The following is a 121896-nucleotide window of genomic DNA, read 5'->3' as shown; positions in this document are numbered from 1 at the left end:
CTGTGAAAACCCCTCCAGAGGGGACGGGGCTGACGGCACTGGAGAAGGGGGAGCTGTTCTGTTCAAGGGGCACAGGATGTTCTTCTCCTGCCTCTTCAGGCCTGGGCTCCCCTAGCCAGGATCAGCGGGTAGGGTTCGAGGTGGCTGATCCCGGCATGCTGGGGAAGGATATTTGTTCCTTCCTTCATCTCTCTGGGAAACAGGTACCGGCAGATGAAGTGGGTGGCTGGTGGTGGTGGGCTGAGGATGCCCAGGTGAGATCCCAACAGCAGGCGGCACATGCTGCTTCCTGCAGGGCAGCCTGGGGTTGTGTCCATGCTCCCAGGCTTTCAGAAGCCCCAGCACAACAGCAGGAGGAATGTCCCACATCATTTCACAGCGCTGGATCTCCACCTTCACCCTCCTTGCACCCACCGCTGCACCTGCAGGTCCCTCGGACCCTGCATCCCGCAGGCAGATCAGGCCAGGGCTGCAGGAGCTCGCCTGGGCTCACAGGGCAGGCCAGCCAGGGAAAACCTCAGGGCTGGGGTCACAGGGCACCCCCCTTGGAGGACTTGAGTGGCTGGAAAATCTCCTTTGAAAGGCTCTTTTCAGCTTCTGAAGAATATGAGTCACGCACGGGTTGAACAATCCCCTTCCTTCCCCTCTTCTCCCACACACCCAAAATCCCCTGAGCGGGACCTGCAGCAATCACTGATTCAGAAATTCATGGTATGAGGGTACCGTGGAGTCAGATACGGGGTTTTTTTCTTCTTTTTTTTTTTTTTTTCCTTTCCATTGCTTAGCGAGGAGAAGAAATGTGGAGCAAGAGAGCATGCCTGGAGGCTCTGCTCTGATCCTGCCCCTTTGCTAGAAGTCTCTGGTGGTTTCCCACGGCTGGGCAGACCTTGACCTCGGCGGGACCCCCCCCTCGGGCTGCGGTAGCCTGCAGTCCCCGCAGTGATGCTGGGGCTGGACGGGTTGCTGAGACCAGCCTCTTCCTCCCCAGTGAGTAGGAGGGTGCGAGCGCTGGGGGTGGCAGTGCCTTGCTGGGCTCGGCGAGGAGCGTGTGGCGCCCGGGTGCTGGGGTGGCGGGAGATGCTCCCACGAGGGACTCTGGGGCTGCCGCTCCGGCTTTGAAACCAGATGCTTCCTAACGGGAAAGAGGGAATGGGAACACGGACGGCAAACGCCTCTCTCAGGCCACCCCCGTGGGAAGGATGCAGGGGCTGCCGTGTAAGTGGAAATTGGGGCAGCGGGGGAGTGGGAAAGCACCCCTTTGGGTGCCTGGCGAGGGGGTGCCACGCGCCTGCTTTGGTCTGCAGAGGCCTGGGGAGCTGCCCCTGGCCGGGGGGGAGACAGCAGGCTTCGGGGCAGCACTTGGGGTGCAGGGGGGCTTGGAGGAGGCATCCCTGCGCGGGAGGTGCATCATCAAGGTGAGATGATGCGGGGACAGGGACCTGGGAGGCCCCGGGGGCTGCCGCTGCCGCGTTTTATGGCACGGTCTGGGTGGTCTCAGGTGCAGGTCTTGCTGGGGAAAGGGGGTCAATGGGGACCGGTGTCCGAAGCGGGGCTGGCGGCTGGGCACGGCTGGGGGGAGGGAGGGGGGGCAACCCCCTCCGTTCTCCCGGGGGGGAAAACTCGGGACCTTCGGGCTCTCCCGGGCTGGCAAGCAGCGCCCAAGCGAGAGAAGCCGGGGGAGGCGGGCGGGCAACCGCCGGGATTTCCAGCTCGCCCGGAGCCCAAAACTCCCAGGCGGCGCGGAGACGACCCGTCCCACCGCCCCCGGGGCCGGGGGAACCGGCGGCGGGCGGCAGGGCAGCCGTGCCCCGGGGGTTGCACCGAGCCGTGCCCCGCTCCCGGCCGTGCCCCGGGGCGGGAGGTGGGGGGGGGGTGGGGGGGGGCCGTTGCGAGCCGAGCCCCGCTCCCGGCCGTGCCCTACCGTCCCGGGGCCGCGGCGGTGCGGGGCGGGGCGGTGACGCGCGGTCCCGTCATTTCCCGGCTCGGCGGGGTTTCTAGGGACTTTCCGGAGCGGCGGTGCCTTCCTGCCGCCGCCGGTCCCCGCTCACCCCCGCTCTCCCCCCCCACCGCAGGCCGGCGGCCGGCCCCGAGCAGACATGGACGAGCAGTTCCAGCCCGTGAGTGCGGCAACGGAGCGGGGCGGCCCCGGGGAGGGAGGGCGGGGGGGGGGGGGGGAAGGTGCGGGGTGAGTCTCCGCCGGGCCCCGGCCCCCGGGGCTGGGCTGGGGGCAGCGCCTGAACCCCACGGGTGGGGTGGGAGACGGGGGGCTGCGGGTGCCCCCAGGGTGGGAGGTGGGAGTCTGTGTCCACCCCCAGGGTGGAAGATGGGGGTCTGTGTCCACCCCCAGGGTGGGCAATAGGGGGATCTGCAGGTGCCCCTGGGGTGGGAGGTGGGAGTCTGTGTCCACCCCCGGGGTGGGCAATGGGGGGGGTCTGTGTCCACCCCCAGGGTGGAAGATGGGGGTCTGTGTCCACCCCCAGGGTGGGCAATAGGGGGATCTGCAGGTGCCCCTGGGGTGGGAGGTGGGAGTCTGTGTCCACCCCCAGCGTGGGCAATGGGGGCGTCTGTGGGTGCCCCCGTGGTGGGAGATAGGAGTCTGTGGGTGCCCCCAGGGTGGGAGATGGGAGTCTGTGTCCGCCCCCAGGGTGGGCAATGGAGGTGTCTGTGGGTGCCTCCGAGGTGGGAGATGTAGGGTCTGCATCTGCACCCAAGGTGGGCAGAGGGGGTCTGCTGGTGCCCCCAAGGGTAGGCAATGAGGAGTCTGCACCTGCCCACCCCTCTTCCCTGGGAAGGACAGGGGATCTGTGCCTGCCCCCACCCCTAGGGTAGGCAATGGGGGTCTATCCCAAACTGGTTCCCCCCACAGGGTGGGGGTCTGTGCCTGCCCCCCAGGGCGGCTGGGGGTTCCAGCCCCAACACACTCATCACACTCATCTTCTCTCCTGTCACCCAGTGCCTGGATGGGATTGACTACGACGACTTCAATTTCAGCTCCCACATGATGGAGCAGAAGGAGCCCCTGATGGAGACGGGTAAGGGCCCCTCTGGCTGTGCCCTCCTGGGGGTCCCCAGCTGCAGCAGGGTTTCCCCTCAGGCTGACTCACACCCCATGGTTCCCAGCAGCACCACAGGCTGTGTCCCCACAGGTCCCACTGTGGGCTGGCTGGGAATCCCTGCCCCGTGCCACTGGGACGGGGACTGTTCAGTCTGGCGCTGCTGCTCAGTCTAAGAGGGACTTGAGGTTGGGGCTGTGACAGGTCCCCAGGGGCTCCCGGCTCCCTGAGTGCCAGAGCATCCTCTGGCCCTTCCCTCCTCTCCCTGCTGCTCTGACCGCTGCTCCCAGCTGGGCTCTGGCAGCACAGGGGCCGGGGGTTCTGAGGACCCCCATGGGACAGACAGAGGGGTCACCTCACCTTCAGCACCGTCCCCATACCTCTAGCATCCTTACTGGGAACACGCACTTTGGGTACCCTGTGTTTCTCACCGATGCCTCTCCTCTCTGTCCTCCAGTGGAAGGTCCCTACCTTGTCATCATCGAGCAGCCAAAGCAGGTAAGGATGTCACCCAGGTAAGGGTAAGTGTCACCCACGTAAAGGCAAGGGGGCTGTCACCCCCTGCTTTCATGGGGCATCAGGTGTGGCCCACCCTTGGATGACCCCCCCGCCTTTTCCTCGGCAGCGGGGGTTCCGGTTTCGGTACGGCTGCGAGGGCCCTTCGCACGGGGGGCTGCCGGGAGCATCCAGCGAGAAGGGGCGCAAGACTTATCCCACCGTGAAGGTGAGCACTGCCCTGGGGAGGGGACAGGGCAGCATTTTCAGTGTGTCTCGTGGCGCTGGGGGCATGGGAGGGCTGTGGCAGGAGAGCTTGTGGCCACGGGGAGGGCTAGCAGGGGTTTGCGGAGAGTCCTGCCGCCTCCCAGGGGACTCCCATCTCCTTTCTCCCCGCAGATCTGCAACTTCACGGGGATGGCCCGGATCGAGGTGGACCTGGTGACACACAGCGACCCTCCCCGCGTGCACGCCCACAGCCTGGTGGGCAAGCAGTGCAACGAGGCCGGCAACTGCGTCGCCATCGTGGGACCCAAGGACATGACGGCTCAGTACGTGGGAGGGAGACCCGGGAGGGCTGTGGGGGGCTGTCTGCAGCTTACGGGCTGGGGGGGAAGAGGAGGGTTAGTGCATCCAGGAGCTGGGTTTGCTGTATGGGGCCAGGAGCGGGTTTAGGCATGGTCATCGGTACAGCTCTGTCCCCTGAGCGTTTTGCCCAGCTCTGGGTCGGGCACATGCAGCTTGTTTTGGGCTTTTGTCCTCGGGGTTGCTGTTTCTCAGCTTTGCAGATGACTTCTGTAGCCTCAGTTGCCGGGTTATTCCATAAGCCCTGGAGCTCCCTGCCCAGGCAGCTTCTGAGGCAGGAGCAGGCAGGCTCCTGGCTGCTTGGGTCCCCAGGTGCCCCGACACTGCTGGTCCTGCAGCCCCATTTGGAGAAGAGGATGTTTTCCCTGGGTCTTCTGCTGGAGTGGGACAGGAGGAGCCGGAGCTGTGTGCTCTTCAGTGCTGCAGTTGCTCTTACAAATCCCAGCCTTGGGCTGCTGGCTCAGCCTCATCTTATTTGCATCCCACTGGCCTCCAGCCCTCCTGGTCCTCCCCTGTGAGAGCCTGGAGTTTCCCAACCACCTCCTTTCTGTGCTCCTTTCCTCTCCTCTGCGGTTGTGCCTGTTGTGCCCCCACATTTTTTCCCGCAACTGCCTGAACAACAGTGCTCTGTGCTTTGCTCAGCTCCTTCTTGGTCATGGGAGTCCCTGAACCCCCTGGGCCGGCTGCTCCCAGATCCCAACGGGATCCCTCTTCTCCTTCAGGTTCAGCAACCTGGGTGTGCTCCACGTCACCAAGAAGAACATGATGGAGATCATGAAGGAAAAGCTGAAGCAGCAGAAGATGCGCAACAGGAGCCATCAGTTGACGGGTGAGGGCAGGCTGGGGGGTTCAGTGGGACTCAGTGCCCTGGGGGGAGCGGGGACCTGCTGTGGGGTGACCTGGAGCCCTGTCCCCTTTGCCTGGCCTGATGGCATCTCCCCCTGCCCCGGCAGAAGCGGAACTGCGGGAGATCGAGCTGGAGGCAAAGGAGCTGAAGAAGGTGATGGACCTGAGCATCGTGCGGTTGCGCTTCACCGCCTACCTCCGGGACAGCAGCGGGAACTTCACGCTGGCCCTCCAGCCCGTCATCTCGGACCCCATCCACGACAGCAGTGAGTGTGGGGTCAGGCTGGGCAGGGGGGGACGGGGCAGGATGGGGTAAGGAGGTGAGGGATGCTCTGTCTGCCACGGCAGCTCCCAACATCTCCTCGCTCTGCAGAGTCCCCGGGAGCTTCCAACCTGAAGATCTCACGGATGGATAAGACGGCAGGCTCGGTGCGGGGAGGGGACGAGGTCTACTTGCTGTGCGATAAAGTTCAGAAAGGTAAAAGCCGTTCCCTCCAGCTGAAACCCTGAAATCCAGAGGGGCTGCAGTGGGAGAGGTCCGTGTCCTGGGACCCCTGGGTTGCCGGGGTACTGTGTGGTGAGGAGATGGGCAGTGCCAGGTGCCCCTTCTCTCCCCAGATGACATTGAGGTGCGTTTCTATGAGGATGACGAGAACGGCTGGCAGGCCTTCGGGGACTTCTCCCCCACTGACGTGCACAAGCAGGTACGGGAGAGGCAGGGGGGGCATCCTGCCATGCCCCAAGGCAGGCGGGTACCCTGCGGGGCGAGGGAGCCCCATCCCTGGCTCCGGGGAGAAACGAGACCCCATGTCCATCTGTCTTGCCCACAGTACGCCATCGTCTTCCGCACTCCCCCCTACCACAAGCCCAAGATCGACCGTCCCGTCACCGTTTTCCTGCAGCTGAAGCGGAAGAGGGGGGGTGACGTGAGTGACTCCAAGCAGTTCACCTACTACCCCGTGGTGGAAGGTGAGCCTCTCCCCGTCCCCGGGCACGCCGGTGTGCCCCCCCCTGCCGCCGGGGCTGCCCCTCACCCTGCTGCCCCTCTCTCCCTACAGATAAGGAAGAAGTGGAGAGGAAGCGCAAGAAAGTCCTGCCTCAGTTTCCCCAGCACTTTGGTGGGGGCTCGCACATGGGGGGTGCTGGCGGGGGGGCTGGGGGCTTCGGATCTGGAGGAGGTGAGTGGGGGACGTCTCTTCCCCCTCCCTGCTCGGGCTGCCATGGCCCGGTCCTGGGCTCTCCCCTCTGGCCTCACCTGTCCCCCCCCGCCATTGCTCTGCAGGTGGGAACCTCAGTTTCCCCTACTCCCCTGGGCTGGCCTACAACAGCATCTACTCGCCTGGCCCCCACCCTGTGGGGGGCTACCAGGGGGGTGTGCAGATGAAGGGCCCAGAGGTGGAGGGACCCGGGAGCGACCGGCAGGCACCCACGGAGAGCACGTACTGCAAGGAGCTGCAGAAGCAGGGTAGGAAGCCGGGCTGGGGGACATCACTCGGGAGAGGGGACATGGGTTGGTGACCTTTCTGGGCCGGGTGGTGCTGTCTTCCATGCCTGGGGGCGTGGATGCAGGAGGGTGGATGTGGCTGCTGCTCCTGGAGGTGACATCCTGCTTCGCTCCCCCCATCCCAGCTCAGCTCTGCCAGCTGTGGATGCTGGCACTGGCCCGTCGCAATGCCCATGCCCTGCTCGACTACTCGGTCACCGCCGACCCCCGCATGCTGCTGGCGGTCCAGAGGCACCTGGCTGCCTCGCAGGACGAGAACGGAGACACGTGAGCGCAACACAAGGGGTTTGGGGGGAGGGGGAGGGAGCCTTGGTGGCCATCAGAGCCGTTACGGGGGGCTGTGGGGGGGCGGGGGGTGGTGGTGGGAGGTGACAGGGAGGACCTGGAGAAGGATGGAGCTGAGCCCGGGGTCATCCTGCTCTCCCCACAGGCCTTTGCACCTTGCCATCATCCATGAGCAGACGGCAGTGATCAAGCAGCTGATCGAGGTCATTGTGAGCATCCCCAGCCAGCAGATCATCAACATCTCCAACAACCTGCAGCAGGTACGTGTTTCCCAGAGCAGCCGGTTCTCTTCTACCGGGGGGCTTGCTCCCGTTTCCCCACCCCAGGGGCTCCCGCTGTGGGGCTGAGCACGGTGCAGCCAAGGATGGTGCTGGGGGGCTTGGCTCCTCCTGTGAGCGCTGCTGAGGGGGGGTGCTGCTGTCCCGCAGACGCCGCTGCATCTGGCAGTCATCACCAAGCAGCCCCAAGTGGTCCAGCTCCTGCTGCAAGCCCGCGCCGACCCCACCTTGCTGGACCGCTACGGCAATTCCCTGCTTCACCTGGCCCTCCAGGCTGGAGATGAAGAGATGCTGAAGACGCTGCTGGCCCACCTGGGCTCGGCTGCTCCGTACCTGCTCCGCCTGCCCAATTTCCATGGTGAGCAGGGCTGGGAGATGATGGGCAGGAACCCGGCGGTGCCATCCTGGGCTCGGCCGGAGGGCTGCTGAGCCTCTCCCCACTGTTGCAGGCCTCCTGCCTGTGCACTTGGCCGTCAAAGCAAAGAGTTTGGCCTGCCTGGACCTGCTGGTCAGGAAGGGAGCGGACGTGAACGCAGTGGAGAGGCAAGGTGGGAGGACCCCGCTGCACCTCGCCGTGGAGATGGAGAACCTGAACATGGCCACCCACCTGGTGAAGAAGGTACGGTTGGGGCTGGTGGGGTTGGTGGCTGTGGGACAGGGATGAGGCACAGCCTCCCACAGGGCCCTGGCAGAAGTTGAGGGGGTTCCCTGTGGTCTTAGGGTGACAAGGGGCAGTGCCCAGGCATCCCATCCTCATGGCCTCACATCTTCCTCCGTAGCTGGGAGCAGATGTCAACAGCCGGACCTTTGCTGGGAACAGTGCCCTGCACTTGGCTGCTGGCCTGGGCTCCCCCACCCTCACCAAACTGCTCCTCAAAGCTGGTAAGATGCTGCCCTCCCTTCTCCTCCCCACAGCCAGGGGGGTGCCCGAGCACCGTGCAGACCCCCTGGGCCGACCTGCCCTTTTTGGGGATTCAGTCCACCTTTCCCCGCCAGGGGCAGACGTGCTGTGCGAGAACGACGAGCCCGTGAGCCCGTCCTCCTCAGAGGCCAGCAGCGACACGGACGCCGACCCTGAGGAGCAGGAGCTGGCCATGGAACTGGGGGAGCCAGCCCCCGCCGTGGAGGGTGGCACCAACCCTGAGCCCCCTGCGCAGGCAGGGCACAGGCAGCGCCGCTGCCACACACCCCTGGACCTGACTCGGAGCCAGAAGGTGTGTGGGGCAGGGGTACAAACCTCCCTGGGGGGGCAACAGCATGGATGGGGCAGAGCTCCAGGGGATCATAGAATCATAGAATGGTTTGGGTTGGAAAGGACCTTAAAGATCATCACGTTCCAATCCCCCTGCCATGGGCAGGGACGGCTCCCAGTAGAGCAGGTTGCTCCAAGCCCCATCCAGCCTGGTCTTGAGCACCTCCAGGGATGGGGCAGCCACAGCTTCTCTGGGTGAAGATGGTCCTGTGAGGATGTCTGTGTCCCAGGGAAGCCCTGAGGTGGGGTGGCTTGGCTGGTGCTTTTGGCGGAGATGCTGATATCCGTCTGTCTGTCCTGCAGGTGCGAGAGATCCTGCTGCAGGCCTCCCAGCAGGGTCCCGAGGCAGAGCTGCCCACCGCCCCCCGGCCAGGTGAGCAGCCCCTCTCCCCAGATAAGCTCCATGCTGGGGCAGGGCAGGACCCTCCCTCCTGGCAGGAGAGATGATGGAGGCACTTCTCCTGCCCAGGGAACGTCCTGTCGCTGGACAGTGAAGCGCTGCAGGGGCTGGAGCAGCTGCTGAACCAGGACTGCAGCGGGTCGGACTGGATCGAGCTGGCCAAGCGCCTGGGGCTCTGCAGCCTGGTGGAGACCTACAAGGACACCCCCTCACCCAGCGTCAGCCTCCTGCGCAGTTACGAGGTCAGTGCCCCTTCGGGGTGCTCCCCATGTCCCCCCTTGCCATGCCCATCCAGCCGCCGGCCCCGCTCAGTGTCCTCTCTCTCCACAGCTGGCGGGGGGCAGCCTGGGGGGGCTGCTGGAGGCGCTGGACTCCATGGGGCTCCGCAAGGCCGTGAGGATGCTCCACAAAACCGAGGCGCTGGAGAAGCTGCAAAGCACAGGTACAGGGAGCGAAGGGCTGAAGGGGGAGTGGGGGGGTGGGTGGGGTGGGGGTCCCACTTCCCCCCAGCCCCCCCATCGCTGACAGCACCCCTTGCTTTGCAGAGCTGAAGGAAGACAGCGCCTACGGCAGCGAGTCGGTGGAGGAGGAACAGGCGCCCGCGCTGGCCCTGAAGCCGGGGTCAGGGGGCGAGCTGCCCCACAGCCAGCAGCCACAGGTGCATTGAGGGGCCGGCAGCCCCCACACCCACCCAGGGCAGGGAGGGGGCTGCATCGTCCCCCTACCCTGCCCTGCCCTGCCCACACAAGTGCCTTCCGGACTTGGGGTCCGGCTGCCTGGACTTGAGGGGACGGGATGCAGCTGGCTCCTGCCCCTCTCTGCTCTTATTTAATGGTCCCTCTTCTGAATAAAGGGACACAGTTTCCATTAGCCTTTGCCCCCCGTCTCTCCAGTCCCAGCCCGATGCTGGGGGGGTGTGCAGTGACCCCCCCCCCACCCCGAGCCCTGCCTGGGGCTGGGAGTCCAGCAGCAAGGAGGCAGCTGCCGGCCCCTCCTCAGCATCCCTCCGTGCCGGGGCTGTCCCCAACCCTGGGAGAGAAACCACAGCGCACACAAGAAGTGAAGAGCAAGTTTTACTTCAGTAACCGAGAGAAGAAGCTGTACAAAGGTTTTTCTCCCCCCTCAAGCCGCCTGGGGCAAGGGTGGATTTTTTTTTCTTGATTATTTTTTTTTTTTTTTTTTTTTTTTTTTTTTGCAATAGACTCAAAAGAGCAGAATAAAAAGTTTGACACATTCGCAAAGTCAGTGCTGAAACCAGCCAGGTCCTGGGTGGCCCAGAACAGCGTGTGTGCCATCCCCCCCAACCCACCCTGGGCAAAACTGCAGCCCTTCTGCTGTCCCTGGACCCCCTCCCTGCGGCCACCCTCCACCACCGACACCTTGTTCCAGCTGAGCATCCTCCAGCCCACCCCGGGGTGGTGGGGGCTGCCCCAGCCTGCCCCTCACCTTGGCAAGGAGGGAGCCCATGGCCGAGGAAGGGGCTGCAGCAACGAGGACCTCAGTCTTTGCAAGGCCCCGGCCATGCACTGGAGAACCAGCACGGGAAGGAACGCTGGCTTCAGCCCCACAGGGCAGTAGGGAGCCCTAAGTCAATCCTGGCTTTAGGAGGGGTGTCGTCTCCCCACTGGAATTACTTACACGCTGTTCCCCAACATGCCCCCCCCGGCTACGATGCTGACACCCAAACGGGGCCAGTCCAGGCTGCTGGGGGAGGTCACAAAGCACCAGCACATCAGCAATGGGTGCTGCCATCCCAAAGGTGCCTCCTCGGTGCCAGCAGCTGCAGGGCTGTCTCTCTCCAAAGGGTTGCTGGTGCCAGAGCAGGGCTCCAGCAGGAGCCCAGGGGCAGCGGGGGGGGACGGACTGGGTCTCCCCCCCCCCGAGTCCATGTAAAAACCTTCTTCCCCCAAAGGTGAGTGCCTACAGGACATGGCTGGATTTGTGGTTTTGTTTGTTTGTTTGTTTTTCCAAACAGTTCCCAAAAAGCATCAAAAGTAGCCCCCCAAAAAAAAACCCCTCCCTGGTGGTCAGCTCGATCTGGTACTAAAAAGTGCAAAACTGTATCACAAAAACCGTTCAAAAGTTGTAAGAAAGCGGGGAGGGTGCAGGGGTGGCAGGGAAGGGGCCACGTGCCAGGGCCCTGGCTCCCCTGGCCCCCAGCCCCAGGAGAGGGGACAGGCCAGGGCTGGTCCTTCGTGTCTGCCCCCCATGGCACAATGGAGCTGGAGAAAAAGCGGCCGCTGGCTTTGTTTTGCTGCGTTTCTGTCTTCTTTTTTTTTTTTTCTAAAACCACTGAAGAACGGAGCCCGGGAGGTGGGTTGGGGTTGTTCCCCCTCGCTGGGGCGGGGGGGGGGAGGCATCCTGCAGCCAAGTGCAGGACAAGGAGGGGCAAGAACGAGTCTGATGGAGCCGACAGTATGGGCAGCTCCCTCAGGCAAGGGCCAGGGGACCGTCCTGCTCTGGCACCGTCTCCGGCGGAGGGGCTGCGGCCCTGCCTCGCTGGTGCTGGTGGCCGGCAAAGAGCTGTCACCTCCCCGGCTCCTGCCACAGATGGAGGGACTAACGCAGGGTCTGCATCTCTGTGCTGCATGGCCTCTACCCCAGCGCCGGGGGGGGCTGTGGGGGGCAGGAACGGGCGGCTGATGCCCCTTGCTTATGACTTGTGGGGGTGGCTGGGGGGCTGGCGGCCGGCACGCTCCGAGATGTTGCGCTTCACCTTGGTGGCCGTGGTGGAGGGCTCAGCGTTGAGCGAGGGGCTGGAACGGGATTTTTTCAGGCCATCGTCCTCCCCACCTGCTGCGTCGAAAAGGGTGGACTCAAACGCTGCCAGGTCCTCGGAGCCGGCCTTCAGCTTGGCCCGCAGCAGCATGGCGTAGGTGCCGTAGCGGGATTTCTGGGGGGGGCACAGAGCAGCAGAGAGAGGGGTTGGTGAGCTGGGTACCGCTCCCCAGCCAGCATCCCAGGGCAGGGGGGGATGCTCGTGGTCCCTCTGTCCCCCAGAGCCAGCACCCCAGGGCAGGGGGGATGCTCGTGGTCCCTCTTTCCCCCAGAGCCAGCATCCCAGGGCAGGGGGGATGCTCGTGGTCCCTCTTTCCCCCAGAGCCAGCACCCCAGGGCAGGGGGGATGCTCGTGGTCCTTGGTGACAGCATTGGCACTGCAATTTAGCTGATGGGGACGGGGCTGGGGGGGGGGGGTCCATCACTCAGGATGGCCAAGAGGGCAGAGGCAGAAGGGCTGGCGGCAGAGGGGAGAGGGTCTCCCAGTTCACCTCAAACTCCAGGTACTCTTCCTTCTGCTTCAGCTCCTCGTACTCCTTTCCCTTCACCTTCTTCTCGGGCAGCGAGGAGCGATGCTCCAGCAGCTCCGCTGACATCGTCTTGAACTTGGTCTCATGGCTCTTCACCTGCTCCTCCTGGGGAGGGAGGAGGCTCCACGTCAGTGCCCCACTCTGCTCTCTGCTCTGCCCCCCGCCCCAGCAGTGTGAGCCAGCCGGGCCCAGAACAGGTTTCTTTTTCCCCTGCAAGGTCCATCCAGGATCACAGCTTCTGCTACTGGGTTTGGGTTCTTTTTTTTTTTTTTTTTTTTAAGTGGTCGGCAAAATCACAGGCCCTGGAGGGGGGGAAATCTGCTCCCACCTCACACGGGGCTGGCTGAAGTCCTAAAGCAGAAGAATTTAATCCCCACTAGAACTAGGCTGGTGGGGTTTGTTTTTTTTTTTAATCCTTTCTGCTCCATTAATAACTGCCCTGGCACGCGCGAGTGCCAGCTAATCCCCCCGGCCAGTTGTCTTTCAAGGTCCTGGTCCTGGCAGGACCCCACAAGCCGTGGTGTGGGACCACGTTCTCCTTCACAGTCTGAGTCCGTGGCCTGTCCCCCATCCTTACTGCCAGGAATGAAACCTCGCTGCACTGCTTGTCCCCAACCTCAGCACCCCCTTATTCTGTGTCTCCCCAGCCATGTTCCCTCAGCCCTGCACCCCGCTAGGAGGCAGTGTGTGGGTCCCTCCACAGGGGACAGTGCCACCAGCAGACCGAGGGGGGGGGGGGTCTGTCCCATGTTCCCGGCTAGCCCCCACACCGTGGCCCACCTGGGACAGCCTGGTGCAGGAGCTGGGCAGCAACGGGCGGCTGAACTTCTTCTGGGAGCCGATGGCTGCGGGGAAGGGTGGTGCGGAGAACATGGCTGCCACCACGTTGATGCGTGTGATCCACGAGTGCATCTGTTCGGGGTTCCTGGGGAGAGGCCAAACCACAGACGGGCTCTAAGAGGCACTATCCATGTCACAGGCAGAGGGACCTGCCCTGCAGATGAGACCCAGGTCCCCCAGGCCTGGCCCAGGCCAGCCACGGCACCTGTGGCTCTGCCCCCAGCGACTGGGGCCATCCTGAGCCCATCATGGTGGGAAGAAGAGCTGGGACAAAGCACAGCATTGACACCGGGTCCCTTTTCTTCCAGAAAGGGCCAGGATAAGAGAGAGTAATGTGGCCCTAAGCCCCATCCCACCCTCTGCCCCAGCCGGATGAGCCCCAGCGTGGGGTGCAGCCAGCGATCCTGGGGGACTCACTGTGCTTGGAAGAGGAAGACCCTCCAGTCAGCTGTCCTGAGGTAGAAGACGTTGGGTCGCTTGCTGTAGTCAGACGCCCGCGTGGCAAGCGAATGGTGGATGCTAATAGCGTTCTTCAGCTCCTCTTCCGCCAGCGCCTTCCCTGGCTTATACTCCTCCTGCCAGTCACAGGGAGTTTCAGAGCCAGTTTAAGGATGCACCCCACCACGAGACAGCTCTAGGAGACCCCGGGGACTGCAGGTGAGTGCTGGCAGTGACGGGGCTCGGGGAATCGCCCTCCACCAGGCTGCTGCACGCTATACCCATGGGTAGAGGCTGCGTGGTGGGCTTGGTACACCACGGTGGCTGTTCCCCACTGCCCTGCAGCTGGGGCAGAGCGTGTGCCTGCAGGAGACTGCATTTGCAGCCCAACATCCCCCCCCAGGGCAAAGACCCCGCTGCCTCCCCTCTTCCCACCCAAGCCCCCACATTCCGGGCCCTCGGTTGGCAGCTGCTTTCACCACCCAGTCCGAGCCCAAGTGTGCCAGGAGCAGAGATGCCACCAGACCCCCAGGTAATGGTTCAAGCAGGATGGGTTTTGTGACGCGTGGGAGCGCCCCCCTCTCACTGCTGCGGGGACCGCAGTGACCTCCCCCCCCCCGGATTGGGGACAACCCCTCTCCCTGGCATGGACATAAGCATCCCCACCGCCGCCTACCTTCTGCAGGTAGAGAATCATCCCCTTCAGGATGGCGTGGAAGGGCTTCCAGCCGCGCTTCCCTCGGGGCGCTGCGGGGAAGGAGAGAGCACCCCAGACATCAGCCCCCAGCGCTGAGCCGGGGGAGGGGGTGGGAAGGCATATTTCCCCCCCCACCTCATCCTCCTCCAGCCAGCCCTGCCACGGCGCACGTCACCCCACCCCGGGGACAGGCAGCACGCCAGGACTGTCCCCGCACACCTGAGCCCGTCCGTGCCGGCCTCGTGGCTGGCAGATGGTGCTGCTGGCAGCGGGGGGGGCTGGCTGCTGCCCCCCGGGGCCATCGCCGCTGCGCTCCCCGCTCGCACTCGGCTTCACCGCTGCTGCCCTGCACGGGGACGGGGACGAGGCGGTGCTGCCCGCCAGGTAATGCCAGCTTTGGAGGGCGGCTGCATCTAATCAGATCAAGGCAGCATTAGAAGACCAAGGGCTTAGATGGGATTTTTTTTGTGGTGGAAAGGGTGAACGTGCCTGGCAGCGTCCAACCAGCAGCAGCCCCACTGCGTGGCTTCTTTGCCACACCACAGGACACCCTCCTTCGTCCCCGCCATCCCGTGGCAAGGGTGCGTGCCTCGGGGAGCCCACCCCACCTCCTCATCTGCCCCCTTCCCAGTGCCATTTCAGCCCCTGCCCAATCCTGACGGTGGGGACGGATAGGCAGAGAGAAGCTTTCAGGCTCCCCAGCCCGGGGGCTGAATTACGCCCAGCACAGCCAGACAGACAGGGCACAGGGGGGTGACGCTGGAGGCTGGCATGATGCTACAGTCAGACATAACGTAGTGACTCCTGCCTTGCTCCCCGTTGGGTTTCTGGAGCTCACAGTGCCCTCTTGCCCCGAGTCCCTCCTGTGGGCTCCCCAGGCACCTACTTTTCTTGCAGTCGGGATCAGCGTGGATCTTGCGCACTAACAGTCCATGCTTGTAGGTGGCGATGCTGGAATCTTGAGAGAAGTCCAGAAAAGGGTTACTGCAACTGCTGATGCGCTTGATGGACTTAGGGTTGGGGTCTGCCAGCTCCGAAAGGGACTTTCTCAGCTCCTCCTCGTCTCTGCCGGGCACAGATTTGGGTGGGGAAAGGATTTGTCACCTTGCTGGGGAAAGCAAATACCAAGCCTCCCCTTGCTGGTGCCACCACTTTTAGGTCTGGCTTCTGAAAGGCAGGTCAGGAAGAGCAGACCAGTCTCCCATCACCACTGGAGAGCATCCCAAACCAGAGGCCTCTGTGCCTCTGCCCCTCTAGGCTGGCAGCTGAGGTGCTGCCTGGCTCCTCGAAAGACAAGGCATGGGGGTGTCTGCTGCTGCCCCAGGCAGCGAGAAGCATTTTTGGACAGGGCTGGGACTGATGCTGGCCAAGCCGATGAGCCAGGAGCCACGGAGGAGCAGTGCCCTGGCACTTGGCACCACCACAGCCCCCCAGACCTGTGGTGTAGAGGCTCACAAGCAGAAGCAAGAGTCTAGAGGGAAACCACCCCCAAAGAGAGACCCAGGCTGGGGTCCCCACCCCTTTAGGGCAGTAGCCAGGCTGTGGGGCTCTGAGTCACCAGCAAAGGGGTGCAGGGAGCCTGTGGTGGGGAGTCCTCGGGCAGCACTGGGGCTCCAGGTCATGGCCCCTCGCACTGCAGGCTGCATCGGTGCCACTTCCCCCCGCCCGGCAGGAAGATGTGGGAGCCCAAAGCTCCTGCCTTCCCCCTCCCTCAGACCCGCTCGCTGCTAATTAAACCCCTCAGCATCTGCCGGCGTCTCCATGGCAGCAGCCCGAGCTCATTGGCTCAGCGCTGGCGGTACTGCCGGGCTGATTAATCCCCACAGCGCGGGCGCTGCCGCTCCTGCTGCTGGAGATGGCAGCTGTGGGCGAGGGTGCGGGCACCCTGCGGGGCCCTGGCACAGCCACGGACCCCCTACAGCCTGCCCGCTCCCACCCCGGGCACGGCCACTAAGGCACAAAGCAATGGCAAAGCTGCTGAGGGCAGCCAGGGGTACACTGCCACCGCAGCTCTCCAGGCACCCCCATCCCACCCCAACTCATCCCACATCTTCACAGCCCCACAGAATCACAGCTGATGGAGCCTCTAGGACAGGGTGATGTCCTGGAGGGGAGGGCAGCAGGGGTGAGGAAGCCCGCCATGCCAGCAGGCTGGCCCTGCTGCCCCCTCCAGCACCAAGAAGTATCATCCCCCCATGAAGGATACTCACATGGCCCACTGCAACTTCTCATTCTTGATGGAACCATACAGCGCCTGCAGAGAGAAGAGCAGGGGATCAGCAGAAAGAGTGGTGCCAGGTCAGATGAGCTGCTGCGGGGACAGAGGGGACACGCCAGGCCAGCTCAGGGGCACTGGAGATCAAGGCAGCCCCAGGCCAGTTCATCCTGGTCCAGCCCCATCCTGGCCTGGCCAGCTGACTAGCCTTGTTTCAGGGATACAGGTACCTTCTCCTGGGCACCACAGGACCTGCAAACCCACACACACCCTGGGCATGGTGCTAGGGCATGGTCCTGGCTGTCTCCCCTCTCCTCCCCTCCCTCTCTGCCAGCCCACGACAGTGGCACAGCGTTAGCACCATGACAGCGAGGAGTGCCAAACATTTCCAGTCCCTTGGGAGATCCACTTCTCTCAGCTCCAGGGTGTCCCGGGCTGGCCAAAAGGATGGTCTTCAGGAGGCCCAGGCCCCAGGAGAGAAAGCCTTCAGGCTGGACTTTGATGGTGCGTGCCTGCACCCTGCTCAGTGGGACTTCGGGCTGCCCCAGCATCTCCAGTAGCTCTATGCCATGACACACCACAGCCAGTGACCTCCCTGCCATCGGCCACCCGTCCTGGGCTGGCAGAGGTGGGCATGTGGCAGCACCCAGTGCTCCACAGCGATGTGATGCTCCCATGGGAGGCTGCCTGGGAGCACACTCAAGCTTCAGGAAAGGCTTCAGCAGGGCACTGGCGCTGGACTTGCAGAGACACCAGCACACTGTCATTCATGAAGACCTCAAAGGACCTTGTGGCTGGTCAAGGCAGGATGGGTGTTCGTCTACTACTGCTTTGCTACTGCTCGGGGTGGTGCTAGGCTGTCCCTACCCCCCCCTCCCCAGCACCCCCCAAGCACCCTGACCTCCCTGCCAGCCCAAACACCACCAAGTTGAGCAAGGCAGGACCCGTTGCCTGCATCTCAGTGCAGAAACAATCTGAGCCTGTCTGCAGCGGGATGCTCCAGGGCCCTGCTCCCAAGTGTTTGTCCGGTCCGAGCTGGATGCAAGCCAGGAGCGCTCGGCACGGTTCCGCAGCCTGGGAGGCTCCGGAGAGGGTTTCAACACAGCGCTTGGAGAGGGCTCCAGAGCAAGATCTGGAAGGCATCATCCTCGGAGGAAAATAATCAAGGCTCGCACAGGCTGTTCAGGCAGCTGTCAGCATCCATCACTGGGCCAGAGGCTGCTGCTGGGAGATCTTGCTGGTGGCTGAGAAGGTACAACCGGAGGCGTGCAGGGGCCCGGGAAAGCTGGCCAGCAGACAGGCCCCAGCGGTGTCTGGGGAAGGGACATCCATCACTTCCCCGAGAGGCACAGCAGCCAGGACGGAGCGGGGACCCGGCTCCTCCCGCACTTCCCCGTCAGGAAAACACTGACGCAGCATCAGCTTGTTTCTCAGTTTCTCCGGATTCGCCCCAATTTGCAGGCAGAAAGCGGGGTTCACTTGTCTCCTGGGAAGACTCACGGAGGGGGTACAACCTCAGTGCCCGAGAGGAGATTAGACCCCGGCCCCATTTGTGCAGCCCCAGCGCCGGCGGGGTGGGATGCTGAGGTGTGAGCAGGGGGTACCCACAGCAAGGCGACCAGAGGAGCACGGGTTGCAAAAAGACCTAGAGAAGAGGCTGGGAGAAAAATAAACAACCCCAAGTCCTGCAGAACATAACCTGGGAGCAGAGCAGGGAGAGAGAAGCAGGCGTCTCAGAGCGATGCGGATGATAAGGAATCGCCAAGGGAAACAGAAGAGAAGGAATCTTACTCACTGCCAAGAGATGCTGAGAACCCACAGACAACAAAAAGGAGACTGGAAAACGGGCAGAGAGTTTTCCAGTGAGACTGGAATCTGCGGAAAAGCTCCTCGGAAAGAGCAGGCAGGACGGGACGCGTGGCTCGGCTTCCACCCGGCTCAGTGACGATGCAGAGAGGGGTCAGCTCGGACCCCAAGGAAGGGAGACATGAGCCAGTTGAGAGGGCATTTTGGAGGACACGGTGAGGTGCTTCGGGAGGAGACTGCAGCCCCCAGCCCCAGGCAGGAGGATTGCTGCTAAACACCGGGTGAAGGAGCTGATGTCAGGAGATGCTCAGGGAGTAATTCTGGATGGCACGGTGCCGGAGAACAGCCCGGCAGAGCACTGCGCTACAAAAAAAACCACGGGCTCTGGGACTGTCGGCTGCACACTTCAAAGTCTGAACTGCCTTGTGGCTTCAAAAGGCTCCAGCTGCCCTGCTACCAGCCCCGCGAGCATCCCACGAGCCACGTACCCCCAGCTCAGAGACGGGGAGCAGGGGCTGCTCAGCATTCCTGTGAGTGCGGGACAGTGAGAGGCAAAGTGGGGGCCGGGGGGGATTGAGAGTGCAATACAAAGCTTTACGTCTGCACTTAAATCCTGCCAAGACTCTGCTTGGCTAAATGCCACCTCCAGCCGACACCGGTCTCAGGAACAAAGCTGGTGGACTCAGCCCAAGTCCTAGCTGAGAAGATGCACTCCAGCCACAAAGCCCGTCCGGCTTTTCTGGTCCCATGGCAGTCCCACCGCCCGTCAGCCCACTGAACTCCAGGCTCTTCGGTGCACGGACCGTTTCTGCTGGGGAAGGTGGTGCAGAATGCCGAAGCCTAACACACAATCACACCAGACGCTGGTTTCATCCCTGAGCAGGTCCCTCCCTCCGAGCTGTCGTCGCTCCATGGATTCATTCCCCCCTGGGCCAAGAAGACGGCACCTCTTGGCAGCTCTGGACTTGCAAGCACTGCCCAAGAGGGAGCAGGGCACTGGCCCCAGGCCACCACGGGTGACCCCAAGCGTGGTTGGGGTTTTCTGTCATGGCTGGGTTATGAGCTCACCGCTGCAGCACGCGGGGCCAGCCAGCTCTGCCCTAGACATGCGCAATGCCGAAGAGACCTAGGAATATACCGTCCCAGCGGGATTTCTAACTGAACCAACAACATCTTTCTTTGGTGCTCCCCCTCCCTCCCGAAAGCTGGCTGAGAAAACATCCCGGAGTCCTGCTCTAACAAACATCTCCAGGAGGCGTTGGGAGCTGAACCGGGCAAGAGGCTCCAATGCTCCAGCCCAGCCTTAGCACCAGCCCCGCTGGGGACAACCCTACGAAAACAGGGCAAGGAGAAGACATCCCACTTCAGCCCCCCAGCCCAGAGCAGACCAGAGGGGAGATCCAGTGCTGGTTTGGGGAACCGGGCAGCAAGCTGGCCTGGACACAGCTTTGGCACAGACAGGACTGTTGCCCGGCACTCAGGAGATGAGGGTTAAGGCAGGAATTCAGGCGTCCAGCAGAGGGTTTTAACTCTATCTGGGGTGCCTCCTTTTATGGGTCATAACTCTTACGGACACCGTCGCCTTTCCAGTCTGCTGGTTCCTGTGCTAAGCAACAGTGCTCAGGCTCTCAGAGCTACAAGATGCCCTGTGCAGATCAAGGCTCCCCTTCCTCCTGCCAGCCCTGTGACCAGCCACGGCCGTGTGACATTCTGCAAGACAGACTTCACAGCCAGCAAGCACCCTCCCTGCAGTCATTCTCCCTCTCTCCGTGCCTGGCAGCATTTCAAATACGAGAGCTCAATTGCTCACTTTCCCCAACTTTTCCTTAGCAAAATTATCTTTCTCTACACCCAGCCACAAAGCTCTGTCAGGTGCCCCAGCCACCCAGACCCTCCAGCTGCGCGGATACGAATGGCACTGTCAGATCAGGGATGTTTATCAGTGAGAACCGTACCTATGTCAGGTCCCTTATCCACCTGGACAGCCCCCCCGCCACCCCCGCTGCCTGCCCAACACGCACAACCCATGCTCAAGAACAACTCATCACCTGGCAGGCACCGACCCTGCTGCGCACACCCCACGTCCCCCCCCTCCCCTCCACTGCAGAAGGGCTCCTGCCTGCACAGAGCAGAGTGACCTGGGGACAGACCTTTTCCCCCTGTTGGGTGGGCTGCCATGGGGACAGTGTCCTATGTGTCACCTTCCGCCCTGCCGCAGGCAGCAATAGCAGGCAGCAGGCGATGGCTACCCATCCCTGCCCTACACTTTCGGCTCAGCAACACCATCGAGCTGCCCCAGCATCTTTTAAAACATTCCTTGCCCAGCCGACTACCCACCCCCAGGACGGCAGACCCCTCTGTCCCTCCCAGCGCAACCCCACGGCGCGGGAAGCAGCGACCCAGCATCTCCCTTCCAACTGCCTGTTTCCATCCGAGTGCGTCACAACTTAATGCTGCCCCCAGACCGTACTGCGCTATGACAGCATCGCCGCTTGTCACGGCCCTGATGTCCCCACCGGGCGGGTTTTGACCACGGGGGCAGCCCAGGTGGCTCTGGGGTACCACTGCCCGCTTTGCCCCAGGCTCCCCGCAACGCGGGGGGCCAGTGAGGACTCTTCTCTCGCTGCCACACCGAAGGCAGGCACCCCACCGAGGTAGGATGCACCCAGAGACAGCCTGTTCGCTTCTCCCCACCTAGGGCAGATACACACCAGCGTAACACCTCCAAAACAGATGCCGGCTCCCAGCGAGCAAGCTCTTGGCTGTAAAAAGCCTCGGTTTTTGCGTGTCCAGGCAGCCACTCCTTCCTCTCCAGCTCCGCTCGGGGAGAAGGGGGGGGGTGGGAAGCCGGGGCTGTGGCGCTGCCCCTCGGCTCTCCCCACCGCCCCAGCCGGGTGCCAGCCTGCCCTGGCCGGGCTCAGCGCAGCCCTTGGCGAGGAGCCCGCAGAGCTTGTCACTTACGCTAAGCTGGAGGGCTGGTCCCAGCGGTACGGCTCTGTCCTGGATTCTTCTCGCAGCGATGGTTTTTTTTTTTCGAGCAAGCCTTGCTGTCAAGCCATCCTAAGCGGCGCAATGTCACCCGGGTCTCGCCGTGCTCCCGCTCACCCCCCTATCCCCCCCCCCCTCCAACCTCCTCCCCGTTCCCGGGGTGGGATGGGGCGGGGGGAAGGATGGCAGGGCTGGAAACGGGGACCCTCGGGCGGACGGGGGGTGGGGGGGGCTGATGGGGACCCGTCTCCGCAGAAAGCGGGCAGGGGAGGGAGATGGCTGCTCGCTACATCCACGCCAGGGCTGAAGCACTCGCAGCGGGCGGACCGGCGGCTGTCCGGGCGTGTCCGTCCGTCCGTCCGCCCGTATCCCCGCCGGAGAGCGGGGCGCCGCGCATCCCCCCGCTCCCCCGGGGCCCGCCGCTTACCGGCTTCTTCTTGCGGCGGTTCTGGAGGCGGCTGACCACCAGGTCGGTGTAGAGCACCGGCTTGAGGGTGCGGGAGCGCTGGGGCCAGCCGTAGCAGAAGGTCTCCACGCCGCGGTAGTTGCGCCCGTAGCGCACCGAGCACATGGAGCGGGACCGCATACGCCCCGCGCTGCTGTTGATGCTGTTGACACCGATCATCCTGCCGGCGGCGGCGGAGGTCGAGGGGGGGGGAAGGGGGGGGGGGGGCGGCGGGGTGCCCGGCGGCCCTGCCCGGCCCTGCCTGCCGCGGCCCGCTCCGCCGCCGCCGCCGCCTGTTGAAGCCGGGCCGGGCCGGGCAGGGCTCGGCGGCGGCCGCCCGACAGAGGCGGAGCCCCGCCCCGCCCCGCCCGCTGCAGCCAATGGCGACCCGCGGCTCCCGGCCCAGCCGAGCCGAACCGAACAGGGCCGAACCCAGCCGAAACCAGCGGAGCTTAGCCGAGCCCAGCCGAACCGAGCGGGCCCAACAGAAAAGGTCCGAACCGAGCCGAGCGGGGCCGAACCGAGCCCAGGCGGGCCGAGCCGAACCGAGCCGAGCGGGGCCGAACCGAGCCCAGCCGGACCGAGCGTCGGGCATCCCGCCTGGTGGGACACCGTCCCCGGCGCTGATGCCACACGAGCGGGACCCTCCCGGGCTCATGGGGCTGGGGGGCAGCGGTGGTGACATCTCAGGGGCTTCCTGAGCTCCATCGGGCAGTCGGCACCTCCACCCCGTGCCGGCCGGGCAGGTTTCAGAGCTGCTGCTGCAGCCCTGCCTGCACCAGGGACCTCCAAAGGGCTGAGCTGGTAGGAGACCTCAGACCTTGCATCTTCAGTGCCCATCCCACATTTAACCCTCCTGCCCATTTCTTCGAGGTCAGGACAGGAAAAATCAGTTGCTAGAGCCGCCCGGCTGGTTAAGGGCAGGACGTAGATGCTGCAGGCGGCCGTTCCCGTGAAGAAGCGAAGTGCTGGGCATCCTTGCAGAAGGCATGAGGATCGATGCGTAATTCAGTTAGGCTTGACTGAGTAGGAGATGCAGCCAGTGGAGAAGGGGAAATTTTCCACTCTGTCCTGACTGCTTGGCACAGCGATAGCCGGGCAAAGCTTGTGATGGAGGTGGCATGGGTGCCCGGCCCATCAGATGTGCTGGGCTCCCCCAGAGGCTGGGGAAAGCCACAGGAGACAGGGGCAGGGCAGCGTATTGCTCCCAGGGGAAACAGGAGAAAAATAGCCCAGGGGATTAGACTGAGCAAGCGTTCCTGTGATTATAGCTCAGAGGTGGGAGCCGGGGCTCTCTTCCCACATTGCTAATCACTTACCCAGCACTCTGAGCGCCTGAGCCCTGCCGTTGTGCCTCCAAGCTGGAAGGTGGGGGGCCCATCCTACCTTCCTCCCCCGGGGACCCGACTGCATTGTCAGGCTTAATTCATTAACATCTGTGAAGTGCTCCGGCTGCTGGGCTGGAAGGCAGCACAAATTTGGCTCACTCCCGCGATCACTAAGCAGCACCGGGGAGAAATGGGGCCTGATTTGGTCCTACTGTGTTGGTACCAGCCAGCAAAGCATGAGGTTAGGCTAAAAGACTAGGCAAGATGGGGAAGAGCGAAGGCTCCGCAAAGTGATCAATCACGTAAAGGTCAAATCCACATCTGAAATTTAACAGACAGCCTGCAACAATGAGTAAAATCCCAGGGAGCCTGGGCTAAAATCACACTGACAAGAGAAGAGCAACATCTCAAGAGCTAACCAAAATATCACCAGCTCCAGGACGTCCCTCTTCACCTCCCTCCTTGAGGGGTGGGCAGCTGCCTTCGTTTGGCCACAGGAGTTCAGGTCCAAGCCTACAGATATGGGCATCCTCGGGCATGCCATTATATGAGTTCTTATAGCCCCGGCATGGCCCCCCACCTTGGTGGGGAGGACACCCCAGTCAGAAAGTTGGGCAGCCCTGATTCTGGAGCATGATTCTGCAGGGGAGCTTTCAGAGCCAGAGGAAAGGGTTTCCAGGAGCAGTCGTTGGGTGCTGGTTAAGGCATCGCTGCCTCGGCTCCAGCAGCAGCACCGTGCAGGGCACGGCGAGGCAGGGGGGGCACGATGCTTAGCTGTGAAAGCATAAGCTTTCAAGTGTTTTTGTTTCTTCTGCACAGAACTGGGATTGTTTACATCCATTATCTAGTAGCAGATAAAGTTCTCGTCTGACTCAAGCTGCCACCCGCTCTCAGGCATCGTGCTGCGTTTGGCTTAGGGCTCCCCGCAGCCAGAGACGAGGGGAGCATCCATGCTCCCCACAGGTCTATTCCTGATGCTGTCCCCAGAGTCACCGGGGATGGTGACCTCATGTCCCCTGCAGCCACCTAGGTCCTGCCCTGCTGTCCCCATTCCCCAGTGGCGAGTGCTGTGGGTGGGGGCCACCTCCAGCTCTGCAGCCTGTGGGGTAGCAGCCTGTGCTATTCCCCAGGGCAGGCTTGAAAGAACCTCCAGGATCCTTCTTCTGCTCTATCAAGAGTTTCCCAAGACCCAGCCCTGATCCTTGGGAAGCTCCTCTGAAGCCTGCCAGCCCTTCCCATCCTCTGCTGCCCTTAGGAAATGCGTGTGCTCCTGGAGCTCTAAAATTAGCCAGCCAGCTGTGTGGCACGCTTGCACAGGAGCCTCAGTCCCCAGACACGGCCTGCCAGCCAGGTGGCATCCTAGCCGGGCTAACGGGGCTAGCACAGGCTGCCACAGGGGAGGGGGGGGCAGAAGAGCCTTTCCCCATTTCATGGCCACCCAAGCACCAAGCAGCCAAAAGCAGCGGACAGAAGGGTGTCCTCTCCGGCCAAGCCTGGCAAAGGCTGCCCAGGAGAGGCACAGCCCCCTCAGCCACCTTTCCTCACTGTCCCCCTTCCCCAGCGCAGGCTGACAGCGCTTTCCCCATCTCCCCCAAAGACGCCGCTCCCCCTTGCCGTGGGCTCCCTCAAGCAAATTGGTGCTTCCACCAGCGAGGAGCTGCCGCCTTGCCCTGCCTGCGGTTCCTCGGCGCTGCCTTTCACCCCCCCCCCCGCCCTCCCCAGCACGGCTCCCGTACAGAGGCGGCTGAAAAGCGGCGGTGGGAAGCACCGCAGCTGCAGAGGGAACAGGCCATTTTTAGCAGAGCAGCCTCCCCGCTGCTGGGCTGCGGGCAAAGCTGTGCCGGGGCTGTGCTGCAGCGCTGCAGCCCCCCCCCCTCACTCCCCCCGCTGCCTTACACCCAGCAAAGGTCTTGTCCCCCACCCGTGGGAGAAAGCCTGTAGCTTCGTGGCACTTGCCCACTGCCCTGTTTCCCACCGGCTGGGATCTGATGGGATAACTTGGTCTCGTGTGTTTAAACCGCTGGTACTTTTGGGGGTGAAGTTTAAGAAGGATGCGGCGGTGCCTGAAATGGGGGGTACCCAACTTGCAAGGCGCCGGGGGGGCTGCAAAGGGGGCACACCAAGGAGCATGCGGAGCTTGGATGCTCTAGGGTGCAGCAGCACTGGAGGGCAAGGGTTCAGGGTCCTCATTTTGGATGTTTCTATTCCATTTCGGGTCCTTAAAGCCTTTTCTGGAACTGGATTTAAAATTAGAGAATTTTTCCTGAGTAACTCCTTTTACTGGCGAAGCGTGGGCTGAGAGGGAGGACAGCCCTATTGAGAGCTGCTGGTAACCCCTTAATGATGGGGTGAGCGACGCAGCCAGGAATAGACCCACAGAGGCTGAAAAGTGAGCTCAGCTTTTCACCCTCCATTGCCTTTTTTCATCAGCCATCTCCCCCCGTCGTGGCTCCGGCACCCTGTGGGAACCCATCTTCCACATCATGAGTATTTGCCAACTGTAGCGCTTCACCAACCGCAATGGTTTCTAGCCGGCAGGCCCCATGGGAGCTAATCCCATTCCCAGGGCCCAAGGCGGGGAGAACGCAGCTCAGAAAACCCTTCAGAGAACAGGCGATGCCGGAGAAGCGCAGCACTCCGAGGCTGGAGGTGCTCGCTGAACGCTGCCCACCCTGGCCAAGCCCCATCGGGAACTGGGGCAGGCAGTGAAAAGGCAGAAATCCCCCCCAGTCACACCAGTGTGGTGAGTTCCCAGCTCCGGGACTTTAACCACCAGCCCACCCTCCCTATCACCATCCCTTGATCGTGTCACCAGAAACATTCCCTCAGCCACCGGAGATGGCTCCGGACCCAGGGCCTGGCCATGGCTTTGCGTTCCAGTGCTCCAGGGAGGGCTGAGTACCACGGGGTCACACCATGAAGCCTCTGGCTGCAGCCCCCACGTGCCCCCTTGCAGGCAGATGCGAGAGCAGCAAGGGCATGAGGACCCCAGCTGGGGCTCTGGTGTCCTCCTGGTGGAATGAGGCAGCCCATGTTCCCCTCAGTAAGGTGTGAGGAAAGCTGTAGGCCAAGGGACCACCACCATTCCTGCATGAGGACGGATGCGTTCGTTGCATCCCACATAGCCATCCGCGTAATCCTGCCCAAAGCTCTGGCTTTTGCTCCTGCTGCTTGGCTGACCAGGGAGAGCGACCGAATTTACCTTGAGCAGCTCCTTGGGGAAGTCAGTGCCTCCGTTGAGCCCCTCCAAGTTGCCAATGAAGTCGGAGCAGGACATTCTCTTCCCGATGTTCTGGGAGAGCCAGGGGGAGAGAAACATAGGAGGTTGCCTTTGGGACAGGGGGGCAGTGCTGGCTGCAGCGGGTCCCACAGCCCAAGAACAGACCCCCCCATCTCTGCAGTGGGGTGAGGGACCAGTCAGGTCTCAGGGAGGCTGCTTGAAGGTGTGGGGAAGCTGCCAGCTTTGCCTGGACTCCAGGAGTCTTAAATAGCCTCCTTTTTCTAAGTTTGGTGCTACCTGCTCCTGTGGCAGCTGGTTTTGGAGTCTCACTCCCACCTTCTCTCCCTGTCCACTTTCCTCTTCTGTCCTTATCCCATCTCCACAGCTTCCAGCTCAGCATGTCTCCTCCAAAGCCCCACTCCCTCCTTCACCAGTTCCCTCTCTCACTCAGCCCTCATCCTCTCTCCTCCCCAGACATGTTAGGGGTCCAGGGTCCCGTACCTGTGCTTCAGGGCAGTGGGGACAGCCAGGGCAGGGGACAGACGGGGCTGACGGTAGCGGGAACTTACGTGTCCGTGCAGATCTGTGTTTAGCAGCATCAGGGCGCAGGTGAGGGTGTGGGCTCCATCTGCAGCACAAGCACAGGACAGGAATTAGAGCCCCCGGCTCAGCCCAGCAGCTGGTGCTCCAGCCCCTTGGCATCTCAAGCAGGACATGGGGGCTCTGAGCCCCCCAGGACAGCCCCGAGCCCGCTCCTCCCACCCCGGGCACGCGAAGCACACAGCAGCCAGCACGGTGCTCGGCAGCGCGCGGGTGAGTAGGTCACTGAATTCAAAGCTGGTCCCAAAACTGAGCGTACAAACTCCCTTCCAAGTCCGCAGCCCCTCCAGCCAGATAATCCTGCAGCGTTCCTCGCACAGCAAGGTGGGACCAGCGCAGCCTTCCATCAGCCAGGCAGCCCAAACCTCACCGGTCCCCAGAGCCAGCCCAGAGCAGACCCAGCAGGTGAACGCACACAGAAGAGGCGCAAAAGACAAAGAGGTACAAAGTGGGTACAAACGGTACAAAGTGGCCACTTTGTGCCACCCCGAGATCCAGGCACTCGAGTTTTCTCACCTGGCTATTCCCTGAGCCGAGGGTCTGAGGGCTGGGGTCTATTTGGTGAGGAAGGCCTTCTCTCGCCTCTTGTGCTAATCTGCTCAAGGTCAGAATTAAGGATGGGTTGAGCCCTAATTAGGCAGGATCCAACTGGAGCAGGTGGTTGTTTTGTTTTTGGTTTTTTTGTTTTTTTTTTTAAATCTAAAGCATCTGTCATTTGTGGGAAATGACATCTCTGTAACCGGGGCTGTCTCCTAAGGCACCAGTACATGCTCTCAGTCTCCTCTCTGGTTTCAGTTCGAGCACCTTCACCAAGTTGATGAACACGTGGGCTCGCTTGAAACACACACGCACGGACACACACAGTTTCTTACCCTCCGAAGAGATGGCGTTGGGATTACACTCGTAATAGCGCTGGGAAAAATGAGCCAGCACTCGCTCTCGCTCTTGCGTCTCTCCCATCAAGGCCAGCTCCTTCAGAAAGGACCTGAATAAGCAGCAGCAGCGTTGGTCACACATGAAGCCCACCAGCAGTTTCTCCAACCCGCCCTGTGCAGCAGCAGAGACCCCCACTGTGTGCTGGATGAAGCCCTGCCATCACACATCCCTCCCAACCGGCTGCAGGACTCCCCTCCAAGCCCATAGCATCATACCCTGATGGCACATCACAGGGACCTACAGCTGGCCCTGGGCACTCCACCAGGGAAGGAAGTGGAGGTGACACCAAGAGGCTTATCAAGGTCTGGAAGCCAGTCCTAGGTGACACTTGATGGTGACATCAAGGCCGGGAAAGCCAGTTCTAGGTGAACCTGACTGTCACCCAACTGCACTGCCTGGTGAGTTAAGACCAGGGATGCTCTTCCATGGCTGTGTGGCTGAGAGACCACTTTGGGACTCAACCCCCACCATATAAGAGGTAAGAAGATCTCCAGGTGGGAGCCGTGGAGTCTACCTGCTCCTGCAGACCTCTGTGTGGGTACAGAGCTGCAGAGGGTACGATCTGCTGGGACCCCACTCAGGTGGCCACCACACACGTGTACACACACTCAGCTCTGACCTGAGAGCCTGGTCCAGGCTCATCCCCGTGAACACAAAGAACTTCAGATATTCCCCGGCTACCATCTTGCTGAACTCATTGCTGAAATAGAAAAGGAGGGAGCGAGAGTGGGATCGACCAGACCGTGGGGACAGCAAAAGGCACACAGGGGTGGGGTGGATTCCAGGAGGCCGGGAGCTCCCCAGGGCTGTGGGAAGCATGTTGGGGACAGAGACACCCCGCACTCCCATGAAACTCAGAGGAGTCACCCACAGATCCAATGGGAATACCGCGCATGTAAGAGAAACTGGAGAAGCTGGAAGGGCCCAGGAGGGGTCAGCCAGCCATCCCCCTGCCCCAACACCTTACCGAAGCATCCAAGATGCAGTCATGGTAGGAAGGTACCCAAACCTGGATGTCTCTTAGGTTTGGGCTTTGGGGTCCAACCTGCTATTCCCTGCAAAGGGCAGCAGCTGTGGGTACACCACAGGCGCAGGTGGACCCCTTGCAGAATGGGCTGTTCCTTGTGAATACCCACACGTACTTCTTCCCCAAGTGACGGGCCACATCTGCTTTTTTAAAGCCATCCAGGTTGTAGAGCCTCTTGGCCAGGCGTTTGGCAGCCTCCAGGTCAGCCTTGTGCCCGTTGGAGAGGGTGTCCGTGCTGCCCAGGGCCAGCTGCTCCACACTGTCCATCTCGGAGTCCGAGTCCGAAACCAGCTGGCTCAGGGGGTGGTCGCTGCAATGGGAAGGGACACTCCACGTTAGCCTGCCTGCAGACCCTCTCCTCGTTCAGCTTCCGGGGAAACATAGGTTCCTCACCCTGCTTTGGAGACGAGCTACTCACTGCTGGAGCCCCAGATGAACAACACTGGCTAGAGACACTCTGAGGTCGGGTCTGGGAGCTAAGGAAAGGTTTGGGAATGCGGCTGGAGGAGAGGTGAGGATAGGGCAGCTCCACTGACTTATGACAGGACCAAGGCACTCAAACCCACGTCCAGGCTGGATGTGGAGAGACAGGACAACGGACAACTGCTCCGAAGTCCCCCCACCCTGAGGCTGTGAAGCTCCATGTGTGGGCTCAGGCTCTGCCAAGCTCAGCCGTAGCAGAGACTTGGAGCAGAAACATGTGCACATCATACGCTCTCCTACAGATCTGCACTCATTTTTAAACCTGGACAAACATCCTCGTGCTGTTCTTGAGAGCAGTTTCTACCCAAGACAAGACGACTATCCTTCCTTCGTTCACCTTTTCCCACCCACCAACTTCAAAGCGCTTCACAGAAGGGAAAACAGGCAGCGAGGGCGAAGATGAAGGACACCCCCACCTCCCCACCCCCGGCCTCCCGGCTCACAGCGGGGTGTCCTGTCTTCTTCGGGCTGCCCATCAGCTCTCAGCCCACCATGCCTTAAATGGCCACGTTAGGAGACGCTCTTGGCTTAGCCCCCGAAGGAGTCTGACTCAGCGGCGCAGAAGTTATCCCAACCCAAAAGCTGGTTGAATCTCATCAACAACGAACGTTAAGCAACTCTGACCTCGCCCAAATTTTCTGGCAGCCCTCGCAATGTTCCAGCCTGATTTATTTTTAAAAAGTCTCTAATTGACTTTTAAGAGGCCTGCTCTCCTGAGCCAATTACCCAGGCCAATCTCCTTGAGGCTCTGCTTCTTCCGCGAAGGACGAGCCTCCTGGTTGCTCAGCGCTGCCTGTCCCAGGGGAGCTCTGCACAGCACTGACGGGCTGCCCCTGTGTCTCAGGGGGCTCTTGGGCACCTTCCTCCCACCCTTCTGGCATCCCCAGCCAGGCATGCAGTAGGGGAAGCTGCTCTGTGCTCAAACCCATGGGCTGGACTCCTCCCCACTGAAGCTGAAAGTGGTTCTGACACCCCATGAGTCCCCGAGGAGATGCACTTGGCTCAGACCAGCGCTGGGTGGTGACTGCGGCAAGACCTGGATGGCTGGCCCCAGGAAGATCCGTGCCCATTTGGCTCCAGGGAGCCTGTCCTTCACCTCACGCCACCTTGGTGAGAGCAGCTGTGAGAGTGGCCACAAGGTCACTAGGAGCTCACTAGCCCCAGACCCACCTGCTCTGGGGAGCTGTGCCAGGCAGGAGGTTTCCAGCATCACCACCACCTGCACCACCAGCACACCCAGTCCTGCAGACATCCCTCCCACCTGCCTAAAACTTCTCCTCCTCCCAAAATAGGGTGGCTACATCCAAAGGTGCTGCTGGCATGAGCCCTGGTGCCTGCTGCCCTCCAGCTGTGCCCAGGAACGCTGGCTGGTAGGACCAAAGCTGTTCCAGGGAGCACCTGAGAGCAGGACAGGCTGGGTGCTGCTGGGCCAGAGCTGGCCAAACTCCTGGGCCCAGCTTTGGCTTGTGGCCGCTATGCCCTCAGCTGAGGGCAGGGCTCACAGGCTCTTTGCTTCCCACCAGCAGAGGAGATGAATCCATCCCAGCAACTGGCACCTGCCAGCCATGGGTTGTGGTGACTGTATCTACCTCTGAAGCTCAGAGCCTGCTATCACAGGGGCACAGGCACTGTCCCCTCCCCAGCCCAGAAGCTCCAAGGCTGCTTCTCCAGTTACAGGCTGAGCTACGAAACCCAAGGCCAACCCTCCACCACTCCCCATGGTCCAACTGCACCTCCAGAGTAAGTGGCTGCTCTCTCAAGACCTTTTCATTCTTCTCAACCATCATCACTTAAAACTCCTGATAACCTTCTAGACCTTGCCAGTCCTCCCTGGGAGGTTGTCCTCCCTCACACAGACAGTTCCTGGTGCCTCTGGGGGCAAACCTTGAGCTCTGAGTCTCCTCCTGTGACCTCTCTGCCCAAGCTGTGCTCCTCAGCTTTCCTCTCTGGTGCTGAGCACCCAGGCACGGGGCCATCTTCTAAACCTCTCTGCCCTTCAACATATGTATCTCCCTGCAAGTTTCCAACCTGTGGCTGCAATTCTTGCCTTGCTTCTTGCAAGGGATCACAGCCTGGGTCTTAAAGCAACCCTACCAGAAGGATCTGCTGCGCTTCCCCTCACCAAGTCCCCATACTGCCCTTGGGCTTTACATTGGCAAAGCGTAACCTCGCCCAAGTGACCCCAGCTATGCCATGAAATGGGTTTTCTTTCAACACTCAAGCCACTCTTGTGCTGTTAAATAAGGACCGTTAGCTTCGATAGGCTGGGAGGTCCCATTCGTGGCACCCAGCGGTCACCACTCAAAGCCCCACCTGGCCTGGAGAGCAGGCAGCTTAAAGAGCGACAACCAAGAACCTCATCCTCAAGCAAACGGAGAACAGAGCAAAGAGACGTTGCAAAGAGACGTCCATGTCTGAGGCAACTGAGGTGATGCTAATTTTCTTGCCAATGAGCTAATGTCCCAGGGTGTTTTATTTTCAGTGTACTTTCTAAAGTGACATTTCAGTTTGGCTTGAAGAAACACCGAAATAATATTTTTTACATTAGATACATTTTCAACCCGAGAACTGGCCCGCACTTAAGGAATAAAGATCAAATTTGGTATTGTGCGAGCATCCTCAGTGTGCCTGAAATGAGTCATCCCGGAGCGGACCCAGCACTAGCTCATCCCTCTCCGTGCTGCCCGCCTGGGACAGCCACTGCCATCCCCATGTTGCCGGCAGCAGAGGTCCCCCTGCCACCTCAGAGGAGTTCACTGGAGAGCCTAGGTCCCCAGTACCTGTGTCGGCAGCTGGGAGGTGCTTCTGGAGGTCTCTGAGAGGAAGGCACAGGATCCAGCTCAGGACTTGCCCCAGGATAGAGGGTCTTCCTTGACCCCTGCTAACCCCAGCTCAGCACGAGGACCAGGTTCTGCTCCCAGCCCTAGGGAGCAGCTGCGGGACAATGGTGCTGCTCAGGGCCACCACACCACGACCCTCCTTCTCCATGGCCCACTGCACCACAATACTCCTCCTCCAGGGCCAGATGCTTCTCCAGGGTCCAAATGCTCCTTCTTGGGGCAAAACGCTCCTTTTCTGGAGCTGGATCCTCATCTCACCCCAATATTCCTCCCCTGGCCGACTGCCTGGAGCCCAGCAGGAGAGAGCACAGCATCTTCCCTGTCTGCAATGCAGCGTGTCATTGCAGAAGCCCTGATGTCCTCTCCACCTTGCCACCACAAACCGGAGTCACCTGGCACCATATTCTTTCCATGGGTGTCAGCAACCAGGAGGAAACCTTCTCTCCTGGATGTGGGGCAGCAATAAGGCACTAGCACAGCAAAGCCTGCCCTGGAGGGTTGACCTCCAGCTCCTGGTTGCCAGCAGGGATGTATCTGCATGGTGGGACACTCCTCACACTGCATCTCCATGATAGGACCTTTCCTGTAACAACACCCTGCACCCCAGGATGTGGGGAAGGAGAGCCATCCCTGGGGACAACCTGGGCCAAGTGGCCACTGGTTTCAGCTGGGGGTGCTCAGCTGAGCTCCCGGGTTGCCCAGGTCCTGCCTGACCCATCTCCAGGTGAGACATCTGCTGTAGGAAACTCAAAACCTCCAACCACCGTCCAAGTGCCGCTTCCTCCCCACAGAAGGCTGGTTTGCATCCTGTACCATGGAAGGGACAGGGCAGGGAGCCTGGTCCGAGCCTGTGAAGGACACGTGCAGGGGCCAGAGCGGCACTCTGCCCTCGATTCCCAATGCCCCGCGCGCATGGCTAGATGCCCGATGCCTCTGCCAAGCGAGCCCAGCCTGCCTAATATTGCTGCTAAGAATGTACCAGACCGGATCTTTGGCTGAGCTAAATAAATGCAGCTCCCTCCATCGGTCTCAGAGGAGCGGCTTTGATTTATGACAGCCAAGATCTGGGCTGGTTCATTCCTCGCAGAATTGAAGTTAGGGCTGAGAGGACACTTGAAGGTCAGCCAGGCCAGCCTCCAACCACAGGCAGGGCTGGTCCTGCTTTCTGGCACCTCTGGAGTCCAACCTGGTCCTCAAATCACCCAGACACAGCAGCACCCGGCAGCACTACTGCTGCCAGATCCAGGTAGGACCAAACTTTGGGCAGTCCTGTTTCTCTGCAGACTTCCAGAGTCTCCCCTGCAGCATACCAGCCCTCTCTGGAGATGCTTGCTTGTCCTCCATCACCACCCCATCCCACCAGCCCTTCTTGTGGGGGGCACAAATGCTCCTGCCTGCAATCCCACCAAACAATTTCTGGAGCCAGCTGAGAACCTTAAAATCTGGTTACTCACCCGCTGGGTGGAGGGTTGTCTTCTCCTTCAGAGACACAGATGCCATGGGGTCAGTGCAGAGAAACCTAGGTCTCTCAGTCCTTTAGGCAAATCCCAGCCTAGGGGTTTTGGGTCAGACCCAGGGGCTGGAATTAAACGCCTGACATGAGAGGGGCTGCATCTCACAGGGATGTGCCACTGCCTCTGTGGGCAGCCCTGCCAGCCCTGGGACCCTGCCTGCTGCCCCCATCCTCCATGCCATGGAGTGCCTGCCCCAGGCCCCAGCATTACCACCCCATCCTGTGCCCCAGCTCCCGCTGCTCTTCATGGCTCGATGGGAAAACACTTGGGGGAAAATCCCTCCCAGGCTTGTGCCCCATTTCTTGCCGTGCCAACGCTTGTGGGGAAACCTCTTCATCCTGCGCCCCAGCCTCGTGGCCCTCCTGTGCTCCCATCCCACATCATCCCTCCCTTCCCCTGTCTCCATCCTTCCTCTGCTCAACCCTCTCCCCCCACCCTCCCACATCACACCCCAAATCCACCCCACGGGACCCCAAACTGGGCACAGCCCCCAGGCCATCATCTCACCAGTTTGCCCAGTGCCAACTGGGAGCTCAGGCCAGCTGCCAGACCTCCACTAGCCTCGGGAAGGGGGGCGGGGGGGGGGGGGTGGGGAAGGAAAGGCACCGGCTCACCGACTGCTGCAGTAACAAAAGGGACCTTATAAAGAAACACAGCGGAGCGTATTGGCAGGGCCCGGCGCTCCAGCACACGCGATCTGGCAGGGATGAAGGTTTCACTCCCGGCGCATCCTCCGCCTGGGGCGGTTGCCAGCCCTCCGGGCTCCCCGGTCCTCCCACGCAGCCGCAGCTCCAGGGCTGAGCTCTCCCTCTAGCGAGGCTCCGGGCGTGCTGCCCCTCACTGTGGTATCTGGCCCTTTTCAGAAGGCGGTTTGCAGTGTCCCGTCCCGTCCCCCCCCCCCACTCTTCCCCCCCCCCCCGCGCTTTGCTGCTGATTTTCCTGCCTGCCCTTCTTTCTGTCCCACCTCAGGCGATGCCCCCGATTCAGGTCCCAGCAGAGCCTGCCTCGCTCCCCTCTCACGGGGGTGGCACGGAGGGGGGGCAAGTCACATCCCCTCCCTCCACTGCCGCTCCTCAGGGACCTGCACAGCTGTGCCTGGCTCTGGAGGAGTGGGACAGGCAAGGGAAGCTGGGCAGCTGGGTGTTAAGGGGGCTTGCACCCCCAGGGGGATGCAATTTGCCCATTTATATCCCATCGTGCCGGTGGGGCTGGCAGCCCCGGGCTCCCGCCCGCAGCCAGCAGCCCAGCAAAGCTCCGGGATTTCCATCCGCAGTGACAAAAGTCTGGCTGCCACCGCAGGAGCGACCTCCCCGCAGTCCCCAGGGGCTGCCGCTGCTCCCACCCCGCCATCTCGTCAGCCCCGCATCTGCCCCCCGCCAGCCCCGGAGGGAGAGACCCCCCCCCCAGGGGAAGGCTGTGCCCCCACACGTGCTCTGTGGGTCACCCTCACAGCCCCGGGGACAGAGTGCTTTAATTGCAGCCCTCTGCCCAGCCAGAGCGGGGGGACCTACACACAGGGCAATAACCTACTCACACACTGGGGGTGCCACCGTGGGGTGTCCCGCTGTGGAGGGGTGGGGAGGGGGGGTCCCGCGCTGGGGACCCTTGCTGTTTCAGTCACTGCTCCCTCCCTTGTAGCCAAGGCCACCGGAGGAGGCGGAGGCATCCCAGCGCCCGGGGTCTGCACTTAGGCACACTCCCCGTGCGCAAGGTCAAGATAAAAGTTTGGTCTCAGACTATCGGGTGCTGAGGGACACAAGGGCCTTGGGGCCACATTAACCAAGGCCATCAGCCTTGGGGGACACCACATCTCCCCAGCACTGCAGGGGGCATCACCAGCTTGACATAAAGTCCCAGGCTGCAGAGCCATCCAGACCCCAACCATTGCAACAAATAACGCTGAAGGTTTCAGGGGCCCAAGCGGGACGGCCACAGGGCAGCACACCTGGGTCTAGACCTGCTGGCATTTGTCCCCAGCCACCCCTTACACCAAAGCCCTGCAGCCCGAGGTCACCTCTGCCAACCCTGAGACCGACAGCCAGCATAAAGCACAGCCTCCACGACATAGCCCCCCTGCCCGGGGTCCCCAGTCCACCTGAGCTGGTGGCAGTCAGTCTGTACTTGCTTGTGACCATAGGTGGTGGCAAATCCCCTGCTCTGGCCCTGCCGCCACGGGTGATGTTGCATTTCGACGGCTGCAGAGGCTCCTGAGCTCCTTTCCCCAGTGATTTCCATTAAAGACCCCTTAATGGGAGCATCACAAGAATACTCCTCACTCGAGCAGATCAGCCCTGCCAGGCACCAGGAGCTGCTGACTCCAGCTCACGGGAACCTTTGAGCAACCAGCCCAGACACTTCTTCAAACTACTTGGGAAGCTTCAGCTTCATGGTCGGCTCCACTCGGAGTCTAGAAACTTGGCAGGGCCAGTGACGGGGAAAGAGAAAACTCCTTGCACCTCTCCCTTGCCAGAAAGCCCTGAGGACTGACCCTGCAGACGCCGGGCTGTCTCAGCCCCTGGTACCCCATGCCTTCCCTGCTTCCCAGTCTAGCTCATGGTGCCAGTCTCAGTCTCCACTCCTCTCCACCGCACAAGACAGTGGATCCCAACCACAGCGAGGAGAGGAGAGGAGAGGAGAGGAGAGGAGAGGAGAGGAGAGGAGAGGAGAGGAGAGGAGAGGAGAGGAGAGGAGAGGAGAGGAGAGGAGAGGAGAGGAGAGGAGAGGAGAGGAGAGGAGAGGAGAGGAGAGGAGAGGAGAGGAGAGGAGAGGAGAGGAGAGGAGAGGAGAGGAGAGGAGAGGAGAGGAGAGGAGAGGAGAGGAGAGGAGAGGAGAGGAGAGGCTCAGCAAAGATCCAGGGCAGTTTGGGGGGGGACACACAATGCCCCTCCATGGCGTGTGCAGCAGCTCAGCGCTGCTCTGAAAGCTGAGTTAGGAGGTGAGCACAGCATCACAGTGCTCTCCACTGACTATAAACCAGTGAGGAAAACCCTCTGTTAAGCCACATTATTGCTGTTCCTGCTGCGAGCTATCTCTCTGCACCCTCGCACCTCCCCGTGCCCCTGCAGCGGTGTTGCCATGCTATGGTGGCACCGGGTGGACAATAAATCAGACACTGTCCTCTTGGTTTCTCCAGGGTGCTCTGTTTCTGTCCCTTGCCTCAGCAGAGGAATAGGAAGTCAATTCTTTCTGCAGAGAGCACTGATCATGGCTGGATACTGCCACCCTTCGCTGCCTCGTGCCTCTCGGACATCACCAGTTTTACTGCACAAACTTTGCCTGGCTTCTGTGCCACCATGTCCCTGGCTTCAGTGTCCCAAAGAAAGGGAAGGCCAAACCTGGTGCCTCTCTGCCCAAAACTGCCCTTGGAGTGATTCAGGGACCATAGAGCAGATGCAGTACCCCACTCTACCTCACCTTACAAGAGGAAACAGGCACAAACTTGAACATAGGAAGTTCCATCTAAACATGAAGAGGAAATTCTTTACTCTGAGGGTGGCAGAGCCCTGGAACAGGCTGCCCAGAGAGGTTGTGGAGTCTCCGTCTCTGGAGACTTTCAAAACCCGCCTGGACACGTTCCTGTGCAGCCTGCTCTGGGTGGACCTGCTCTGGCAGGAGGGCTGGACTAGATGATCTCCAGAGGTCCCTTCCAACCCCATATCTCATTCTGTGATTCTGTAACTGCAGACACCAGAGAGGACACAGAGCTCAGATCACTGCCCGGCCACCCCAAGCTGAGCCTGTGAGGATGGTGCAGGTTGTGACCAGAAGTGACATAGGTTTGGTCTGGAAAAGACCAACCCCCCAAAAAATTTGGTATGGAAAAGACCAAAGCCTAGAAAGTGGATGAGGGATTCAGGAGGCTCTGGCATTGCACAGACGGTCACTGCACAGAGAAACCTTGCAGGGCGGCAATGCAAACAGGAAGGTTAGCGCATGACTGAGACACCAAGTTCTCCGAGAGCCACCAGCTCTGCAGCTGAACCACTGGGCCAGACCTGATACCCAGACTAGACCTGATCACGCTCCAGATGAGGGTACCCTGGAAAAGGGAAAAGACGTGGCCTGTCAACCTGCCACATCACAAGTGCCTCAGCCCAAGACCTTGCTGGAAGGGGTAGGAGTGCAGGAAGTGTCTCAACCTGGACATGGTCTTACATAGGGGCAGGTTGGAAGCAGTGGGGCTGATCTCCCCCAGCCCGCTCCACCAGACGTCTCCCCAGGCATGGGGCAACCATCCTGAGCCCGGGTGCAGGCAGGCTCAGAGCAACATACAGGGAGCCTCTGGTGGGCTGTGCTCATCTCTGCCCTCCATCTCCCAACATACACAAGGCTGAGGAGGTTCAGGAGGCCAGGGCAATAGGTACAAGCCCATAGATTCATAGAATGGTTTGGGTGGGAAGGGACATTAAAGATCATTGAGTTCCAACCCCCTGCCATGGGCAGGGACACCTCCCACTAGACCAGGTTGCTCAAAGCCCCATCCAGCCTGGCCTTGAGGTCCCAAGACCATGGAACTCTTGCCCTCAAGAAACAGGAGGCTGCCACTCGGATGTTAAGGGATGCAGCAGTATCAGGAAGTCTTGGCCTCCAGGAGGGAAAGGCTGTTGAATTTCTACTGGCACTCAACTTCTGACCGGCCTCTCCCCACAGCCACTGAGGATGCTGGACTGTTCTGCAACGGGAACCACCGCAGGATTGAAGACCTGGGACTCCCTGCTTGCTAGGCTGGAGGAAACCTCACAGCCCTCCAACACCAACAAAGCTGGCAAAGATGAAAAAGGAGATGTGCTCCCACCAACATGCCTACCACAACACCACAGCGATCGCTGGCCTGATCGGCCACTTCACAGAGAGTCCAGCACACTCAGTCATCACCCTTCCCCTCTTCCCCAGCAACACGAGCTGCAAAACACGCCTCACAGGGTTAGACTCCACACCGAGCCTTGGTGGCCCAGCTGGACAGCAAGCAACTTTGGTCACTCACCTCATGTTGGAGGCCAAGGGAGTACCAAAGCTGTCCTCTGAGCGGCAAGGGCTGTGCCGAGCACCCTTCCTTCGTCTCCCCCGCTCCTCCTCCCTCTCTGTCCAGGGGGCATCTGTAGCTGAACTGGTCCCAGAGTCTGGCTCCAAATGAGCCAGAGGAGCAAAGTTCTCCTCGATCAGCTTGGCGCTGTCTCGGATCTGTCCCTGTATTTCTGGGGTGAGGGTTGGGAGGTCAAAAGTGAAAAAGGTCCCGTGGGTGCGGGCCGGGGAGGAGAGGATGTCAATGGAATCCAGGCTGGTGTAAGATGTGCCTTTGGCTCGATGGGACTCCATGATGCTCTCAAAATGCTTGCTGAAAGAGTCCATGCCATCCTTGGAGAGGCTGTGCCCTAGGAGGAAGGGCACTGGAGACTTGAGCATACCCTGTGTGTCTCGGTCCATGCTCCTAGAGGGAAAGAAAGTGAGAAGAACTGGTCACTGAGGAGCAAGGGATCAAAGCCCCGAAACAAAAGCCCACGCACTGCTCCAGAAGAAAGCGTGGGAGGGCAGAAATCTCCTCCGAACATCTGTAGACCTCCAAGGAAACGCCTCGCCTGCCCAAGACATCATGGGAAGAGGGACTGGGCTGGCCTCCCTCCAGACATATGCTTCTCCTTTAATGCAACACAGACTTTTGGTCCTTTAGTGGCTCATCCTCATAAGAAGCTTATGAAACGGCTACTGCTCCCAGTCACTCGACTTGAACTTAGATCCAATAAAGGGCTCAAGCACCAGAAGCAGGATGTGGTTCAGCTCCATTTCCAACCAAATCTGGAAGTGGCTGAATTTTCCACCAGCCTTCAGAGCTGCCGGCACCCAGAAGGCTCCTCCTGAAGCTGCTCAGGACAGTGCGACACCTTCCTCCATGAACGCAGCACCGCAGTTGCTGAGCACCGCACTCAGAGAATGACCAACACCCACCTGCAAGGTCTGCTGGCTGGTCCCAGGAGAAGTCTGGGACCCAGCACAAGGAGATGTTGAGCCCCAGGAGAAATCTGGGACTCAGCACAAGGAGATGCTGAGCCCCAGGTTTCCCCAGGCTCTCCAGAGGGAGCCTCAGACCCAGCTCTGGGCTCAGGGACCTGAGCTGACCCATGTCCTGGAGGCCAGGCTTGGTCCTGGCTCATCATCTTCTCAAGGATCAGCTCCACAGGAAGGCCCACCTTCTCTTACAGAAAGATCTGGGTCCAGCCCTACACAGGAGTTTCTAAACCCTGAAGCCCCGAGTGTTTTGTCCTCGGTGAGGTGAAGTGCAGCCTGTCCATGTGACAACAGGGACATCTCCAACCCTTCCAACATCAACGCTTCTGCCGTACCAGCGTGAACACAGCCCTAAAAGCCTACTTTACTCATAAGCCGCTATCATTTTATTCAAGCGGCAGAGAAGCACTTGTTATGCCACTCTCTCCTCTGATTAAAGGAGAGGAACTGCTCCAGCTTGTCATAACATTTGTTATGAACAAACAACTTCATACAGAGGGCTCAGAAGATGCGTCGCTGTTACAAGCGCCAAAATGATTTTCATTCATTAAGCCTTCACATACCGCTCAAAAAAAAAAAAAAAAAAAAAAACAAACCAAAATCCACCTCACCCTGATTACTTCAGCAGGCCAAGAGCTGGCAGCTTGACTCCCCCGGAGTGCCGGCTGGCTTCGAGGGGAGCGCAGCTACACCAGCCAGGGGCAAGCAAGGCAGGATGGAGGTTGCCCTCGCCCATCCACCAGCGTTTCCCCGCCTCATCGCTCCACACTCTTATCATTCCCATCGGAGCCCCCAGGAGCAGCCGCCACCTCTGGGGTGGCTTTCTGGTGAGGACAAGGCAGAAAAGACCTCTTTAACATCTGTAGATGAGCTTTACAGATGGAAACGTGCATGCACTTGTCCTTACCACCCAGCTGCCTGCTACCAAACCGAGCTAATGCCGCTGACTTCGTTTTGTGCTTTGAATCCATAAGGAGGGCGACGGGCTGCGACGGGGAGGACAATGCCAGCAGATGGAAGGGACCTTGTTCCCAGGAGAGGGAGCTGGGCTAATTCTTGTCATCAAGTACGCTGCCACCAAGCCACAGAAAAAAAACGCAGCTGGTTTCGTCCACACCATCCGAGCTCTGGAAGCGATCTCTCCACCCCGAAATATCAAGCGCAAAGCCGTGCAGCTCCAGAAGGACCCAGTCGCAGCAGCACGGGCACAATGCTGCCTGCACACACCGCTCCTGCTGGGACCTAGATGCTTCATCAGCCCCCCCTGCGCTGCCCAGCCTCCCCCACCTCCCACTCCAGCCCCCCCCCCGCCTCCCAGGAAGGGTCACCACACCGTCACGGAGCCAGACAAACACAGCCGGGAGGAGCAGAGGAGAGGAGGAGAGACAGAGGCTGTAACCAAGCATCTCCGCGCAAGGGCGACGGGCAGCGGGAAAGCAAACAGCTCTGAGCTGGGATGGGAGAGGCGGCGAGCCTTCCTTGGGAGAGGGCCGGGTGGGTACGGAGGGCAAGCGGATCCCGGGAGCTGATGGCCACGCTGCATTGCATGTTAGCGACAAAGCCCCCAGGCACCGTGGGGGGTCTGAGCAATGGACTTCGGGAGCTGCATCTGATGGAGGGGAAGGGGCTCACCCTGTTCTCCCCACCTGGTGCTGCAGGGCCATCCCTGGCCGGGGGGAGACGAGGGCAAAAAATCTCTCTCCTCAGGCCCTCAGTGGTTTTCTCTCTCTGCTAAATGCTCCTGTGACCCTCCGGACCCCTGACTGCCCCAACCATGCTCCACTCCTCCAGGGGTCTCAGCTCAGCCCCAAGAAAGTGAGGCTGTATGGCACCCGCCCCTCGCTTTATTCCTCTCTGAACAAAGCTCCTCTGCAGACCAGCTCCAGCAGCTCCTTGCACTCCCCCAGGCTCCTTCACACGTCTCCTCCAGCTCAGCAGCAGCTCACTCTTAGGGCTCAGTGACCAACTCCAGCCCGTGCCCACCCACAGGTGCTCACCAGGGGTGCTGCAGCTCCCCCACGGCTGCCCACACTCCCCTGCCACATCCATGCCATCACGCTGGGGTCACGCTGTCCCCAGTCCTCCCCACGAGCTGCAGGGGTATCCCCCTGCTCATCGGTGTCACCCCGAGAGTCCCCTCTCCAGCTCCACCGGTGGGAGCCTGCAGGACACAGGAGCATCACCCCGAGCTGTGGCTCTGTGGCCACCTTGGACTCAGCCACAGCACAGCACATCAGAGCCTTGTGGCTACTGAGCCTAAGCTTAAGCGTTTGATGATATCAGGCCCATAACCATTTTTTTTAATCCCCAACAAGGCTTGCCCTGCAGCTATTTTCCTCTCCACCAAGCAGCAAGCACAAAGGCTCTGGAAAAGCTCCCAAGGCAGCGGATCCAAGGGCTTTCCCGTGCGAGAGAGGGAGAAAAGGCGTTTCTGCCTCCTGCCAGCCCTCCCCGCTCCCAGGGGAGTGGGGCAGCCCCCCCAGCAAAGCCTCTTCTCTCTTATCAGCCCAAGGCACCGGTGCTGCGGGCCAAGCCAGGCCCTCCCTCCAGCTCCACCAGCGCGTCCGCCGATGCTCGGGGAGGAAGGGAATTGAGCCCGTTCTCGCTGACAGGTCTCAGCTCTCTGGGACTAATGGGAATAAAGACAGAAAAAGGCTTAGACTAGTCATTAGAGTCGGTAGATCTGACTCTAAATATATTCAGGGAGCAGATTTGCTGGAAGAAGACACTGTTTCTTCCGATGCTTTCCATGTCTCATTTGATTTGGTGTTGGGTTTTTTCAGCCCCACGTCCGGCCAGCTGTTAGCACGCTCTCATCTTTTGGGAGGGTAAACCACCAAAGAAGATTCCCTTTGGCCAGAATACGAAGGACAACAAGATAGTACCACGCCAAAAATCCCCCGGCGCAGAGGGTGCTAAACCTTTAAGGCTAGATTTTCAAAGGGATTTACATGTCTAAATGCTGCAAATCAGCATCCAAAGGTGCTTCAGTAATTTTGTAGGGCTGGTCCTGCCCAGCTACCAGGCCAGTCCTGCAGCAGCAGAACGGTGCCGGCTCCGGGGAGCCCGGGGGGCTTCTTAATCACCCCAGCATCGCCCTTCCCGTGAGCAGGCAAAGCAGAAAGCTTGAAGTAGAAAACATCAATACTGGCGACTGGTAAACAGGGAGGAGGACTGCAGCTGCAGAGCTCAGAAACAGCGCGTAAGCAAAAACCCAGGGCTGCCATGCAGGGACTAAACAAGCTCACGATTTGAGGCTCGTGGTTTTCAAGACACCGTCTGCAGGGTGAATATTCAGGGAATATTCACCTGCCTGGGGAATATTCAGGGGGCTGCAAATCAAGAGAGCCACTGGTCTACAAAGAAGCCACGTAAAACAAACATGATGCCCCTATATACGCATCGGTAATTGTAGCGAGAGCACTGTCTTTAGGGGCAACAACGCATTTGAGGATCCATCCAAGCTACAGTAAGGTGTCTCAGAGGACAAAAAGCAGGTCTAGGCTTACAGCTCATCGGGATTATAATACGTATTTGGAAATAAAATGTCACTATGCAAGATAATTGTTACAGTGACTTAAAGAACTTGCTTGCAGTGATAATAACTTTACACCTTACTCAAAACTTCCATCGTTATTCATTTGGAAAACATATATATATATAAAAAAATGGCTTATGTTCAGCATTTCTCTACAACCCAACGCTTTTGAGGACAGTGCAGATGGCATGGAGGAATGTATCCATCTCCTCCACTAGAGATGCAGGGGCTGGACAAACTGGCAGGAGCCCAGGTCCCCTCTGGATGCCCACCTTCCCTCCCCACCAGCCCAGCACCTTCGTGCTTCTCCTTCCCAGCGCAGGGGCACCACTTGGGGTTATTTTTTCATTGCCATTTTCCCACTGCGGGCACCAAACCCTCCCTTTTCTTTTTCTTCCACCTAAATGCTCCCACCGCCTGCACAGGCATCTCCCGCTCCCTGCCAGGGCCTTTCCCCTCCGGGTGGCTGTCCCACACGGTGCTCTGGAGCTCCTTCCCCTCCTGATGCCTTCCGGGGCAGGCTGATGATGCCCATCATCACTCCTCATGGTGAAGCCACCACTCCAGAGGACACTCCACGGGCAGAGTCTCATGTCACCAGGCCCAAACGCCACCTCCCATAGGTCCTAATTGCCGGTGCCAGATGGGCAGCTGGGATGGCATGAGCTGAATGATAACCTTGGTGTCACCCACTCCATCAGCCTCCCAGCACAGGGTGTTTTGCCACACGGGTGAAAAACGACGCGGAAGACAACAAAAGGCTTTTTCCAGCCCAATGCATCCCCCACTCCTTCCCAAACACGGCAAATACCTACCGAGGCCAAGCAAAAGGGACCGCTCTTGCTGCCGAAGCACAGCTGTCTATGGAGGGGAGGGCAGCCCGGCAGTGTCTGCCAGCACACAGCAGCTCCAGGACACGGCCTGGGCTCAGGTGGCCCTGACACTGTCACCCCAACACCCAGCAGCACCGGAGCAGGATGTAATTAACCTGGCAGGACTCACGCCGGGAATCCTCGGCTCAGCCAGGCGACCTGAGCCGCAGGGCTTACCCCAGGGGGGCAGGGATCACTTGTGTCACCCTACTCTTTCCATAGGGCATTAAGAGCCCTCTCCCAGTCCCAATCCCAGTCCCACTGGGGGAATGCAGGACGCCATCTGACCCCGACACCCAGCTCACATGGGATTTTTGGCTCAAAGGCTTTCAGCAGAGCCCATTTTGCCACGCAGAGGATAATTAAGGAGGGCGAGAGGAGCTTTTTGCCCTCACGCACAGAGCCTCACCTTTCCCTGTTCTCCTTCCTCGTTGCCTCAAACACCTCATCGTCCTCCTCCACGTTTCCATCCCGCAGCCCATCCTTCGGGCAGCCGGTGCCCAGGGCGGAGGGCTCCTCCGGCGTGCTGTTCCTCCTGCCTGGTGTGCCCCCGAAGCTTGGGTTGCTCTCACTGTCCTTCTGGCTCTCAATCGCCGAATCCACCTCCTCCTTCTCGGCCAGGATATCGTCGATGTTGGTTTCGCGGTAGCACCTCAGCGGCACGGTGTCCAGGTCTGTCTCCGAGTACTTCACCGTCCTCCTTATAATCCCAGTCTCGCAGGAGCCAGGCTTCTGGCCGCCTGAAGGAGACATCTCTATCTCCACTTCCACGTGGCTCAGACTGTGCTCGGGCACCGGCACCGTTGGCTCGGTGGGCAGCAGGCGGACGGGCTTCTGGGGGGGCACAGCCACGGGGGGAGAGGAGCCTGCAAAGGAGCCCCGACACTCAGAGCCATGGGGAGCTGTGCTGGGGGGCAGCTTCACACGGACAGCGAGAGTGGGGACACGTGTGATGGGCACTGGAGAATGGAGAGGGGGAGCCGAAGGAAAACGGGTGGAAGAGGCAGAGACAGGGTGCTGTTGGCGCTGGTGCACCCACAGAAGAGCCCTGAGACCCCATCTGAACCCCAAACTCCTTCCGCAGAGGCAGCGGGGGGCTGGGGGTCAGGGCTCTGCGCCACCCCCAGCTGCAGGGGACTCTGCGGGGAGGTTGGCACGTGCAGGATTTAGCCCCAGGAGGACGGGGACTGGCCAATTTTGTGGGTATCCTAGCTGTCTGGTGGGCACCGACAAGTCCCGAGGGATGGGCAGCCCCAGAGGGAGTCCCAGCAGAGACTCAGGCTTTCAAAGGGGAGGTTGGTTAGGCCAAGGGCATCACCCCCTCCGCTCCCCCCACGACTTCTTACCTGTCTTTGGGGTGTCCGAGGAACCATAGAAGAATTCCCACTTGGCCCTGGCGATGCGCTGGGCATGGGCTGAGCTCTGCCGGGGGTACGGCCAGGCGCTGCCCTGCGGAGGGGAGAGCGGTGAGGGGGTGACAGACCCCAGGGCAGAGCCCGTGCCCGGCGTGGGGCACCCCAGCACCTACCTGGGGTCGGAGCTCCGGCTTCGGGGGGCTCCTGGCAAAGGCAGGGAATTCCTCGGGCAGCCCGTTGGCGAGGGAGCGGCAGAGGCAGTCAGCATCGAGGGCGCAGGGCTCCATTCCACAGGGATGCGTCCCTCCTGGGGTCCTGCCCCCGGCCAGGAGCGGGTCGGAGGCGGAAGCCTCCAGCTTCAGCGTGCGCAGGAGCCGCTCCTGGGGCAGGGGCAGGGGCTGGGGCTGGGGGGACCCCATGTCCCCACCGAGCTCCAGGCTGCGGCTGAGGCTGCGGGGGCCATTCTCCCAGCGGGGCTGGGGGGGCGGCAGGCTGCCCAGGGTCCGCACGCTGGCCTTCTCGATGAAGCGGAAGGTGACAACGGAGCTGTGTCCCTCCGAGGCCACTGCCACCAACGGGCTGCGGCTCCCCGGGGAGGAGAGGGCTGGGGTGGGCTTGCCCCGCCGTGGGGTGCAGGGGGCCGTCAGGCGCCCTGTGCCCGGGCAGCCCCCATTGCCAAAAGTAGCCACCTCCGCCGGTTTGCGGGCCAAGGAGCCAGTGCTGTTGTAGAGGCCAAGGGGGCAACGGCGCGTGTCGGTGGCCAGGCCCTTGCGCAGGAGGTGGAGGCGGCCGGCGTTGAGGTTGGGGGTGAGGCAGCGTGGGGGGCTGTGCCTCCCGGCCTCGGGGCTCCCCCCCGCCAGCCATGGCCTCCGGTCCAGCCCGCGGGCAAACGGCGGGGGGGAGGCGGCGCAGCCCTCCTCGGGGTGGAAGCGGACGGGTCCCCCCGCCTGGGCCATCCTGCCGGAGGTGGCCACGGAGGGGTCAGGTCTGGAGCCCGGCAGGGTGGCAGAGGGATGGCGAGGTGGGTTCCCAGCACCCCTGAGATGGTGGCCGGGTCGAGGGGCGACGCATCCTCAGGCAGCCCTGAAACAAGGGCGAGGAGAGCTGGTTAGGGGAGGGAGGGAGGACACAAGAAGCAGTCCGGGGCCACAGGGAGGACAGGCAAAAGGTCCCCTGCCCTTGAGGCAGGAGAAAGAGATGCTCCAGGTGAGACAGTCCCCTTCAAACCCCCTCCTGCCACAAAAAGCAGGCGAGGTTCATTGCGGGCATCACCCCAGCTCCACCACGGAGACACTGGCAGCCCTTTGCTCGGTCCCCAGGCACCCTGGGGTGTTTGCTTCCTTCCCGGGCTGCCAGGATGCTCAGGAACTTCCCCACACACACACAGAGCAGCACCCCAGACACGGCGGGAGAGCACGCTGTGCACTTCAAAATGGGTTTCATTCATCCTGCTGTGGGTTGAATATATTTACTACCCACAGCCTACTAAAATCACTTCAATAAAGGGGGGAAAAAAAAATGATATCCTGGATCACCGAGACATCCTCCAATTTCACTTGCTCAAGGAGCTTAACAGGAGCAGCATGGGCAGGAAGCCTCTTTCTTTGGAGGTCAGCCTGGGTTTAAAGTGTGTCACACCCGCACATGCCACAGCCGCTATCAGTGGCACAGACAGAACTGTCAACACCCACAGATCCCAAAAAACAGTGGTTACGACAATCCCGCCCTGGGGGAACGGAGCACACCCGCCCTGTGCACAGCTCGCCCTCCTGCCTCTGCCCAGAGCCCATTTATCCAGAGGTGAGACCAGCCACCCCACAGCAGTGTGGGGGAAGGGGGGACACGGAGCCCCCATCGGTGCCGCTGGCAGGGCTCCTAACATTTTTCTTTCTCGCAGTGGAGCTAAAGCTTGCACTCATCCACCCTCGAGTTTCTCCGAATTCCTGGTGTGCAGAGAAGACTCTGCCTTGTCTGCTTTTGCCTTCTGACAGACGCCAAGACACTGAGTCCCTCACTTAGAGCTCATCATCTGAAAGTGAGAAACCAAATGCCAGTTGCAAACAGGGGAAAGGGTGATTTCTACTCCCTGTTCCCGAGTCCAAACCAGACAGGACTAAATTCCTGAAGGATGTTGGGCTGGATTTTCAACGGTGTTTAGGCTCCAGAGATGCGGAGACATAACTCTTAATAAAATAGCCCAAATCACCCCCCTGGGGCAGGCGCCCAAATATCTGCACTATCACGCTGCTAAAAAATCTGGCTCCTGCTGAGCAGCAGCAATCTGTAATTCACTCACCACAAAAATACACTCTCCCGTTTAACGTATCAGTTACTGGTTTTACAGTCTTTCTCCCCTGTTACGCTCGCGTTCACATTCAAGGTTGCTGAAGTTAACTGATAAATAATAAAGATGGGGGGGGGGGTGTGTGTTAATATATTTCCAATTAAATTCCGCTTTTTATCTCCACGCAGGCTGACACGCACGCCAAGGAAGAAAAAGTTATCACTAGGAATAGTTGGCATTCGCTGTAACATAACAAATCTAAAAAAAAAACGGCCTATCTCAATACATGTGAGTTATTGCTAAAATAAATGGGATAAGCACAGTGTGTCCTCCCAGTTATCAAAGGGGAATTATCAAATTCAGAGTAAAGGCCGTGCCCGCCTGCGAGCCACCGAAGCCGGATGGTTACACCATCCAGCGGAGCGAGCTTTTCTTTAATAAAGAAAAGTAAAAAGCAGAAATGCAACAAAGATGAAAAATCAATGATGGAGCTCGGGCTTTCCTGCCTGCTGATTTGAATGGTGAATCAAATTGATGCTCTTTAAATCGCTGTGATGAATGGGTTGGGCTGGAGGGAGCCTTGCTGGTCCCACTGCCCGAAGGCAGGAGAAGTCCTGGGAAGGAAAGCTTACCCCAGGGCACGCGTTCAAAGAGAAAAAACTCGGGAGCTGCAGCGTGGTAGCCGGGAGCAGCACATCAGTGGGGGATTTCATTTGTTCAATAAAACATCTCGTACATACAAGAAACTCGCTCCTCCTGGCAGTCCGAAGGGATGCCCAGGGATTTTTCCCGGCCTTTGCTTTGAGCTGTACCCGGTGCAACAGGGGATGGTTCCTCCCGGTGCCGGCGATGCGGGGGGAAGGCAGCAGACAGCAGGCACTGCTCACGCTGCGGGGGAACAGCACACCCACGGCAATGGGGGGTGTGCGGTGTGCGGGGACAGCGCGCAGGAGCTGGGGGAGGATGCGAGAGGAACGGGAGAAGAACGGGACAGGGATGGGAGAGAAGCAAGAGGTGCAGGGCTGGGGGCTGAATTCACATCTCTGCGCCGGACACGGTACCGCTGTCACCTGTGCTGGCAGGGAATGGGGGAAACCAGGCTGTTGGACCAACAGGGGACCCCTTCCCGAGGGGCTGTCGGGGCGACGGACGTGCCCCCCCCCCCCCCCCCTTCAAGATGGGGCTGAATCTGCCCTTCCCCTCCGCGGCCCCCCCCCAGCCCGGCCTCCCTCGCCCGACACCTCCCGTCTCGGCGGGATCAGCCCTGAGTGGATGTGACATCCATCCGGATGAGGAGGGAGCCCCCCCCGGCCAGGGGGCCCCGGCGGAGCCTCCCTCCCCCTCGCTCCCCCCCTCGGAGCCGTCCGCCGCGCCCCGGCCTGGCACCCCCTGCCCGGGCAGGGGCCTCTCGCCCGTCCCGCCGCACCGACACACCGAGGCGGGTCCCGGCCCCCGCCGGGCATCCCCCGGTGCCAGCGCAGCCCGGTGCCGCCGCCGCCACCCGCCGGTCACCGCTGCCGGGAGGGCGATGAGCCGCTCCGACCCCGCAACAACTGCCGCAACTTTCCCAGCTCCCCCTTACCCACCCACCCCCCCACCCCGCTCCCCCGCCGCCCCAACTCCGGCCTCCGGGCTCCCCGCCGCACCGCACCGCGCCCCGCTCCGCTCCCCGCGCCTCACCGGCAGTGCCGCCGCCGCCGCCGCATCCTGCGCGCCGCGGCTCCGCGCTGCCGCCGGTACGGCACGATACGGCACGGTACGGCTCGGTCCGCCCCGTCGGGCGCGGTACGGTACGGTACGGTGCGGTGCTACCGGCCCCTGCCCGCCGCTCCCCGCCGCGCTAATCCCGGCCCGGGCCTGTCACTCCGCCCCGCTGACAGCCCCGGCAGCCAATGGGAAACCCCCCCCCCCCGGGCGCAGCCGCCCCGCCCCGCGGCACCGGGACACACCGGTGTCGTCGTTCCCTCCCCCCCCCTCCCCTCCCCGGTGCGGGCGGGCGTATCCCGGTGTAGCACCGTGCTCGTCCCCGTGTCCCGGTGTGCACGTCCGGGTGTAGCGGCGAGCACATCCTCGTGTCCCGGTGTAACACCCTGCGGGTCCCGGTGTGCACGTTCCCACGTGCCAGTGTGAACCTGGCCTCCCGCGCTGGCGGGCACAAGCCCGTTAGGCGGGTGCGCGTGTCCCATTGGAACACCGCACGCGTCCCTGTGTCCTGGTGTGCGCATCCCCATTCATCGGCGAGCGCGTGGCCACGGGTGGCACGTCACCGTTCAGCGGCACGCACGTTCCCGTGTGACCACGTGTGAGCATCCGTGGCCATGTGCGTTGTCCCCTGTACCTTAGGGCCCATGCTGGCCCGCTCCCCACCACTGCTTGGGGACCGCGAGGACAAGAAGACAAAAGTTGCCGTGTCCTGGGACACCGGCCACCCCCAGCGAGCTGCTGGCCCTTGCTCTGGGGAGCAGACCCCACGCTGGGGACTCATCTCTCCAGGTTGAGGTCTCACCCCAAGCACACCACAGCCACAAGGACCTGACGCCACTGTTTCACCAGCCACCTTAAGGACAGGAAATGCCACCCCAGTCTCAGGAAACTCCTTCGTGCCACAAGGGGGGGAAAAACATCCCAGATTTTTGCGTCCCACCCAGGTGCTCTGCCAGCACTGGAGGCGGGTTTGAGCAGAGCCCATACGGGGCCACGGGGTGCCAAGTGCTGTGGCAGGGTCCCCGGCCACGCTGCTGCCACCACCACGGCTGGCAGCCAGGGCTCCCTGCCCGCCCAGGCTGCCGGATCGATTCACTATTAAACAGCACTTTATTACCCAGCCCCACTATCGTTATTAAATGTGTGCGAGCGGAGAGGCCCAGGGGAGCCGGGGCCTCAGGTGCACACCGTGCCCGCAAGAGGAATTTGGGGAGAGCTGCCCCTCCTTGCCGCTTTTCCTGCCAGCTCCGTACCCGCCTGCCCTCGCTGTCACCCAGAAAGCGTGTCCCCTTCTCCCCTCCCAGGCACGGGGACGTGGGGAGAAAGCAGCAGGCTCAGCAGGCTCTCCTCATATTTAATGCATCGAAGCACTGCCATTTTCTGCCTGCTTCTCCCGGCTCCTGCCTGCGTGGGGGCCCTTCTCCCCCACGCTGGGGACGGCGGGTCCCTGAGCTGCCTCACACGCAGCCGGCTTTCGCCGCAGACTCCGAGAAGCTGGGCTAATTAGGGGCCCCGGCTGCTGCGGGATCAACGACCTGATTCCTTCAGCAGCTTCTTGATGGCAGGAGGGCGGGGAGGGGGAAGGCTTTTCTCTAAGCCGCAGCCGGAGCGACAAATTTAACCAAGTGGAAGAGCTCAGAGCTCTCCCGGTGTGTCCGTACCAGGACAAGACATGCCTGCACCTTCCCGGCGCCTGCTGAGAGCTGCAGAGGGGAAGGGAGAGAGAGATTCTTCTGCCACCCTGGCTGGAGATCCAGGCCATCCACAGAAAACACATTTCCTTCCAAACCACGTGTGTTTCACTCACAGGAGCTGCTTTTTCTCCCCACCGCGCCCTGCTCCATGTCCCCATCACCTTCCCACAGCCCTGTAACTCCTGAAGGATGTTCCCACACGCTTGGGTCAGGCCAGCACTGACATAAGGATCAGGATTTAGCCCTGGCTCCCCTGGTCCCTCCTGCTGTGAATCCCTCCTCAGCTGATGAGGGGCAGGAGGGAACAGGGGAGCCCTCTAGCAGATGAAGGGAACCGGGGGAGTCCCCCATGCTCTACCCCACAGACCCATCTCAGGGGGCTTAGCTAGAGAGCCAGGAGTGCCGTGCACTGGGAACCCTCTTTACTGTCACTTGGGCACCTCAGGCCCTCCAGTCCTTGCCTGCAGGTACCACATCCTTCCTACATGAGAGTCCACCCGGTTCCATGTCATCTCTTCCAGCCTCCTGGTCTCTGCCAGTTCCTCAAGCCCAGCCACAGGCAACTTCCAGCATTGCCCTTGGTCATCTTCACACAACACGACTCTCCCCCCCCGCAAGCCCAGAAAGATGTGGGTGCCACCAGGGCAGCACAATGATGACCTTCTTGCTTGGAAGAGACCAACCTGGGATGTCATAATGTCCTGGGGGCTGTAGAGGTCTAGATGATATTTGGGTGGGGAGGGGGTAGGCAAGAGCTCCTTCCCCCAGCTGGCTCCAGGAGGGGCTGGTGCTCAGCCTGTCCCAAGGCACACAGATCAGTCTCTAGAAGGGCACTTCTCCTGCAGCTGCAGCTCCACTTGGTGTAAACACCCTGGTGCACCTCGGGGCTGCTCCCCTCAGCGCGGGGGGGAGGCTCTCAGAACCATTCCCTTTGGCGCAGCTTGTGCTTAAGGGCCATACTTTGACTCACTGCAGCCAAAGTTGGTGGGGCTGCGCTTTGGCTTCAGGGCACAGCTTACAAGTGGGGACAGTCACTCCATCGGCAGGTGGGTGCTCCTCACCCAGCTCCCCATGGAAATAGCAACTCCAGCCCCACAGGAGATGGGTCCCAGTGAGGGCAAGGGAAGCCGAACTTCCCCCATCTCTGCACTGAGGGCTCCGGGGCAACTGATGAGGATGCATGTGTTCCCTCAGGGCCTGGACTTAACTACACATCTCTAATTAACGCCTTCTGCCTCCAGTGCCAACACCCAACCACATCCTAGCTGTATATTAAAAAAGCCGCTGCGGTATAAGCCAAGTCTTTAATGGGCTGATGCACTTACCGGTTATCCCACCAGGCTGGGGGTTAAGGATAAATGGTGAAAATACCCTTCCTCGACAGTCTCTTATACAAATGATACTCTATAGCTTACTCGGGGCAAAAAGGCAGTGCTGGAGACCCTGCCTGCACCCCCCATATCCCCAGATCTCAGGCTTCTGCCCAGACCTGTATCAGTGGAGAGCACAACCCACACCATCTATTAGGTCCTGGTCCGATTGTTGGTCCGGGAGGGGTTTGTAACGATGTGCCTCTTGCAGCTCCCTTGCGTGGGGCAGGTACGTGGGACCACGGCGAGATTTTTTCAGGGTAAAAAGGCACCCTGGAAGAAGACACAGGCTGGAAAATGTCTTACCAGAGGGAAGAGCCAGCGCAGGCTACAGTCTATGTGAGGGATAGCTGTTGCCTGCCCGACTGCCAATGCCCTCCCCAGCATCCCAGCTCCCTACCTGGGGCTGTCCCCTCCCGCAGGAGGGACACGGGCTTGGAAGAGCAGAGGCGTAGAGAGGAGGTAGAAAAAGCTGTGTGCTTTTTGAGTGAGCTGTAAATATTTCTGTAACGCCCCGGGAACACCTGCTGTTGCAGAAATCCCCTGAGCCTACCCCAGCCCCGGGCAGCACCAGCACAGCCAGTGGGCTTCCCCCTGCACCAGCACCGCTCGGTCGAGGTGAAGGCAAAAACACCAGCGTGGTAAAACCTGTCCTGAGGACATGGGAGGTGGGGCCCCAGCACAGCTTGAGCCATAAATAATCTCCCTACACATCAAGTTAGGGGAACAATTGTGTGGGAGTATCTCTTGGTAAAAAGATGCTCAGGGAAAAAAGATGGTCTTGAAGGAAAGCAGGAGAATTCTGGCCGGTGGAGTGTGCTCTCCGCGGAGCTTCCTGGGTGCCAGCCGGTCACTCATCAGACTCACCTCACCACGGTGAGTCACCGCACCAAAGAGACAAATTTTGGCTGAAACAAGCCAAATCACCAGGTTTTTTGGGTGTAGCCTCCCAGGACACACAGCTTGTGCTGCAGCGCAGATCTCTGGAGCTGCTCTCTAGCTGATCTCCGCAACAGTAAGATATGATCCCTTCCCTCCACCTTCAGCCACAAGACTCACATGGAGAAAGGTGAAAGGGCGTAAGGAGGAGTAAGAGCAATGAATACAGGGAGTATCTTAAGCAGAAAAGAGACAGCAAGCCCCAGGCACACAGCCTGACCCAGCGCAGGGACAATGTGGTCACATACACAATTGTATAAAAGGTATGGAAGCCCTAAGAGGTTAGTTAAGGAGGAGTAATTACAAGCATAGCAAGGAAACTGAGCAAAACCTGCCACCATGGAGATGTGTGGAGACACAAAGGACATGCTGAAAGCTTGGAAGCAATGGATTCAGGAGGGTGATGCTGCAGAGCAGCCCTGCATTGGTGTGTAGCTAGGAGCTCCTCACACATGTTCCTCTTCTAACCCTGACTTGCACAACTTGGCCTTGCTTTACTTCTGTTTATTTTGTTTTTTAGCCCTGACTGTATAGTCAGGTTCTCTTCTCAATAAGAGAAAGGGGAAGGTGGCATGTACTGGGAAGGGCTGAACTGAAGGCATCATGGGTTCCTGTTTCACCAGTTTAAGAGTGACTCATTGGTGGCACTGTGTCATCTCAGCACTCACCAAGGGGAGAGCTTGCCCCCTGAGCTCAACACCTTCTCCTGTGCAACCAAGTTGTGCAAGAAGTCCAGCTATGGTCCACTCCAGCCCCAAGAGTGATGGAGGCTGTCAGACTTATCCTGCAGCCACAGAGAATATGGAGCCAGATCCTTTGAAAGAACCTAGTTGAGAGTCCAAGGAAAAACAGTGTTGAGAGACCACCAGCAAGATGCCAAGCCATCATACGAGGTGATAGATCTTAGGGCATCAGGTTAATGTTGGCTGGGCACTACCCCGGTCTCCTAAAAGTAAGTTGTACCCTCCCACAGCACCAGTCTTTGGGGACACCAGTAGGCTTGAGGAAACCCTGCCAACCTCTTAATACACCTTTGACATGGGAAGAACTGTATTTTCAATGCAAAGGAAAAGTCAAGGGGCACGGGTGGGGAAGACAAGCCCAAGATCAGCCAGCAAATCAGCAGCACCTCTGGGAACCAAAGCCTGGGATTCCTGACTTGAGGTCAGCTCCTCTAACCACAAGACTCCCTTCCCTTCAGGCCCCAATTCGCTAAACCTCACCCCAGCTTCCCAAAGGATGAGGTCAAGACCGAACTACTCCTCTAGACCCTTCGAAAGTACAGCTGGGCACCAGCACTGCCTCGCAGCAGTGAAGCTTGCTGAGGTTTCTGTTTGCCTCAGGGGGATGTTCATGAGGATGAGGATGCCAAGCAGTATCAGACCTGAGGCCATGCCCTGGCTCCGGGAGCAGCCAGCACCATATGTTTCCAAGGAAGACACAAGAAAGCTGCAGCAGCAGTTGTTGGGAGCTAATCTGCTTGCTCCCCCCCAGGGCTCAGCTTGGTCTCTCGTCACTACGGATCAGCTCAAGGCCTGACGCAGGAGCCCTGCTTTCCCTCGCAGGACATCAGCGCTCATTGGGATAACAGGAGAGCCACAGGACTGACCAGTGTCCTCTGCTCATTGAAGGTACCTGGGCAATACACTTCCCCAGCAGCCCTGCAAGCACCGCAGGTGTCACAGCCCAGAGCTGCTTCTGGGAACAGGCAGCTTCAGATGCACTTTGTCCAAAACGATGTCTTACAAGGGGACAAAACAAGTGATGGGCACTGGTAAGTCACCACAGATGCAGCTTCCACCTTGAAAGGGAAGCACCTCCGGGTTCACCTCACTGATCTTGCAAAGGACACCCTCTTGATATATAAAAAAAAAGTAGAATAGAATAGTTTGGGTTGGAAAGGACCTTTAAAGGTCCAACTCCCCTGCAATGAGCAGGGACATCTTCAACTAGATCAGGTCACTCAGAGCCCCATCCAAGCTGACCTTGAACATCTCCAGGAATGGGGCATCTCCCACCTCTCCGGGCAACCTGGGCCAGTGTTTCACCATCCTCATTGTAAAAAATTTCTTCCTTCTATCTAGTCTAAATCTACCCTCTTCAAGCTCAAAGCCATTACCCCTTGTCCTGTCATAACATACCCTGCTACAAAGCTTGTCCCCATCTATCCTGTAGGCACCCTTTAAGTACTGAAAGGCCACAATAAGGTCTCCTGGGAGCCTTCTCTTCTCTGAGCTGAACAACCCCAACTCTCTCAGCCTGTCCTCATAAGAGAGGTGCTCCAAACCTCTGATCATTTTTGCAGCCTCCTCTGGACCTGCTCCAACAGGTCCATGTCTTTTCTTGTAAGGCAGGAGCTGGGGCTGTCTGAATGACACCAGGCACACACTGTGCCACGGAGCTAACAGGGCATACCCCGAAGCCAGGCCAGCTGGGTTCACTTAAGTGCTTTTGTCAGCTCCATTTCCTCATCTCTCACAACCTGTCTCCACCAGGCTTATCACTGAACTCACAGCACTTACAGACACCAGTGGAGCTGCACATGAACAGGACCGCAGCCCTTTTTATATCCTTTTAGAAGAGAAATTAAGAGAATTGGTTGGTCTTACAGGAGCAGTTGTGATAATCTTTCCCACATCCTCTATTAAAAAAATCTAGAAGCTGGCAGCCATCCAAGCTTGTAGCAGGAAGTTTTTAGCCCAAGCTCTGCCCTTATCCTGCTGCTTGACTGGCAAGTTGAATTCCCCTGGTCTTAAGGGAGCACCGCCCCCCCCCCCCCCCCCCCTCAACCAACATCAGGCCCAGCTCAGGAAGCTGTTTTAGCAAAGCAGTTTGCGGTATTAGGGCTCAACCAGAAATGTGCGTCTAGCTGAAGCTTAGAAAGGAGACTTACAGACACCTCTCAAGAAAAAATGCAAGCCCACCTTTGAAAGAAAGAAGCAGAAGCTCGCTGGATCTCTTAACTGAGATAATAGAGCAGAACAAAGCTCTGGTCCTTCAAGCTTGCCTGCTTTGAGTTACAGAATCACAGAATGATATGGGGTTGGAAGGGACCTCTGGAGATCATCTAGTCCAACACCCCTGCCAAAGCAGGGTCACCCAGAGCAGGTTGCACAGGAACATGTCCAGATGGGTTTGGAATGTCTCCAGAGACAGAGACTCCACCACTTCTCTGGGCAGCCTCTGGGCTGCCTCTGGGCAGCACCACTTCCAGGGCTCTGCCACCCTCACAGTAACGAAGTTCCTCCTCATGTTCAGATGGAACTTCCTATGTTCCAGTTTGTGCCCATTACCTCTTTTCCTGTCCCTGGGCACCACTGAAAAAAGACTGGACCCATCTTCTTGACACCCACCCTTTAAGTATTTATAGGCGTTGATCAGATCCCCCCTCAGTCTTCTCTTCTCTAGACTAAGAAGACCCAAGTCCCTCAGCCTCCCCTTGTAAGGGAGATGCTCCAGGCCCCTCATCATCTTTGTAGCCCTCTGCTGTACCCTCTCCAGCAGTTCTCTGTCCTTCTTGAACTGGGGAGCCCAGAACTGGACACAGTACTCCAGCTGTGGCCTGACCAGAGCAGAGTAAAGGGGGAGGATGACCTCCCTCCACCTGCTGGTCACACTCTTCTTGATGCACCCCAAGGTGCCAGGAGTTGTCCCTTTACTGCTAAGCTATAGCAGATAGCACCACCCCAGCCCCGTGCTGTGGTGCTGTACGGCCCTACCACGGCCACGCGGCAGACAGGAAACCTTCACACAAGAAGGGTACTGGTTTGGGACCCTTACCGTTGGTGCGGTCCTAGGTTGCTGGCTCCGCTGGACATCCTGAGGGTGTAAAGCTACGTCTCAGCACACAGTCCTACAAACGATGCTCTTCCTGCATCTGCAACCAAACTGTGAAGAAGACAGAGAGCAGTCTGAGCATTTCACATCTTGGAAACTGTCTATAATTCCTAATAAACAGGACCTAGATCTCAGTAGCCATAAGATCAAGCCTACCAACTAATTTCCCCACAGACCAGCAGCTTGCCAGGGCCCTGGGGGGCACTAATAAACCTTAGTGGCCCTAACTGGCCTCACCTGGAGCCTCCACCACTCCAGCCCATAGGCCCACAGACTCCATTTAAGCTCAGCCTGGGGCTTTTAGTTCCCCTCAAGCAATGTTGTAGGTGTGCTGGTCTCCAGCTTGGCTTAACTATCCTTATGCTGGGCTATGGGCTCTGTTGATCTGGATCCTCCCCTGTGGGTTGATATCCTAGCTGGACCTCATCCCCACCCCATCATGATGGCCTTGCCTGTTGATTTATGATCTGTCTGCCCCTGGTTGCCCTCACTGGGCACCAGCCAGGTATTAAGTACCTGGTTTCTGGCTGGTGAGTCCCTTGCTCTTTCAGGAGCAGCCACCCTTGCTGTCAAAGCAAACATGCCACAGCACCTGCCGTGGTGGTGTGTTAGGGAACCTGTTTCCAGGCTGTAGGATCTGAAAGCTGTTCATTGCTTCCCAGGGCAACGCTGACCCTGGGAGCTGCGTCTGGAAAAAAGCCAGCGCTGCCTGAGAGGCTGCAGCGCCCCAGCCCTGGCACAGCGATTGTTGCCCCGCGAGCAGCCTGAAGTGAGCTGGGTTAGGAATGATTCCTGAACAATCCCGTGAGCAGCTCAGGGGTAACCAGCTCTGGAATCTCTGCCTTGGCACTGGGTATTGAAGGTAGGAGAGCCTTCACCTTCTCCATGGGCAGGTCCAAGCTTGTGCATCTGCAGGCTGGGAAAAGGTTGGGATGCAACAGAGGCCAAACAAACACAACGGGGTCTCACCTCTGCCTCTAACAGTGCCTCCCAGCCTCCTCGTGGTACCCAAAATCTGTCTGGGCTGACTCTCCGCCCTCCTCCGAGCCCTGCTACCAGCAAGCTCCCGGGGAAGTGACTCAGTCAGCCCAGCTGGATGGGATGAAATGAAAAACATAAACAGAGGTTGGTGTGGGAGCAGAGCAGGTCCCACTTGCCAGCCCAGCACACATGTTGCTCAGGAAGGACAACAACCTGAATCCTCAACACTGCTCCTCCGAGCAAGGACTCCACACGAGCTGGGGGCTCCCAGCCAGGTCTGTTTTGGAACAGAAAGCCTTCAGCGAAGGCCAGATGTAATCGAGCGTTGCGCTCCCTTGATCCCTGGTGCTCCCTCACCTCCTATCCAGCCCAAGACCGCTATTTCAAAAAGCCTCCTTGTAGCCAACCTCAGTCACAGCCGTTCACTTACAGGGGCAAAATTAAGGGACCCCCCCCTGCCAGACACCACACTTCTGTTTCACAGCAGGAACCGAGAGCAGGGTGAACACAGAGCTGAAACCTCCCAAGGGCACAATGAACCCTCCCGGTCTAGAAGCAGGATCAGCAATGCCAGAGCTTTCTGCGCCTCCACCGCAGAGGAAGGAAGGGCTGTCCCAGGCCATGGCTGGGGGCGTTCTCAGCTCCTTTACTAAATTGAAAATTCCTGCCTTGCTTGTCCTTCTGTAAATGAGAAAAGCACTCTGCTAGCTCAGGGAGCTGCTGGGATGCTCCAGGGGTGGGTGCTATGTGCCGTGGGGCAGCCAGGTTGTGTGGGTAGCTGCCCCCAGAGGACAGGCACCGGGATCAGAAGACCTTCCCCCAAACCAGCCTCCACGTTGGCAGGGAATGAGCAGAGCAGGGTGCACGGACAGGTCATTGCTTTCCAGGGAACCTGGGACTTGTTCCAGGGAGTTTAGGACCGGGCATCTGGGATTCCTTAGCTGTATGTGGGCCCTGCTCTTTTGCCAAGTGGATCTAGCGCCTGTTGCCAGCAGTGGCCAGCAGCTTGATGCTGCACAAGGTGCCAGGGCTCAAGATCCGAGCCAGGGATGGGGTCACTCGCCCAGGGCCAGCTCCGAGGTGTGGTGTGCTGTACCGACGCGGGGGGGAGTGGAAGGGGAGGACTGCCCCGCAAACCGGCAGCGCGGAGGAGAGCAGCGGGGAAACAGCAGCTTCTGTTTCTGCGGGAGCCCTGCCCGGAGTCGTTATGGCAACTGCGCCGGTAGGAGCCCGGGCCGCTTCTCCGCGGGGGCTGCCGGCAAAGGGACGGACCCCACTCTCTCCTCGGAGCTACGGGGGCAGGCGGGGCACCGGCGGGGGAGCGGAGCGGGGGGAGCCGGTTGGCGGGGTGGAGAGACGCGGGGTGAAGGGGGAGGGAGGGCAGCGCCGTCCCGCCCCAGGCATTTGCGGCGCGGGGGCAGCCCGGTACCAGCGGAGGAGCGGGGGCCAGCGGCTGCCGGTCGGGGGTGCTGTGAGAACGGTGAGCCCCGGGGCCCGGCCTTGGCCGGGGGTCTCTCCGCTCCTGCGGGCGGGGTGGGGGCGGCAGTGCCCGCCGGGAGAGCAGCGGGGCCGGGAAGGGGGTGTGGGGGCCCGGTCCGGTCCCGTCCCGGAAGGTGGTGGGGGGGGGGTGGGTGTCTGGCGGGGCCGGGGGGGCGGGGCCGGGGGGCGGGGCCGTCGCTCACCGGCAGCGGCGGGTCCCGGCGGGTCCCGGCTCCGCGTGGTGCTGAACGGACAGCGCCGTCGCGCTGCGCATGCGCGGGGCCGCCCGCCGCGGGCAGGGGCGTGCGCTGGGGAGCGGAGTGTGCACCGGGGAACCGGGGCCGCCGCCGGGCTGGAGCGACCGGTGTGCGCTGAGGACTGGGATCGTGGGGGAACTGGGACGACTGGAGCCCCCCGGGGATCTGGTGTGCGCTGAGGGAATCGGGAAAACTGGGGAACTGGGACGGGCGGTGCGCACGGGGAGCTGGTCTACCGGGGCCGGTGTGAGCGCCGCGCTGCTGGGAACAGCCTGCGGGAGCCGCTGGGCCACCGGTGGGACTTGCGACCGCCGCTCCCGCTGGCCCACCCGCAGCGCCGCAGTCCCTCCCCGCCGCCCCGAGGGCTGCCGTTGCCCGGGGGCTCCCGCGCCGCCTCCCGCCCGGTCCCCGGTAACGCGCCCGCTGCCGCCGGGGCGAGGTAAGGCTGCGGGGCCGGGCGGGGAGGGGCGGGGCTGAGGCGGTGGGTACGCGCGCACTTCCGCCCGCCGGCGTGACGTCTTACCGGGACGCCGGCGTCGGGGGCGGGATCAGGCGCGGCTGTATGGAGCGGCCGGCGGAGCGGCAGGTACGGGGCCGGTGGCGGGGGACCGGGGCTTGGGGCTGCCGTCTCATCACGGGGTGCTGTGGGAAGGGGTGTTTCTGTGGAAGCTCCGGTGGGGCAGCCCGGGAACCGGGCCCGGGGGAGACGCTGGGGCTTGGGGGGCGGGGGGGGGAAAGGCCGCGGGCAAGGCCCGCCTTCAGCTGCCGGTTCTGCTGGGGCTGAGTGTCACCGCTGCCTCCAGCCGCGGCTCGGGGGGCTCCGGGCCACCGGCACCCTACTGCTCCTTCCCCGGCGCCAGCCCTTCCCCGCGCCGCCCGAGGCTGCGGCCTCATTTCTCCCGCTCCTCGGGGGGAGCGCTCTCGGGAGGGGGGGGGCGGGGGATCCCGGAGCCCTGTTGTCCCCCACGGGAAAGGGGCAGGTGCCTTCCCGCTCCCCCTCGCACGGTGCCCGAGTGGTTCGGCTCTGGATGCCGGGGACCAGCTGCCGGGTAGGGTGATGCTCGGAGGGGAAGGCTGGGCACAGCCACCGTGCGGGTGGTGCGGTCAGTGCCGCAGCCGTCACTTGCTGTCCTACCCTGCTGAGGGACAAGGGCTCCTTAAGGAACTGGTGGAAGGCTCCACCCCAGCTCTCTCCTGCAGGGCAGTGCAGGCGGGTGGACTCGAATGCCTGAGCAGTGAACATCCCGGGCTGGGGAGGAGGTGACGCAGGTGGCAAGTGCGTGCCCTGCTGGTGGCTAGCCGAGGGGTATTACCCTGTGGGCTGGCTGTGGGAGACGTGGCTGAGTCTTTGTTTCTGGCTGTTCCTCCTAGAGGCACCCGGCAGTAGGTGTGAGGTGATCTAGCCTGGCTTTCACCGTAGCCCGGCTCCCTGGTGTCTGATGATGAGTCTGACCCCCTCCAGGGGATGCCTCCTGGACCTGCCCTGGGAAGACATCTTGGTTCCCCATATCCTCTGTCATCTGCCACTGCAGCAGCTCCTGAGCCTGCAGAGGGTCAGCAAGTCGTTCCAGTCTCTCATCCAGCTCTACCTGGCCAACATGCGCTGCTTTGACTCAAGCCAGGTATTGGATGGCTCTGAGGCTGGGGGAGACACAGAGGTCCTACTGCTCTGGAGATAACAGGGGAGCATCTGACTATATGGGGAGAAGGAAGGCCCCAGCAAGGAGGCTGGTTTCTGCTCAGGAGCTCGGGTGTCAGACTGGACAGATGGGCTCAGGGAGGAGAGGCGGTGATTCAGGGCCCAGCAATGCCACTGTCTTTAGCAAGAGGCCTTGGGAGGAGTGAGCCTGGAAGCTCCACCTTGGCCATCATGGGGCACCAGCTGGCAGAAACACAAGCCAGCTCCAGAGCGGCACGGCCTGTTGGTCCTCACAGAGGTTGTGCAATAGGGTGGGTCTGATGAGAGATAAACTTTGTGCCTTGGTCTTGGGGAAAAGCTTGTGCAGACCCTCTTAGGGACTGCCTGGGACTTGGAAAGACAGGAGGAGCTGCTGTTCTGTGAGGGCACAGAGCGGTCTACCAAAGAGTCTTTGGAGAGCAGAGGTGTGGAGCTCATGAGGAGTGCATAAATGAAGGGGTGATGATGGGGGACAGCAAGGCCCAGAGCATCTCCTAGTTTCTGGCAATAGTGTTGGCATGAGGGGTGGAAAGCCTGATGGCATGGTTTGCCTGGGATGAGAAGAGGGTGGCTTTGGTCACCTCTCACAGTGGGCAAGAGGAGGGGAGAGAGAGTCTCTGGTGAGGATCAGGCTGAGCCAGGCTGATCTGAAATCCTAGGGAATGCCTCATTCTTCCTGGGTTCCCCACGCAGATCGGACCTGCCATCCCTAGAGCTGCTTTCGTTAACCTGCTGAAGGACAACGAGGTACTGCAGCAGCTGGCGCTCCAGAACTGCTCCGACTGGCTGACGGACAGGGAGCTGCTCCCGGTCATCGGGCAGAACCACCACCTCCACCACATCCAGCTGAAGGGCTGTGCTCAGCTCAGTCGCCATGCCCTGGTGGCCATCTCGCTGAGCTGTCCCAACCTGCGCCGCCTCTCCCTGGCTCACTGCGAGTGGGTGGACAGCCTGTCCCTGCGCAGCCTGGCCGACCACTGCAAGGCGCTGGAGGCTGTGGACCTGACGGCCTGTCGCCAGCTGAAGGACGAGGCCATCTGCTACCTAGTGCAGAAGTGCAGCAGGCTCAAGTCCCTGTCGCTGGCTGTCAACGCCAACGTGGGCGACGTGGCGGTCGAGGAGATTGCCAAGTGCTGCCCCGAGCTGGAGCATCTGGACCTCACGGGGTGTCTGCGAGTCAAGAATGACTCCATCAGGTACTGAGCGATGTGAGGAGCTGGGGAGGGGACGGCAGGTGTCTGGGGTTGGGAGAGGAAGAGAAACGGAGAGGAAAAGTCAGATTTCCTCATGCTGAAAGCAATGAGAGCTCAGTCTCGGGGAGAAGCCACTGGCAGGCCTTTCAGGAGAGGCACCGCGTGCTACTAACAGCGAATTCCCCAGGATGTCACAGAGGGTAGGTCTGGGGTCCGACTGTGTCCTTTGAGTGTCTTTCAGGCCATCAGGGCATTGTTCCTAAAGGGTGGTGCATGTGTGGCACAGTCGTGAGCGCTGGGCTGCTGGGAGTAGAGAAGAGGGTGCGTGGTGCACTCAGGAGCCCTGGCTTGCAACCTGCGCGTGCTCTCTTTCTTGGCAGGGTCCTGGCAGAGTATTGTCCCAAGCTGCGCTCGCTGAAGGTGAAGCATTGCCACAACGTGGCCGAGTCCAGCCTGAGCGTCCTCCGAAGCCGTGGGGTGGAGCTGGACGTGGAGCCTCCGCTGCAGAGGGCTCTCGTTCTCCTGCAGGACGTGGTTGGCTTCGCCCCTTTCATCAACCTCCAGATCTAGAACTGCTGCTGCCAGGGACGAGGGGGGCGGGGGGAACTGACGTGATGCTGGGATCCTGGGAGGATGCCAGAATCGGCTGCTACGGAGACGTGCAGAGGGAGAGGTCGGTCCTGTTGGCCAGGCTGGCCCGAGCGGGGCTCACTCTTTCCTCTGGGACTGGGTGTTCGTGAGAGGGCTTCGTTGGTGCCTCCAGGGAAAGTAACTCCCTCTGCAGTGGCGCGGAGACAGTGACTTGCAGGGACACCATGGTGCTGAACAGGCCTTGGCCAGGCCAGCTAATAGATAGGATTTATTATTTGTTGTATTTTAAATCTCTAAGCGGCAGCTGTCCAGAGAGCAGGAGGGTGTTTCGTGAGGACTGTCCCCTGGGGTGGGTGTGCAGGACATGCCAGCAGAGCTGCAGAACAAACCAGGCCAGCTGGAGCAGAAAGGAGAAAAGCCTCCAGCCCTCCTCTTGGGAGAGGGCAGGCCCCTCTGGGCTCTGGGAGGAGGGCAGAGCGAGCCCAGCTCCAGCCTGCGGCCACTGGCCAGCCTGGCACCGAAGGGCTGGCATGTCCCTGGTGTAGGCAGTGTGTCTGTCCAGGCCTAGGGCGCTGGTTTAGGCTGGTGCAAGGTGGGAGTTGTTCCCCCCCAAAACACGCTCCGCTTTGGCAGAAAATGCCAAAACTGGCTGTGCCGTCACCAAAAGCAGTTGGTCATTGCCATTTGTTTCTTCCAGCTTCTGACTTAGCATTTCGGTAGCGCCCAGGCCTGCTGCTATGTCCCGCTCCGTGTCGTGTGGCTGGAGCTTTGGCACTCAACAGTGGTGACAAGTGGCAGCAGCCCTGGCCATGCTGTTCAGCTGGAGTTTGCGGAGCGCTGCAGGTCGTGCTGGCAAGGAGAGCCTGGTTTTGGTCTGGAGTTCAGCCTTATCCCTTGTATCCCCTAGGTGGTTAACCAAAGAGCAGCCACATCTTGTGGTGAATGTGATAAAGAGGGTAATTGGGGAAGACACGATGACCCAGCTCCTATCTTTGTCCCCAGGAGGGATTGCAGGTGATGTCCTTAAAGCATGTGCATGCTCTGGCTGAACTACACACAAACTCACATCATCTTTATTAACACTGGCACTCAATTTAAAGCAACAGTGCACACAGATTTGTAAAAAGCTTGCTGCAAAAGCACAAGCCACATCTTAGATCTAAAAATGTCCCATGCAAGGAATAGCAGAGAATGCCCAGGCCCCAAAGAGCCGCTGCGGTGTGCCCCTGGGGGCAGAGGGACAGCTACGCAAGGATACAAGGCTCCTCCTTGTCACCTCAGTTAGTTGAGGAAGCTGAAAGCGGTGTGCTGGCTCCCAGGTTAGTTCCAGTTACTGGCAGGTGGAGGAGGCCCCCTCATCCCTAGTGCCATGTGTCCATCCTGCCCTGCCTGGCCGGTGAGGTGGAAGTTGAAGAGCAGGAGGACCTGGTTGTCAGTGGAACTTGTACTTCCTGGCTGGTTTGAGGCTGATGTAGGTTCTCTTCATCTCCTCGCTCTCAGGCTTTTTGATATCTTTGTACCTCTCTCCCTTGGTACTCACCACCTGGTTATCGATGTAGCGGATCAACTTCTTGGGAGCCTGGAAAGACATTAACACCAAGTGGATGGACAGCCATGCTAGTTGGGAGAGGGGACAAGAAGCTGCAGAGCTGTGCTCTGGGGGGGATGGGTGCAGGAAGACTGAGGTGGGCTGGAATCTTGGCCAAAACTGGGAAGGAAGCTGTGTGATGGTGGAGGAGCAGGAGCCGTGCTAATGAGGAATGGTACAAACTGACAGACCCTGCAGCACCTTAAGCTACTCTTCCCTCTTTGCTGACTGGTGGGGTCTGTGAATGGTCCTTGCCTTTGGCCTGTCCCTTTGCTCTTTGGACTCGCAGCCTGATTTTTAAACCTTGTCACCAAAGGACATTCAAAGTGCCGGTGAGCTGGGACGGCTCTTCTTACCTCTTTGGGTGGAGCCGGCCGATGTGTTTTCTGATCGTCTGCGCTATCCACCATCATGTATCTGGAACACAAGAAGCATTTAGTGAACACCGCAGCCTGGGGCTATTCACGGTCTGTGTCTTCTCCCCTGGCTGGCTTGTGGCCATGCAACACGTCCTACTTGCCTAGATTGCAGCTAGGAGCACTTAACATTCCCCTATGGATCAAACGGGCAAGAAGCGTGTCATCCTTGTGGTGAGAATCCAGCAGGATTCTCCTGGAGTAACATCCTTGGCCGTATGCGAAGGGTATTGAAAACTCGGGCTGTTGAGACTGTCGAAAGCCCCTGCAGAACTGAGAGAGGTGACGAGGCCTGGTGTGCTCTGCCGTTGGGACAGCTCTGCTCCTTCTCAGCCCGAGCGATGGCAGCCAAAGGAGACAGAGGTGAGATTGCAGGACCAAGCTGGCTGCTTCTACCCTGAAGATACGGTGTTCCTTTCACACTCCACCTACTACTTGACTACGAAACAGGTATGTGCTGGAAGCAGCTTCCTAAAAGCATCACCTCGTTCCCTGTGTGACTGAAACGTCAGGGCCCAAGCACTTGCTTGCTCTACTGCTGAGTTACTACTCTTGAGACTTTGGTGCTGATTTAATAGGGGGACAGCACAGCTGACCATGACTTCTCCCTCAGTAGCTAATATAGTCGTTCCTGTGTATCTTCAGCTATGGTGATCTGCTCTCTGTACCTGTGCTTGAGTGATGTTTAAAGTACAGGATGTTGCCAAAATGTCATTAAAGTAAAATTCCCAGAAACGTAACTGGCAGCTGGTGCTTTTTTTTGTTCCCTGACAAGCCTGCACAGGAGACGGGCAAGGACAGGGATTGCTAATTCTGCCTGGATACCATTCTGCCTTATCTTCCTGAGCCCGTCGGCTGTTTATTCTGTCACTGGGGAGGATGTAAAGTGGTGGGAAAGATGTGGATGGATAGACACAGGGAATCTGCACACTCACAGGAGGATACTCGTGAAAGCTGAGATCTTAAAGTGGATCGATAGAACCACACTGTGCTATTGAGAATTAAATGCTTTTGGAAATGAATAAGAGGTAAACCAATCTAAAGCCATTTTCATTCTCAAGAAGTCCATAGGGGGACTTTAGAGAGGTTTCTTTAAATGCATTGAATTCACACCTTCAGCAACTGAGATTTAATCTTCCCACTGCTGCTGTACAAGCAGTCTCTTAAAGATATCTTTAGCCTTGTTTGGACTGTCTCCAAGGATGGAGGTATGAATGAATTGCTGTAGTTCTACATGGCACCTGAGCTGCAGCATGATGTTTGTACCTTGAACCTTTAACCAGGACTCACACCATATCTGTAGGAGGCTGAAACCTCACAAACAGCCAGCGCTGTCACCCAGCTGCGGCAGGTAACCTGTTTCTGTGCCAGAGCTCTAAAAGAAACCCAAAACTGGTTTCTTCCCACCTGATGATTGTATTTGTGCTTAGACGTGTTCAGCTATACCCAAATCAGCTTCAGGACATCCTTTCTAAGCGTTGTACACCCCAAGTTCTTTTCAGACCACATCATTGTCATTCTGACCTTCCCCAAACTGCCCCCTCCTTTACTGGGAGGAGAATAAAGGGTTCTTTGCTTCTGGGTACTTACTTCTCTAGAATAACCTGTTTTAGTTCCTCATGGTTGGGCGCTCTGCGGGGCCGGGCCAGTTCCTGGGAGGAGACAAGGCAGGTGTGTGAGTAGCACAACACGTGGGGTGTATAGCTCCCCCACCCCGCTAGCTCAGGTGCAGCACTCCAAACCCCTGGGGAAAGGGGGTGCCAGCCACAGCTCTGCTGTGGGAAGTTCCTGCCGTCAAAGAGGACAGCTGGGACACCCGCGTGCGTCCCTGAGCTCTGCCCTGTTCCTTGGCCCGCTGCCACGCAGCTCAGAGTACAGTACCTTCACACTCGCACCTGCTGGGCCAATTTCCACCTTCTCTTCCACAATTAACTGCACGGCCTCCTCCAAGTTCCCCAAGGCCATGGCGAGTGCCTTCTCTGCCTGGCTCACGGTACAAGCTGGGAACATCTCCAGGAGCAGCTCCACCCCATCTTTCAAGTCATTGCCTTCCTAGTTGGAGCAAGAGACAGAGGTAAGTTGCGGATACAGTAAGGAGAGGGCTATTTAAAAGGGCGTCTCTGGTTTTGTGTTGTCAGGAAATTCAGCTTGCCCTTGGCTGAAGGTTCTCTCTCGTTACAAGCGTGACTAAATCCCATTCCTGAAGCTAACAGGGGATTGTATCTTTGCAAGGCCAAAGCATCGCTCTTCCTAATCTCCTCCCCCTGTATTTCAACGTTCTTTAAAGTAGGGCTGCTGTGAGCTGGCTCATCTGTGTGGCCACGCTATGTGTCTAACTTAGGAGTGAGCTTTCTGGATGCTGCGGCACAAATGCTTGAACTCCCGCTCACCTTGTGCAGTTCTATGTGCTTTGATCAGAAAGGAAAGGGACTGTTAAGCACAGTGACCTGAGGCTGCATCAGAAGGTGGCGCAGCAGCAGCATTTGGACACAAGATAATTGTGCCGCGGAGCAGGAAGAGATCAGTGCTGGAGAAACAGCGAGCAGAGCGTGAGGGAAGGAGGTGGGGGGCATCTGTCAGGTGCTGCAGGACCAGGACCGCTGGGCCAGTGACTCAGTGCTGTACATAGCTCAATGAGTGCACAGCACAGGTCACCGAGGGAGGGACCGGCGTCTTCGGGACCAACACCCAGACGCAACTGCTTGCTGTGCAGATACGGCATGATAGCTGGGGAGAAAGAAACGGCAATCCAGCTCAAACTGTGGAGTGAGGCTGGGGGGAACAGGGTGAAGCGGGGTGGAACCTGGCTAGTGCTGCAGAGGCATCCCTGTCGTGCTGCTCTGGGATCTCTGAGGGCATCGGGACAGGCTCCCTCAACCATCACTCTGGCTCATCCTTTCCAGTGGCTGGAAAGGATGAGCCAGACCGATGGTTCATACTCTTCTGTCAGCATGTAATTTGCTTTTTCCACTTACTGACACAGTCTTTCTCAGGCCATACAATGGAGGAGATCACAGACACCAGCGATGCTGTGTCACGGCCTATGCTGTGGTTCCTTCCAGAGCCAGAAAATACCCTCGGGTGGTGCTGGTAGGCTAGTGCTGGGTGACTGTCCCCAGTGCTCCTGCTTCTCTGTGTGGTGCTTATACCTGGGCCCCAGCTCCGTCTCCTGGAGTAAACAGCCTTTCCCCGTTGCATGCTCCAGCTCCAGGCTCCTGGCCCTTGGTCAGGTCTTCAGAGGGTGCTTCGCTCCTGCTTTCCACAGCCTTTTGGCCACGTTTTTCTTAAAGACATAGTGATATCTCCTGAGAATAGTCCTGAAAAGACTAAAGCTCTGTGCTTTCTGTTGGCATTAGATTGCTAGTGCATTGTGTGCCAAAGCAAAATCCCTTCTTAAGTGACAAGACTGGGAAGCACTACTGTTCCTCCTGCCCTTGGTGGGGAGAGCTGCAGTTCTGCTCACACTGACCTGCAGGAAGGCAGCACAAACGCACACTGCAGTGCCCAAGTGCTGCATTTCCAGCCTTTACTGGACATGGGCTGCTTGCAAATTCAATTCTACCTGTCAATTTTCAGTGCTCGAGTGCTTTGGCTGTAGATACCTACAGTATTTGTGTTACATTTCTAAGAATTCCCTAGTGTTTGCTCTAACTTTCAACTAAGGTGTGGGTTTGATTTTAAATTTGGGAATACACTCTGGTAGTCCCCAGGCTGTATGTGAGCCAGCACATCCTGTCATCAGGTTACTCTTTACAGGCTCTTTCTGTGTCACTTTTAAGAAGAATCATTTCACCTCTGTTCCCTCCTCTCTAAAACTGGGATAGTGCTGTCTTTCCACGCTCTGGCTATATCAGGATCCTGAAAGGGCAGGATGCAGGGGACTAGAGCAGATTTAGTCAAGTTCAAGAAAGCAGCGAGTAGAAGACAGGACTGTCAGTTCTACGCTCTGTAGCCTTCATGTAAGACAGCAGTGATGTTACTAGATAAACAAAATCCAGACTGGTGTGTCCTGAAAGCTTTAATATCCAGACACACCTTTGGGACTGATTAATAGAGCAATCCAGCTGATCTGTGAGTCCTGAGGTTAGAAAGGGCCACTGTGACAGCACAGTCTCCTGCAGTCCTGCATAGCGCAAGCCAGAGCACGTCATTGCTGATCTTGCGTCTGTGCCAGGGTTCATGGGTGAAATGGGAAGTGAGCTTGGAGGATGCGTAAAGTCTGGAAGTGACACACATAATCAGCTGGATTGTCTATTTGATGATACACATGGGGTGCCCAGTGCTAGTGTCACTTAGGCAGAGGCAGGCAGAAATCCCCACTTCCAGAATTAACCTACAGTAGATTTTCAACAAGCAGCCCTGTATCTGCTATTTTTTCCTTATTACTATGGATTTTATCTCAACAGAGGTGTTTGGAGATCTCATCAACTGTTTTGGACAGTATTCCATATGACTCAAACCTCCCATGTATTGATATCAGAAACCTGCCTGAATATTAGGAAAAAAAACCATCAGTCAATTCAGGCTACGTTACGAGATCCTAACTGTGGCAAACAAGACTCTGTTCTATCCTGTGACGTTGCTCAACTCCAAACACTAGACTGAAAACATGCACAGAGTATACCTTCTTGTGCTGAAATTGTGTGTGTAACTCACCTTTGTTGCGAGCTTCACCAAGCCTTTCTGAGAGGGAGAACATCATTTCACAAACATCCTCACTGCAAGAGACAGAAGCTGTATAATTAGTGTGAGGAATAAAAGCAGTAGCCTATCCTACTTGGCTACCTCTTCATAGAAAGACAAGGCTTGATGGGAAGGCCAGTAACATAAACTGGTATTTCAGATGGCCAAAGACGTACTTGCAGACTATAGTGGGATCACCATCTGTGTATTCAGGCAAAGACTTAATCATAACGGCATGGGTTTGGTACTAAGACATCTTCAACTGGGTATAAAAAAAGACTTTATGGTACTGAGAGGCTTGGGTCCAAGCCCCCAGCATGTGGCATGCACATACAAAGCAGCAACCTTCACATACCTGTGGATTTCTGCAAAACCAGGGATATACGCCTCCATCATTTCCACAAAGGTGTCCATGTCGAAAGTCTCCTCGGAGGACTCTGGTGAGCCCAGCTCTTCCAGGACACCCGTGATATAAGAGAAGAAAACATCATCCATCCCACTAGAGACAGAGAGAACACAGGACATGGCAGCAGGGTCAACAGGCCTGTTTTTTCTCTTTCTCTCCATTCCCTCTAACCTTGTGTCTAATGTAGCAGCAGAAGGACCTATGTGGAGTGTATCTTGTGGGCAGATGCCACCAGTAAAGCCAGGTAGCAGGTGGTCAGTAGTCAAGTGGGAAGCATTTACAGATAAAATACTGCATGGGCAGCACTGAACGAAAGCCCCAGCGTGTGCCCAGAGGCTGCGCTCCTGTAGGTGCTTCAGCTGAGCTATCCCAAATATTCTAAGTGTTCAAACTCTGACTTTTCTATGCTGACTGGTGTTTCAGGGGCGGTCATCGTATTCTGTCAAGTTGCAATTTCTATGGAATGCAGAGTTCTCTGCTTGCTGCTCTCCACACTGGTGTCAATGCTGCCACCAGCTGCTGTGCTCCAGCATCAAGGTGGCTGTGTCTCTGCACACAGACAGAGTTCAAAATAGGGAGAGCCCTGACAAAGCATTCTGCTGCTCAGAAAGCCCTTTGGGAGCACTGTGGAATGAAGGGAATCCCATATTCTAATGTGTATTACTGAACAGGAAATTAATCATCCTGGTCGTCAAAGAAATGACATTGCTAGATTACAATGCTAAACGATAGTTGTTCAAGCATTCTCAACGGAGCCTGTGCAAATTACCTGCATCCTGAATCTGACTTAAGAAAAAGCAACACAAAGTACAGGAAAGCTACAGAGTTCAATATAATGTGTAGAGGAACAATTAATGCAGAGTTCAAGCCATTGGATCTTCTTATCTCAACATACCTGAGGTCTGCTGCAGGGCTGTGGGACTGGATGAAGCGTGTCAGTGTGTCTCGAATGATTTTTTCAAGCTCCATGTCTTTCTAAACCTTTCGCTCTAAAAAAAAAAAAAAAAGGAAGAAAAAGAAAACTCCCAGTAATTTCAAAGGCAAGAAGTAGATAAAAATATCAAGAATATTAAAAGGTAGGCAGGGTATAGGCAAGTGTGCTTTTCCCATCAGAACAATTCACAAACTCCTCCGAAATGTCTTGTCATCCCTGGGTAAAAGCAGGCAAAGATATCTGCAAAAAGCAGCAGTGTGAGGATCCACTGGAAATACCAGCCTAAAGCAGCCCAGTATCTTGGGCCCCTCTTGCTCCTGTTGATGCCGGCAGTGTGCAGCTGTACTGTACACTTAAAATGTCCCCTCCAGGAAGCAAAGCTGGAAATGCAGATGTGTCCAGCTGTAGGACTTCAGAGACACCTCCTGAGCTGGAACGCTGCGCTGTCCGGCGAGGAAGCAGTGGGTTTGCATGCTCAGTGCAGAAAGGGATGGACCTTCCAGCTAAGAGCGATTGCAGCTGATGCTTGGACTTGGGAACGAGTGGGAGGAAGGGTAATGCCTCCTGAAGAAAGGACAACCTAAAGCATATTTTACAGGGAAATACCAAGCAGGGCACAGACAACTAGTCTGCCGGCCAAAATATCAAAGGTCTGCAGGTCAGGCATGGACGGCCAGTGGAATCCTGCCCAAACAGGAGCCCGTTGTTGTGCTCGGTAAATGAGCCATTCTGCAGTTGATGCAACTGCAACAAGGGGCACTTGATAACCCAAAACTCAGGGGAGTTCTAAGAATCACAGAGCTCCTACAGAAGCAATAGCAGAGCGGGGCTGCCCACAGCCCTCCTTCAGCTATCAGTACTGGGCCTGGAGTGAAATGGGTGTAGAAAAGTCATTCCTTAACCATTCCTTACCCCCAGGGTCTACAAAGCTGCTGGGTGGAGAAACTCCTGGTGTAAGCACAGAGTTCTCCCGAGGAAGGAAACTAGCCCTGCATATAGAGAAACTGATGTGATCATTGGCCAGAGAGCTTCCAAAGGTCACCATGCTCCCACCACTACAGCTGCTTCATTCCAGCCACACTAGGACCTGACCCGTTTTGTTGGACACAGAACTTGTGGAGGAGTTGTGTGGGTTGCTGAGACCCAATTTCCATGTTCCCATGGGAATCAAAAAGACTTGGCATTTCCCAAGAGAAGGCTTCCAGAGTGAGCAGGATAGGAACGAAACCACCCCATGACACTCAGCACTGCTCTTGGCAGGACCTAGAGAGAACCAAAGCCCAGCAGCCTGTTGGCAGGTCCATCTGCAATCTCAGGGCCCATTCAAGCTCTGCACTGCAGTTGGCCACCACTGCAGGTTTGTGGCTGGCCCAGGGAGCACACCCAAGCCAGCCAGACCTGCCCCTGACTATGGCCACATTGAGACTCTAAGGATATTGAGGACTCTTGATACTGAGGGAGAAAGCTGTGACAGAGGCTTATGCAAAAGGGCTCTGATGGGTATATAGGATCCCACATTGCATCTCCTTGCAGTGATTCCCCATCAAACATTCCCAGTCTGTGCTCTTCTGCTCTTCAGGGCTTTGAACAGGTTTTGCTCCCTTACGGACCACCTCTGACTGAATCCCTGTGTCAGTGCCATTCAGGGAGACAAATACGGAAAGAACCTCACAGCAGCAGGACGCAAACATTGAGAAATATAGAAGAGCTGCCCCAATCTTCACTGTGTTGAAAGCTAAACACAAAAGCCACCTCATCACCTTAACTTTCCTTCAGCTACTATTAGTATCAACCCTCCCACTGATCTAGATCCAGTAACTGAAGAAAAAACCCTTCTTTACACATGCCTCTCACTTGAGGAAATGAACAGTAAGTTAAAAATGCCGTACCTCTGTATGACCAACATACATGTATTCAACGACAGCATGTGCAAAAACAGCCAGAGGAAGGCATCATCAGAAAGGATTATTTGTTTGCTGTTTCTGTCTTAAGCTAAAAAATTTATTTGCCTCCTGTAATTTCAACTAGAAAATCCCCATTTCGCAGCATTAAAGGAAAACAACAACCAGACTTTTTCAGGTAGGAGCTTTTCACGCAAACACCCAAAGAGAGCTCCTGAGCTGCTTTTATTTTTCAGCCTCACCAGGATACTTTGCTTGTGCTTTTCTCACTTTTGCAGATGTCGTGGCCTGCATGTGTGGAAGCTGGATGTAAAAACACCCACGTGTAAAAACACCTTCCCGCTGCCCACTTGTAGTTTCTGTGCATTTTTTTGTGTTCTCTAGTGGTGTGACAGAACCAGGTTTATCTTTGTAACACACACAGCAAGAAAAAGGTGAGCTTTGTTCTATTCTTCTCAGACATCAAAAAGCCAATGACAAGATTCTGAATCTCACTGTTGTCAAGAATACTGCCCTAAGCAGCACATTTTCCATTTTAAGCTGGATCTGCAGCAAATGCTGGCAACCAGGCCCCCTGAACTTGCAGGTACAAGAGAAGTAATTTTCTTTTTTACAGAAATCAAGGATGGGAAATCAACATAAAGCAGTGAAAATGTTCTTACTACAGTCAGTACTATCAAGAAGAATGCTTATTTCCTTCTTCCTCAGAGTCTTTGTGACATCCTGGGATCTGGAAGTCTAAAAGATTTTGTCCATTTCTATGAAAGAGACCAATATTCTATAAGAGATAACTGTATAGTAACCAATAACATTTCCTGACAACCCAATTACCTGAACAACAGAGCACAATTCACCATGTCAAAGGCACTTTTGTGAGGTCCATAAATTAGCTGCTGGTAATTTATTCTGATCAATAGAACAGGCAAAGTCACTCATCTCCTTAATCAAAGGCACTTGCAGGCAAGTGTCAGACTGGGACAAGAGAAACACAGAAAAAGATAATTCAGCAACAGGAGTATCATAGCTATGGCCAGCCACTAACTGGGGTCCAGTCCCTGACCTCTGAGAACCACAAGAAATGCTGGTGTGAAGTGTTTGAAAATATTTAGGTATTTTCCTGTGGAGTTACTATGCTCTATCTGAAGAAAAGCTATTTCCTTGGGCCTGTGAGTGGAAAGAAGGCAACAAGTTTTAACCATTGAGTATAAATGGTTAAATGGTATAAATCTCTGGCATCTCAGACAAGTCCATCCACCAGCACGCTAGGATTTAAGGTTAACATACAGAGTAGACAAGCTGCCACCTTCAGCCTGCCTTTGAAGAAAGGAAACTCTTTAAATGACAGCAGCGTAGTCTTATGCTGAAGGATGGAAAGCAGCTCGGTGATCAAGTGTTTCTTCACCGTTTCACCTGAAGAACTCATCTTTGCTCCTATAAAACGAGGGGCAGCAAGAGAGACAAATGCACTTGCATTTGATCATTTATTGCCATGGAGGAGAGATTTTATTTCCCACTAAAGAGACTGTCCTTACCAAAGACCTGGGGGATCTGTAGCCCACAATGGTCTTGGCTGAATGAGGCTTGTGGAAGACAAGTCCTGAAGGTCCTCCAGCCTTTCCGATGCGGCGGTTATTTTCTTGAAATAAGGGGAGCTCATTAAAAACCTTTGTACAAACATCTTAAAATAGATTCTTCAAGGAACAAACCACTGTTGCTGCATGTTCCTCCCCACACAGCCAAGTTTAGAATAACTTGGGACACCAAACCACCTCATGTACTCTGCCCTCAAATGCAACATTTTTCCAGTGGTCACCTGCAATACTTAAGGGGCAGATTTACTAGAAAGTCTTATCCTACGTGCCCAGTTTTGTAGAGGAGTGATTTATAATGCACATAATGGTCTAAAACCCAAAGACAGGAGAAAACACTCTCCTGAGAGCTCAACTCTACTGGAAAGGTGTTGCCATCACTTTAAACTTCCAACCATAATTGCAGTGTGGATTTCAAGATCACCTCAGTAGTTGTCAGCTGATTCAAACATATCTATGAAAGTCCTTCTGTATTTCTTGTCATTATAACGTGGGCTCTGCTTAACATGTTGCACAGAATCTATTTTTTAAAACATAAGGTCAAGGAATGGTATTCCTATCGCTCTGCCCTCAGCTAGAGCCTCACAGTTTTGCACTGTCAGAACAAAAGACCTTCAGCCCTTGAAAATCCCTGTCACTTTTCAGAGAGTCTTTAAACACTGGGGTAGTGGAGCAGTGTTTTGCATTTTCCTTCCTAATATGTTAATGTCAAATTTCAATGGTTTTTTTTGTAAAATAGCTGCAGAAATAATATCCTGCTAAAAGTAACGTTATCCTTGTGGTGTCTGAAATATCTACTTACACTATATTAAAAAAAGTTGGCTTCTCTTTGTACAATTCATATGAATCTGCTTTCCATAAAAAAAAAAGAAAAAAGGGTGAAAATCTGAAATGTTTGCATACAGCTAGATCATTTCTGAAGGCTCTTTCAACTCAAAATTTCAGTAATCATTCTCAAACAGTCAAAGTGATGAGATGGGAATGATTGATTGTGCCTCGGACTTTATATTAACAAGACAGACTTGAGGAGAGCAATTTAGGAAAATGCTTCTGAGCTAAGAGGAACTGCCATTTGGATGTATATCAACTTTTATGAGATCATAAATTTGCCTACCAATGAGCTGAGGTTTCTGCAAGTGGAAGGAGATGGGAGTTGTAACGCCTTAGCTGTTTCTCAGAACAGGTTTGAGAAAGTTTAGGTAAATCTGATCTGGCTGAGGGACTGACTAAACCACCCCGAGAATGTTCCTTCAGCTCAAGTTTCAGTAATTATTCTTAAGTAATGGGACAGGGATGGTTCATTGTGCTCCCTCTGAAAATTCAATATGAGAAAGCACAGAGCACGTCTCGCACAGCTTTGTGTGTGCGTGTGCCTGTTCTTGGGGATAAGGAGCTCCCAGCATAGCCTGTGACAAACAGCCTCAGAGGAAATCTCTCAAAAGCCACATCTGCAGGACAGAGCGCGAGCTGTGACTGTATTCCACTGAACTACTTTACCTCTTGAAACTTTGATGGCTTAACAGAAAACTTTCCAGGCTGAGTAACACCTTACAGATGTAATTTCAGTGCTCTCATTTTTTGTTTTGCTTGCTAAAGAAGTCCCTGAAAGGACTTTCATGGTGTGGTTGCTATGGGAAAGCAGGCTGAGGTCATTGTGCACGTTAACACAATTAACTGCTTAACGCTCTAACATTAAAAAAAAGGCTTTTGGTAATAACTTAGTCCCATTAAATTACAGTAATAGAAGATAGTAATGGCCAGACTCTTCCCTCCCTCCCAGATCTACGCTGGAGGGCTACACTTGAGCGGTGCTCTGCTGGCACGGGGCCCTTACCTGAGCAGGGTAATTGTCTGTGCATGGACCTCAGCCCACGGCCGGTGTTCATGAGTCACTTCAGCGCCTGCAGAAGAGTTGAGGATCCATCCTATGACTGCTCAGCCCAAGCCATGAACGAGGGAATCCTTTATGGGAAAGGAAAACCGAATTAGCTGGATCGCAACAGAAACGTTCTCTGTATATCGGAGTCTTTATGCTTTATGTCACTTGTGACTGTTTCCCCCAATGCAAAGGGTGCATCTTTGGAATAAAATGTACTATGTGGAAGGGTAACTTGCATGAGAAAACAGTGTACCTGTCAGCCTCTAATTCACTGCCACATTGGGATGTTTTTCAACGTTTACAGTTTCTGTAGCAGTGCCTGCAGTTGATCTCTGAACATCACATATGTATTCCAGAGGCACTGGTGGCCTCATTACCACTGTGAGGTAGAGCTTGTTTCTGGTGGCTTTGATGAGACAGACCAGAAAGCGAGCATTGGGTTTCCCTGCTGCTGCTTTGCCGTCCTTTTGGCATGTCCATGGCCAGCTCTTCGCCAAGCCCCATGCTGGGCGAGCGGCTGGTATTGATCCTGAGCTATAACATTAGAATCACAGAATGGTTTAGGTTGGAAGGGACCTTAAAGATCATCCAGTTCCAACCCCCTGCCATGGGCAGGGACACCTCCCACCAGACCAGGTTGCTCAAAGCCCCATCCAGCCTGGCCTTGAACACCTCCAGGGATGGGGCAGCCACAGCTTCTCTGGGCAACGTGTTCCAGTGTCTCACCAGCCTCACAGTGAAAAATTTCTTCCTAAAATCTATCCTCTTCCAGTCTGAAGCCACTACCACTCGTCCTATCACTATATGCCCTTATAAAAAGTCCCTCCTCATCTCTCCTGTAGCCCCCTTTAGGTACTGGAAGGGGCTCTAAAGTCTCCCCGGAGCCTTCTCCAGGCTGAACAACCCCGACTCTCTCAGCCTGTCCTCACAGCAGAGGTTCTCCAACCCTCGTGGCCTCTTCAGATCATCTTCGTGGCCTCCTCTGGACCCACTCCATGTCCTCCTTATGTTGGAGGCCCCAGAGCTGGACACAGTGCTCCCGGTGGGGTCTCACCAGAGCGGAGCAGAGGGGCAGAGTCACCTCCCTGGAGGTGATGCCCAAGGATGGGCTGAGCAACTCTGGGCCGTTATTTATTCCCCCTGTCCCCGTTCCCCCTCGCTCACGGACAATTACCTCAGGGGGTGACGACAAAATATGGCAACGGGGTGCCCGAAGCAAACTCTGCCAGCAGACCGAGCCCCCCCCCTCAACACCATGCCGGCTCTGTGCCCCCTCCCCGACACGGCAGACACCCCCGTCCCCCCCCCCCCCCCCCCCCCCGCACCTGCCGGGCACCGGGACTGAGCCAAACGCCCGGGTTCCTCCGGCTCCCGCGCTCCCCGAAGCGCCGCCGCCGCGGCGGCCACAGGGGGGGGATGCAGGCTGGCTCCTCACAACGGTGTCCCGGAGGAGGCCGCCACCGCCGCTCCCCGGGTCCCGGCCCCGCCGCCCCGGGGGTCCCGCCGCTCCCCCGCCGCTCCCCCGAGGGCGGGGGTCACCTGATGGCCCGCGCGCGCCGCCGCCGCGGCCTCGCTCCCTCCCGGCGCGGCTGAGGCTCAGTCACGGAGGCGGGCGCGCGAGGGCAGACCGCCTCCCCGCGCCGCCATCTTGGTTGTGGGCAGGAGGCGCCCGGCGGCTTCTTCTCAGCGCCGCTCCCGGCTTCCTCCCCCGAGCCGCGGAGGACGCAAGCGTCGGTGTGCCCCTGCCGGCATCCGGGCTGGGGCCCCGAGGCCAGAGGGGAGACGGGTAGCGCCTCATGGGGAAGGCAGAGAGAGAAGAAAAGGGGGCACGGGGTGGCAACCGCGAGCGCGCCCAGGCCTAGGCGGCAGAGAAGCGCCTTTGTTAGGCCCGGGAAGGCGGCTGCGCTCTTTGGGGCCACCCTGATAACGGCCAAGTGACATTCCCCTCCCTGGCAAGCGCGGGAGATGTGTTCCCTGAAGGAAAACGGCACGTTTTCAGATGTTTGGGCATGGCCGCCCTGCTCCTGGGGGTGCCTCTCCTTAGCCGAAGCTTTCGTGGGGCGGCAGCGCCATTTGAGGGATGTTCCCCAAGCTGCTGCCTTTGCTGAAATTGGGAGCTGCATGCAGAGTCTCCCACCGCCATTTCCTCTTGTGCTTTTTGAAAAGCCTCCCCGCCCCATCCCACACTTGGCAAGCCGCTGCTTATTTCTTTATTCCGGCAACGTGGAGAATGGCTGCGCCTCAGGGTGGCCTCAGGCTCTGAGAGAAGCTGGAGGAGGCCACACTGTGGGACAGGATGGGGGCTTTTGCCCTCCTTGCTGGCTGCAGCCCCCTTCCCCAGCCAGGTGAGCTGCCCCCTGATGTACTTGGTCCTGACAATGACAGTGGGTGCTTCCTGAAGTAATTCTGTCATGCCAGGTACTTCTCCTTCATAGAAATCGTAAAGCAGCAAGGCATAGTTACTCTCCGACTCATGCTCCTCACTAATGTGTTACTAAATACCAAACCAATGAGCCTGATTCTGCCTTTGGCGGTACCAGGAAAACTCCAGAGTGATGCCAGCTGGGTAGGAAACGTCACTCCACGCTCACTCCAGTGTCATTAAGAGCGGAGTCTGTTTACATTGTTTATTTCCCTTTAAATGTATACACATTCCTCCCTTGACATTGTATGAATATACTTCATTGCAGGAGTATTCACTGTCTTTGAATTCTTCTACTTTTGGCTGGTTTTTTTCTGCATTTATCCATACGTTAACTGAAACTAATCAACTATGCTGCATTATCTGTCCTCTGATCTGTGGTTTTACCGTAGTTTGGGAAATAGTTTGTAAATCCCCCAACAATCCTCCAATTTCTAGGATGCGTTTCAACTTGTGCGACCCTCATTATAAAAAGGACATGCTGAAAATGCAGCTGCTTCTGGGACAGGGAGATGGTGGAAATGGGATTACATCACAGTGAAGTGGAAGGGGAATTTTTTAAGAAAATAAAGCAGCACATGTAAAGCCCCTAGAAATTAACAATCTTTAAAGCTAAGAGAAACAATTGTCCTTACCTTGTCTGACCTAACTTCCCTTGTCAATTCTTGAGTGAACTACAACAGAACTTCCTAAACTAATTTATGTTATGAGAGCATATGAGATTCCATCAGCTTTTTCCACAGGAGGTTCATGGCACTCTATTTGTCAGCAGAATTAAAGGATTTATTTGTTTTGCCTCAGTCCGCTTTGTAGTTTCCTTCACTTGCTTGGAAACCTCGAGGGCCATGAGAAATTTTGGGAGTTCTCAGATGTCATCAGTTCAGACAATCTGTAAATTGTTACAAATCCTATTATTTGTAATTCATGGGTTTCAGAACAACAACAGACAGGACCTCTGGGGTTTTTTTTCTACTACAAATACTTTGAAGTTGACCATCAACCTGGCTGATGACCAAGGTGGTCTATCCTGGGGTAATGAAGGGAGGAGAAAACCACATTGGGCTCAAAGAAGAGGTCTGAGAAAATCTAAGTTAAGATGCCACTAAAATTCCCGTATAACTACTTAGACTTCTCTCTTTTAGCATATTTTATTGAAATTTGATGTTTCACCTTCCCACCTTCTCTAATCCAAAATGCTGTAAGAGGACGGTTCCTTTTTTATTTATTATTATTTACACTAATGGAAGATCACCACTATTGTAGTACTGGTAATAGATATGCCAATATGGCATGGAATAGCTCCACAATTTAAAGTTAAACTCAGAGGGTTTTGACCTAAAGCTCAACAAAGCTCCACAGGGATTCCCTATACAAACGCACAAAACACCCTTCACCCAGGGTCCGGGCGGAAGGGAGCGACGGTGCAGGAAATTGTTCTTGGAGAGAACAATTCTTCTACTCGTCAGTCACAGCTTATTGCAAACCAGGGAGGTTAACACACCATCTAATTATTTGATGGGATTCATATTCTTTCACAAACGGGATGAATAATGCAAGTGTGTTGAATCAAGTCAGAGGAAAATCGTTCCTTCTCCAGCTTATTATTAACTCCTTGTTGTCATATAACGTACTTGAAATAAGTTTGTTCTGTGGCATTCTAATATGTGGGTGGATGATATTTGTATGTGAGTTAATTTTAACTGTTACACATGTTTCTCTTTTATATTTGAAGTGAAATTAGAGAGCAAAAAAGTATCCTTTCCACCTGGTTTGCCCCCTGCTTAATGCAGGCATGTTCCCTACAACGGGTATCCCGCAGTTTTTGTCTACTCTAGCTTTGAAAGGCTGCAGTGATGGGCCTTAATCCAAAGAAAGGAGCTCATTACTGGGATGTGTTTCTTGATATTCTTGCTCTATTTCCCATTTTTTTTAGTTAATCCTATCACATGTTCAATATGTGCCCTTGAGACTGTTCAAAATATTTTCTTTTCCCTGTTGTTAAGCCTAGAATATCAGTGCATAGCTTTAATTTTTGTCCACTGCTTTTATTCTTACTAAACCAAACTGCATTTTAATTGCGATTTGTCTTCAGACCTCTAGAGAGACCCATTTTTGCGATTTAGAATAAGGGTATTTTGGGAAGAAAGTTGTCCCTCCCCTCCTTTTTTGTTTTTAAACAGCAATGTGTTCAATCTCAGAGCCTTACAGAAATTTAAACAACTTCTGTACACCCCTTGGAAAGCGCACACTGCTCCCAGATTTTCTGTTCCAACCAAAGGCAATTCTAACTCTCCAATTCTAATTTTGCAGGAGCTTCGGAGGATTGCGGCTTTTCAGGACAACGAGCGAGAATGGGGTCCTGGAGCCCTCTGCTGGGTGTATTACAGAAGACAGGCAACTGAAAGTGTGAGTCGTTAAACTCTGAAAATGCTACTGCCACGCTCTCCAATTTCTTTCGCAGTTGATTACAAATGTGCTTAATTTGAAATCCAAAAGATGTTTCTGTCCGTTGCTCCTGGGAAAACTCATGTTACCATTTCAGAGTCTTACAGGTAAATTAATCTGCATCTCAGGGTTACAATTAGATTTATTAGAGCCTTTTTGTCTTTACTCTCCCTCGGTAACAGGAAAGTTCTACACGAATATTTCCTTTGTTCTTTTTGTCACTCGTCACCTCCTCTTATTTACTGCTACATTTACTGCTACGTTTGTCACAGTTACAAAGGTCTTGCAGTCAAATAACAGACAATTCCAAGATTGTCTGCGACAAACGAATCTGTTTCATTCCTGTATTGTGACATTTTTAGCTTTCCAGTGTTCACAGCTATAAAAACTTTTTTTTTGGGTGACAGAGTTATCTAAAAATAAATAGCAAAGTACATGAATAATAACTAAATGAATAACTGGTCTGTCATTTTTCTGTCAGGGAACTCACTGTGCTTTACATTTGTAAATTTTATATACAGTAGGCTGTATAATTTTATATACAGTAGGTTGGAGCACAGAAAGATGACATGTATTTCCAAAAGCCTCAGTATGAGTCTGTGGCGGAGCCATGAAAAGGAATCAGGAATTTGTGTTCCCTGACTCATCCTACGGTTAGAAGTATGCTACTTAGGAGCATTTTTGAGGATAGGAAATAACAAATAATTGGGGAACAAAGGTTTTTTTCAGTCTCTGATTACAACATGTTGCACAAAGCTAGTCTATAAGCGGCTGGGGTGTCTAGAGCTGCTCCTTCAATTTGGCCAGCTGTAAAGCAGCAGTAAGAAGATGATACTGAAGAGCCCTGAGGAAGCTTTTGTTCTGCAAAAGGCCCTTGATGCTGTTATATAGGATGGTGACGTACTTAAGGCAGTGAAAAAAAAAAATTCTCAAGTTGGTGGTAGTTATAACAAAAAGAACCCCCCAGCTGATAATGTCAGATGATCCCACAGCTCGGATGAGCTTTTTAGGAGCATTCAGACATGGTATCCTGGGTGCAGATCTTGTAAGTGCTGTGTGCTCTACATTGGACAGCTTTCGTGAGCTTCTCGTAGGTGTAGCTATTTAGATTTCAGTAATAAGCTGGGTCTTAGTCATTGCGTATGACTCTCACAACACACACTTTATTTTATTTTTTGGCAAGTGTGATACAGAGCTTTCTCAGGACTGTTTCTAGCCTTGGACAACAGCCTGCTGCTAATGGATGTCGTGTTCTTCTGAAGCAACTGACATCTGCAGCATCAAGACTGTTGTGATTTCTTGCATTTTACCTGTGAATGCAGCCCCTACTGCCAAGAACTTTCTGACCCTAGAACATTTCTTCTCAGCCATGTGCCAACGTAGATACCGGACAGTTTGCCAGGCCAAGGCCAAACTGTTTTAAATTTAATTTACTGGAAGCTTGTTAGTTTGTTATTCGTATTATAGATAAAATATTGACAGGATCTGTTCTTCGGTTGCATTCATATGCAAAAGTCATTTTTGTCTTCTATTTTTTGTAGCAGCTAACTCAGCCAGAATTCAAGTGTGAAGGCTTTCCCTAATTTAGAGGAATTTTAAGAACTGGAAAATTATGCTACATATCAAGCTATATTTGAACATGCCTCTGAATTTACATAATAAATGCCTGACTTTTTGCAGTTGGCAGAACTAAAATATGGAGAGGATCAGAACATGATTTAAGCACTCTGTCTTACTGCTATCTCTAATTTCTTTTGTCCGGATGTATTTCTTTTGTTTGGATGTAATGGGAAAAACCTAACCATTTCTGTACTGGAAAGAACCCAGGACACTTGGGTTCTGATCCTCCCCCCCACTCTATCTTTGGGTATTATCCTCATTTCACAGCTGGACAAAGTACGGCAAACAATATTTGACCTTTTTTTCTTAAAACGCTTGGAGATCTGTTACTGAAAAGTGTGTTAAAAAGCTACACACTTCTATAATTATGTAGCTTTTCTTTAACGTATCCAACCACTTCATCTCAGGCAGGCTGAAGAGAGGAAACACACTCAGCTGGGATAATGTACCTGCCTGCAGAGCTTTCTGATTAAATTACACACCATAAAATTATATTTGAGTAAATCATATAATAAAAAAAAATTGTAATAAAAAAAGAAAAGGATGCTGCCTTCAGGAGTTCGCTCAAAAGCTCCAGGCAATTTGTGCCTTTTGGATTCTGATGGCTGTTGTTTCTGGTATCTGGAAAATGCTCCCTGGATGTGCATCCAGTTCCTTGTCTTTTTTTGATGCCCTGCTCTTGGAGGGTTCTGCTTTTTAGATTTGACTGGCACGCTGAAAAAGAGGAAAAATGAGTCTGGAAAATTTGGGTTAGGAGACAGATTTGTTCTGAGCGGCAGTGAACAAAAGTTGCAGTATCTGAGAACAGGACTTCAAAGAAACGCTTAGTAACTTCAGTCAGGTTTCCGTAGGTACATATGAGTAAAACCAACTGTAACAAGTGTACAGTGGCGGGTGAATGTTGTTAAACAGAACTTCAGGCTGTATATAAATTATCCTCTTCATACAGCATGGTCCGGTTAACCAGAAGGACAGGTTTACTCCTTTTTTATTTTACTGCAGTACTGATTTGCTTCCCGTGGAACCAATTAATCCTGCAGCTTACGAGAAAAGCGCATCATCCTACAGTTAGAAGTGTGCTACTTAGGAGCATTTTTGAGGACGGCAAAAACCAAATAATTGGGGAACAAAAGGGTTTTTTTTTCTGTCTCTGATTACAACGTGTTGCACAAAACCAGTCTATACGCGGCCACGGTGTCTGAGGCTGCTCCTTCAATTTGGCTACCTCATTTCCCTGAGGTAGCCCGGTTATTTTGCTTGTTGTCTGAGACCGAGTCGTTGACCCTGGTTTTTGGGCAGCGGGTGGACTGTCCCGTGTGAGGACGGCGGAGGAGGTGTCGAAGATGCTGATGAAGGGCAGTGCCGCAGCTGGGCACTAGATGCCGCTCCGAGGCCGCGGTAGGAGCTCCGCAGCATCCCTCCGGAGAGCCCCGTGGGGGGGTGTGTGTGTGTGTGTGTGTGTGTGTGTGTGAACAGGCCCTGCTCCCTGCATACCCCTCCAATGACGCTACCAGCACAAACAGCGAAAAGGTGAATCAGGGGCCATCCGGTAGTGGATTCGGCCCCCGTGTGAGTCAGGGCCGACAGCAGGTGCTTTCAGATGGGAACGAAACTTCCAGAGTTAGCAAATAATCTCCCCGGCTTCAATGGCTTTGTGCACAGGTGTCCTCACTTCTGACCTATTAGCCAGATGGGCTCAGAAGGAAGGAGGAAGAGCAGGGTGAAAGGGCAGTTATAGCTCAGTGGATGGGGTTTCACGGGAGTTTAAGGTTGTTCTGAAGACCTGTGGCTCTTACAGCGTTTCTGCTGGTACAGTCCCTCTGCAGGTAGGTCTATAAAAGTCTGAGATCAATAGAATTGTGGTTAATAATCCCCTCCTTCACCATTCCCATACACGTCCTAAACATTGCAGCCTTGTACTGAGAACCAGACATCAAAACTGTCTGTAATCTGACTAAACTAATAATGGGCATGAGTCACAAACCTACGCGTGGGGTTTATGCAGCTCAGAAAATGTAGGAGTATCTGAAGAAAAGTTTGGCGTGTTGTCAAGATAAAGGCTAGTTGTGGAGTTTGGATTCAGATCAAGGCTGAAATGTGAAGTTTTGATGGGGCAGCATCTTTTCTGGGAAATGAGTCAGCCTTACTGAACAAATTGAAAGTGAATGCTTTCTATGAGTGACCCAGATCTTCTTAAAAAATACTCTTCATACAATGTAGTGTTAGTAACATGAACACGTTGCTTCAAAGTACTGAAGAAGCTTCCTGAATAGGGGTAATGAAAGCAGAGAAAGGTGTATATATATAAATATATATGTATATCTCCATTTATATGGAAGGATTTACCAGTGCAACATCAGAGTTTTGAGTTAACTGTGTGGCTTGTAGTCCTCAGCCTTGAAGATGAATACATGTCAATCTGGAGGAGACAGGAAGGGATAAATCCTAGTAAAAATCCTAGTCATTGATGCGTATTATTTCTCTTCAATTACTTGGTATTCCTACATAATCAGGAATAGTGTGCAATGCATTGCTAAGTGAGTTATGTTGGTCTCAAATAGCAGGCTTATAGAGAAAATAAGATCTTTGCTGCTATTAGCTACAGGAGTTCTTTAGGCAGGGATGGCAGAGGTACGTGTCTTGCAGCTGAGTTTTTTGGAGTTCTGCCTTCCTGGGGACACTAGCTTTGCTTTTGGTGGCCTGTGGTCTTGTGCAACCCTCCAGTGTGAACTGTCATTGGATCCAACCTTGTTATGGTAGAGGTGTGTGTGTGTGTGGGGGGGAATTTGACCTTACCAGAGTTAAGTACCCAAAAGAATTGCTCATGGCAAAGTGCAACTACAATGCCTTGTCTGGCTGTTTTATTCTCTGTACCAATTGGTCTGTACAAAGAATAAATATCTGTTACAGTAAATATCTGTTTGAGTTAGCTCAAATGGTAGAGGATTGTATTTTTGGTGCTGAAGTTCCTGTATTTGCTTTTTGCTGACCAGTTTAAACATCTGTTATGTGGGGGTCATAACCCTTATTAGTGAAAGGTAGCCAGCATGGGCTAGAAATTCTGTGGCACTTCAGTAGCCTGGCAAAATGGTTTCTAGTAAAAAAGTAACAAAAAGAAATATTCTGTCTCTCCTGCCACCGCCTACCTTCTGGAAAAATTGCCTTCTAGCAGCAGAGTGACTGTTCACTAATGTATAGAAAGCTCATATGTATTTTTCTGTGTATCTACGAGTATGTGAAGCTGTATTGTCCTAGGGTTGTCTAACCCCACTGAGTAATCCATCTGGGGTCCCCTAGGTGTGAACGAAAGCCGGTGTACTTATCTAAGGCAGGATGTTGGGTCAGTTTCTGTTTTCCCTAACTTGAATTTAAATGCAGAAGTGACTACTTTGAAGTAGAGCATTCTCAGGTATTAAAGGAAGGAGTTTGGTCTTTCATATTTAAATTACACTGCCATTGCACCGCACATTCTTTTATCCATGAAGCCACCCAAGTCCTAACCTGGAATTTCAAGGTTTTCTGTCGGCAACATCCATCTTCTGTGGCCCTCCTCATATTAGCATTGATCTACAGGGGAAATAGAGAACACGGCTGTGTTATTATATACCCGGCTGCAATTTCTGTTCTAGTGATTGAGTGTACATACAGAATTTTTGAAACATGGCCATTCTAACTTATTTTGTCTTCCTGTCAATAGCATGGCACTTGTCCAAATTATGGATCGATATCAGCTGATCTTTTTATGTTAAACCGTAATGAAGTTGCCTCTCTTATTGGAGATGTGATCTTGCTCCAGGCAATGCTTTTAACTGAGAACTTTTGGAATGGAAATGGGGGAGAGGGGAAACAGAAGCAGAGGAAGGACGTGGGGAGGAATGAGCAAAACCCAGGGCGTTTGGTTTTTTTTTTTTTTTTTCAGCAGAAAGAGGTAGGAACAGAGGAAGAAGGGGGCTGGGTTATGAAGAGAGCTGGCTTGTTAGGGCTCAGCACGGGTAAGAACTGGCAGCCTCTACTCTGTTCTTCAAAGTGCAAGTACTGTCAAAAAGCCAGTGGTGGGCACTGGGAATGAAAGCCTGGCTCTTGAAATCTCAGGCAACATTACCTTTAAATTCTATTTGTGGTTGCCTCACTCGGTTTCATACAGAGTTTGTGAAATCAAGTAATTTAAAGAACAGAGGAAAAATGGGATGAGACAATGAGTGGGGAATGAGAGATGTAAAGGGGAATATTGGATCAGCTATTCTTTCCCTTGCAGGGAAGCAGTACAGGATTATCTCTACAGTGACTTCTCCAGGTCTTTAGCTCTGAAGAGTTTTCAGGGTATCTGTGGTGTGTAGTAGCTGTAGCATGGAGTAGGTGAATGCCTGTCGTTTCCTAGTGTTGTCCCTGCCTTTACTTTAATTGTAGTTCACTTTCTTCAATAAAATGCAGAGAGGAACTTCTATAATCCCATTTCTGGAGTAAAAGGCTTGTGGAAGAAAGGGAGGGTGTGTCAGGCATTTAGAAGAAGAGTCTGTGGGGGCTATATTAATTTTATTTTGTAGGGGGAAAACAGCAAAGAGGGGAATTTGGTGGGTTTGGAACTGATAGTCAGTGGTTGAAGTTAACAGAGACTTTCCCTTCCAGGAGCAAAGTGGTGCTGATATTTTGGTGTTTGGGGTTGTTTTTTTTTGTGAGCCATTTAAGAATAAGGTGGTTTCTTTTGTGGCCTCTCCCGCAAATGTCTCTGAGCCACTCTATTGCACCTCGGTTTTGGTTGCTATGGATATGTGCAAGCTGGAGAACCCAGAAATGCTTCAGAGACCAAGTGTGTCTCATTTGTGCCTTTGTCCCATAGGGGAAGGGAGGGGGGATGCCTGAGCATATGCTAGGTCCCCCTTGTTTCTCTGCAGAGGTAGGGAGGGAGGGAGGGAGCTGTGGGACACACCAGCCTGGTCCCTGAGCTGGCTGACAGGAGGATGGGGAGCCTGGGGGGCATTGCAGCAGGGACCCCTTGCTCAGAGTAAATGCAGCTAGTCTTGCATTCTAGCTGTCCTCTCCAGAGTATGTGGAGCTTCCTGGAGGTATTTTTCCACTGAATCTCCCTTGGTGTGTAGCCCCAACCAGCAGAGCTTTACTACTATGGAACTGTATGTAAGAAATTGTTAGTTTCTTATGCAGTTTCTACCTTCTTTTCCTCTTATCTTAATCTCTTTGAGAGTAGGAGAAATAGCAGAACACCAAAACACATCCATAGAAGTGTATTGCTATTTATCTACAAGGGTCTTCTCTAATACTTTTTCCTTTCATTATCTCTCCCTCCTCAGTTAGAAGGATATTTCACTGCTGTTTTGTCCTGGCACTTCCACAAATTGTTTGGTGAACTATATGAAAGCACTATTAGAAAACAGATTTTTAACCATTTTATCCCACAGTGCATAGATGTGAACAGAGTTGGCAATAAAAAGAGGGAATCTTTGCATGAAAGTAATTCTCAAACTGGAGTTATCCAAGACCTCTGCTTAATTAGTGGTATTCTGTAGGACACTTAAACTTTTTTGCTCTTATATGAGACTCGTATTCAGCCTGTTTTTCGTTCTCTTCCTCTTTTTTTTTATATTATGCTTTACCACTGTTTCTGCTCTCTTTTCCTTTTTGTTTCTTTTCCCTCCTCCACCAGGCTATACCAGTTTATAGCTCTTTGTGATTCAGAAAGCTGTGTATGTGCATTTTTCTAAATGTTATTGTTACTTTTATTTACTTCATGGGAGCGTCTAGAATGACCCATATGAACATAGAGTATTGGAGCCTTCTTGGAGCCTTTTTGGAGCAAAGAATACCTAAGCAAGATCTCTCCAGTTCAGGATGATGCTGGACTGAACAAAGAAAAAGTTAAGACTGTGTGACTGTGGTAGTCCAGATGCTTTTGAAGTTTCAGTCAGTCTCAGGTATCCAATTCAGTTGTAGTCTATTATACTATTGGGTCCCTATGATTTAATTAGTAAATTTGTATACTTTTTTTTTAATCCCTAAATGCTAAAGATTGGCTAACTATAACTTTGGGGACAACTTTACGGTAGTTCTGTGCCTCCAAGCCTATAATATCTAAACAGCTCAAGAAACTTTCCTGGATTTTAGGGCCTTGGCAGTGAGGGCAGTGTTATTATTCCAGTTCTGCAGGTAAAGAACCAAGGCACAAAGACAATAATGATATTTGTGGAGTAGTACAAGAAAATTATGGTAAAAGTGGATGGGAAACACTTTTCTTGTTCTATGGAAAAACTCTAAATTCTGAGAAATTGTTCCCTCCTGAGCAAGGATTAGAAATTAAAATTGAGAGCACTTTTCATGAACTACAGTGAGAAAAAACCTCAAGCATTGGTTTGGGTCTGTGGAGAGAATTTAAGATTTTGATGATCTTAAACTGTCAAATGGAAATTAAGAGCTTTTAAAAAAAATCTTGGGAATAATTTTGAATATGAAAACTGGAATTTTTCATACCAATTTAAAAATATTTTTTTCATCAAATGTTTTAGTTAGTGTAGTTTGTCAAAAATGGTTGCTCTCTGAAAATATGCTGAATCTACATTTTATGCCTGAAAGACGTGTCAAAATATTGAAGTAGCTACAGTTCCTGTCAAAGAAGGTATGGGGAAGCCACATCTTTTGTAGGTAGGTCTCTTGTGACCTATGTTACTGTTTTAATCACTTTAGTAATGTAGGGGGAAAAAAATAAGGCTTGTACCAAGCTTCTCAAAGAGTTTGATACCTGTTGGTATAAATCAGCATAGCTCCTCTGAGGTCAGTGAGGTCTGGCTGAAAACGTGCTCAAAACTGTGCCACCAAACTGCATAATTTTTTTTTTTTAAAACAAGAAAAGCACAGAAATTACATGTAAGTTAATATGTTGTACTGACAGCAGACAGTATTTTCCTTAAACATGGGAGGGAAGGCGGAAGAGGGAAGAAGCAAAGCTGGACGATGTGCAAAAAAAAAAAAAAACCAACCCCAAACCCAACAAAGAAGTAACTTGCCCTCGCCTCTAAAATCTTGTTTGAGGAAACCCAGCATCAGTCATGAAGCAGATGCTGGCAACGCTCCTGCTCAGCAGGAGGCTATAAACATATGTCCCAAGTTCCACATTTTATGTGACTATTTACACAAGCACAAAGTAAATGGAGGTGGTTACCCCTGTTAACTGGTGCTCCTCAGAACACAGGCTCCACTTGCTTTGCTTCCGTGTCTGGGGCAGCAGGGGAGGAGTGAGCAAAGCTTAGAAAATTCAGCCTGAGGAAAAACCGGGTGGATTACTGGATGTTGCAGTAGGGTATTTCCAGTAACTCATCTGTTGGTTTGCTTGCAGCACCAAAAAATAGTGGAGGATATGGAGCAAGAGGGAGGACAATTCTTTCAGTTTAGAACAAGCATTTTTTTTCTCAGGCCTGAAATGTTTACATTTAGCATGGTTGTTTCTTTTTTAAGAAAAAAAAAAAGTGAACAAAATTTTAAGAAAGCATTACAGATTTGAGTTTAAAGGGGTATAGATTTCATATTCAGAATGGCGAACTGAATTTGGATTTTCAGAAAATTAATTCATCTAGGCTGAAACAGACAATTCTGAAAGAAATTTGCAGTTGATGTAAATCTGCATTTTAAGTGCTTGCTTAATCATTCCCTCTTAGACAAACAAATCTTTGTTCTACATCTTCTGTGTTTTTATTTCTAAACTGTTTGATATACAGAATACTTGTCAGCTTGGAGTATTACGTACAGACTGTTGAATAAAGACAGATTGTGAAACTGGGAAGGGGTAAATTCAGTTGTAGTCGTAACTTTACGGATGGTAAGAGAGTTACAGCACCGATGAATCTGCCCCACTGCTTCGGAAATGAGAAGTCAGACATAATAGCAGGTGTAAAAAGAAGATGGGCAGTCATGACTGTGGAAACATGATGGGAGAGAACTGTGTACATTACGAGGGAATAAAAATTACAGAATTGTAGTTCAGGGCCTTGTCTGTCTTCTATTAGCAAACAGTTTACTGTAAGTGGTTTAAACCCATTCCTGGCAAAATTCAAATGATTACAGTGGGTTTACACCAGGGATTAAGTTAATCTTCAGTTTTCATAGTCTTTAGGCCCAGAAGGACTATTAGCTTGCATCCTGTGCCCTGCTGCATACCACAGGCTGCAGAATTTCACGCAGTTATTCAGAAACAAACCTAGTTAACTGGTATGTTTTGAAAAGAGGCATCTTTCTGTAGTGAAAAGTCCCAAGAATTGGAGGAAGCACTGTTGGAAGCTTGCTGGACTGATCAATCGTTCTTTTTCTCAAACAAGGCTGAGATATTTGTTCGGTTCCAAATTCTGTGGCAGTTAAACTTCCTCTCTGTGCCTTAATTTCCCTGCCTATAGCTTGGAGATAGGATATTGAATCTCATCTGGAAATAAACTTAAAATCCACAGCAGAAGACTGATAAATGTGAGTAAAACATCACTCTGATTGCAGTCAGCGCTCTCCTCTGTCCTTTTTGTTCTTCTGCGTTTCTCATTTTGCTTTTCCCAGTCATAGATCTCTGATGTTTTCACTGAAAACTATGAGCTGATCTTCTACTGTCTTTTGATTGTATCTACTAAAATTTTATCTACGTTCTTAAAGAAAAATACAAATTAAAACCATCTGAGAGAAAATCACATGCATTTGAATAGAGAAAATACCAAGTTAGCCTTTAATTTTTCATAATACAGCACTTCAAGAACATGTTTTGTTGCTGTTATTTACGTAGCTGTGTAATGAGATGGGAGGTTCACAAGGTTTTTTGTTCCATGTTACATTTCAGCTTTCTTTTAGTAATTACTGTAGCAAATGTGTCTGCTGAGGATCTCATAGCTGTGTCATTTCCACTTTTGGGATAATCATGGCAATCCTGAAGTTGAGACACAAAATTTGAGTTCCAAAACACATGGTTTCAAGAGTCCAGAGACAGTGGTATATAGGACTTGTGTTATGTTTCTACCCAACAGGGACTGTGGCCTTCAACCCTGTGACTTGGTTCTGGATCATCTCCTGTTTCAAGTTGAGCATTCGTAGCTCTCGGTGCCAGTATAAAAGAGAACTGACTGATGTTTTTCTTGTTGATAAGTTTTAGGGACAGGGACTGACAGCTGGAGGCTTTCTCTAGAGAAAGGACCCGTAACCAAATGGACCCATGGGATACAGGCACTTCATTAGAGTTCAATATTATAGTGACAGGTACCTTAGAAGTGAGATCTAAAGATTACATTATAGAGCAAATGGAAGCCCCAGTTTCCAAGTGTGATTTGCTGTCAGTAATGGTGTCGTGGGCACGAACGTCTTGAGCAATATATACTTCACTGACAGGGAAGGCTCAGGAAGAGGGTGCAACCTCTCAGCTTCTTATCTTGGTTTGGCATTTTATTAGATGCTAGGATCGGTTTAGTCCCTATTGTTTCTACAAACAACACGAGGCTCATGCCTGCAGATGGCTTCATGAAGGGTTGCCCCTCTCAAGCCATACCAACATACTCTGTAGTTGCTCTTGCCCCCTGTTATTTGCCAACTGAGAGATACCACACGATCACTGTCATCTTTGCCTCTGTAGGTCATAGAGATGTAACAATTGCTATTCTCCCCATAGCTTCTCGGTGCTTTTCCTGTTCCCTCTTCAGCTGATACTCCTAGATCCCCCTCTCCTGCTCCTGCTGGTGTGGAAGGCTTGGTCCTGGGGGCTTGTCCTGCCTCTCCAACATTGCCCTTGCCTGGTGCTGCCCTGTTGCAGCCTTGGTCCCCGGGGGCTTGTGTGTCCTGCCTCTCTAGCGTTTGCCTTGCCTGGCGCAGCATTCAAGCGACACCTTAATAAAAAGCTTTCCTCCCTTATCTCGTCTCTGCTGCTGTGCCACTGGGCTGGGGATCGGGTTCCCATCTCTTTCACACGCACACCTGGTCATAAAACACTGGGTTTGTTTTTAACCTCAAACCAGGGAGCTTTAATTAAAGAGACAGTGACCTCTTTTATGAGTTTGCTCGCATAGGGTTTCAGGGCTATTGTCACATACAGCTCACATAACAGAGCACCATTGCACAAAGCTCCATTTACACATCCTTCTCCGGCTTTTTTCCTCTCCTCTTTTTGTTTTCTGACCGCAGAAGGAGGTTGTTTTCTTGTTTACCCCTAGGCGAGGTTGTCTCTCATGTTAGTAGCCTATGGCTAACAGTCTCTTTGAAGAGAACTTACCTTCCTTACTAACAACACGTAGATGTCATTAGACTTGGAGAAATGTTATTCTTTAATCTATGCAGGAAATCATCTTCCTCTCCCTAAATTTGCTGGATATGAATGACTAGCTAAAACAGATCTCATCCTCTGCTCCGTTCTCCTTAGCTAGTTCTTATACTATACATTCATATATATGTATATGCACAATATATAATGGAATTTGTGTGTTTCTTATGACAAATACTTCTCACTATTCACTATTGTATTTACCTGTATTCATTAGTTTTCAGGTGCAATAACTAGTCAATAGCAACAAATAGATTTTTTTTTTATATATACTCAAGAACGATATGCGCAGGGACAGGCAGCAAAACTTGCCCACAGTTTTACACAGAATAGTTTACATGTAATTTACAGAAAAATCTTCACAAATACAGACATATGTGTTCCCATGCATATATATTCAAAGATACACAAGCAGAAAGACACACAGGAGCACGTACGCAGACCAGAACCTATTTGAGGTATGCAGACTTCTGAAAAAGGCACTCATGCACAGAAGAGCCACAGCTGGGACAGAGACAAGCAGCTATGTAATTGGTAGAATATAGAAGCACACAGAGAGGATACGTACACAGAAGGAAAAAAAAAAATACATGTGGAAGAGTGTAGGTGTTTGCGGAGAATGCCCTTTATGTAGATCTTCAGAAGCAGGTACAAGGATAAGTGTTCAGGAAAACTTATATATGCCCAGTAACTCTGTAAGTCACATTTAAGTTAGTGTGGACACATACAGCATTTTCAGGTGCTGGAACTTTCACTGAATTGTGCCAGGTCTTTGCTTTCAATGACATTGCTTTCAGTAAAAGCTCACTAATATGAAAAAAAATATTACGTGGTTTAGCTGCAAAGACTGTAGATATGAGAACACATACCCTTACATACACAGATATGTAGACATATATTGATGCAAATACAGATATTTTTTTTTTACATAATATATTAATACAGATTTGCCTAAACGTGAATATACCACACACACAGACCCTTAGACGCACACAGATATACCCACGTCTATGTTCATTGAGAGAGACTCACTCAATATCTGTGTATGTGTGTGTTGGGAGAGGGTCATAACCTCCTCCATTCTTCTCCTGAAGGGGTTTGGATAATGAAGGGAAAAGAAATGAGGCCTGGGGCTAATTTGTAGTGGCATTTCCTGGCCTCTCTCCTGCCAATGAAGCTCCGTTTCATCTTTAGCCTTATCAATTCTGCAGTCATGTGGCTTTCCGCTTGGACGCCTCTGTCTCTTCACCCTCCTCCCCAATCTCCGATGCTAATGGAAACTTCGTTAATGCCATTAATCTGCTGACCGGGACAAGTCAAAAACATATCCACACAATCCGAGCCAGGGCTGTGAGTGTCCTGGGGCTGCCAAACAGAGGCACCCCCTGTGTTCACTGCATTCCTGGAAGAACTTCATATTGATTTATTTCTCTTTCCTTCTCTGCTTTCTTCCTTGACAACATTGCATCCTTTGGAACAGGCACCAAGTAGATGGCCTTTTCCTCCTGATCCCTCATAATGGTATTTCTGCAAGGATCCTCTCCCTAGCGCAGTGCTAGTGCCTTCTTTCAGTGCCCCCTCACGGCAGCCTTTGTTTTTCTTACACTGTCTTTGGTGACAGACTCATTACTTGTATTTTTTCCTCTTGCCTAGCAGAATTTCATAACTAACCAAATGTTGTGAGAACCTGCTTGAACTGGGCTAGCAAAAAACCCCATTCCACTCTATCTTGATGTTAGCTGAGGGGATACAGGCGAGCGTTTCATTAAACAACAGTGGCTGGATATTGATTGTGCAGTTGCTACCAGTTCTGTTCCTGAAGGGCTATGCTGTTGGGGTGTCCTGTTCTCTGAAATGTTCCGAGCTCTCCTAAAGCACTTTTTGGGGAGCGAGGACGTATCATTGCTTTGCCTTTTACTAGTATGCTGAGTTTTGTAATCCTTCACTGTTGCCTTCTGTCATAATTGAGCATCGTTTTCAGTAACGTACCATTCTCTTAGCTATGACTTCATCTTCCCCTGCCAGTTCAGCACACCTGCAGAAACCTGCAGCTCTGAGCGATGACTCACCGTCTCCTTATGCCATAGTATTTGTCCAGTGGCTGAGTGTGTGGAGGTCCCACGTGTCAGGATTACACTGGCTGAGGTCTCACTGAGAAGAGAAAATAGACTCTGTTTGATACTTGTTTTAGGAGAAATTCTGCATGATAATCGGAGTTCATAGCCAGCTCTTGAGAATGTCAGGATGTTGAGTGATCTGTATTTGATCTAGGAATCTTTGTATACATAAATGAAATAGTGACAGTGGAGGAGGAAAAGACAGCTAAGAAAGGCATGCCGTCAGAGTTGTGACATATGGATATGTTTCGAAAAAAAGCATCAAATTGATGAAAACAAGGAGAGAAGTTGGCAGTTCAGCGTGAACTTTGATGTCAGGCTGAATCTGGAAAGATATGGGCCATGACAGAAGGCTGAGCCTTAGTTGCCACCTTCACACAGACATCACAGTAAAAAGGGATTGTTTTACAAGGAGACAAGACAAAGAAGTTTCAAGTTCTTCAGACTTAGCAGGGGTTGAAGTCAAAAGTTCATCCTCATGTAGTTTTGGGTACAGAGAATGCATGTCGCTTCCCACCAGCCAGGAGATGCTCCACTGACCAGAGTATCCTCCTCTTCCAGCCTGTTTTAGGGTGAGACACACTTTTTCATCTTCAGGGAATATGAGTGCATTGCACTGTCTGATATAGAAGGATTCACACTGATCGGTACCATGAGAGGGGAGGGGGAAAAAAGGAAGAGAATTTGTTACATCTTGGTATAAAAGAGAAAAGGCTGCTGGGATACTCAGTGCCCCAAAATTCCTAGTTAGATGAGCAGGACAGTATCTGCAAACCTAAGACCAGTACCTGCTGGGGCACCTTCAGAGCTCCAGTGAAAGGAGAGAACTAAAGTAAAATACTTGTAGCTTTAGCAAGTGTCAGGGCAGTTAACAGCTCGTACAAGAACACTCATTTTGGTTCAGCTGTTAAGTTTGCCTTCCCTTCTTCATATCCTGTGACTGGGGATTTGAAATGGAAAAGTGCTTGGGGGCAAAAAAAAAATAAAGTGCTCATAATGAAGAGAAGTCTATTGCCCTGGGAGACACTGGTAGGAGATTTTTAGAGTCTTTTTATTGAGCATGCCCTAAGGAAGCTACCGGTACCTAAGTGCCTTATTTGGGAAAGCACAGCAGTAACACACAGCCTGTGATGCTGCAGTGGTTATCCTGTGCTAATCCTGGAGTCTGTGCAACATGCATGGAGGGAATGGTTGTGCCACACTGTCCTGTCACGTGGATCCACTACTAGGGAAAAGAGAGTGACCAGTTTGTGTGCACCTTAATATAGAAGCAGAAGCACCCAGCAACTAACCCCCATCCTAGATATAACATTGTCCTGTTCTGTGACCTCAGCAAGTCGTTTCATGTCTTTGTTCATCCAGAATTTTCCTCTTTAGTCCACTCATATCGCAAACTTCTTGAGTAAGAAGTGTCTCTTCCTATGTGTGCATCCAGCAAGGGAGGTGGTCCTCATCTTGGCTGAAGTCTCTCGAGACTACAGTAATATAACAACCTGTGCCTCCATATGGCAGGAATTGTGCATTAGACTGAGAAGTAGAAGATGCTTTGGGCTTCTGGCTGGTGCCAAGAAATAAATCAATTCAGCAAAGCCTGCATTAGCTACTTGGGTACCGGGAGCATCCCAGCTGTGGCAGCGTAGAGCCTATCGAGGTTAAATTTGGATCATGTCATGATGCAGCCTTTCATGCTGGGAAAGAAGTTTAAAATGTCAGAACTGTATGTCTTCAGACAATTCCTATTTGAATGCCACCACTATGCATGAAACTTCTGCTGCCCACTGGTTGGTATGCTCTGGCCCATCTTTTGCTCAGCCTTTTTTAACTGCTAGCTTCATAGGAGCTGTCATATCGCTCTGCAGATTCTGCCCAGCTTCCATTTTGCCATGGAAAACATTCCAAAAGAGGTGACGAATGGAGTTTTTCAGCGAAACAGTATTCTGTTGCAGTCATGCTCTAAAGATACAGAGTAGGTAAAGTTTCTGCGTTGAAATAATGTCAATATGTCCATTGGTCTAAATAACAGGCTTTTTTTCTACCTTGTCCCATTTTCTGTATTACAAGATTTTGGTTTTTTTTATTTAAATTATGTCTGTGGGGTGGTAGTCGGGCAACGTAGCTTCTGGTTCTGTTACAAATATGCATTTTAATCGTGAGAAGACACACTCTGTCTTTTCATTACCCAAGTGTAAAGTGAGGAAGACGACGACTCCTCCTCCTCGCATTCTTCCCTGTCCTGTCTAACGTGGACTTGCCCAGCACAGTGTCCCTTGCTAGTCACTGGGCCCCAGCCTGGGCTGATGAGCTGCTCTCATGTCCGTTAGGCTTTTTTGTGCAGGCTGCGTTGGTTTATATCCAAAGGATCGAAACCTACCCGTATTCAAACATCTCTTTAGCTTATCTTTTAACTGCATATGCGTTGTACTTGGGTCGCGGTGATGTTGGTATGATTCTGTATCACTGAGGGATAAACAAAATGTACTACTGTAGTGCTCTCCTTCCTGTCTACATTTATAGTACTACTATCTTTGCTTTCCTCTTATTATAAATTTGATTTCATTCTACTGGTAACTGTCCTGCGAGTAATCCTTAAGCTTTCCTGGGGGGAAAAAAACCAGTATTTTGATGAGTACAGCTGTTTCTGGTAGTAACTGCAGCAAAGAGCTGAAGGCTTTGTTGTTTTAAATTCAACAGTGATAGAACAAAATCTGAGGAGTGGCCTTGCCTGAAAACATTTGGGCCTACCAGTTCATGGCAAGTGAAAATTGATGTGACTCATCACAAAATGTAGTATGTTTTTTCATGCAGAGGGCAGAGAATTAGAAAATCGGACCAACACAAATGAATCTATGTTTTAAAATCCTTGCAGTCAGCAAGGGGGGAAAATTCTTTGCTTTAATGAAAGCACAATAAAAAGTAATACTTGCAGGGTTTATTTAATTCAAAGATGCCAGTCTCGTTAGACAACTGATGATAGAACACGATTCTGCCGCGGATTAGTACGTAAGAATCAAGTTTACTACTTTCAAAATACGGTCTCTTATAGGATGAGATGTTGGCTACTTAAAAAAAATCCCCACAAACCCTGGGAGAAAATTGGGACAGGAAAAATAGAAGAGGGGGGATACAACAGAGGGAAGGAGTCGTCATCCTTAGAACCCTTGCCAGAAAGAACAGTCTTGTAAAATCTTGCAACAAAAATGTTTATAGTCTTAATGGAAAGTCTTTAAGTCCTGCAGCGTGGTGTCTCTTGTCATAAACTGGAGACACCAGCTCTTTGGGGGACTACAAAAAGGTGAGCCAGCCAGTCGTATTTTGCTTATGACAACTGACAGGATCACAGCACAAATTACTCCAAACCACTCTGCTTGGCCTGTAGGTGTCTATATGGGGGCAAAGTCCTGCCCTCTGTTTCCTCAGAGAGGTAATAGGTGAATGCCATTGATTTGGAAGGGAATAGGTTTATGCCCTGTTTTTGCAGTGGGTGCAAGGGAGTGGTGGTCCTCGTTTCTGAGGACTTGTGAAAGTTGTTTAGTTTCATGTAAGAAAGCTGACCAAATTGGGCACTGAGTGCTTAAAAGTGCAGTAGAAATCTTTGCCCTGAAAAGCCTGGAGTCCAAACTGTTGGTTTTGAATCCAGTTCGTGAAGCCATGGCAGACAATCTGCACCTACTCCTTGGTGTCTCCTTCAACCGCGACGTTCAGCAACTCATCAGTTCTTGTGCTCGTGCATGAATGTAAGAATAAAGTTTGAGAGCTATCAGTCTATTAGCCTAAATGCTTTGGAACTCCTAATTTAAACAGGCAAAGGAGGTGGTGTTAAATGTGTTTTACAGAGTGTATAAATGTCCTGATTAGATCACAAGTCATGGTTGGTTTTTCTGGCTCACTCATGAACTTATCCACTTACTGCAACTTCAACTGATATCCTTTTTGGAGGCACATCTCTTCTGTGGATAGGCCTGGAGAGAATATACGAAGATAAACGTTTATTTGTGTTACTGAAAGAAGAGCTATAAGAGAAGCTGGAGGTTGGCACTGTAGCAACTTCGGGCTTTGGTGCTAACAATCAGGGAATCACGAGGTACAAACATATTTTTCTTTTCTTTTTTTTTTTTTTTTAATGTTCCTTATGCCACAGCTGAGGGGTGGTGCCTTTTCTATTCTGCTAAACTCCATCTAGTCTATATGAAATAAACGTGCTGGTCTCAGCCAATTTCCTCAGGCAGCCCTATGGGTGACAATAATGGTAATTCAGTTCTTTATTTCAGGTTCTTCTGAAGTGGGGTCATGAAGGAAGGTTTGTCCTATTGCTGCTCTTATTTTATGATCTCTTTAAAGGACAGAGGAGGGTCAGGACTTGGGATAAAGTCCCAAGACCGACCTCGATGTCCCGAGCTCAGTCTGACCTTAAATCCGCACAGAGAAGTTACCAGACGCTTTGTGATGTGAGTCTGGGCTCCACTTTTCATCTGACAGAGCAGCAGTTTAGGAATCAGCACTCTGTTTGCCCTACTTACCCCCGGACTAGCTTCTAACACAGGAAAGCTGTTGGCACAGGCACCAGACTGTCACTTTTGTGCCCGAGGGGAGGAAAGAGAGGAGTCCTCACCCCATCTTCCTTTTCAGACAGTCTCCAGGAGTTTTGGAAGGAGCTTTTTACAAGCCCTCTTCTATTGTTGGCCAGGAGACAAAGGACGGAGGAGCTGGATTTAAGCATAATGACGTGAGCTCCTCCATGCAGAAAAACCCAGCTGAGAGACCCCCCCTGCTCCACACACACACAAAAAAAGGAAGAAAGGGGGAGAAAATCTTTGAAAATAACTAATTAAAGTTGTTTTAGCCTCTCTCTCTCCCCTCCAAGGGCGCCTAATCTCACAGGGGGCAGAGGGGGAAAGAGGCAAGAAGAACAATGAGAACCATCCCCCCCCTTCTCTACACCCCACCTCCTGGTCTCTGAGGTTTTAAAACAAGAGGCCACTTTAAGTTAATGAGCTATCAGCTGACTGGGAGAAGTCTCTAATGAAGCCTGATGTTCACACATTCCCCAGCTTGCTGAATAGGCCTCTGCCAACCCCATAACTGTCAGAAAGTTTCATTCATAAAATCCACATGCTGGGGGTGGTGGTTGATGGAGGCAGGGAGGGAAGCAGGATGGAGATGGAAGCGGGGGAGTGTGGGGTGGAGGTCTCCATATGGAGCAGTCAGCCCCAGAGGCCAAACAGGACCATGCATGGCTGGGACTGGCAGGCTGGAGGATCCCAGGGACCCGACTCCGCTCTCCATTGTCTGGCTAGTAATTAGGAAGATCTCCCAAATGGTTCTGGAGGACATTGAAGTCTGCGGGGATAATTAGTGAAGATTTGGAGGATGTTCCAGCTGTTATGTCACCAGCTTTGCTAGGGCCACAGGGGCAAGGGATGGTGGGATGAAGCCTAGGAGTCATTCTGGGGCTTTGCTGTGTGGGACATGCTTTGCTGAGCCTCACGCCTCCTGGCAGGACTTTAGGAGCTGTGTTTATGGGAGCTATTGGGAGAAGGAGAGTGGGAACATGGGGGAAATTCAGGAGGAAAACACTGGGAGCAGGGAGGAAAAGTCATATTTACTTTAATGTAAATAAACTTAGTGGTGGTGATGTGCGCTGGAGCTAATTCTCCTTGGATAGTGCGCATGCTTTTTGGCAAGAGCAGCAAGGGAAGACGTACATACAGGGGCAAAAAGTGTTTTCCTCCAAGGACTGGACTGTGGTTTGAGCAGTGAATCAGCATTGTAATCAAGAGTAATCAAAGACCATTGTATTCTTGTGTCCATGTGAAAACTTGCAGGCCACTTGCAAGTCTTTCCTGAAGTTCTGAGCAGCAATGTCAAGCCTAGGACTTGACATTTCTGCAAAGTCCTTTTAGGGAGTTGTTGGATCTAATGGCCTGAGAATGGGAATAAGATCCTAAGCACTGAACTTCTATCTCTCATTTGAAGCTTGTTTCTCTGGTGTTTGTTTAATCAGTTACGAAAAAATAAGGCTATACAACTCAAGGCAGGAAATGTACTGAAGATGATGATCCCCCTTTTGGTCCCTTCCCTATCCCCCAAGTCAGTATGGTGCAGCAGGACCAGGCGTAATTGCTAAGTGTCACTTAAATTCCAGTTGTGCCAAGAGGCACAGTTAAATGAGAGACAGTCTCTGCTTCACGGAGCTTACAGTGTAAATACACAATTCATATTGAGTGGAAAAAACCCACTTAAGAGTCTCATTCAAAAACCGCTGTAATAATAGAAGGATGTCTGTTAACTCTGATGAGCTTCAAAACATGATCATCTGCCTGCTATTACACAGGGTGTCTGAATCCAGGGCTCTGAAGTCAAATCCTACCCAGGACATAACTACAAGGTCAATTTTGTTCATACATTTCTTGTTCATACATCTACTATAAAGAGAAAGAGATGGAATTTTGCAAACTATATTGAGAAACTAGGGGTGAATATTCTTGACATGCAGGACAGCGTGTGCAGGGGACATCAAAAAGCATTGGATTCTGTGAAAAGATGAATATGTTGGGAAAGCAGCTGCCTTTAGAGGTTTCTGTGGACTGGAGTACAAAAATGAGTCATGAGTCAGTGCCATAATATTTCATTCAATAAAACCTTTGGCTTCCCATCTATTTTGTGCTATCACTGAAATTTCACTGGAGTAATGTGGAGAACTGTGTGGTTCTTGCATGTGGCAGAGGCAGTCCTGGAGAGGGTATAACTGGGATGTGACAGTAAACTGCAAAGGCTGTGGTGTGGTTGAAGAATTGGGAAATATCTTTCCTCTTAATGGCTTTTATAGGGATTTTAATTTTCCCTTCCTTAAACTTGGTAGCTCAATTACTGAGTTTCATTGCATTAAGATAGTACCTGAACACTTCACCATCTTTATTTGCTGCTACTCTCATTTCAGAGATGGGGAAACGACACAAAATTTAGGGGCAGAATCCACAATGGAGCTTAGACCTTGCTCTGCTTGGGTTTCAGGGAGCTTGTTTGCAGTGAAATTCAGACATTGAATTAAATACGGGCACGTGTAGATGTAAGGAGGCGGTACATGGGAACGGGGAGCTGTGTAAGCAAGTGGGTGAGAAATGCTGAGGAGCAGGGTAGGATGTGTAGTCTGGGAGTTAGGCCTCTTGCCCAGAGAGAGATAAATGTCTTCACATGATGTTCATAGCTGCAAATATCTCCTTGTTTAGGTGTGTTCTCCGTGTACGAATATAGGACTCAAAGCTGGATGAAGGTCATAAATGCTAAGCTGCTGAATTTTTCCATGGTGAGGCTTCTTAAGTTGCTTCTGGTGAAGATCGTCCATTTTTTTTATACAAAATCAAATATTCTGGACGAGAAAGCAGTAGACTTGCACTGTAGGCAAAGGCTATAGAAGTTGCTGGGCTGAGGGAAGGGGAAACTCGCAGAAGAGGAGAAATCTCTGATGAACAGCTAGGATTTAGACACTATATAGCAGATAATGGACTCTACGTTTGGTCATCTCACCTCTTCCATGTGCTGAGCTAGGAGCATCTGGGAACGAAGGCATCTTCAGTTCTACCCATATCTCACCAAAAACCAGTTCACATGCATTTTCAGTTGGGCCTGAAGCTGTCTGGTTTTGTTGTGGTGGTGCCACTCATTGCATTAAATGGTGACTAGTTCTCTACCTTGGCTGCTTTCCTGCTCTGGCTTTTCTTGCTCTGGTTCAGGAATGCAGCGCTAACCAGATCTACCTTAGGTGAAGTCTAGATGGTCTCTACTTGTGTTGGCTTTTTTTTTTCTTAGCGCTCTGTCCCTGTTTCCTATCATCAGTATTTCTTTAGTGGCTGGTGTACAAATTACTGACAAAGAATAGGCAAATTCGATATTATTATATCTCTGCTCATGCCGACTTTTGCCCCTTCGGCACTGACTTGCCTCTTGGTAGTAGCATTGCTCTCCCCTGGCATTTCCTTGCCCTTTATTAATAGTCTCTTCCCTCCTCAGCACTCCATTGCTCTTGTTGGTATTAAGTTTTTCTGGCAAATCCCATAACAATTTTGTGGAGTGCTGGTTTTCTGTTACTGCAGCTTATATTTATTTAGCAGCTGGAGGATGGCTGGGCTCTCTGTGGTTGAAGGGCCCTCCTGCATGCTTTAGACTCACTTGGCTGCTCTCAGCCTGACCTAAGGGCTCTCCAACAAGGAGCCACCAATGTGCCTCTCGGGAAGTTAGGGAAACATCTGCTGAGGGGTTTGTTCCAATCGGGTCAGAGACTTGCTCGCAAATTGGGAAAGGAGGAAGGGAGCAAACAGATAGTGAGAAGGTCCAGGATAAGCTCTGCATCTTGTACTGCATTATGGGTTGTGTTTCCTCTGTACATGAGCCAAGAGGGACCACTTGCTTTACCAGCCTCTCGTGTGAGCACTCAACCGACACAAGAGGCTCTGCTCCTTTCCCCTTGGGGGGGACACTGGAGGCAAGAGCTCTCGAGGGCTAAAGAAAACAAAACAATGTTTACTTAGCTGGAGAGAAGAGTGTGCCCTGCGTAAATTGTACCAGGGCCTAAAAGTGCTTCAGAAATGAAGTGCCTCTGAAATTGGCTCCACAAGATAAATTGTAAGGCAGGATGATGGCATTTCCCCAGCTGATGGGGTGTCCCACTGACTCATTTAAGGGTTAGATTTTGGCTACTCTGGGCCTCAGCATAGGAAAAAAATGACATGAAGGAAAAGTTCTCCCAAGGAAGATGAGTCTCTCCCATGGTTCTGGCAGTTCTGCATGCACGTTGTGGACAGCCAAGGAAAGGTTATCTGTGAGTCCCAGGACAAGGGCTCTACTTGTGGGAAGGAGAAAGAGGAAAAGGGTGTTCTGAGAGCTCTCCATTGGCACGATACAGCAACCTATGGATGAGGGAGTGGGGCAGACACATTCTTTGCTCCCAGTGGCCAGATTCAAAGGCTTGGAGGAATGAAAGGTACTTGCCTAATCCTGGGATGTGTTTCAGGTGGGACAGAGAATGAGCCATGTTTCTGTGACCCCCTTGGTGTGTTAGAGATATTTTTTTTCTCTCTGGACTTGACCCACGAAGAACACAGATCCTGTTTCTTATTCTAGGTGTCCTTGGTTCAGTCACAGGTGTGCAGGCCAAGCTGGCGTATTTCCAACGTAGTTATTGAAGATGTAGTACCCAGCCTCACATGTATTTTGTACTCTGCAGAAACCAAAATGATAAAAACCCAACGTTCTTAGTATGGTAGGATCAAAATACTGCTTCTTGCCACATACAGACCACCTGTAGGTTTTGTTTCTGTGACTGGATGACTGGCTGCAATTTATCCTCTATGGACACAGAAGTGTCTCATCATACACAGGGGGATTTCGCTTCCAGCACTCAGTTCCCAGACCTCTTTCACCTCTGTAGGCATCTTGGCGATGCTCTGGATTTCTAGGAGTACCTTATTTCTCATCATATATGTGGTTTTTTCAGGTGAACTCGAAATGTATCCATGCTGGCTGTTGATTATTGGTATCCTGAGTTATTATACAGAAACGGGGATATCAGACTAAGCAGTTCTGTGTTTGTGGTCTCCTTCCTCTATGATAGTAGGCCTGATGCTACAGTAGAAGCTCGGTTCTATCATGTAGGAAAGCACGTTATTGCACCTCAGTGTTAAATCAATCATCTGATGTTTCCAGCAATTCAATTTGCTGGGCGGGGGATGTCATAAAAATGATTAGGCTGAAAAAAACCCAAACCTCTTTTCTATCCAAACCTCTTCTTTTTTTTTTTTTTTTTTTTTTGATGTATTTTTGAAGCCTGCAGTGGATTTTCTGGACTCATGACACGAGTTTTTATTATGTGGAGCATTAGAGCCCTTCTGAAAAATAAAACATGTGATGTGGAAAGTCTCTAGTAAAGAGTGACTCAGGAAAAGGAAAACAAAACCCTTCAGTCTAACGAAAGAACAGTCTGTGTGAAAGTAGCTTGGTATTTAATTGGAAATTGCAGTCGGTCTGCAGATGAACAGCCTTGCTGGCATCTGCAGGTGGGTGTTTTGCTTATGCTTTACAGTTCTCCTTCCTGCTTGTGCCTGTGAATGTGTTCTGCCTGTCAGCTCAGAGATGGCTGCGATTTGTGGCTATTCTTATTCCAGAAGTATCAGCAGTTCCCAATATCACATAAATGAGTGTTGTAAAAGTGTGTTAGTAAGAAACAGACCCTGCAAAAATATCTTACTGTCCAAATGGGTGTGACAGCTCTTGTTTTAGAGACGGAGAGAGCCTTTAGAGGTCATTAGAGATCAAGTGATGTGACCAAGATCACGCAGGGCTTTTTGCGCTCTGAATTTTATCTGGGACTTCTACCTCACAGCTTCAGAGCTCAGGAGGGCATCTTAATAGAGAATTTTTAGGAGACGCACTGACACACATTCATTTAAGGGAAACGTGATCTGCCATCTTGGGCCCAACCCCAGATTTGCTTTCATCAAGTCTAATTATGATAATGGTTCGTTTAACCTCTCTGCCTCCCCCTAACTTCCACTTTAAAGCAAAGGCACTGGCTGAGAAACCTTGGACTGCACAGTTCCATTTTTAGCTCCGTCTGACTCATTTAATGATTTGGTCAGGTTAGTTTGTCCTTGACTCAGTTTCCCCACTGTCAAAATGGGACTAATAACGCTGTCCTGCTTTTTGAGGAAGGGTTATGAAGATAAATTAGTTTTGGCCAGAGAAGAGTCCTGCAGGGCTAGCAGAACTAGGGGACGAGCACAGTCTCTGTTGCAAGTATTATCTATCACTTATGTTTCTCACAGCCCTCCTTGACTTTTCCTGACTCTATTCTTTCTCCTCTTGCAAATCACCAGTGTGTGTATTGATCAGCAATATCCCTCACACAGACCACAGGGCCGTCTCTCCATCAACTTCTTTTCCCTCTCGAAGGCAGATGGTTTTACAGTTGCGAGAGCGAAATCCTGGCCCCACCAACATCAACAAAGCCAGGATCTCATCCCTGGTTTCCCACCATGTGAAGGCTTCCTTTTCTGTCCAAAGGCTGGCTATGGGGTGGCTCCTGCTCTCTTTTTCTAGACCTTCCCTAAGGAAGAACAGTCCCCTCCAAAAAACGCTGAGATGGTTTCGGAGGCAGACAAACTGATGAGGAGTTGAAGGGCTGGTTGGAGAGGGAAAAGCCAGCCCCACAACAACCTGACTTCTTCTAGAGAGGGTTAAGTACTAAATGCCTCTTACTGGGTCACTTAATGATGGATGGTAGTTAGTGGGGGTGGGGTAAAGCTGACTTCCAGCCCTGCATCACTAAACCGTTCATTAGGAAAAACACACACAATGGAAAATGGCAGAGGGGCTCAAGTGTCCAATTTCTCTCTTGAACTCTCTGAACAGGAGGCTCCAGTCAGGGGAATCCCTGCCACCCTTTCTCCCCCTCCTTCCCTGGCAGTTTCTTTATTAATTAACGGAGTTGGCTGGGGACGGAAACGGAGGACAATAATCAACATAGATGGGTCTGCAGACCTATTTTTAATAATGTGCTTTGCATCTGTCCTAATTGGTATGGAAACAGTGACCTGATTGGAACGACCGGGAGCCTCTTGGGGCCTTTCTTTCTTCCTTTCTCTCCCTCTGTTTTCTTTTTTGTTTGGTTGAAGTTTGACTTGGTGGGAGTGGAGGGGCCAGCGGGTAAGAAATATAAAACCTAACCTTAGGGGCTGTTCACAGGCCGGGGAGCGGAGCGGGGTGATGTACTGGGGAGCACAGGGGGTGTGGGGGCAGGGAGGCCTGGATTGGAAAATCGGGTGTAAATGCCGCCAGGGGCACGGAATGTGGCTGCCCCGAGGAGCTGAGGCTGGGTATGGGAAGGAAGGGGCTGCAGCTCTGCTGGTTTAGCTCCGTGGTTTGGACTCTGATGGCTCTTCTGGGTAAGCCAAGAAGTGGTATCGCTTCAGGGACAAGCGAAGCACTCCAAGAACCGGCCGATGGCCAGTCCCTACCCCGCTGTGCAACAAACCTGTGTGCAGTGAGAGAAAGCCCCCTGCAAGAGATTTTTAACCCAAAATAGGCAGGGGGGGAAAATGGCCAATGTAAAGTCAGAAGGTGGGGAGGGACTGTTTATCAGGGAGTGGAGCCATAGGATAAGGGGTAATTGGTTTTAAACTGAAAGAGGGGAGACAGATATTAGGAAGAAATTCTTTCCTGTGAGGGTGGTGAGACACTGGAACAGGTTGCCCAGAGAAGCTGTGGCTGCCCCATCCCTGGAGGGGTTCAAGGCCAGGCTGGATGGACCTTTGAGCAACCTGGTCTGGTGGGAGGTGTCCCTGCCCATGGCAGGGGGATTGGAATTAGAGGATCTTTAAGGTCCCTTCCAACCCAAACCATTCTATGAATACCTGTTGCAGCTGGTGACATTCTTAGCTTTCACATGTTCAGGCAGGGTGACTTTTGGGGTGGGACGGATGGAAGCTGAGCTCTACCAAGCATAAGTGGCAATGCGTCTGCATGTTCTCTCCATATAGCTGTGCTGTCTGTCTTGCAGCTGCCCAGGGAAGCAGATGAAGGACTGATTTCTTCTTTCTCCCACCTGTTTACACGGTAGCATTAGGCCCCTGCGGTCTGTGCTGTTTGTCCAAGCTGCCTTCTAGGGTCTTCGTGTTCTTTAGAAGGTTGCTTATGAGCCTTGAGCATTTGGAAGAACTCCTTTCTCCGTACAGTTGTAGTTTCCGGCAGAGCAGTATTGCACGGGAACTGGGAACCCTTCATCATGGCGGGGACTGAACTCGCGTGTCCAAGCTGAGGAACTTGTCACCCAGGCAGGGACCGTGCTGGGTGTTTTTGCATCACAGTCTCGGTACCAAATTACTGCCTTGCAGCTTCACTTTCTGTAAAAAGCATCTTATTCCAAGTACTGATCCCCACAAACCTTACTGTAGTGTTGTTCGTAGCCCACCATCAAACAACGAGGTGAACAAACAAGCCCCAAACCTGAAATGATGATGAAAGAAGAGTGATTTTCATATAAGCTAGGAAAGAAAATGGACATTATTTAAAATGAAGCGAAACACTTGGGTAGATGGATGGACAGAAGGATTGGCTCAAACAGCTATATTTGTATCTGCCCCAGAAGTGGCTGAACACTTCCAAATCTGGCCAATCTTCCAAATCTCCAAATCTGGAGCCTGCCCGGGGAGGTGGTGGAGTCGCCATCCCTGGAGGTATTTAAGAAACGTGTAGACGTGGCACTTCAGGGCATGCTCTAGTGCCCGAGATTGTTGGGTTGTGTCTGTTTGTGGGTTTGGTTTTGGTGTTTGTTGTTCTGGGATTTTTTGGTTTGGTTTTTTTTTTTTGGTTTGGTTTTTTTTTTTTTTGGTTTTGGTGGTTTTGTTTTTGTTTTTTGTTTTTTTTTTTTTTTGTTGGTTGGACTTGATCTCAAAGGTCCCATCCAACCAAAAATATTCTGTGATTCTGTGATTTTATTTTGAGTACCACAGCAATTATTTTTCCTATATGCCCCAGCTCCTAGAATAAAGCATTATATATAAGAATCTTAGCTTTCTTTTCAGGAAGCTTATTGTTCTTATACCTGCTGTGTAAAACTTGGAAGAAATGGTCCCATTGCCCTCAAAAGGATCAGAAACAGAGGCTGAAAACAAGATCTCCCGAATGTATTGTGTTTATTATTAATAATAATAATAAATCTCTGGTGCTTTTCTCCAATCTCAGTTTTCTGGGGCCTTGCTCGTTAATTTGGGCTGTTTCAGCAGCCGCGGAGACGGCGCTGAATTCAGACCGGGTTTATGGATGGCAGGTCTGGGCATCCGTGGTTTTTATCGCCCTGCTTAGAAAGAGGAAGGAAATAAAGAAAGACTGGAAATGTGGAGGGAGCAGGCGGTGAGCTCCTGCCGCCCTGATGTGTGAGAAGTTGGCCAGGTCCCATGTAAATCAAGGACAAAGTTGACTAATTTCCTGGGTCGGTCATGGTGAAAATATCACATTTCATGGTTTGTTGCCGATTCATAGAAAAATCCTATTAAAACTGGGCAGATTACTTATACAATTTAAACAAATGATGATCAAAGATTATAACATGTTCTGTGAAGAATGAAAAGGAATAGAAATGAATGTGCATCTGGCGAAATGGGGCCGGGTGGGGGTTTTTTTGCGTGCAAAACTTGCGATTTTAGCACCCCGATATTGGGCGGGGGAGCGCTGGGGGTGCAGAGGATTTGGGGGTGGGGGGGTGGGGGTGTGTGTCCTGGCCCTTTTTGAGCAGGGGCTTCTCGGCAGAGAGTGGTGATCTCTCCTTGGCGACCGGGGCGGGGGCGAACGGAGTCACAGGCTGCGGGGAGCGGGCCCGGGGCGAGGTGGGGGGGCAGAGGCGGGGGCGCAGAGGCGGGGGCGGGGTGCGGGACCGGGTGGCCAGCAGGGGGCGCCCCAGGCCGCCTTTTGCGGCGAGCGGCGGGGCGGGGGATGCTCGCCCCCTCCGGTGGGATGCTCGCCTCTCGGCGGCCCAGAGGTGCCGCGGAGGCTACCTGGTCCCACCGGGGGGACTGCTCGGTCCCTCCCGGAGGGGGCTGCTCGCCCCTCGGCGGCCCAAGGGTGGGGCGGGGGCTCCGCTTCGCTGCGAGGTGGTGACGGTGGGGTAAAGCCCCCGGTGTGCAGACCGTCGGTTCGAAAGAAGGTAGCCCGGTGACCAGAGGGTGGTTTTCCCCTGCACAGACGGGTATGGTGAGGTTTTGGAACCGTCTCAAGCTGGAGGAGTGTGTGCTCTCTGCTCAGACCCTAAACCCACGCTGGCTCGTAATCCCCTGCTATATACTACATCACATCCGAGTTGCTCAGGAAGAAACACCTAACCCCAAACCCAACAAAGCTTAGGATGTGAGATAAAGATGAGATATATGTCTCAACAAGACAACAAGGTCTAAACTAGCGGTGAGCCAGACTGCTATTGATCCCTGCATAGATCTGTCCTCTAATGCCTCATCACAGTGAAATGTGTGAAACCTTCACAAGACCTTCACAAAGTGTGAAATGCAACAGCTGAAGAAGAGAATATAGAGGCACGCACGTATGTTTTTGTCATGAAGGGAAGTGTTTTTGTGATTGCTAAGATGGAGATGAAATGGGTAAACAGAAACGTGTCTCCAAAGAAAATGGTAGAAATTTTGGCAAATACAACAAAATGATTGGCAAGACCTCTGTTTTTACACTGAAGGCAGAAAAAGGCAGGTTTTGGGTTGTTTGGGGTTTGTTGTTGGTTTTTGTTTTGTTTTGTTTTTTAAGTCTGATTTCCATATGTCACTGTGAAATTGCCTGAAGGCAGAATTTCCTGTGCACTGCTGAGCGTCCTATCCCAAATACTAATCCCCGTGAACCGGACTGTAGTGTTGTTCATAGTCTGCGTGGCTTGGAAATTAAGTTTAGATAGTCAAATCTGCTGACATCACCACTCATTTTTACTTCTTCAGGCTAGACATACTGAAGCAGCACACTGCTGGAGCTCCTGTCACAAGGCTTGTTTCGCATACCTGCCTCTCCAAAGCTCTCTACTGAAGCTTTCCCAAATACTGGTGTCTGATGAGTAGACAAGACTCAATGATCTTTTCCAATCTAAATGATTCTATGCTGCTATAATAGGGTGGGAATTCAGCTGTGTCTGAAATTTAGGGATGAGGTGTATGAATTTACTGATACTGGCTCTTCTCTTTTATCTATGAATTTAGGAAAACGTAGCAATAAACCTGTCTCTGTATGGCCTTCAACTCCAGATCCAAACCCTAATGCCATCTCTAACCCTAGGGTTGTTCAGAGCCTAGGCATCCATGGCTTCCTAATAACTCAGCATAACATATTTAAGTGTTCTGGCAGCTGCCCTTAATTTTTCTTCAAGAACCAGATAAAACTAAGCACCAAAACCTCCCGTTATGAATCCTGAGACCAAGCCAAGCCATAACCTTACTGATCGTTGTAACACGGGGACATAGTACTGCCCAGAAATTAAACACAAAGTGTTTGAGACTATCAGTCTTTTCATCTTATCGCTGAGATAAGAGAGTTCTGCAGTGGAGATACAACGCTGCGGAGCCTCCTGTCCCGAGCCCTAAATGTGACCTACTGACAGCATTGTTTATGGCTAAAGAACCTGTTGGTCTCTGAACATTAACTGTGGCAAAATTCACATCCACTGAGGCAGGCTGCAATCCTACCGCAGGCTGGACAGAATTCACCAGTAAACCTGGCTGCACAGAACTGTGTGCTAAATCTTAGTTTTAGTCCTCACTTTATTCCTGGCATGGGTGATGCCCTAGAAATTCAGTTATGTCCAAAAGTTAATCGGAAGATGTTTAAATATGCTGATACTGATTTTACCACTTATCTTACCTCAAGCAATGATGCCATTCCGGCTCCAGCGTTGATCATGGCTCAGTAACCCCATTCTGTCTGACAATTAAAAATGATACATTTTAATCTACTTATCCCTGAGCAGGTTTGGCAGAATTGAGCAACAAAAATTGTTTAGCAGAGCCTCATTTCTGGAATGCTAAGCTAGAGCCTAATTGTAATCCTAACCCTGCCTTGACCTCTGCCCAGACACTTGCCATCAGTGGAAAATTAAGAATAAATATTTGACTGTAGCGACACCAACTTTCATCCAGTTTTGTGAGTCTTAAAGATTTAGACAATTAATTTGCCCCTCTAATCTCTCTTGTTCCAGGCTCTATCCTCAACTCTAATCCTATTTTTGACCACAGCTTAGAAACCCAGAATTTGGCATTCTCATCTAGTGGTATCAGACCTTGACTTTCCTCTACAGGTCTGACAGAGGTCAGTAAAAAATTTGGCTCTTCAGATCCTGCTGTCCCTAATTTTAACTCAAATCCCAAACATACCAGCGTTATACACTGGATTCTCATTGCCACCAGACAACGTGAATTAACTTGTGCTTGCCTTATCTTATCTTGCAGAATTCAGCAAATATCCAGCTCTCTGTTCACGTCTCTTTAATCCTGTTCCTAACAAAACCGCCAGCCTTTACCACAGACCAAACATTTTTCCCTTGCTTCAAAATTAGGAATAAGACATTTGAGTCTACTGACACCAGAGTGCTGTGTTTGCGTGGTCGAGGGAGAGCCTTGCACCTGAGATATGACCCTGCTTAACCCGAGCTGTCTGAGTGCCTCTGGCATGGGTAATCTGTGTATTCAGTGATTCAGTTTTCCAAAAAGAAGTGATTTCAGCCTTTAAGTGGTGAATAATTAATAGAATTTCTTTGCATTCAAGGGAAGCGATGCTGATTTATGCCAGCTGATGGATATGGTCTGGTGCATATAGATCTTTACGACACAAAGCGCCTAATGCTGCTTTTCTATCAGGGCTAAAGGATCCAGAGTGTGTGTAGAGCCTTGCTGACGAAAAAATTGAGATTGATCTATAAACAATATGTGCTGTTAGCTATATCCCTGCCTCTGCTAGGCCTGTATATGCTTTATTCTGGCCGGAGGCTGTGAGCTGGCACAAGGGAATAGCATCTGGAGAACGTGGTGGGAGTCATGGTGCTTGGAGGAGTTGACAGAACGACTGCAAGTCTCTCTATTTTTTAATTCTATACCAAATAAAGTGGCATTGGTGTGTCTGATCATGACCTGTCCTAGTGCTGCTGATTACATTTGTGACATGAATGGCCGTAGTGCAGAACTTGGGACACCGGAGTTAGATTTTACAGAGGACTTCTACTGTCAATTTTTGTGATTAAATGTCATCTTTCTTGACAAACTGCCACCTGATGTACGTGATATTTGTAATCATCTTGTTTGGGTAAAAATGCTGAACTAAAAAAAGGAACTGGACATTAATTTGCTTATTTGCTTTTGGGGAGTGAAATGCCTTCAATTTTGTTTTCAAGTAGGCAGTCAGGCTTGAGTGAGGGAGACTATTGGTCACCAACATGTTCTGGATAGGGCAACCCTGTGAGCAGCTGGTGTTACTGGGAAGTAAAATAAAGGAAAATGCACGTTAAGTTGGAGAGCAAGTGAAAGCCATGGATAACTCTTTTCCTGCCCAATACTATGAATAAGCATCTCCCACCAGTGATGCCTTGGTGTAACAAAGCAGTCTTGTGCTTATGCAGCGCTTGGAGAACATGCTACGGCTTCCCACTTGGTATCACCAACTCGCCACCATGGCTGTTTTGATCCAACATTTTGTAGCCTTAGCATCGTGTTCATTTCACGTTAATGGTGAGTAAAGCTGATTAGCTGCTGTTTTAACCGCAGGTAACTTGTCGTTATTGGCAGAAAACATGTTTCATCTGCATAACAGTTTCATGTGAGCAGTGGGGAACATTTTCTATTAGCGTTTGTTGATGTGAAACGTGTTTCTTAGTGGAATTATGTTTGGGACTGGAAGAGAACTTGATTTTCATCCTTAACTCCAACTAGAAAAACTGAATCGTGAAAAGGCACTTTTGGATTCTTTCCCAGCAATGGTATTTTCGATATTACTTCTAACGTATCCCAGATCAGTCTCTATCCTGCTATTTGCTATACATGTGAGGTGCAGAAGCTGGAATCAACCTTCTTAATCCTGCATAAAATATATAAATGTCAACTGTATACACAGGCTGGGGTGAGGGAAGACAAGGACTAGTTCCAGAGGGGCCGTGTCCATGTTCCAGTGGTCTCTTGACTGCCGTGTTCGGGTGGGAGCTTGAGCTCTGTAGGGCCCCGGTGGGGAGCTGAGGCAGGTACAGGGAATTGGTGTGTGTCTGTGTATCCTTTTCTCATCCTGGCAGTGCAACATTCCTCCTCTTCTCTTAGATACCAAGCAGTTCTGTTGATGCTTTTTTTTTTTTTTAATTTTTTATTTACCATAATGACACCTACCAAAACTCTATGCAGCCAAAAGCATGAGTTTTGAAAGTGATAGAATAGTTAATACTTGATTTATTAAGAAATATTTGGCTTCCTTTCTTTCCTCACGCTTTCCAGATAGTGAAGCCATGTACAGGGCTGTGTATGTTTTATAAGAGGCTGTGTTTGGGTCAGTGTCTTTCCGAAATGCAGTCTGTCATATAATAACTGATGACATTACCATTGTAGCGCCCATCATTCTGAAGGATCTCAAAGCACACGGTCATCCTGAGTTACGAGAACAAATGCAATTATATGGCTGTGTCATCAGTAAATACCGAGAGAGTCTTCTCAAGAAATGTAGCCTCTGCTGGCCTAGAAGGTGGAAGTTGCTTAAGAGTGTGCATCAGAATTACACAAACGTTTTAGTGAGCAAGCAGAGAAGAACTCCCTATTTGTTATAAATCAGAAAAGGAATTTAGAAAGATAGTTGCCTTGCAACTTAGTCACTCTAAAGACAAAGTCTTTGCTTGCCCCAAGCTATAAAAATTATGTAAGGGCATGGCTTTATTACTTATTTGGTAGAGGCGGCCTCTTGATTCTTGGCAATCCAGAAGCTGAATTGTTTCCAAGTATTCATTTATAACTAGGGGACCTCCTGCTTAAGGACCTTGCAGTCACAAAACACAGTCCCAAAGAGCGTTGAGACCAAGTGTGACTTGGGGACAAATAACCTATTTCTGATTTTGCTGATTTGAATCAGGGAAACTGCCCACCACGCTCAGTGCTGCAAACCTAACTTACTAGTATTTATTATTTGTATTCCTGGAGTGCCAAGGGTCCATATTACCTACGAAGTCATCGCTGTGCCGGGCAACATAAGAATATAGAACAAACCGGAGATGATTCCTTGCTCCGAAGCTCTAGCAATCCAAGACTGAAGATTCTGACCTGATCAGATGATTATAACTGACATCAGGGAAGCCAGTGCTTTTGCTTCTGATTGAACTTGGTTAAAAAAACCCAACAAAACAGGCTAAAGCACTGTTCCACTTGACTTATTTAGAGAGAGGGAAGAGTTAAAGGACAAAAGCACATGGAAAAATCTAAAATCATCTTCTCTTCAAATGTTCCCAAGTATTTGGGGAGGAAAGAGGAGAGGCAAAACAAAGCAAAGAGAAGCTGAAGCTTGGGCTGCCTTGTTTTTCAGTCATTTTTCCAAGATATGTTGGAGACTCTTTTATGCATTAGCACAGTCTTTGGGAATGAATATTTGTTCAGTGAGATATGACTCTCCCATGGCAGAGCAGTGAAATATAGGATATTTTGCTTGTTGGCAGCAGATTTCTGGCTGTCTACGTTTTTATTAGTGCAGGTTTTTCTATATGAGTATAGCTATTTATCTAGCAAGCGGGGCCAGCAGATAGAAAGTTGAAGAGAGAGCCAGCACAGTCCTAAGCTATGTCAGTAGATAAAAACCCTTAAGGCGAAATATCTACAGGATTGGGCCGTGTGCCTGAATTAGGGGAAATGCTGTTACATTTTCCCAGTCACTTCAATATCCTGCAGTTCTTCCACTTCCACAAACCCAATTTAATGCAGCTGATATAATGCCATACCGAGGGTGTGTTGTCAGCTGCCAGTGTTCAGTCTTGGATCTTTTAATTGATGAGCTAGAAGATGGAGATTTTTAGTAGAGGTTGTAACAAGCTGATGGTCTTTAGTGTTTTGCCCAGTTACCACCAGACATGGTCGGACAGTTACCCCAAGGCGCTGTGAATCAAACCAGCATCTAGAGTGTGCTGGTCTGGTCTGACTGTGTGGTGACAGTGGAGGTATAAGAATCCAAGTATGCAGCCTGATTCTCTGGAGTAATAATTGAGGTGTGATAAATCACACACTGGGGTGTTCTCTGATGGTAGTAGGAATTTGGCTTGAGTACAAACTGTGGGACCTGATCTTTAATTCATAATATTTTAAGATATTTTATTATTATTTATATATATATATTTATAATATTTAAGATATTTTATAATATCTTACGAGGAGAGGCTGAGGGACCTGGGGTTGTTCAGTCTGGGGAAGAGGAGACTGAGGGGAGACCTTATTGTTCTGTACAAGTACCTGAAAGGAGGCTGTAGAGAGACGGGGGTCGGTCTCTTCTCCCAAGTCACAGATGATAGGACAAGGGGTAATGGCTTCAAGTTGCGCCAGGGGAAGTTCAGGTTGGATATTAGGAAACATTTCTTTACTGAAAGGGTTATCAGGCATTGGAATGGGCTGCCCAGGGAGGTGGTGGAGTCACCATCCCTGGAGGTATTTAAGAAACGTGTAGACATGGTTCTTCAGGCATGCTCTAGTGTCCAAGATTACTGGTTTGTGGTGGGGTGCTGTGTGGGTGGGTGATGGTTTTTGGTTTGGTTGTTGTTGTTGTGTGTTCAGGTGGTGGGTGGTGGTTTTGTTTGTGGTGTGTTTTTTTTTTTTTTGTTTTTTTTTTGGTTTTTTTTTTTTTTACTGTTGGTTGGACTCTATGATCTCTGAGGTCCCTTCCAACCACTACGATTCTGATTCTGATATTTTACATGTGTGGCAACTGCTCTTGGAGGTAAGCAGAACCTCTTCTACTAGAGAGGGAAGCAAAGACAAAGCTTACCCAGTGAAACAGGTTACCAAGAGTCAGAAACCAACTGTAGGACCTGCATTTCCAAGTTCATTCCCTAAACTCTTGGTGGTTTTTGCTTGAATAGTTGCTGAAAACAGAGAAGAAAAGGCAGTCTTTTCTCTAGGGATTCAGAAAGAAACTGTAAAATAAGAGACAACCAGTGATGAGAATAAGACACAGCTTGGGGAATGTATGGAGATTGCCTGAAGTAGCCATAGCAGTATAACCAAATCAGAGTAAGTTTTTTGCACGTCATTATAAAGGACCTTACAGATGGGATTTTGATGGAGACGAGGGAAACAACCAAGAGGCATTTATAAGGAGCTCTGTTCCTTCATAAAAGGAGACCCAGGAGGAGGCACAAGTGCACTGATTTGGAGATCCAGGAATTGACTGTGGGTGTGGGAGTAGACGCAGGTAAGAGGTGGGGCTCTCTTGCCCAAAATAAGAGATGTTAAGAGTATAGATAGATGTGAAAGCCCTGGAGAAGGAAGAGAAGAAGCTTCTGATTGCTGTGTTAAAGAAACAGCAGCAGCAGAGAGGAACGAAGAGAGGGCAGCTGTGCAGTAACACAGCAGAAGGGAACAGCAAGTTCCCAGGCCAGAGGGACTATGGCTATGAAGCGTAGTGGTTATGTGGATTGCTTAGTTATATCTATATCTTGGATCATCTAGAGGTTTTGCTTTTATACTCTGTTTTTAGCTTTTCCTATAATTTGGTATGACTTGAGTATGATCTGCGTAGTCAAGAGCTTGAAATTGCAGCCAAACTAAAAAAGTCAACTAAGTAGGGTCAAAGTGATCTTAAAAGGCCTTTCCATAAAAACGTGTAATCAAACTGGTCAGGGGTAAAAGCATACTAGTAAGCAAGTAAACACGAAGCATCCTGGAATCCACTATGTTTTAATATACTACAATTTTCAGGCAAGTTCTAGCATGTTTGGATTATAGCCTCTGTCTGCGCTACGGAGTGTAGGGGAAGGAGACTGCCCAGACTGGGGAGATACTGGTTTCTGACCAAGCCCACTGGGGCTACCATCACACGCAGCAATAGCAGACCGATAAGAATTTGCAAAGCAGTTTGGGATCCTCTGACAGAACCAGTGCAATAGTCCAATTGTACATCTGTATTGCTTTATTTGATGTTTTACACTTATCACCAGCCTTGATCTCATTTTACAAATATTATACAGCTTCTCCTTAATGCTGGCACAAACACCTAACCATTCCTACCATCCAGACCTGCTCCCATGCAGCTTGTCTTGTGACTAAAAGTAAGGTTTTTTTGAAGCATGCAGAATTCCAGAAAGAAACAGAAATACCAGCCTTTATATCGCCAGGATGAGATCAAATAAATACGTGTGTGTATATATATATACACACACACATATGAGTCAAATATACAGATATTTTTCTGTAGTTGGGTGATTTAAAGTATCTGTGTGTTTTATAATAGTGCAATCTGTGTGGTTGGCTCCACGTGATATAAAATAGCAAATAAATAGGCTTTAAGCAACTGAAGGTGGTTTATCTTGTATTTTGGTACAGTTCTGTTATATTCCCTAATTTAAAGATTATTTTTGGAACAAGATTTGTATTGTTTAGAAACTCAGACTTAGTTCTATGATTCTATGATTCTTTAAGAATTCTTTTAAGAATTTCTTCTTAATCTTTTAACAGACTTCTGAAACATCAGGTCCCTGGTATATATTTATGGGCTCCAATCCTGAAAAGAATTTTTTTGTGTGTGTGTGTTTAGTTTGATTTCAGAATAATTGTCTGGATGTATAAAATAAAATGCAGAAATAAATATGCAGATCCAGAGCCCTTACCAATCAATGTAACTATTCTTTTGGACCTGTTTTCTTCACATCTATTTCCGGAGTTGTAAATATAGAATACTTTGGTTTGAGAGATCCTATGTGAATTCTGCAGTAAAAGGATTTCTCTTATGAGATTAAAGTTGCAGCAATAATGGCAATTACAGTTTTAATGAACAATTATTTAAATGATGGCTTTCATTCACATCTAAAGCACATCTGGCATCACCTGATCATTGAAATTCACCTTTCTTTGGGTAGGATAAACCAGTTGTATACCAGTGCATACCGATATAGAAATTTAACAGCAGGCAATAAAAAAAATACTAAAGCTAATGAATCATTCAGAACTACTGAAGAAACCAGCTATCATGGTTTGTGATGGAGTGTGAAGGATCCAATGCTCCAACATCACGATCCTTGTGCAGCGTCCAAGGTCCGTAAAGCCCACAGATGGTCAAGTTTCCATTGCAGACCAGAGCCCCCAAGTTTTGTCATGGTTATGTGGAATTGAGGCTTGTGTAGAATGGAGACTGGTTTTGTGCTTAAGTCACTCGAAGAGGACTCAGAAGGACTGTTCAGTGACCTGGACAAAAACTTGCATTTATCTACTGGTCCTTTCATAATACGTGAGAATGATACTGTCTTGTATCACAGGGGGCTTACGCAGGGAATCATGGACTTGGTTCTCATCAAAGTTAGTTTGCTATTGATGGTAAGCATATGTGTAAGTTCTTTTTGAACAGAAATGAGAGTAAGCATGGGCTTATATGACTTTTCTGACTTGGGATGCATAGCACATGTATGTGTGATGGTTATTTTGTTGCTCTTGCTGAAGAGAGACACCATGGCCAATCCAAGAGAGAAGTCACAGAAGGATTCTCACTGACACCCCAGGGTGTCCAAGCCAGTCCTCCTCTGGTATCACAGCATTTGCGTTCTCTTTCCCAAACTCGTGTTGGGAGGGTTTTTTTTGTTGGTTTGCGTTTGTTTGGGTATTTTCCTCTTTATGCAAGATCTTTTCCTGACTGCTTCTGTCCATTTTTTTACCTCCATTCTTAAAGTTTTTAGTAGTCTTGCTATCCTGTTTCTTGATTTCTTCTGTAGATGTCTGATTCAGAGGGATAGACTGTGCACTGCAGCAGGGCTGGTAGTAAGTCTTCTGCTTTCTAGTTTAAGGTTAGAAAGAGAACCCTTTGGTGGAGGGGAAGAACCGTGGCATTGAAAGGTAATTTCATGTCAGAAGGAAGTGAGGATTCTGCTCTTGGCAATGTTAGCATCTAGTAAAGTCGGAGGAATTGCTCTTCATTTATGTAGAGGTCAGAGCCTGAGCCTTTTACAGTAAGATTTGCCTAGGAAACAGCCTTTAACTTCAGCTGAGTATCTGAAATAGGAATTTTGTTCTACTTGAAGCAATTGTAAGTGAAGGGATGTGAGTGCCTTTGTGGGAATTCTCATCTGTGTATGCCCGCTGAGTCTCTGGAAATACATACATCAAGGTGAGACTGCAATTTCTGAGCTGAGTGTGAGAGTGTGTGTACCTACCTGTGTGACACTGAGGACTGCCAGCACCCGTGTTGGGGCTTGGTGACACGGCTGTGTGTGGTGTGCGATGTGCTATGTCCATCTGTGTATCTCTGTCAGTGCACAAGCTTGTGTGTGCAAACATGTAAGTGAGGACATACGTGAATGTGTATGTTGCCACGGGGCAGAACAGAGCCATGAATGTGCCTATGTGAGCATGAGTATTAACATATCTGTAAGTGCAGAACATATGAATAAATGAATGTGTGTGTTGCCAGGTGGTCTTAGAGGGAGAGATCCTGTTCCAGACACGGTCTCTGCTCTGTCCTGTCCATTTCTGTACGTGTATTAGTTTTAAAGATGAAAAGCGCCCAGCTTGTCTTTAGCCTGGGCATCACCCCTGAGTGCACAGTTGCTATGCCAGCTCAGTGTGTTTGTGTGCTCTTGTGAGAGAGTTGGTAATTGTGAGCGCTCCCTAAGAGAATCTCTGGGGCCAGGGGATACAATAGGCAAGGGTCTAGGGTCTGAAACTGTAGACTTTAATAAAGCCACTGACAGCAAATAAGAGCCTGACATGTGAGTCACATTACTGACAACAAGGGCTGCTTTGTAGTCCCATCTGCACCCCGATCGGGTCCCGTACAGTAACTGAAAGGACAGAACAAACTGCTGCTGCCTTCAATAAATACAACAGTGCCACAAAGGCAGCCGAACAGACCAACTTTGTGTGGCTTTGCTGCAGCTGAGCTACTCTCCTAGCTCTCTTCCTCGCCTCCCCCACCAGTGGAAATGACAGACGTTACCCTGCAAGTGTTGCTTGAGAGCCCTGGCTGTGTGCTTGGCCCCATGGCAGTCATTACACACAGCCCTGGAACATCTCTCTTCCCTGCCACCTCCTGTCTTCACAGCCTTTTCCCTTCTCTCACCCCAGGGACTGGGAGAGCCCTGGAGCCTCTGCCTCGTGAGCCGTGTTCTTTGGACTTCCTGCCCTTTCCTGGGGTAGCCAGCACTGGGAGCTTAGCAAAGCCTTACATCGGGCTATGAGCACAGTTACTCGAAGTGTCTGTGATCAGACTCCCGCTGGAGTGGTCGTGGTGAAAACATCGGACTTTACAGCACAGTAACTTGAAGGCCTTTCAGACCTTTATTGGTTGGTCACCACCTTAGCCCAGGTAGCATCAGGGGATGACAGTATTTGCTATTTATCCAGATGTCACCTAGTGGAGTCAGAACCTTTTTTCCCTGGCTGCCCTCAGGGCCTCTTGTTCTTCCCTCCCTCTGGGCCTCTCCTCTTTTAGCTTGGAGACTTTCCCAGTGAAGCGCTTTCACATGGGAAAAAAAGCCTTGCAGATCAATCCCCCTTCAACGGGAATTTGTGCCACTGTCATGTCTTTCTCGGTGCTTTTGTGACCATACTTTTTTAGTTTGTCCCAATAGTCCTAGAGAAAGGGTCCTTGCTGGACCTGACAGCACGTGCTGTCAGGTATTGAAAGAGTGGTGTAAGCCCTGGGAAAGGTTACTGGGTTATAAATCAAAATATAAGCCTGTGGTTGCCAAAGGAGTGATGTTAAATATCAGGATAATGCTG

At 53.0% G+C, this 121896-nt stretch overlaps 4 protein-coding genes across 4 annotated transcripts; 2 read left to right on the top strand and 2 right to left on the bottom strand.

Moving 5' to 3' along the window:
* Window positions 1–942: 942 nt before the first annotated feature.
* NFKB2 (nuclear factor kappa B subunit 2) lies at window positions 943–9567 on the top strand. Its single transcript, XM_074154242.1, has 23 exons — window positions 943–987; window positions 2073–2117; window positions 2954–3032; window positions 3511–3551; window positions 3679–3777; window positions 3948–4099; window positions 4856–4962; window positions 5087–5245; window positions 5353–5457; window positions 5598–5683; window positions 5810–5948; window positions 6038–6157; window positions 6262–6444; window positions 6609–6750; window positions 6914–7028; window positions 7197–7404; window positions 7496–7665; window positions 7826–7928; window positions 8043–8260; window positions 8602–8671; window positions 8768–8940; window positions 9029–9140; window positions 9244–9567. The coding sequence occupies exons 1-23, from the start codon at window positions 943–945 to the stop codon at window positions 9363–9365; spliced, it is 2793 nt and encodes a 930-aa protein (XP_074010343.1). The 3' UTR covers window positions 9366–9567.
* A 331-nt stretch (window positions 9568–9898) lies between these two features.
* On the bottom strand, window positions 9899–46107 carry PSD (pleckstrin and Sec7 domain containing). The gene is made up of 16 exons (XM_074154241.1): window positions 45325–46107; window positions 45143–45245; window positions 44206–44662; window positions 38368–38811; window positions 28662–28856; window positions 28139–28219; window positions 27456–27568; window positions 26553–26611; window positions 25966–26055; window positions 16192–16235; window positions 14868–15046; window positions 13961–14031; window positions 13264–13421; window positions 12787–12931; window positions 11968–12111; window positions 9899–11591 (listed from the first exon to the last, which is right to left on the bottom strand). The coding sequence occupies exons 1-16, from the start codon at window positions 46105–46107 to the stop codon at window positions 11352–11354; spliced, it is 3306 nt and encodes a 1101-aa protein (XP_074010342.1). The 3' UTR covers window positions 9899–11351.
* Window positions 46108–60240: 14133 nt separating this feature from the next.
* FBXL15 (F-box and leucine rich repeat protein 15) lies at window positions 60241–65900 on the top strand. Its single transcript, XM_074154247.1, has 4 exons — window positions 60241–60282; window positions 61068–61318; window positions 62068–62570; window positions 62948–65900. The coding sequence occupies exons 2-4, from the start codon at window positions 61136–61138 to the stop codon at window positions 63135–63137; spliced, it is 876 nt and encodes a 291-aa protein (XP_074010348.1). The 5' UTR covers window positions 60241–60282; window positions 61068–61135; the 3' UTR covers window positions 63138–65900.
* On the bottom strand, window positions 64591–71220 carry CUEDC2 (CUE domain containing 2). Its single transcript, XM_074154248.1, has 8 exons — window positions 71147–71220; window positions 70201–70344; window positions 69819–69880; window positions 68312–68445; window positions 67044–67214; window positions 66753–66814; window positions 65103–65163; window positions 64591–64737 (listed from the first exon to the last, which is right to left on the bottom strand). The coding sequence occupies exons 1-8, from the start codon at window positions 71218–71220 to the stop codon at window positions 64591–64593; spliced, it is 855 nt and encodes a 284-aa protein (XP_074010349.1).
* Between the last annotated feature and the right edge of the window lie 50676 nt (window positions 71221–121896).

The sequence above is a fragment of the Numenius arquata genome, chromosome 10 (genome assembly GCF_964106895.1).
Source record: "Numenius arquata chromosome 10, bNumArq3.hap1.1, whole genome shotgun sequence".
Lineage (NCBI taxonomy): Eukaryota > Metazoa > Chordata > Aves > Charadriiformes > Scolopacidae > Numenius > Numenius arquata.
Note: the sequence above shows the minus strand (reverse complement) of the source record. Positions and strands in the feature narration are given on the sequence as shown.

Coding starts and splice junctions, on each gene's coding strand:
- NFKB2 (XM_074154242.1), top strand. CDS start 943: ATGCTGGGGCTGGACGGGTTGCTGAGACCAGCCTCTTCCTCCCCA. Junction 2,118..2,953: donor TGGACGAGCAGTTCCAGCCC/GTGAGTGCGGCA, acceptor CCTGTCACCCAG/TGCCTGGATGGGATTGACTA. Junction 8,672..8,767: donor GCCCACCGCCCCCCGGCCAG/GTGAGCAGCCCC, acceptor TCTCCTGCCCAG/GGAACGTCCTGTCGCTGGAC.
- PSD (XM_074154241.1), bottom strand. CDS start 46,107: ATGGCCCAGGCGGGGGGACCCGTCCGCTTCCACCCCGAGGAGGGCTGC. Junction 15,047..16,191: donor GAGAAGTTGCAGTGGGCCAT/GTGAGTATCCTT, acceptor TGTGCCCGGCAG/AGACGAGGAGGAGCTGAGAA. Junction 12,932..13,263: donor GTCTTCCTCTTCCAAGCACA/GTGAGTCCCCCA, acceptor GCCTCTCCCCAG/GAACCCCGAACAGATGCACT.
- FBXL15 (XM_074154247.1), top strand. CDS start 61,136: ATGATGAGTCTGACCCCCTCCAGGGGATGCCTCCTGGACCTGCCCTGG. Junction 61,319..62,067: donor GCTGCTTTGACTCAAGCCAG/GTATTGGATGGC, acceptor TTCCCCACGCAG/ATCGGACCTGCCATCCCTAG. Junction 62,571..62,947: donor GTCAAGAATGACTCCATCAG/GTACTGAGCGAT, acceptor CTTTCTTGGCAG/GGTCCTGGCAGAGTATTGTC.
- CUEDC2 (XM_074154248.1), bottom strand. CDS start 71,220: ATGGAGCTTGAAAAAATCATTCGAGACACACTGACACGCTTCATCCAG. Junction 68,446..69,818: donor TGGTGAAGCTCGCAACAAAG/GTGAGTTACACA, acceptor TATGTCTTTAAG/AAAAACGTGGCCAAAAGGCT. Junction 64,738..65,102: donor GGCCGGCTCCACCCAAAGAG/GTAAGAAGAGCC, acceptor ATGTCTTTCCAG/GCTCCCAAGAAGTTGATCCG.